The following is a 132,063-nucleotide window of genomic DNA, read 5'->3' on the forward strand; positions in this document are numbered from 1 at the left end:
TCCAACTCCACTGTCTGTCAGACTAGTGAGGACTGATGAACTGATGAAGCCCCTGAGATAAGAGGCCAAACATCTTCTTAGACAAACCTAAGTGCAGTTGCTTTCAATTCGACACGCAAATAAATAAATAAAATTAACTACAGACTGAAATCTGCATATTAACACACAAAGAGTCATTAATATATAATGTTACCCTAAAAATATGTTTTCCAAAGTTACTTTCAAACCATTTAACAGTTTAAATGTTAAAACCTGAAGAGGATTTTCCCTCATAAATATAAACCTGTCTGCAGGTCAGAGTCACCACAACTGTAACATCATATTAATCTGAGAGCAGAAATAAAACATGAGTCTGACCTCAGAGTCTCCAGTCTACAGTGAGGACTCTTCAGAAAACCACACAGATCCTTCAGGTCTGAATCCTCCAGGTCGTTGTGACTCAGGTCCAGTTCTCTGAGATGGGAGGGGTTGGACTTCAGAGCTGAGACCAGAGAAGAACAGCTGATCTCTGACAAACTGCAGTTCTTCAACCTGAGTAAAGAATAAAAGATGTGACTTTAGGAGACAAAGTTCCTGCTTGAAAGGGTTCAATGTTTCATCATCTGTTCAGAGCTGAAAGTTTAAAGTAGAAGTTTAGAAAATGAAAGTCCAACAGCTGAAACACATAGAACTGAGCTCCGGCAGGTAAGTCCACTCTAAAACCAGTCGAAACAGTCTGCAAACAAGCTGCAAAAGTTCTACACAGAAAACCAAACTTATCATGAATTATATATTTGAAGAAACATGAACAGTTAAATGTGGAAATCATACTTAACCCTCCTATTATCCTTCAGGTCAATTTGACCACATTCAATTTTTTTCATTCAAAAAATATTAGTTAACTGGTTTTTTTTTTTGCTTCATATTTCATGACTTTTCCAAATTTGATGGTAAAAATTGATTAAGCATAAAATTATCATGAAGACATTTTTCAATGTGCTGAACACATATTGCACACATTGGTATTCCTCTGGGGTCAATTTGGCCCCAAGCTGTTTCAGCTGTGTAAAACTGGTCTGCCTGTGTGTGACCCATGTGTGACCTAACATTCCCACACCTATAGGTGCAGAATTGATACTTTTAAGTTGATACAGGACATGGGGGGTATGAATGTGTCTGTGTGTAGAACGTGCTGTGGAGGGCAGGGTTTTCCCCGTCAAGGACATTGGTAGTTCATTCAAGATAAGGGAGGAGCAAACATATAAAAGCTTGCTGTCTATCCAAATCATTGCTCATTGTGCTGTGTATACTGCATTTTCTCTCTCTCTCTCTCTCTCTCTCTCTCTCTGCAGAAAATTCAGCCCCGGGACAAACACACCAAAACCATAACTGAGAATGAGAGGCCTACATTGCTGGTACCTGTAACATATAGATGGGGGGGGGGGGGGTTTGTTGGACTCATTTGCATCAAAATACAAGTTCCCCATGAAATCCCACCACTGGCACATTTACATGGTCTGGCACAGCATCATCCTGCTGGATCTGACAATCTGTTTGATATTCAAACTAAATTGGTATTATGGCTGAAATTTCCCAAACTGAACCAATAGAGCCATGTTACATGTGGATGATGTCATTCTGTTGGCTAAGAAAGAAAAAATATTCACGTTATGCTGAACATTGTTCCAAAACGGTGCTGGAAGTGGAGACTAATGGAGAACCAAGACAAAACACAAGTGGAGCATTTTAGGCCAAGTTGAATGTTGTTAATCTTGGGACAGTACTGCTGTCCTACACTGATCAGTATAATTGTCTTGGCCTGACGTTGGACCAACACATGACATTTAACCCAGCTGTCAGTGTTTTAGCTCAGTCTGCAGGTAGAGCCCTGAACAAGTCTGAACACTGTGCTCATCTGGGAGTTCATACTTTCACTCTGTTCTGTAATGTGTGTGTGTGTGTGTGTGTGTGTGTGTGTGTGTGTGTGTGTGTGTGTGTGTCAGACGATGCTTCTGCTGTCTGGGGATTCTGTGAATATTCTCTTTGTAATACTCAGCATCATAGAGCTATTGGTTATCTTACAGCAGTACACAAATGGACCTCAGTGTTGGCTCTTCATGGTGATTTGGGTTGGGAGCCCTCGAGTATCAGACATAAGAGACAAATGCTCCAGCTGTGGAACAGATCTGTGAAGCTGCCTGATCATAGAATTACTAAAAAGATATTTCATTCTTACACGTTGCATCACCATCCCTGGGCCAGTGAGCTGAAATTAATATTCTATATGAGTGATTTATGAAATCTTTCTTCATTTGTGCTGCTCGTGTGATGATTGACTTTTTCTTTGCAAAGAAAATAAAAACTTGTCGGCCAGAAAAGTCTCTATTTCATTCTTCACCAGCAGCAGAGAATTTCCACAACAGAAATTACACACAAATGTGTCTACAGTGGTGGACTAACAATGATCAGTGGAACTCCTCTAATGGGCTGTTGTCACAAGGAGCTTTGTGAACACTCCTACAGAGGTTAAATACCTGGGTCCAACTCCACTGTCTGTCAGACTAGTGAGGACTGATGAACTGATGAAGCCCCTGAGATAAGAGGCCAAACATCTTCTTAGACAAACCTAAGTGCAGTTGCTTTCAATTCGACACGCAAATAAATAAATAAAATTAACTACAGACTAAAATCTGCATATTAACACACAAAGAGTCATTAATATATAATGTTACCCTAAAAATATGTTTTCCAAAGTTACTTTCAAACCATTTAACAGTTTAAATGTTAAAACCTGAAGAGGATTTTCCCTCATAAATATAAACCTGTCTGCAGGTCAGAGTCACCACAACTGTAACATCATATTAATCTGAGAGCAGAAATAAAACATGAGTCTGACCTCAGAGTCTCCAGTCTACAGTGAGGACTCTTCAGAAAACCACACAGATCCTTCAGGTCTGAATCCTCCAGGTCGTTGTGACTCAGGTCCAGTTCTCTGAGATGGGAGGGGTTGGACTTCAGAGCTGAGACCAGAGAAGAACAGCTGATCTCTGACAAACTGCAGCTCTTCAACCTGAGTAAAGAATAAAAGATGTGACTTTAGGAGACAAAGTTCCTGCTTGAAAGGGTTCAATGTTTCATCATCTGTTCAGAGCTGAAGGTTGAAAGTAGAAGTTTAGAAAATGAAAGTCCAACAGCTGAAACACATAGAACTGAGCTCCGGCAGGTAAGTCCACTCTAAAACCAGTCGAAACAGTCCGCAAACAAGCTGCAAAAGTTCTACACAGAAAACCAAACTTATCATGAATTATATATTTGAAGAAACATGAACAGTTAAATGTGGAAATCATACTTAACCCTCCTATTATCCTTCAGGTCAATTTGACCACATTCAATTTTTTTCATTCAAAAAATATTAGTTAACTGGTTTTTTTTTTTGCTTCATATTTCATGACTTTTCCAAATTTGATGGTTACAATTGATTAAGCATAAAAGTATCATGAAGACATTTTTCAATGTGCTGAACACATATTGCACACATTGGTATTCCTCTGGGGTCAATTTGGCCCCAAGCTGTTTCAGCTGTGTAAAACTGGTCTGCCTGTGTGTGACCCATGTGTGACCTAACATTCCCACACCTATAGGTGCAGAATTGATACTTTTAAGTTGATACAGGACATGGGGGGTATGAATGTGTGTGTAGAACGTGCTGTGGAGGGCAGGGTTTTCCCCGTCAAGGACATTGGTAGTTCATTCAAAATAAGGGAGGAGCAAACATATAAAAGCTTGCTGTCTATCGAAATCATTGCTCATTGTGCTGTGTATACTGCATTCTCTCTCTCTCTCTCTCTCTCTCTCTCTCTCTCTCTCTCTCTCTCTCTCTCTCTCTCTCTCTCTCTCTCTCTCTCTCTCTCTCTCTCTCTCTCTCTCTCTCTCTCTCTCTCTCTCTCTCTCTCTCTCTCTCTCTCTCTCTCTCTCTCTCTCTCTCTCTCTCTCTCTCTCTCTCTCTCTTCTCTCTCTCTCTCTCTCTCTCTCTCTCTCTCTCTCTCTCTCTCTCTCTCTCTCTCTCTCTCTCTCTCGAAGATTCAGCCCGGGACAAACACACCAAAACCATAACTGAAGCTGAGAGGCCTTACATTGCTGGTACCTGTAACATATAGATGGGGGGGATTTGTTGGACTCATTTGCATCAAAATAAAAGTTCCCCATGACATCCCACCACTGGCACATTTACATGGTCTGGCACAGCATCACCCTGCTGGATCTGACAATCTGTTTGATATTCAAACTAAATTGGTATTATGGCTGAAATTTCCCAAACTGAACCAATAGAGCCATGTTACATGTGGATGATGTCATTCTGTTGGCTAAGAAAGAAAAAATATTCACGTTATGCTGAACATTGTTCCAAAACGGTGCTGGAAGTGGAGACTAATGGAGAACCAAGACAAAACACAAGTGGAGCATTTTAGGCCAAGTTGAATGTTGTTAATCTTGGGACAGTACTGCTGTCCTACACTGATCAGTATAATTGTCTTGGCCTGACGTTGGACCAACACATGACATTTAACCCAGCTGTCAGTGTTTTAGCTCAGTCTGCAGGTAGAGCCCTGAACAAGTCTGAACACTGTGCTCATCTGGGAGTTCATACTTTCACTCTGTTCTATAGTGTGTGTGTGTGTGTGTGTGTGTGTGTGTGTGTGTGTGTGTGTGTGTGTGTCAGACGATGCTTCTGCTGTCTGGGGATTCTGTGGATATTCTCTTTGTAATACTCAGCATCATAGAGCTATTGGTTATCTTACAGCAGGACACAAATGGACCTCAGTGTTGGCTCTTCATGGTGATGTGGGTTGGGAGCCCTCGAGTATCAGGCATAAGAGACAAATGTTCCAGCTGTGGAACAGATCTGTGAAGCTGCCTGATCATAAAATTACTAAAAAGATATTTCATTCTGACACTTTGCATCACCATCCCTGGGCCAGTGAGCTGAAACAAATGTTCTATATGAGTGATTTATGAAATCATGAAATGAAATCTTTCTTCATTTGTGCTGCTCGTGTGATGATTGACTTTTTCTTTGCAAAGAAAATAAAAACTTGTCGGCCAGAAAAGTCTCTATTTCATTCTTCACCAGCAGCAGAGAATTTCCACAACAGAAATGACACACAAATGTGTCTACAGTAGCGGACTAACAATGATCAGTGGAACTCCTCTAATGGGCTGTTGTCACAAGGAGCTTTGTGAACACTCCTACAGAGGTTAAATACCTGGGTCCAACTCCACTGTCTGTCAGACTAGTGAGGACTAGTCAGACCGATGGGTTGAACTGATGAAGCCCCTGAGATAAGAGGCCAAACATCTTCTTAGACAAACCTAAGTGCAGTTGCTTTCAATTCGACACGCAAATAAATAAATAAAATTAACTACAGACTAAAATCTGCATATTAACAGATGTGACTTTAGGAGACAAAGTTCCTGCTTGAGAGTGTTCATTGTTTCATCTGTTCAAAACTGAAGGTTTAGAAAGTACAAGTTTAAAAATCCAACAGCTGAACCAACAGGAAGCAGCTTCACAACAGTCAAATACAAACAGTGACAAGATTTAATGAGAAAATGAAACAACACTGTAAAGAACCTGAACTGACTCAAACTGTCAACATTGTGATTTGAACACATCAGAAATAACCAAACAGCAGAGTCAGCCAAACTTTATTTCTATCTATGATTCTGCCACATATGAACTCCTGTATAACAATCTGAGCTCTGGCAGGTAAGTCCACTCTAAAACCAGTCAAACAGTCTACAAACAAGCTGCAGAAGTTCTAGATAGAAAATCTAACTCATCATTAATGAGATATTTAAAGAAACATGAACAGTTGAATGTGGAAATCATACTTAAATATGCTAAAAAAAAAAAAGATAAATACAAATAATAATTAAAAATAAATAAATAAATTGATCCTGAAGCATACGGGGAGTGAATGCAGTGATTTTAAATCTGGTTTAATGTTCTCCCACCCCCTGATCCTCATCAGCACGCGTGCAGCTGAACTCTGTAATAACTGAAGATTAGAGATGCTCCTTTTGGGAAGACCAGAGAACAAAAATAGACTAATTATTAAATATGTGGACATGTGATATACATTTGTGGTATTTGAAACTCCATCATCTATAGCAGTGTTTCAAACTCTGTTTTTTAACTCCTAAATGATCCTGGGATATTTTTTTTGAGAAGTGATGAAGCCCCTGTGATAAGAGGCCAAACATCTTTTTAGACAAAACTGAGTTCAGTTGCTTTCGATTCGACACAAATAAATGAATACATAAATAAATGAAATGCACTACAGACTAAAATCTGCATATTAACACACATATTAATATATGATGTCACCCTAAAAAAATGTTTTCCAAAGTTACTTTCAAACCATTGAACAGTTTAAATGTCTAAAACCTGAAGAGGATTTTCCTTCATAAATATAAACCTGTCTGCAGGTCAGAGTCACCACAACTGTAACATCATATTAATCTGAGAGCAGAAATAAAACATGAGTCTGACCTCAGAGTCTCCAGTCTGCAGTGAGGACTCTTCAGAAAACCACACAGATCCTTCAGTCCTGAATCCTCCAGGTCATTCCAACTCAGGTCCAGTTCTCTGAGATGGGAGGGGTTGGACTTCAGAGCTGAGACCAGAGAAGAACAGCTGATCTCTGACAACCTGCAGTTCTCCAACCTGAGTAAAGAATAAAAGATGTGACTTTAGGAGACAAAGTTCCTGCTTGAAAGTGTTCAATGTTTCATCATCTGTTCAGAGCTGAAGGTTTAGAAAGTAGAAGTTGAGAAAATGAAAGTCACACAGTTGAACCAACAGGAAGCAGCTTCACAACAGTCAAATACAAACAGTGACAAGATTTAATGAGAAAATGAAACACTGTAAAGAACCTGAACTGACTCAAACTGTCAACATTGTGATTTGAACACATCAGAAATAACCAAACAGCAGAGTCAGCCCAACTTTATTTCTATCTCTGATTCTGCCACATATGAACTCCTGTATAACAATCTGAGCTCTGGCAGGTAAGTCCACTCTAAAACCAGTCAAACAGTCTACAAACAAGCTGCAGAAGTTATAGACAAAAAATCTAACTCATCATTAATGAGATATTTGAAGAAACATGAACAGTTAAATGTGGAAATCATACTTAAATATGCTTTAAAAAAAAAAAAAAACGATCCTGAAGCATACGGGGAGTGAATGCAGTGATTTTAAATCTGGTGTAATGTTCTCCCACCCCCTGATCCTCATCAGCACGCGTGCAGCTGAACTCTAATAACTGAAGATTACAGATGCTCCTTTTGGGAAGACCAGAGAACAAAAATGGAATAAATGTGAATCCTACATCAGGAGCTCTGCAGGGACACCTGAACTTCCCAGCTCTAATTCCTGGTGTACCATGGAGTAGTTAGGGAAAATATATTTATATACTGTAAAAATCTTCTGTATGTTTTTACTCTCGTTTTTCACCCCCCCTCCCCCTTTTTGTTTTTGAGGGGTTTTTTTCTTTGTTTTTTTTTTTCTTTTATGGGTTTTGTAACTTGCCCTGTACAAATGTCACTTTTAACAATTCTTAAAAAAAAGGTTTGCAAATGTTTTTTTTTTTTTTTTCTTAAGACCACATTTACATTGATAATGAGTCCTACTGTTTGTCGTTGGGATGCTATTGGATAGAAGAAGTGTTTATAGATGTGGTCATCTGGCTGTGAAGTCTCACACATGGCAAAACTCCTGTCGAGTTCATCTCTTCTTATTCTTATTTTATACAACTGGATTTGTCAAGATTGAAGTAAGTAAAATTCCTGTAATATATTTTTGTGTGTTTATTACAGTGTCTAGAACATGTAGATATTTAGTCATTCTAGAAAACATTCATTATATTTTATTCAAAACTTGTTATGTCCATGTTGTAATATTACAACTTTAGGTCAGAGTGCCTGTGCACCTTACACATTACAAAAGACTGCATTTCTCATGGTCACATATTGAAAAAAATGGAATAGAAATTTCAAATCTTTGTTGATTGACTGCGACTAACTTCGAAATCTGTTAAATTTAGTGTAGACTAATTATTAAATATGTGGACATGTGATATACATTTGTGGTATTTGAAACTCCATCATCTATAGCAGTGTTTGAAACTCTGTTTTTTAACTCCGAAATGATCCTGGGATATTTTTTTGAGTACTGATGAAGCCCCTGTGATAAGAGGCCAAACATCTTTTTAGACAAAAGTGAGTTCAGTTGCTTTTTCGATTCGACACAAATAAATGAATAAATAAATAAATGAAATGACCTACAGACTTAAATCAGCATATTTACACACAAATATGAATATATGATGTCACCCTAAAAATATGTTTTCCAAAATTACTTTCAAACCATTTAACAGTTTAAATGTTAAAACCTGAAGAGAATTTTCCCTCATAAATATAAACCTGTCTGCAGGTCAGAGTCACCACAACTGTAACATCATATTAATCTGAGAGCAGAAATAAAACATGAGTCTGACCTCAGAGTCTCCAGTCTGCAGTGAGGACTCTCCAGAAAACCACAAAGATCCTTCAGGTCTGAATCCTGCAGCTTGTTCTTACTCAGGTCTAGTTCTTTGAGATGGGAGGGGTTGGACTTCAGAGCTGAGCTGAGAGAAGAACAGCTGATCTCTGACAACCTGCAGTTCTCCAACCTGAGTAAATAATAAAAGATGTGACTTTAGGAGACAAAGTTCCTGCTTGAAAGTGTTCAATGTTTCATCATCTGTTCAGAGCTGAAGGTTTAGAAAGTATAAGTTGAGAAAATGAAAGTCAAACAGCTGAACTAACAGGAAGCAGCTTCACAACGGTCAAATACAAAGAGTGAAAAGTTTTAATGAGAAAATGAAACAACACTGTAAAGAACCTGAACTGACTCAAACTGTCAACATTGTGATTTTAACACATCAGAAATAACCAAACAGCAGAGTCAGCCAAACTTTATTTCTATCTCTGATTCTGCCACATATGAACTCCTGTATAACAATCTGAGCTCTGGCAGGTAAGTCCACTCTAAAACCAGTCAAACAGTCTACAAACAAGCAGCTGAAGTTCTACACAGAAAATATAACTCATCATTAATGATATATTTGAAGAAATATGAACAGTTGCATGTGGAAATCATACTTAACCCTCCTATTATCCTCGGGGTCAATTTGACCACATTCAATGTTTATCATTCAAATAATATTAGTTGACTTTTTTTTTTTGCTTCGTATTTCATGACTTTTCCAAATTTGATGGGTACAATTGATTAAGCATAAAATTATCATGAAGACATTTTTCAATGTGCTGAACACATATTGCACACATTGGTATTCCTCTGGGGTCACTTTGACCCCAAGCTGTTTCAGCTGTGTAAAACTGGTCTGCCTGTGTGTGACCCATGTGTGACCTAACATTCCCACACCTATAGGTGCAGAATTGATACTTTTAAGTTGATACATGACTTGGGGGGTATGAATGTGTGTGTATCTGACATATTACTAACACCTTCTGAAGTAAAACAGATATTTCCCGTGTTGTGGAGGGCGGGTTTTCCCCGTCAAAGACATTGGTAGTTCATTCAAAGGGAGGATCAAACACATAAAAGCTTGCTGTCTATCCAAATCATTCCTCATTATGCTGTGTATACTGCAGTCTGCACGCTCTCTCTCTCTCTCTCCCTTGAAAATGGGCTCTGGGAAAAGGTTTACTGTCAGTGATGTTGGAACAGCTCTTTGACAGTGAAAGTGACACAGAGGATTGTGTTGAGAAGGACCCTGATTTGGAGGCATTATCATCTGATGGGAATGAGAGTGTTGACCCTCCTGTTGTCACTCAACCACCAGCGACACGATCCCCTCCAAAATGAAAATATGGTCCCTTTTTCCACTTCAACAGCAGGATAGACTTAGTGCTGCTAATATTATCAAAACGGTTCCAGGCCCAACCAGATATGCAGTCAGCCGTGTTGAAGATGGAGACACTTGGGAAAACTTGGATGTAGTTGACTTGGAAGCCTACATTGGCCTGCTCATTTTGGCAGGAGTTTACAAATGAAAAGGTGAAGCAACAGCAAGCCTTTGGAACGCTGAGACTGGAAAGGCAATATTTCCAGCCACCATGTCTCTGAAGACATTCCAAGTTTTGTCCCGTGTCATACGCTTTGATGACAAACAAACAAGGCAGGGCCTTGTTGTGCATTGTATGAATTACATGAATTACATTGTACCAGTACATTGTATGAATGTAGTGGAATGATGATTAGCATTTGCATTAAAAAGACAATACTTTGATATATTTAAATAAATTGCTGGTTAAGCTCCTTGATTCCTGGACTGTGCGAACATCCAGACAGGTACGCCTACCCAACTGCAACCTTGAGGATGAAACGAGCTTGAAGAAAAAGGGGAGAGGAAGCTTTGATATGCGAGTGGAGGGGAACCACAACATCTGTGCTGTCAAATGGTACGACAACAGAGCAGTCACACTTGTTTTCTCCTTTGCTGGACCAGACACTGTGCAGAAGATTCAGCCCCGGGACAAAGACACCAAAACCATAACTGAAGCTGAGAGGCCTTACATTGCTGGTACCTGTAACATATAGATGGGGGGGATTTGTTGGACTCATTTGCATCAAAATACAAGTTCCCCATGAAATCCCACCACTGGCACATTTACATGGTCTGGCACAGCATCATCCTGCTGGATCTGACAATCTGTTTGATATTCAAACTAAATTGGTATTATGGCTGAAATTTCCCAAACTGAACCAACAGAGCCATGTTACATGTGGATGATGTCATTCTGCTGGCTAAGAAAGAAAAAATGTTCATGTTATGCTGAACATTGTTCCAAAACGGTGCTGGAAGTGGAGACTAATGGAGAACCAAGACAAAACACAAGTGGAGCATTTTAGGCCAAGTTGAATGTTGTTAATCTTGGGACAGTACTGCTGTCCTACACTGATCAGTATAAATGTCCTGACGTTGGACCAACACATGACATTTAACCCAGCTGTCAGTGTTTTAGATCAGTCTGCAGGTAGAGCCCTGAACAAGTCTGAACACTGTGCTCATCTGGGTGTTCAGAGCCCTGAACAAGTCTGAACACTGTGCTCATCTGGGTGTTCATATTTTCACTCTGTTCTATAGTGTGTGTGTGTGTGTGTGTGTGTGTGTGTGTGTGTGTCAGTGTGTGTGTGTGTGTGTGTGTGTGTGTCAGACGATGCTTCTGCTGTCTGGAGATTCTGTGAATATTCTCTTTGTAATACTCAGCATCATAGAGCTATTGGTTATCTTACAGCAGTACACAAATGGACCTCAGTGTTGGCTCTTCATGGTGATTTGGGTTGGGAGCCCTCGAGTATCAGACATAAGAGACAAATGCTCCAGCTCTGGAACAGATCTGTGAAGTTGCCTGATCACAGAATTACTAAAAAGATATTTCATTCTGACACTTTGCATCACCATCCCTGGGCCAGTGAGCTGAAATTAATATTCTATACGAGTGATTTATGAATTCTTTCTTCATTTGTCCTGCTCGTGTGATGATTGACTTTTTCTTTGCAAAGAAAATAAAAACTTGTCGGCCGGAAAAAGTCTCTATTTCATTCTTCACCAGCAACAGAGAATTTCCACAACAGAAATGACACACAAATGTATCTACAGTAGTGGACTAACAATAATCAGTGGAACTCCTCTAATGGGCTGTTGTCACAAGGAGCTTTGTGAACACTCCTACAGAGGTTAAATACCTGGGTCCAACTCCACTGTCTGTCAGACTAGTGAGGACTGATGAACTGATGAAGCCCCTGAGATAAGAGGCCAAACATCTTCTTAGACAAACAAAGGGCAGTTGCTTTCAATTTGACAGGCAAATAAATAAATAAATGAAAAAAAAAAAAAAAACACAGACTAAAATCTGCATGTTAACATACAAATATTCATTAATATATGATGCCCCCTTTCAAAAATACAAGATTGATAGATAAACTGCTTGCAATTAAAATGTAATTTTCAAATTAATAGAAATCAGTTTTCCAAGGCTGCTTTCAAACCATTTGACAGTTTACATGTTAAAAACCTGAAGAGGATTTTCCATCATAAATATAAACCTGTCTGCAGGTTAAAGTCACCACAACTGTAACATCATATTAATCTGAGAGCAGAAATAAAACATCAGTCTGACCTCAGAGTCTCCAGTCTGCAGTGAGGACTCTTCAGAAAACCACACAGATCCTTCAGTCCTGAATCCTCCAGGTCGTTCTCACTCAGCTCCAGTTCTCTGAGATGGGAGGGGTTGGACTTCAGAGCTGAGACCAGAGAAGAACAGCTGATCTCTGACAAACTGGAGTTGTCAAATCTGAATAAGGAATGAAAGATGCAGATAAAATCATTGATAATCAGTTAGATATGTCCACGAGACTTTAAAGTAAAGTTCCACCACATTCTGTCTGGATGTTTGAAGTGTTTCTTCAGTGTAATTGTCATTTCAGCCACTGGAGGCTGAAGTTCAGCAGCTCCTCACTCTAAAACAAAGTGATTTCCTCAGCTGACCTGCGGCTGCAGTGGAATACAGGACATACTTGTGTGTAGGAATACAGCAGTTGGCTGCTTCATAAATATGTGGCAGCAAAGGAAAGTTCTGCTTTGATGTGAAGATGAAGCTCTAAAATCTTCTAAATGAAGAACATTTCAACATGTGTGGGACTGTTTGTTTTGTGTGTAGAAGAGCTTTTTGATGTTGACTCCGTCCACAGCAGCTCATCACTCAGCTTCTGTACCGCTGCTCTGAACTCCATCTACTGCAGTAACACACTGACTGAGTATGACCACACCACAAAGAAACACAACTATCACTGTGCTGCACATGAACTGTGCTCAGTGCAGGGAAACCTGTGGTGGAGCTCCAATCCTTTGGAAATAACAGCTTTCAGAGCACAGGGGGGCCACGGCCACGTGTCTGAAAGCCCCATGAGGGCTGGAGTCTCAACATGACAACTGACTCTGGTCCTCAGCTCCACACCCTCCAAGTCTGAAGACATTTATTAGGACATTAGATTCAGCGGTGGATTAAAGATCTACCACAGTGGACTGACCTCAGAGTCTTCAGTCTACAGTCTGGACTCTCCACAAGATCACGCAGCTCCTTCACATCTGGATCCTGCAGGAGGTTTCCTCTCAGGTCCAGTTCTCTGAGATGGGAGGGGTTGGACTTCAGAGCTGAGGCCAAAGAAGAACAGCTGATCTTTGACAACCAACAGCATCTCAACCTGGAAAAGAACAAATCATGGAGATCAGATGACTGATAGTCAGAAATGTCCTGATCCAGAACTCCACCTTCTCAAACTCATCACCCACTTTAACATCTCAAATGTTGCTGGTCCACATCAGACTTTGTTCCAATACAAAGACCAAGAGCAAGATTTGGTCCTGGTTTCTGTCTGGAGATCAAACATGTGAAACCAACTCTTTGGTTCCTGGAAGACTTTTCATGATTAATATATTGAACAGGTAAATTCAAGTTTTGGAAAACACTGACAACATTTATTATTATTAGAACAACTGGAAACATGAAACAGCAATTTTGAATACATTCAAAAGTGAATACATTCAAGTTAAATGTGAATATAAATTCTGGATTAAACAAATCTACAACAGCAAGTAAACAGACCTCAGAATCTGCAGTCTACAATCTGGACTCTTCAGAAAACCACACAGATCCTTCAGTCCTGAATCCTGCAGGTCATTGTTGTGACTCAGGTCCAGTTCTCTGAGATGGGAGGGGTTGGACTTCAGAGCTGAGACCAGAGAAGAACAGCTGATCTCTGACAAACTGCAGTTCTCCAACCTGAGTAAAGAATAAAAGATGTGACTTTAGGAGACAAAGTTCCTGCCTAAAAGCGTTTCATGTTCAATGCGTTCAATGTTTCATCATCTGTTCAGAGCTGAAGGTTTAGGAAGTAGAAGTTTAGAAAATGAAAATGAAAGTTTGGAGGAAGCCAAAATGAAGAATCTACTTCCTTATAAAGAACTGTTATGGCCTTTGCTCATTTGTATATATTGCTGTTTGCCCTCCTTGTTCTCAGGGTGTAGTCCACTCTGTGTGTGTGTCCCATTTCCTGTTCAGGTGTAGAGATGGGATTGGCCGGTTCTCCTCTTTCAAAGGAAAGTTCTCCTGTACTGGGGTGACTCCTCCTCCTGCTCCCAGCTCTGGATCATGCTGGGCTGTGCATGTGTAGTTTTGTTTTACTTGTTTATGTTACAAATAGCAGTCTTAGTAGCTGTCATAGCTTTAGGGGAAGGAATTCGTTTTTGTCAATCTTGTTCTCCTATTTCATCGTCAGTGAGGTAGGGTTGTTTTTTTTTCTTCAGGTTATATTTTTCAAACCTTACTTGACTATGATTACAACTCAGATAAACAACAACAGAACAACAAACATACTCATTAAAGTAAAGACACAGTAACAAACATGCATTGATTCTGTTCTATGTTCAACCAATAGGTTGTGGTAGAAAAAAACTGCAGAACAGCCCTTTACCTCCTGACAGGAAAGGGAGGGGGAAAGAAGTGTGAGTGAAAAAAAAAAAAAAAAAATTGGTGAGTTAAATGAGTGGCAACTGTGAACTGGTGGAAGGAAAAAGCTACTGACACAAACAGCAAGGAGAACCCAACAAATGTTGGGAAAATAAGAAAGCAGTAACACGAGGAAGAGAACCAGCTGGATTCACTGGAGGTTTAGAAACCCATGGCCTGAGGAGTGGTGATGATCCCAGGAGTACCAAGGAGGAAAAAGGTGCCTGTATACTGGGACTCCATACCTGCCTGGGCTGGAGGAGCCCCACAACAGAGCTAAGTACAGTCCATCACTGTCCCCTCAACCATTTAACACACTGAACCACCATACTTCCACTCACACACACTGAACCCTGGAGGAACTGGAACCAGCTGGACTAACACACACATACACCTCAAAAAAAAAAAAAACTTTTACTCATCCTCATACTGTTACACAGGAAGCTTGATCTGGACTAACCCACACATCCCTCCATTCTCCATCCTCCATTGATGATTTAAGTTTTGTGTTGCCATGATTTGTGATAACAGGGTCAACTGTGAACTGTGATATTTTGTTGTTGTCTGCCGATTAACCTTCCGAGCAAATATTGTTTGGATTGATTGTGATTTGTAGTGTGTATATTGGGTTACACATTACAGGTGCTTTTTTTTAAAGGAACCTCAGTTTGATTTATGTATGAAAACCCCCTTTGATTTAGACTTAGCCTTGACATTTTCTCCACATATTATTTTGTAGGTATGAGGTTAGGTAAGGTTGTGTCCACCTCCCTAAAAGTAAATGATCCTCAGTGAACATAGAAGACACCACTACGAACTACAAACCTCTTCAGTTTTCAATTTTTACTCATTTAAATAAAAATGTATCAAAAAACTAAATCCAGTTTTAGTATTCACACAAACATGAACTCTGACCTGAGAGTTTCCAGGTCACAGTGTGGACTCTTCAGTCCAGCAGACAGCAGCTTCACTCCTGAATTCTGCAGGTTGTTGTTACTCAGGTCCAGATCTCTCAGACTAGAGGACTGGGAGCTGAGGACTGAGGACAGAGCTTCTAAGCTTCTCTCTGAGAGGTTACAGCCACTCAGTCTGAAGAGGAATCAGCAAAATAAGATAAAATTATTAAAGAAACATGTTTTTGATTCTCAACTAAAAAAAGATCCAGTTGATCGAGATGGATTTATTTGCACATACAGAACTTTGCTGGAGGCTTTGACCACTGGCAGCAGCCTCAGAAGAGCCTCCTCTGAAGCAGAGTATTTCTTCAGGTCAAACACGTCCAAGTCTTTTTCTGATGACAGTAAGATGAAGACCAGAGCTGACCATTGAGCAGGAGACAGTTTATCTGTGGAGAGACGTCCTGATCTCAGGGACTGTTGGATCTCCTCCACCAGAGAACCATCATTCAGTTCATTCAGACAGTGAAACAGGTTGATACTTTTCTCTGGAGACAGATTCTCACTGATCTTTGTCTTGATGTACTGGACTGTTTTCTGATTGGTCTTTGAGCTACTTCCTGTCCACGTCACCAGGCCTCTTAGGAGAGTTTGGTTGGTCTGCAGTGAAAGACCCAGAAGGAACCGGAGGAACAAGTCCAGGTGTCCATGTGGACTCTGTAAGGCCTTATCCACAGCACTCTGGTAGAGATGTGTTGTTTTAGATCCAGTCCTTATTAGTTTAAACTTTCGAGTTGTTTGTTTTTCTGACATCAGACTGACTCCAGAGTTGATGAAGGTCAGATGGACATGAAGAGCAGCCAGAAACTCCTGAACACTCAGATGGACGAAGCAGAAGACCTTGTCCTGGTACAGCCCTGTCTCCTCTTTGAAGATCTGTGTCAACACTCCTGAGTAAACTGATGCTGCTCTGATATCGATGCCACACTCTGTCAGGTCTGATTCATAGAAGATCAGGTTTCCTCTCTGCAGCTGCTCAAAAGCCACTTTTCCCAGAGACTCAATCATCTTCCTGGTCTCTGGACTCCAGTGTGGATCTGACTCAGCTCCTCCATCGTACTTGACCTTCTTCACTTTGGACTGAACCACCAGGAAGTGGATGTACATCTCAGTCAGGGTCTTGGGCAGCTCTCCTCCCTCTCTGGTCTTCAACACCTCCTCCAGAACTGTAGCAGTGATCCAGCAGAAGACTGGGATGTGGCACATGATGTGGAGGCTTCGTGAGGTCTTGATGTGGGAGATGATCCTGCTGGCCTGCTCCTCATGTCTGAACCTCTTCCTGAAGTACTCCTCCTTCTGGAGGTCATTGAACCCTCTGACCTCTGTCACCATGTCAACACACTGAGGAGGGATCTGATTGGCTGCTGCAGGTCGTGTGGTTATCCAGAGGCGAGCAGAGGGAAGCAGTTTCCCCCTGATGAGGTTTGTCAGCAGCACGTCCACTGAGGTGGACTCTGTAGGATCAGTCAGGACCTCAGTGTTGTGGAAGTCCAGAGGAAGTCGACACTCATCCAGACCGTCAAAGATGAACACAACCTGGAACTGATCAAAGCTGCAGATTCCTGCTTCTTTGGTTTCAGTGAAGAAGAGATGAACAAGTTCCACCAAGCTGAACTTCTTCTCTTTCAGCACATTCAGCTCTCTGAAGGTGAAGGGGAATGTGAACTCTATGTTCTGGTTGGCTTTGTCTTCAGCCCAGTCCAGAGTGAACTTCTGTGTTAAGACGGTTTTCCCAATGCCAGCCACTCCCTTTGTCATCACTGTTCTGATTGGTTGGTCTCTTCCAGGTGGGGGTTTAAAGATGTCTTCTTGTCTGATGCTTGTTTCTGCTTTGTCCTGTTTCCTGGATGCTGTTTCAATCTGTCTGACCTCATGTTCCTCATTGACCTCTCCAGTCCCTCCCTCTGTGATGTAGAGCTCTGTGTAGATCTGATTCAGAAGGGTTGGGTTTCCTGCTTTAGAGATCCCCTCAAACACACACTGGAACTTCTTCTTCAGGACGGATTTGAGTTTATGCTGACACACTCGAGCATGACTTCCTGAATAAACAAAAAATAAATAAATAAAAGATGAAAAAAAATTACGACAAGGTTGATGTTTACTTTTCCTAAAGAATAAGAATATGATCATATTTCTCTCTGTCTCCTGAGACTTTAGTAAATGTCTAATTGATCCATCAAGTTAAATCCTCTTACTGCTCAGACAGTCAGCCAGCTCCTCCTGCTTCATCCTCCTCAGGAAGTTCACTGTGATCTTCAGAAATGCCTCTCTGCTCCTCCTCTGCTCTTCATCCACCTCATCATCCTCATTCTTCATGAATTGTGGGTAATCTGGACTCAGACTCCTTTTGATTTTCTTCAGCTCGTTCTTCACAAAACAGACGATGTTCTCCTCCAGCAGCTGGAACACAATAACATCCTGTGTAAAGTTCACTCTCAGTATAAACTGATGGATCAAAGCATCAGATCATCAGTCAGCAGAGTTCAACTTTAGCTGCTGCTGTATCATCTGCTGCCACGTCTCTTTCCAGAGCTACACAGAAAGATTCAGACCTGCTGACTTCACTAAACTAACTTCACTGGTGTAACTTACTAAGTTTGACTTTAGATTCTGACAACACAGAGATCCTGATCATCACATGAAGACCAAACTGATACAGCCCTTCAACACATCAACTTAGGAAGTGAAAATTCAGGGTCTGTCTCCAACAGACCCTATTCATACAGAAAATATCTGTTGAGGCTGATGGATTATTGCTCTGTGGTGAACTACAACTCCCAGTCCTCTCCCACTCTCGCCCACCCCAAACCTGTTCAATCCCAATCCCAATGGATCAGACCACCTGAACTAGTTCACTGATGAATTATTCCATCTTTAAACCCTGTAAAGACAGAGTCCATGGAGGTCCAGGACTGAATCTGATTAACTTTGGTCTTTGTTATTAAGTCACAGCTGAAATGATCTGGGGGAAGAAAAAAAAAACTAAATAAACTTTACTTTAAGATTCACTGTAGATGAAGAAGAAGGAGCAGAAATGTTTTGTAAGTCTCCAACAGACCATATTCATACAGAACATATCTGTTGAGGCTGATGGATTATTGCTCTGTGGTGAACTACAACTCCCAGTCCTCTCCCACTCTCTCCCACCCCAAACCTGTTCAATCCCAATTCAACTCCTGTCTGTCACAGAGTAAAGCTCTACTGGTCTAAAGAGTGCAGCTTCAAACTCAAGTCTTTGTTGGTGTCTGTTGTAGTCACTGGATGAACATTTACACACCATAAATATGGAGTCCAGGTCTGTGTGATGATGTTTGTCAGACTGAACTCTGAGGAGAAAAGACACAAACACACAGTTTGTTCCAGGAGTTTTCTATGAACACCAGATAAACTGATAGACAAGCTTTGATACCTTTAATGAGTCAAACAACAACAAATGATCAGCTTTTACCTTTTTTCTTTGATAAAATCATCCATAGACTGATCACTCTTCATTGACACACAGCTGGATACAGCAGACTGTTGTCCTCCCTTAAACTCAATGGGTCGTTGCATAGACCGATCACTCTTCATGGACACACAGCTCCGTTCAGTAGAATCTGGTCTTGACTTCTGGTTGCTAGAACTAGAAATAAAGCTGACAGTAAAATAATCAACAAACAAACTGAGAATAAACTTAAGAATGTTTTTTCTTTGTATAGCTAAGAATCACAGAATATTTTATTGTTTAAATTCTTAAATTAAGTTTACTTGTCACTTTGACAGTTTGAATGTTTCTGAAAGTTACAACGCCAATAAAGATGATTATTATTATTATTATTATTATTATTATTATTATTATTATTATTATTATTATTATATTTTCATATTCTGGTTGAGCCCCCTGTGGGAAAAAATAAAAAAACTGAAGCAGTAAAGGTTCAGCAGTAAACAATGTAAGTAACAGTGAGAGTGAATAATGATGGAGCAGTGATCTGAGTGCTGAGCTCTGACAGATGGACAGTTAGAGATCCTCATCTCACCTCTGAGCTTTGGTCTGACTCTCATGTTCCCCACACAGAGTGGTTTTAGAGGGAGGGGCTCCCTCCTCTCTGTCCTCACACTGATTCATAGCTGAGCCTCCACCTTTACACAAACAACAAAAAGCTTCATTACAACAGGATTTACATCACAGGACACATAATCAGCATTACTGTCACTAATACGTCATTAACTTCAGCCTTTAACTCCCAACAACAAACTATTTATTACAGAATCTGACTGAAACCAGAGAGAAATCCAGAAACAGCATTCAAGAGTGTTGACTGTTCATCCCAACATTCAATTGAAATCATTACAAGCCTAATCAAACATCAGTTACATGGAAACCAGAGATCAGGGTAGGTGGTTCTCCCATCTGATGTTTAGGATGCACCTTAAACATTTGTTTCTTTGTTTGACACATTATTTAAATACTGTGCCTCCACAATTAACTAATCAGTCCGATATGTCAATAATCAGGAAGTTTCAGAGAAATTTATTTCAGATCTGATGGTGCTTCTTCTCTCTGTCCACTAGATGGTGGTATCTGACTGTAGGATGTGTTCATGGAGCTGCGATTTAATTCATGTCACATTATTGATCAGAGTATGTGATAACGTGAATATTTCTGTTTTGCTTCAAATAATCCAACAATAAAATCAATGAGTGCTGCTCTAAACCTTCAACGGCTTCACTGTATCTGGAAATACTCAGAGTGGACCATTAACAGTAAGAGTTAAATTCTCTTAGAGAAGTTCATCCAAAGAATTTGACAAGTTCAGACATGTTTGTTCTGTCACACCTCAACAGAAACACAGCAGACCAGTTCAAGGTTAATAAGTTAAGATTCATTTGTTGATCATCTTTCCAAAAATAAAACCGGTTTAAGTCTGGTGATTTAAAATTTAAATTCTTGACGTTACTCTGTGAATCTTACTTTATATTAGAACATTAACAAAATTAATAAACACATAAGGTTGTTATTAATACTCAGGGGCCGCCTTCACTTTACTGTCTGACCCAGAGGACACACAAAAAGGAAATTGTGTTAACTTGTGTTTTAAGTCATCACAATTGCAAAGTCATGAGTGACAGGTCTTAATGTTTCTTTGACAAGTTCCCAAATGTTTGCATTCAAATATTTGTTTTTGACTTAAGCTGTCAATTAAATGTGGTTCAGCAGAAGAGTAAAATATGTGTTCAAAAATACAGTACCAATAAATAGAAATGCTCAAATATCATACAAACACCTTCAACTGTAAGTGCAGTATTTAAACTAAATATATGAATTAATTCCCATCATGGTTCATATAATTACTGAAGCACACACATTTTATTTGGTGTTCGGTTACTCTAACAGTTAAAACTCCTGAATTCTTTAAAGAAAACAAAATACGGGGGGAAAAAAAAAAAAAAAAAAAAAAAAAAACTTGTCTGCACAGAAGACTTTTAAAACAACTTTCTGATACAACATATGATATATCTCTAAATAAATAACCCCCCATTTTCTAATGACTGAGCACCAGGGTTTTATGGGTTATGCTGGTAATTAAATATCAAGCTGACCCTGAACATAAAAGGACCACTATCAGATAGCTAACCTTAGTTAGCTGGAGTGTATTTAGCTTCAGTGTAAATAATCCAGATTAATGTTCTCCATTGTTGACACCTGTCAGAACCATGAAGTCTAGAAGCTACCAGATGGGTAGCTGTTGCCAATTACATGTACTGCTATTTCTCCATAGATTTCAATACAATCAAACTTCTACTGCACTCCAGGCAGCCTGTAACTCGTGTTTTCCCCCAACTAACTCTTGAAAGTGCACTGGAACAGCAGTCGAACTTGTAACTTCCCACCCATGAACTCGTACCTAACCGGTGTACTACGAGTTCTGACTTGTGACGTCAGATCGTTTCTGAAACAATATGGCAGTTCCAGGGATGCAGTGGTACTGTGTGTGACACACAAACTTTAGAACAACGTAAAAGTACTACAATCTCTTCATTAATCTTGTATTGTCAATCAATGTGTTTCAAAATAACATAAATACAAGCTTCTGTTAACTAATGCGCAGTTTCCCCTCCTCCGTGTCACTCAAATGACCAAGTTGCAGACACCTTTGGCATTCGAAGTGATTTCGATATAAATTTTAACAGTGTCCATCATGTTGGCTTGTTTACATTCCAGAATTATTTGCGCTCAAGCAGAAACTGTAACTTGTGTGGAACGCTTTGGAGGTCCAAACTCGGAGATTTCAACTGTGAAATTTCCAAGTTGTCTGGAACGCAGCATTATTTTACAACCAGTGCAGTTACAGTTGGGCATCTGCCTGATGTGATTCTCTCATGTCTCATTAACATGGAAGAACTACCTACCAAAGCAAACCATCTTTATCTGTGACAGCAGCTCTACATTTGGTATCAAAGTATAATCCCAAATGTGTTACATTTATCACAAAAGTTGTATTTGTTTTCAAATCCAGCACAACTGTATTGACAAAAAAAAAAAAAAAAAAAAAAAGGAAGATATTGGTGATATAAAGTGGAAATAGATTAAATACTACATCTGTTTTACAATACTTCGTTTCTGAGAAATCACACTTTCTGGTAAGACAAGTCTGTGCTATTGTTAGTGATAATTATTGATGTTGTTCTTTGAAGGACAAAGACAGCTTCAGTCATATCTGAGCTGTCAGACCAGTTCTGTCATTAAACTGTCAAAAGTTGGCACAACCTGTGGTTGTAAAGTATGAGGAAAAAGGCAGAAAAAAAATAAATCAAAAGTCAACTCACAAGATCAGTGCTCTGTTGATTCATTAATGGGCATAAAATACAACTTATCCTCAAATCATTGTCCTTCAACTCCACGAGAAACTAATATTTTTACAAATCTGAAAGCAGCCAATCAGCATCCAGAAAAGTTCTCCTGTCCAGTCAAACAGTGAAACAACACAATGTGATCACAGTGATCCTGTTCACACATTTACAGATTCTCACCTGCTGAACTCACTTCAGGGAGACTTTCTGACACTTTCCAGCTTCATGTGAAGAGAAGAAGCTGCTTGTTCTCCCTCATCAGTCCTGGTGTCTGTTTGAGCTGAGGAAAAGTCACACCCTCATAACTTCAGAGTCCAAAGTATGAAACATTAAAACCGCTCCAACCTGTTTTTGGTTTGTTGTTGTACTGCTGCTGTTAGTCAGCGAGGTGTTACGGGTCACTAAAATAGGACCCCGATGGAGAAACAGAGCCGGTAAAACCGAGTCCAACAGAAATAGTCCGGTAGGGATACAAAAGTCCAACAAAAAGAGGAAACACAGACTGAGCTGGACTTTCTGAAAAACTAACAAAGTAACAACAGAGAGAGAAAACAAAAGGCGAGACTGAACAAACAGGGAACCAAGAGAGAGGCTGACTGAGAGACACCGGAGAACCTGAACGGAGGCAGAGAAAAGACACGATAATAATAATAAAAAAATAAAGCACGAATAAAAAACGGTGAAGGAGAGCAGCAGGAACGAGAAGAGGCAGGATACTCCGGCACTGAAGAGAAGTCCGAGGAGGGAATCTATGTGGGCTGATTGGCGGGAAATGCAGGACAGGTGTGCCTCATTAGGAGAGAGGACACGCCCACTGGGACAGAACACAGGGGGGAGGGGCCGGGGGGACACGTGACTTTAGCAACAAGGAAGCAGCTGACATACACAACCTTTATCATTCAGCCTGTTTCAGTCCACAGCTGTACTCTGCTGTTTTTGTTGGTTTACCTCTTCCACAAAACTTCAGGCTGCTCCAAAGGGAGACATGAAGACTGTGCAGAGAGACTGCTGTGTCCTTTTAATGGGACTTCAGTAGAGGAAGTTAGATGAGGATCCAGTCAGGTGCTGTTATATCAAACATTAATCACCAAAGTACGAGCTCGCTGTTCATTTGTAAAAAATCTGCCTTTTAAACATTCAGTGCCTCCATTTTAAAGCATTAAACTCAAAGTCAGATCATTCTTGATAAAGAAATGAATAAAGGAATACTTAAAAATACAAACTTTTTTTTTATGTTTTCACATTGTAAAAAAATACATGAAAATGTATAAAACGGTTAAATGAACATATTGAATTTAATTGAACTGAATCAGTCAGACTGTATCATAATGATTCTAAACTTTCCACTTGCTTGTTACGAATAATTATATTGATAATAGTTTTTTATTTTTCCATTATTTGGTAAATTTTTGCAGCACACAGTAAAAACGAATGTTAAACATTAATATATAATATATATATTAATATATAAAATATGGTCTTTCATATTGCAAGGTACTGTGTGAACAGAAGAAAGCAAAGGTGCAGATCATAAACAGTGTTCTTCATTGCTCTGTGTGAGATTTGCATTTGCAGACCTTTTATTTGCATTGCTTAAGTTAGATGAGGATCCAGTCAGGTGCCGATCTATCAAACACAAATCACCCGAGTACAAGCTCGCTGTTCATTTGTAAAAAAAAGGTTTCCTTGTAAACATCCAGTGCCTGCATTTTAAAGCATTAAACTCAAAGTCAGGTCACCCTTCGAGAAAGGAATACTTCAAAATGCAAATGTTTTTGGGGGGTTTATGTTTTCACTTTGTAAAAAAATAGTCAAGCCTCCTTTTTAACAGTGCAGCAAACAGCCAGCAAATCAATAAACAGCTAATACAGTCTGATTGAAACAGTAATTGTAACTGTGCAGAGAGATGTGTCAATGAAGAATGGGGAATCAAAAAGAGAAAAGATTGTTATGTTTAACATGGATCTGTGTTAATCATCATGTGTTGATTCAAACAGCCTCTGAAAAAAGGGAGAGTGGCTAAAATAGGATTTATTCCAGAGCTTTGCACTTCTGTGCTGTGCATCATGTACCGGCCTGCCCGGTGTGTGGCTGGTTCAGCCCGTGTTGTGCGGGGTGCTCCTGACAGGTCTGGGGTCTTTCAGTCAGTCAGGCCTCGTTGAAGCAGTAGGCAGCGCGTCAGTCTCATAATCTGAAGGTCGGGAGTTGGAGCCTCACACGGAGCACAGCTTTAGTTAATAATGAGGAGTTGGTAGAACCTCAGTTCCTTCAACACTCTCTGGTTTACATGACCTCTATGACATAGACAAGTGCGAAGAATCACTTAAGACACAACACCAGCTTCTCTGTCACAGTTGTGAAGTTCTGTCTCCTCAGTATCTACAGATTTGTTCATTTCTCTCCACTTCAGAGGACCGGAAGTCGGCTCGTCCGCAGATCAGCTGTGTGACCGTGAAATTAACAGGAGACATTTTACAACAAGTCAACGTCCTATTTTCTACGTTTGTACTGAGACTTCACAAAACAGAGATTTTTACATAGGAATTGGTTTGCGTAGTGATCCACACAGAGGAAGGCAGAGAGCATCCTAAAATACTCGGACTGTCCACTTCATACCATCCGAGTGGATCAGAGAAACCACAGCGGTGGACTGTTCATCTATTTACCATGTAGGACGGAAAGATCCAGAAAATCATTCATTCCCACTTTACAGCTCCTGAACTGTTAGAAGAGAAGACACCAAACAGCTGTTTGTGATTCTGATCATCTCCGTTAGAGCTTTATTGTGTAATTCAGTGTGTGTGCAGTTTGGGACACATTCAGAAAACAGGGCAGAACCAGCAGATGGAGCTGTTTGGATGTTTCTATCATATGATGATGAAAACTAAAGGCTCTCTGATCATCACATTGAGAAGTTGATCTGGTTTGTGATATTTCTTCATATGACAGTGAGGTAAAATGTGTTCAGTGGGATGTGTGTGTATCCAGCAGGACTGACAGCTTCATGTGGGATTCTCACAGAGATGATTCAAACCTGATCACAGTGATCAGTATGGATATACAGTATGTTTGCTGTCAGTGGAGGAAACTCTCAGACAGGACTAATAGTCATGTTTGGGATGTTCCTGGATTTGAGTTGAATGAGTGTAAATTCTCTCAGATTTTAACACACGTTCACACATCCACCTCTATTCAGACATGGAGTTTACATATTGTTTGGAATTCTAATGTGAATGTCACAGACAGCATTTTTTGTCAACACTTGTTCTTATTATTAATGTTAAAACCCAGAAAGCAGCATGTTTGATTGATTGCTGTACTAACCTGAAGATGATCAGTGTTTATAGCTCATAACCTGATCAAAGATCAATAATCAGCCAGAAGACGCTCTGAAACTTTCTTCTGCAGTCAGAACTCATCCACCTTCAGACTGGACATCTTCTGACTGTAGAACTGGAGCTTTTTATACATCTCACTGCAGCACAATAAAGTCCTCTGTGAGTATTGTGTGTCCCACAGTGTACATGACATCTGAGCAGCAATACTTCCACCTGCTGGAGATTTATTGTTACTACAGCTGTAAAATAAATCTATCAGAACATGAACTCAGTCTGTAGAATCCAGAAGATTAATGACACACTTTGTCCTGCTGTTATGGAATCAAATCCTACTTTAGGTTTTCTATATATTAAACTAATGGGCACTGTTGGGGATCAAACAGAAAAGGACAGAGGTCTGAAAGAAGATTTTTTTTCTTTTAATTAAAAGAAACAATGTCACAACAAATAACAATTTACATCATTAGGAAATATAACTCCAAAAAATTGACAAATATAGGTGCTGTTTAAGAAAGGTCAACTAAGCATAAGGAGACTGAACAGAACATACCTGACTCACAAATGGCACACTGGGGTTTTTAACTTTCCTTTTTAAAAATCCTCCAGATACTGACCTGGAACCCCTCCTCACCACGGCTCTCAAAATAATTTCAATAAGAGTTTGGTCTAGACCTGCTCTATATGTACTTGACATAAGTTCATTATGATGTTTTGACGTGAGTTTAAAAAAAGAGGCCAAAACATTCGGAGTTTGCCTTTAAGTGGACTTCAATGGCTGCTGTTTTTTCATCACATGTACACTTGTGTTCACTTTGGTAATTTTGTAGGATGACTACACAGGATAAATTGCTCCAAGCTGAGAGATCAGGGTGTTGCACAAGATAAGTACTTCCTGTGCTTCATTATCAACGCTGAAGATGGCGGGGATTGAACGCAGGGCCTCATACAGGCAAAGCATGCACTCTATCACTGAGCTACATCCCCTGCATGCTGCACAATGCCAGCTGGAAACTAATCACTAAACTGTTACAAAGAAAATGATCTATCTGCAGTCTTTGCTCTGATCATTGTAACTTTGTGTTATTGTTGTATCTGATAGTTCCACTGGTTGGAAAAAGACTTCAGGCTGCATTGAAGTATATGGAGAGAACAACACCAAGTTCAGAGATGCTGCTTGTGGCCAGTATGGGGATTGAACCCATGACCTTGGCGTTATTAGCACCCTGCTCTAACCAGCTGAGCTAACCGGCCAAAGGAGACCATTTTTTTCATCGGCCTCATCCAGCACAGTAATGAGTCTGCCTACAGACAGCAGGTGGACAGACTGGTCGTCTGGTGTGGTCAGAACCACCTGATGTTATAGATATAACAGACATCAACATGTAGAAATGTTGCTATGCCATCCTTGGAAAATGGAAACAACCTGTATTTGTCCACGCTCCACGTGCGAAGAAATGCAAATTTTGAGCCTATGTGCAATCTAATCAGGCAGCCTTTGTGTATTGTGGACTCACTTTGATGGGCAAATATGTACCGACAAGGATGGGATTCCAACCCACGCGTGCAGAGCACAATGGATTAGCAGTCCATCGCCTTAACCACTCAGCCACCTCCTCCTGTTAATGTTTACCTGAAGATGTGGTCTGAAGACGGTCTGGTCTTTAGCTTTGCTCAAAGCTCTGCTTTGAGTGGCCTTTTGATGAATGTCTACCACTGATCGACATCTTCTTTGGACCTTAACATAACCACAGAGGCTCTGAGCTGCTGCAGCGGGCATCGATCCCACTACCTCTCACATGCTAAGCAAGCGCTCTACCATTTGAGCTAATTCCCCAGCCGTCAGCATAAGTTCTCTAAACGAAGCCAAAGTGGTACCGTGATCCATATACTGATCTTTATTTGCACGTGCACACTTTTATTTTGGCAGGTGACCAATTGTCTGCTAGTTTGTTCTCACGACTTTGGCAGCTGTGAAAGTATCTCCAGGAGTAAAATTATTAAATCAATACCTTGTTTTAATTGACAATTTCTATATTACATCAGAGGCCCTTTGTGGTACATATACTTATCTTTATTTGCATTTGTATCTGTATACACACACACACAAACACATACACCTCCTTTGCCAGCCCTCATGGTTCTTGGGGAATCCATACATGCTGTAACCCTTCTCGGACTGATTGGAGCATCCAAACGCTGCACAGCCAACCATGGTATGATACTGATCTACAAAATGTTAGTTGTAACCAATGTGTAACCATCGTGAATGATTTCTAAATATCTTTGAAACCTGTTGATGGTGAACTCAGAGGGGGCAAAGCTTAGCTTGCATGCTAGCATGGCAGTACAGGGGAATTAGCTCAAATGGTAGAGCACTAGCTTAGCATGTGAGAGGTAGTGGGATCGATGCCCACATTCTCCACAAGACTTTGGCTTACCTGAGCACTGACTTGGCTGTTGAATTCACTAAGTGCTACTTGTTGAGGCAGTGCTGACTGACAAAGGCAACAACAGGTTTGGTGGGAGCCATAACTGCCACCACAAAGTGAAAGTCGCAATTAATTATGCAACCTCAACGTTTACTTGAGTTTTGAATTTAATAGTGTTATTTCTTGGTGTTGTGTTTACTACCAAACACAACAAGTCATGGAATTGATGTCTTCTTAGACGTTAGCTGACTTCAATTACAGAATCTATTGATTCACTCCAATCAGAGACACTGATGAATTCTTTGTCTTTCGTTCTGGTATTTCTATGCATATATTATAAATATCATATATATATATTATAATATAATGTATATTATTATATTATAAATATAATATATATTAAATAATGGCAGAGAGAGAGATGACCTGGCAGTGGTGGGATTTGAACCCATGCCAAGAGACTGGAGCCTGAATACAGCACACCTGTGTCACCTGTGAGAAAGCTCAAAGCTGTGTCCAAAGGTTTGAAGGAGTGAATGGCAAAAAGATGTCTTTGAAGCCATTTGACCACACAAGCAGTCAGCGTGCAGCATTCAACCTCACAATATTTCATGGTGTGGTTGAAAGAGGAGGCAGAATATTGGAAATGTAGGTCAAAACAAGCAGGTCATAAAAAGTCATTTGGCAAGAGTTATGGGGTACTTCGGGTGAGGTCAACTCTGACTGAGAGCGAAGCTCTGCTGGGGTTTGAATGCAGAATGTCCTGTTTACAAGACAGACACTTTAAGCAGCTCAGCATCAGTACTGCCAGTTTGTGTCTGTATCGTAGAGGAAGAAAACACAAAGGTCTGTCACAAAGGTTCTAATGACATCAAAGAGATCAAAGGCTCCTCCCACTTTTTCTCATGACCTCCACAGTAGAGTGCACTCTGTTAATGAAGCTCCAAAGACAATCATGGTCCTGCCAGATACCTTTGAGTTCTGCAGACAGAAGAAAGAACCAAACTGGGCCAGGAGCCAAATGTTTGTTGGATCAGGCATCCTGAAATTTCTCTCTTTTGTGCAGTCAGGATGTCCAAGCAATCTCAGACTGTCCCTGTTTTACCAGCAGCTCCACAAGTGAATTGGTCTTTTTTTGTTATAGATATAACAGACACAGCTTTAGTTAATAATGAGAATTTAGTGGTTTAAAGCTCAAATCCTTGAACACTGTCTGGTTAACATGTTTCTATCCTTCTATGGACCATTTCACTGCACTGGACCATTTTTGCAGAATCAACACCTAATAACTCCACAACGAGACTGTGTGACGTCACTGGAGATCAAAGTCATTTCCTGCCTTTCACTGATGCCCCACGCGACACAGATGGATACGTCACACTCTCACGTTCGCTTCAAATGAATGAGTGCATGCAGTTTCTGTAGTGTAGTGACCATCGTGACCCTTAACAAAGTTTGTCTCCTGTTAAAAAAAGGCAATCACCACATTTCAATCTGCTCAACAGCAGGGTACAACTCAGACAGACTAAAGCCAGCTGAACACCGACGAGGATGGGATTCGAACCCACGCGTGCAGAGCACAATGGATTAGCAGTCCATCGCCTTCACCACTCGGCCACCTCGTCATGTATCCAAAGGTACATGTGATGGCAAAAAAACAGCCATTGGGAAGAAGCTGCAGCACCTGAACAGATATAATCCTCAGATTAAAAGTCTGATACTCTTCAATAAGATCTGACTTCATTTTCCAAGCTGCCCCCTCGTGGTCAATTGATACACTGCAGGTGGAAATCTCAGTACTTTTTAACCACCACAGCCGCTTTGACAGAAAGTGGATATGGTGGTTAAAAATTACACAAAACTCCAGAGGACATTACAACCTGACCCTAGTGAGCAGAGTGGTGCAGCAGAAGTGTGCTGGGCCCATAACCCAGAGGTCGATGGATCGAAACCATCCTCTGCTGTTTATACACACTGGATGTCCCATCATGTAACATGAGTTTTTCAGCAGCACTGATTAACAGGAAAACACAGAGAATGTTGTCTATCATATCTGTAATACTGAGAGTTGAGCAGCAGAGTGCTGCAGTGGCACTTCTGTTGTTGGCTACAAGACATCCTGCAGTGCTTCGCTCTCAGTGGAGTTCCTGCTCATCACTTCCTTTATTACAGCTTTGTTCAGCAGAAGGAAATTTGGTGATTAACTGCTTTTCACGCTCGGAAAACTTTAGTAAGACTATTTGGACTGAACTGGATTTGAAACCTTCACTGGTGGACTTTGGAGAAGTGGGTGGTGAACATCCAGCATGAACTTAGACATCCATCCAGTGGTAGTGTGGCCGAGCGGTCCAAGGCGCTGGATTAAGGCTCCAGTCTCTTTGGAGGCGTGGGTTCGAATCCCACCACTGCCAGTTTGTTTCTTGTAAATGGAAACCAATCCACTAAGTCAGGCACTTTTCATCTCCCTATGAACAAAAGTTACAGTGACAGGTTCAAATCCTGCCAACAACGGTTAGTCGTTTTCATGGACCAAGTTTCACATGTTCCCAAGCAGAATCTCTGTAATCTGCACAGCCTTAAAATATGACACAGCTGAGTGCTGTTGTTAGGACTCTAAAAGGATGAGAGCACTCACTGGTGATCAGTTCCCTTTTCAGGGCAGCCATAGGAGCAGTCCAAGGTGCTGCATTCATTCTGCGGTCTCTTCAAAGGGTCGGTTTGAATCCCATCGCTACTAATTACCTCTATTCCTCTGAATGTAACCTGTTTACAACATCAGTTGAGTGTGATGACTGAGCTCTTAGTGAAACACATCACGGGTTCTAGGTCTTCCATGTGAATGCCTTTTATAGCAGGCATTGCTTCTTAATGCTGAAATGAGAGATAAAAAGCTATGTCGGAAGTTTCAAGGTGCCAACATTTACAAACAGTTTGTACTAACAGTTAATTGAGGAATCAGCAGAATGAGGACAGATGTGACTTAAAGCACAACAAAGATCTTTCCCAGAAGGCCCTCAGACAAAGAAGCTGGGTAACAGCACAGACTGTCAGGTATTTGAACCCTCAATTCCAGAGGAGACTGTCACCTGAACACAGCACCTTCTACAGCTACTATCAAAAGGTTTGTTGGAGAACTCCTTTCACTGTTTCAGTTTTAAAATGTTTTACACCAGAGAGAAACAAATCTGATTGGGGGACCTTTGGAGCTGCAGTCATATGCTCTAACGTTGAGCTGCACCCCCTTCCTCAGTGTGTGTTCCTTGAGGGCTTGTTAGTCTCGGGGTATTATTTAGAATGAACGGCTCAATTAAATTAAAAACTCTCTTTAAAGAGGGTAGTTGGTACTGGGTCTGATAGACAGGTTGACAGGTTGACTGATGCATCTACTGGCACCGGATGTGCAGTCTAAAGTAAAAACTAAAATAACATTCAACCACCACTCAAAAAGGAGGCTCACAAACCAACTGTGAGCAGAGAGGAGGCTTCATCAGACAGTTTCTCTTTTCACCTGCTGCAGTAGCTCAGAGCCTCTGTGGTTAGGTAAAGGTCCAAAGAGATCAGTGGTAGATGTTCATCAAAACAAATGGCGATGGACTGCTAATCCATTGTGCTCTGCACGCGTGGGTTGGAATCCCATCCTCGTCGGTCTGTCAGCAGAATTATCCAAAGTGTCTGACTTGAGGTCCATCATGAATGATCTATAAATGTGTTTGAAAACTGTTCAAGGTTAATTCAAAGGGCACCTGAAAAAACTGCTTCTGCTTTCAAAAACATTTTCAGTTTTTATCCACAAGACTTTAGCTCTTTGAAGATACGGCAACAAGAGAAGGCCAAAATAAGGAGCTTAAAACTCCAATACCAGTTAGTCAGCAAAATATGATGAGCCAAGTCCACTGGCTTAAATAATTACATAGCCTATCGTAGCTCAAAGCTTTTGATCCAGTGAGACATTTATAAGCAGTTAGAGCACATTGAACAGAACCTGTTGAAGTCAGAGAAACCTTCCTGAATTCATGTTGTCTAACTTACTGACACTTGAATAGTGGAACTGCAGACAGTGGACACATCATATGAGGGGCTCCTCTGGGATTTACACACAGAACCTCTTGCACCCAAAGTCAGAATCATACCCCTCGATCAGGGGTCTGCAACCTTTATTTATTTAACCTTTATTGCCATTATTTAGTTTGATATTGATTAAGAAAAACCAATAACATCCAACCACCACCCAAAACAGAGGTTCATGATGACCCTGTAGTTGGCACACACCCTCTGGTCTGGTTCATCATTATTTTGTTTGTGTGTAGCTGTTCTGTTCTTAATGTTGGATCTTTCTTGTCAATAAAGAATGCTTGAATAAAGATCAGAATGAAAAGTAAAATTTTTTCAATAATTTAAAAAGCCTTATCAAGGGCTAGTTGGTCTAGGGGTATGATTCTCGCTTTGGGTCCCGGACCTTCATATGACGTGTCCAATGATCTGCCCCCCCCCTTCTGCTGTGGACATTTTACCTCCTTCACTTTCCAGCAAAACATTTCCAATATTATTTTTTTAAACATTGATTCAATGTGGTCCTTAACCTGCAATACGCCCTTTAAGGTAACATTTGTGACTTTCTAACTACTTTCTAAACCCTCCACCCTCCATATCATTGATAAAACTTGCTGACTTTTATATTGTTCAAAATAAACCGAAATAAAATCAAATGGTGATGTGTGTCCATCTAAAATAATGGGAAATAGTGATGTGAAATGTGATGTGAAGAAATTAAATGGATCATCAGAAAAACACGTCCTGCTGCACCACAGAGTATGTGAGCGTTTACCAAAAGTGCGAACAGATGATCTGACCCTGACGTGAGTTGAACACGCAACCTTCTGATCTGGAAGGCTGGACCACTTGAATAAAGATCAGAATGAAAAGTAAAATTTTTTCAATAATTTAAAAAACCTTATCAATGGCTTGTTGGTCTAGGGGTATGATTCTTGCTTTGGGTGCGAGAGGTCCCGGGTTCAAATCCCCGACGAGCCCTTCATATGACATGTCCAATCAGATGACCTGACCCTGACATGAGTTGAACACGCAACCTTCTGATCTGGAGTCAGACGCGCTACCATTGCACCACAGAGTCTCTCAGAAGCGCACAACTGTAGGAGTTGAAATGCAGCAAAACATATTAAATGACTAAACTAAAGATTTGAAGAAGGAAATACACTAACAGTCTGTGTTTTTTGTCAATTTTTTGGAGGATTTTTTGCAGTTCCTCATCAGAGACTGGCAGCTGGACACACATGTCAGGATGGCTCAGTGGTCTTTTGGAGCCCACTGAGAGACGTGCTGTGTTTAATCCACTTTCTCTTATCCAGCATACATCGACCAACAATGACTGCTAGAGTCAAATATCTTAACATCAGTTTGAACCAACATGAAACTAGCTGAGGTTTAAATAGTGTAACTACAGCTGCTGCTCATTAAGTCTCTGTGGGGCAATGAGCCAGTGTGTTTGGCTGCTAACTGAAAGGATGGTGGACAGGAACCTGCAGAGAGATGCTGAGGTTGTGAGTTCAAGCCTCAGCTGGAGCATCTGGCAGTCTGTGGATTACTCCTGGAATGAACTTAATAAACTTTGCACCAGAGTGTAGCAAAAAAAAAATTCTGTGATGTGTGCACACTGTTAATGAAGCTCCAAAGACAATCATGGTCCTGCCAGATAACTTTGAGTTCTGCTGACAGAAGAAAGAAGCCAAATGTTTGTTGGATCAGGAATCCTGAAATGTCTCTCTTTTGTGCAGTCAGGATGTCCAAGCAATCTCAGACTGTCCCTGTTTTACCAGCATCCCTACAAGTGAATCTGTCTTTTTCTTTTGTCCTCAGTAAAATAAACTGCATTTAAAAGCTTCACAAAGTGAACAAGCTTCCAATGACAACTGTCCCAAGTAAAGTCTCCATATTGTTCAACTTTTGCCCAAATGATTCAGTTGTGGAACTAATTTTCACTCCGATGCCGATGATCCCCTCCAACGAGACAACGACCTTTTGTTACTCAGTGTGATTCAACTTTGTTAAGATTTGGCAATATATAAGAATGAATCTGATTTAATTTGAATCTGTGATTTTTGTTTTGGTGGCCATCAGAATTTATAATGAAACTAGTTGTGCTAACTCATTCGTGGCTGGATTTGTGAAGTAATGTCAAATCTGTAAATATTAGTCAAAGAAGACAAGAAGACAAACGCACTAACGGCTCCCTTCGATAGCTCAGTTGGTAGAGCGGAGGACTGTAGAGGCTTACAGCTGAAATCCTTAGGTCGCTGGTTCAACTCCGGCGAGGTCTTTCCTTTCATCGGCCTCATCCAGCATGGTGATGAGTCTGATTACAGACAGGAGGGGATCACTGTTCATGTAGAGCAGCTGTGTTTTATACTACAAGCAGCACTGAGTTTCTAACATTCAGGAAATCCCAGTCTTCCACAAGACAGGCAGAGATCCTGTCCACAAAGGAGTTTAAACAAAGAACATCCCTGGGTGGGCTTGAACCACCATCCTTTCAGATAACAGCCAAACACATTATACATTGCACCACAGAGACATGTTGAGAAAATAAAAGTGATGAACTGTGGATGGCAGCCTGGCATTGTGCATCAATTTGGAGAGCAGCAGCGGTCAGGTGGACAGGTTTCCTTCAGCAGTTCTGCCCTCTGTGAATACACCTGTTTGGTCACACCCTGTGTTGTTATTGTTTTCACCAGCTTGAGGAATTGGTTGTCATATTGTTGCTGCTAACAACCTTTTCAAAAGAAAAGCTGTCACAAAAAGAACAACAGCATCAAACGCACGAGTGTTGAGCACAGAGACTTTCGATTTGCAAAGTTTAACAGGCTGTTGATGGTTTCCGTTTTAAACAGATGCCCCTTGACAAGCAGAGAGATAAGAACTCATCTTCCTTTCTTTTGGCTGGAACTACAAAGCCTCTTCAGTTTTCAACAGCATTGTCATCCATTGGAGGACTGTTTGGAGCTTCATCAGCCTCCTCACCAGGGTGAGCATTCTGGGAAGTAGTGGAGTCAGGGTCAGGTCCTATGACAGTTGTTGCATCAGCTACATCATCCTTTTAACTTTTTTGTTTTGCTGAACGAATCCTCATGTTTCCCTCAATGAAGGAAAGATTGGTTGGCACGAATGGGTAGGTTTTCATGTTTGAAAAGCCAATTTTTCATGTTTTTTGAACTCTGCTTCAACAGCAGCAGAACTTCCACTGATGCTGGTGCTTCAGAAGAGTCAGAGTCAGTCGCGATGGTACGTAGAAGTTGTTTTGCATGTTCCAAAGATTGTGACTTAAGAAGCTGTGCTATTGACCTCACAAAGAAATCTTTAACACCATGTGTTTTATTTTTCAGGCAGTTTCACTGGCAGATCATCTTGATGCAGTGTGCAACATCTACCCTGACAGAACATGGGGGCAGTTTTGAAGGTTGATTCCCAAGCAAGACGTGAAACCTATTCAGATCAGCCAAATCAGAAAAGCCAATTTAGATTATTTTATTTGTATCTTTAGTTCAGATGTAGCAAAAAGCAACAATGCTGTCAATATGGATCTTTCCCATTTGGGTTATTTGAAGTGATGGTGGCCACTGATGCAACACTCCGTAGCAGCACCACTCTGATGTACAGGGATGTATTTTGGATCTGAAAATACCCCCAATGTACGTGGCTGACCATCATGACTCTTAAAAAAAAAAAAAAAAACGCCACAAATGTTCCATCAGTTCTTTCAAAGGAGATGCTGATTCTGTGATGTCACAAAGGTTCTAATGACATCAAAGGGATGAAAGACTCCTCCCACTTTTTTGTCATGAACTCCACAGTCCACATGGCTCGTTGGTCTAGGGGTCTGATTCTTGCTTAGAGGTCCCGGGTTTAAATCCCCGACGAGCCCATCTGTTGCCTTTCAGTCAATAAGGGTGCTAACTGTTCCACTATGGAGCTGTGTGAGGTTTGCTGTCTGGTTGTGAGTTGCAGTATCTTGGCAACTGAAGCAAGAGCAATGGTAGTTTTGTGGCTCATGCTGTGCTGAGGAGAAGGGATATTGGTGATTGACTGCTTTTCACAGGAGACAAACTTTGGTAGGAGGTATAGATGATGGTCAGCCACTTACTTTGCAATATTTTCAGATCCTCTGTACATCTTGGTACTTCTTTGTACTACTTTTGTGGTGCTGACATAACATGATGTTCTATCTGTCACCATCTTTGCTGGTCCATGATTATGATGCATATAATGATCTTCATTTGCACGTGCACAGCGTGATTATATATATTTTTATCTTGGCAGGTGACCAATTGTTTGCTAGTTCACGATGTCCTTAAAGGCAGATATTTAGGATAATTCTAGCAGGAATAGCAGGCTGCAACAGGAAAAGTTCCAGTCAGACCTCTCACACCCGAAGCGAGAATCATACCCCTAGACCAACGAGCCATTGACTGCAGGACATTTATGGCATTTAAAATGTAGTCAAACGTTTTCTGAGCATTGATCATACACTACAACATTTAGTATCCTTCCTAACCTATTCTCGCTTCTTGGAGATATTAAATATCTGTCCCAGTGGCCTAATGGAACTAACTGCTTATAAATGTCTCACTGGATCAAAATCTTTGAGCTACGATAGGCTATGTAATTATTTAAGACTGAACATCTTACATTACTGACATCTGACATCTGACATTACTGTTTGATAAATTTGGTGACAACTGCACTTTGGGTCCATTCGGAGAACATGGGGGGCTGTGTGACTTCATCACCAGAAATTAAAATGTCTAACATCGATAAAACCGTAGCAGCACAAATAAGAATTTTTACAGCGCAAACAAATGGTACCATTTCGCGTCCATTCGGAGTGGATGCTCACCATTTTGCATGCAATGGTGGTATAGTGGTGAGCATAGCTGCCTTCCAAGCAGTTGACCCGGGTTCGATTCCCGGCCATTGCAGTTTAACTGTGTGTCTACAATTTAACTTGAGATCCTGTAGATCTCATGCCAATGGTGCCAACGATGAACGTGCTGGGCCCATAACTCAGAGGTCGAAGGATCGAAACCATCCTCTGCTATTTATACACACTACATGAGATTTTCAGCAGCACTGATTAACAGGAAAACATAGAGAACTCTGTCTGTCATATCTATAATATTGATCATTGTAACCTACAGCTGATGAAAACCCAGAAGTACTTTTTTTTCTACAACATCTGACTTTAGCAACAAGGAACTGCTGGGAGACATGAAGACTGTGCAGTTAAGTGACTGGTCAGAGAGAGTGCTGTGTCCTTTTAATGAAACTTATATGAATTTAACTCAACAACCTTAAACTTTATCAATGAGACACTGAACCCAGGATCTCCTGTTTACTAGACAGGCTCTTTGACCAACTAAGCCACAGCACCACTCTGATGTACAGGGATGTATTTTGGATCTTTAAATACCCCCAACATACGTGGCTGACCATCATGAGTCTGAACAAGGTTTCTTTAGCATATAATAAACTGTCACATTAATGTCCTGAATGTGCTGTGTGTAAATAATGAGGTTCATCAAAACAAAGTCAGAACCAGAGCTCAGGCTGTTGGTACACAAACAAAGAAAGGCACACTTGTGGGTTCACAAGATTATATCAGGATCTGACCTTTTCCTGTTCCATCAGTAACCATCAAAGGAGATGCTGATTCTGTGATGTCACAAAGGTTCTAATGACATCACAGAGATCAAAGCCTCCTCCCATTTTTTCTCATGACCTCCACAGTAGAGTTCACTCTGTTAATGAAGCTCAAAAGACAATCATGGTCCTGCCAGATACCTTTGAGTTCTGCAGACAGAAGCAACAACAAAACTGGAACTATTTGGACTGAACTGGATTTGAAACCTTCACTGTCACCACCCACCAATGCCAGTTTGTTTCTTGTCAATGAAAACTAATCAGCTAATTCAGGCATTTTTCATCTCCCTGTGAACAAAAGTTATAGAAGCCAGTGAAAGACGATACCAACACCAGGTGGGCTGAAATGAGAAACATCACAGTCAACCAGAGTTCATGCTTGCGTATGAAAATATGCAGGTTTGGCAGGGGGCACCCAAATTTGAACTGGGGACCTCTTGACCTGCAGTCAAATGGCCACACCGTTGATGTGACATTATGTTACGGCTTCAGCTGGCGTCTTCACTGTGGCAAGTGCCTTGTCAAGATCCTTCAAGTAACACAACCAGACAGCAAACTTCACACAGCTCCATGGTGTAATTGTTAGCACTCTAAATCTGTAATTCATATAACAGCGGGCGTTGTGCACCATGCATGCACTCTACCTCAGTGGTAGAGTTGATGTTGATGTTACGGCAGTTGCACTGCCCCTTTCCTCTACTTTGGTTTCACCAGAACCATTAAATATGGTATAACCTGTAATACATAACTTCCAAACCACGAAGGGACTCGAACCCTCAGTCTTCTGATCCGAAGTCAGACTCCTTGTCCATTAGGCCACGTGGTCACTGGGCCATGGTGATGTCCCATTGTCAGAATCAGTCAGTTCTTTCTCTTGGCATGATAACACTGTGAGAGATGTGCATTTGAAGCCTTCACTGTGGGACTTTGGAGAAGTGGATGGTGAACAGAACATCCTGCATTAGTGAGCTCAGCCAGCCGAAATAGCTCAGTTGGGAGAGCGTTAGACTGAAGATCTAAAGGTCCCTGGTTCAATCCCGGGTTTCGGCATCGGAGGTGGTGCCTGAGTGAGGTTCAAACTCAGGTTTCTTTGACCTACATTTCCAATATTCTCCCTCCTCTTTCAACCACACCATGAAATATTGTGAGGTTGGATGCGTCACGCTGACTGGTTGTGTGTCCAAAAGGCTGTCAAACACATATTTCTTCCATTTTCTCCTCCAAACATTTGTACACAGTTTTGAGATTTCCCATAATGTCATATGTGTGTCATTTTTGCAGTGAAGTATTTAATTAAATGTAAAACTGTTATAAACGGAGTGCTGCATCAGTGGCCACCATCACTTCAAGTAACCCAAATGGGAAAGATCCTTATTGACAGCATTGTTGCACTTTGCTACATCTGAACTAAAGATACAAATAAAATAATCTAATAATCTAAAGTACTTTGCAGTTTAAACATAACAGCTGAAAAAGAGGACATTTCACTACTAAATCCCTTCTGATAGCCAGCAGGAGCTTCACTCACACTTCTGGAATTTTCCTGTCCAGGCAGGGAAGGTTTCAGCTGCTGTCTTGTTATTTTTAACAATACTTAACATTAACAATGAGGCACTGCTGGGATTTGAACCCAGGATCTCCGGTTTACAAGACAGGCGCTTTGACCAGCTAAGCCACAGCACCACTCTCTTAGCTGTAGGATGTGATGATGGAATTGTAATGTGCATGCTACAGTTGGGTTGGATGATAAAGGGGTGGAGTTTCTTTTTGTATTGTTTTAAAGTCAGCTCTGCCTGGATACAACAGTGGTCAGGGCTGGATGATGTATGTTTATACTGAAACACTGACAGCTCTCCTCCATCTCCCTCTTTTACTTTCTCTGGGTTCCAGGCCTTGTTGGTGCAGCAGGCAGCACGTCAGTCTCATAATCTGAAGGGTTACCGCCAGTAAAGGGACTAATGTTCATTGTATGCTGAAGATACCTCATCCTAAGTATCCCACAAAGTCACGACTCCTGCCAAATCATGAAATTTTCTTCCTCCGAACACAGTACAAACTATAAAGATTTTGTCACCCCTCTTTCTCTTGTCAGCATGAATTTAGCCATCCACCCAGTGGTAGTGTGGCCGAGCGGTCCAAGGCGCTGGATTAAGGCTCCAGTCTCTTCGGAGGCGCCCCTTAGCAGAGGATGGTTTCCATCATCCACCTCTGGTTCTGACTTGTGTGGTGTTTTGTTTTGATGAACCTCATTATTTACACACAGAACGTTCAGGACATTAATGTGACAGTTTATTTTCCTTTGTTATTTGTCACAGTGGACTTGGCTCATCATATTTTGCTGACTAACTGGTATTGGAGTTGTAAGCTCCTTATTTTGGCCTTCTCTTGTTGCTGTATCTTCAAAGAGTCTTGTGTAGAAAAAACTGAAAGATCTGACAATGTTTTGCTGTACATCCAGATATATCCAGATGCCCCCTGACTGGTCTGCAGCTCAGCTGCCTCATACACAGCTGACTGCAATACGCTGTGTAGCTGACGCTGTCCTATCAAAGCTAACATTAACCACCACTGCCAGTTTGTTTCTTGTCAATGAAAACTAATCAGCTAATTCAGGCATTTTTCATCTCCCTGTGAACAAAAGTTATAGAAGCCAGTGAAAGATGATACCAACACCAGGTGGGCTGAAATGAGAAACATCACAGTCAACCGGAGTTCATGCTTGCGTATAAAAACATGCAGGTTTGGCAGGGGGCACCCAGATTTGAACTTCACACAGCTCCATGGTGTAATTGTTAGCACTCTAAATCTGTCATTCATAACATAACAGCGGGCGTTGACCAAAATACCTTTGTCCCCAAACACACCTTGCTGCGGTAGATGTGAAAGAAAAGCAGTTTCTGTCAGAAGTGGGATTTGAACCCACACCTCCAGGGGAGACTGCAACCTGAACGCCAGCTGCAGAAGGATCGTTTGACCTGCCACAAGAAAATGGCAGAAAGATGTTGTTGACAGCCTTTTCGACACACAACCAGTCAGCGTGACGCATCCACCCTTGTAGGTCAAAAAAACCGGAGCTTGACCCTCAGATGTACCATCTCAGATGCCGAAACCCGGGATTGAACCAGGGACCTTCAGATATTCAGTCTAACGCTCTCCCAACTGAGCTATTTCGGCTGGATGGCTCCAGTCATACTGGATGTTCTGTGACAGGTAAAACACAAAATCTACTAAAACTTACAACTTTTTTCCAAATTCCAACCAGGACAACCAGGGACCTGGTTGGGACCCCAAAGAGAAGCACTTGTGCACAGGAATGCATTTGAGTCATGGCTCCCAACAAACCTGCTGCAGAAAATAGTCATCAATGTCGGTCTTTGATCTTTGATGACCTAAAAGTTCTCCCCTTCAGAAAAAGTGTTTCGTTGGCGCTAATGGCTTGTTGGTCAAGGGGTATGATTCTGATAATTCCAGATACTGCAGCCAGGGCCTCAAACCCTCAGTCTTCTCATCCAAAGGCAGACACCTTGTCCCACCAACTGAGATCAGATCCACCTTCTGTGGAGGAGATCTGAAAAACCTCACCACACAGTTTAGTACATTCACCGACACACAGCTGCCCAACCACGAAGGGACTCGAACCCTCAGTCTTCTGATTCGAAGCCAGACGCCTTGTCCATTAGGCCACGTGGTCACGTAGGACACATTTAGTCCATCAGGAACAGACAACGATCCTCTTAAATTCATGAGGACCGTTAGCATATGGTGAGAGGACTGTTAACTGCAGTGATTAGGGATTAGGGTTGTGTTGTTGTAGCTGATCTGAAGAAATCTATTTAAAATTGCAAATCATCATAATTTTTTACTGAATTTCTGAGCAGGACAACCCCAAAGAAAAGCATTTATGCAGAAAGGAATAACTGTAGCATATCTGAGTTAGAGCTTCAGATATGTCTTGCTGTTGTTTTTGTCAGTCAACAAGTAGCTGAACTGTGTAGTTGTGTTGTGCTACACACCAAACATGTAGCACAACACAACAGCTAACGGGGATCCTAACAAGTGATAAACTATAAACAGACATTTCCAATCATCATCAAAATGTATTCTTTCATCAATGATAATTGAGAGATCAGAGTGTTAGACAAGATAAGTACTTCCTGTGCTTCATTAGCAGTGCTGCAGATTGAACCCAGGACCTCATACATGCAAAACATACACTCTCCCACTGAGCTACATCCCCTGCATGGTCTGGTAGCATTAGCAGCTTTATCAGCTTTAGCTAGGGAGTTTTGTCAATCACCTGTATTTCTCATGAACTAAAGCCATTTTACCCTGACCGAAAATCTAACCCGGGCTGCAGCAGTGAGAGCTGATCCAGCCACATGCAATGGTGGTATAGTGGGAAGCATATTTTCATCAAAATTATGTTTTAACCGTTGTTGGCAGGACTCGAACTGTGTAAAACTGTGTACAAATGTTTGGAGGAGAAAATGGTAGAAAGATGTGTTTGACAGCCTTTTGGGCACACAACCAGTTAGCGTGACGCATCCAACCTCACAATATTTCATGGTGTGGTTGAAAGAGGAGGGAGAATATTGGAAATGTAGGTCAGAAAAACCTGAGCTTGCACCTCACTCAGATACTCACTCAAGAATATGCAGCTGTGCTTAATATTGTTACCCTGTTCAGCGTTATAGGGAAGAGGCACATTCAGCAGACAGACAGCAGCTCTTCAGACTCACACATCCCTTCAAACTACTGATGCACCGATATGAAAATTTTCCCCGATACCATTATCAATATCTGTTAAAGCTTTTTTCCCTGACCGGGAATCGAACCCAGGCTCTGGCAGTGAGAGCAGCGAATCCGAGCCACTAGACCATCAGGGAGTGTGCAGTGAACCCGGGACCTCTTGCACCCGAAGCGAGAATTAGGAAGGTTAGGAAGGATACTAAATGTTGTAGTGTATGATCAATGCTCAGAAAACGTTTGACTACATTTTAAATGCCATAAATATCCTGCTGTCAATGGCTCGTTGGTCTAGGGGTATGATTCTCGCTTCGGGTGCGAGAGGTCCCGGGTTCAAGTCCCGGACGAGCCCGTTGTCATGTTGCATAGCACATTTATCATACAATAATGTTTAAGGTGAAGTCACAGACATATTAGAACATAACAACAGTGCTAGTGACTGGATTAGTCTGGACTTATTCATTTTTAAATTGCAAAACTTGCTTAAGCTTAAGACATATGCATCTGTGTCACGTTGGAGATCAATGAAAGACAGGAAATGCCTTTGATCTCCAGTGACGTCACACAGTCTCGTTGTGGAGTTATGAGTTGTTGATGTTGTTCTTAAAAATCTGCATCAGTGAAACATTCATTCATACGCGAGGACATCACGTATATTGTTGTAATAGAAAATCTTATTTTTTCTGTGTGTGCTCCTGAGAAAGAGGCTCCTACTTCCTGTACTTCCTGTGCTTCATTATCAATGCTGAAGATGGTGGGAATTGAACCTGGGGCCTCGCACAGACTGGTTGTGAGTTAAACTGTTAATCCTCCTGTTTCCTCCACTGACAGCAAACATACTGTATATACTGAGCACTCACTGGTGCTCAGTTATCATTATCAAGGCCGGTGATAGGGACACACCTTTAGTTCCACTTCCAGGTCATGGAAGCAATAATGAGAAGTCATTTCTACTGTGTGCTGTGCTGAAATAGCTCATTTAGGAGAGCGTTAGATTGAAGGTTTAAAGGTCCCTGTTTCAATCCCAAGTTTCAGCAACTGTTGTGGGTCCTTTCAAAGACAATCCCTGAGCTTTGTTTTTTAATTATGGAGTTAAAGTCACTTAGTGTAACACATCACAGATTCTATGTCTCCAACATGAACGCCTTTTATACCAGGCATTGGTTCTTAAGTTAAAGCCGAAATGAGAGATAAAAAGATATTTAGTAAATTTCTAATTGCTTATTCCCTTCACCTGTAATACATCTCTGACCAACCACAAAGTTAGACGACTTGTCCTTTAGGCCACGTGGTCTCTGAGTGTGGCTGATTTTAATGTCCTGTTGTCACTTTATCGTCTGTTCCATCGTCTCTACCAGCACTTGACTGGATCCATCTTGATCACTGAGCTACATCCCCTGCATGGTGTGGCAGCTTTAGCTTCTGAGATCCTGCGACAGGTAAAACTTTTGAGTGCATAAATAACCAAAAAAAGTGTTTTTGTCTTGTATGATTAATGCAATGTGCATTTGTGCTTCTTATTTTTGGAGTTTGCTTCTCACTCTGGGTGCCATGAATTTTTCTCCCCTCATGGATTGTTGGACTTTCTCCGTCATTTCCCACTTTGGACAAGGGTCAGTGTTTAAGTCCCACCTGCCCCAACAAAATGCTGATGAAATACATAATACATAATACATATAAGTCAGGAGCAGAACAGTACACATAACTGGGGAAAGCGAGACATGACATTCTCCATGTTTTCCTGTTAATCAGTGCTGCTGAAAAACTGCTGACATTTTCCAGTTTAAGTTATCACTCCTGGTGGGACAGTAAAGGAATCTTTAGTGTGTATAAATAGCAGAGGATGGTTTCGATTCATCGACCTCTGGGTTATGGGCCCAGCACGCTTCCACTGCGCCACTCTGCTCATAGCTGGCTGCGCTTCAGTCTCTTCTGGATCCGTGGGTTGAAAATCCTCTGTGCTGTGCTGTGACCCAGCTGATGTTGGTTGGTTAGATGTAAAGATGGTAAAGATTTATGTTGCATTGGCCAGGAATTGAACCCAGGGCTCACACCTGGGAGGTGAGCAGTTTACAGATGAACCACCAATGACTGAACACCATCAAAGTGACACACGACTATGAGAGTTTGTGAGGTTGGATGCTGCACGCTGACTGGTTGTGTGTCCAGGATGCTTCAAGGGCATCTTTCTGGTGCTCTCTCCTCCGAACCTTTGGACACAGCTTTGAGGAGACACAAAATGTGAGACATGTGGCATTAGTGCAGTGAAGCTAGCAGCTGTATGTGGTCACTGCTCTCCATGAAAAGCAGCAGTCAGCTCTGCCTGGATACAACAGTGATCAGGGCTGTATGATGTATGTTTATACTGAAACACTGACAGCTCTCCTCCATCTCATTATTTGGCTCCATTTGGTGGAAGCTGTGAATCACAGGATTCAGGGGGAATACATCCATACATACATCTTCACTGAAATAATGACACCTATGAGACAGCTCAAAGCTGTGTCCAAAGGTTTGGAGGAGTGAATGGCAGAAAGATGTCTTTGAAGCCATTTGGACACACAACCAGTCAGTGTGCAGCATTCAACCTCACAATATTTCATGTGGTTGTGGTTGAAAGACGAGGCAGAATATTGGAACTGTAACTTTGGGTCTAAAAAAAAAACTGCATATCGCCCAACGTGGGGCTCGAACCCACGACCCTGAGATTAAGAGTCTCATGCTCTACCGACTGAGCTAGAAATTCAAAACATCCTCCAAAAAAATCGCTAAAAATCATTTCAAAATAAAAGCCGGCTTAGATTATTTTATTTGTATCTTCTATTTCGGTGAGCTATTTCACCACAGCGCACAGTGGAAATGTGAGGAAAGGGTTAAATCTTAATCTTAATCTTAAATCTTAAAGTCATTGCATTGTTGATGGTGAACTCAAAGGTTGTTAGAAGTGCTTTTCCCCAAAGCTTAGCTGCTGAAAAGTGCCTTTTCCCAAAGCTTAGCTGCAATGTTTTGAAACAGGGTGGGGAATAAGCATTGTCCAAAATCTTTTTTTGGACACTGTGCTTTTAGTTTGTTCTGTAATATTGCTGACAATATTTAAACAAAGAGCTGCACACATATTCACAAGCAGCCCAATTCTCATCTCACCTGCCCAATGAAGCCCAATCTGGCAACTCAGTGAACACAGTCCAAACAAAACCGCTGTTGGCTTTTGGGAAGAATGCTGAGAGAAAGTGGATGTGGTGGTTCAAAATTACACAAAACTCCAGAGGACACTGTGACCTCAATGCAGCGAGCAGAGTGGCGCAGCGGAAGTGTGCTGGGCCCATAACCCAGAGGTCGATGGGTTATGGGATCTGCCTTTAAGGCCATCGTGAATGATTTCTAAATATCTTTGAAACCTGTTGATGGTGAACTCAGAGGTTGTTCAAGGAGCCTTTTTAAAGGGGCAAGCTTAGCTTGCATGCCTGTACAGGGGAATTAGCTCAAATGGTAGAGTGCTGGCTTAGCATGTGAGAGTTAGTGGGATCGATGCCCACATTCTCCACAAGACTTTAGCTTACCTGAGCACTGACTTGGCTGTTGAATTCACTAAGTGCTACTTGTTGAGGCAGTGCTGACTGACAAAGGCAACAGAGGGTTTGGTGGGAGCCATAACTGCCACCACAAAGTGAAAGTCGCAATTAATTACGCAACCTCAACGTTTACTTGAGTTTTGAATTTAATAGTGTTATTTCTTGGTGCTGTGTTTCCTACCAAACACAACAAGTCATGGAATTGATGTCTTCTTAGACGTTAGATGACTTCAATTACAGAATCTATTGAGTCACTCCAATCAGAGACACTGATGAATTCTTTGTCTTTCGTTCTGGTATTTCTATACATATATTATAAATATCATATATATATATTATAATATAATGTATATTATTATATTATAAATATAATATATTAAATAATGGCAGAGAGAGAGATGACCTGGCAGTGGTGGGATTTCAACCCACGCCAAGAGACTGGAGCCTGAATACAGCACACCTGTGTCACCTGTGAGAAAGCTCAAAGCTGTGTCCAAACGTTTGGAGGAGTGAATGGCAGAAAGATGTCTTTGAAGCCATTTGGACACACAAGCAGTCAGCGTGCAGCATTCAACCTCACAATATTTCATGGTGTGGTTGAAAGAGGAGGCAGAATATTGGAAATGTAGGTCAAAACAAGCAGGTCATAAAAAGTCATTTGGCAAGAGTTATGGGGTACTTCGGGTGAGGTCAACTCTGACTGAGAGCGAAGCTCTGCTGGGGTTTGAACGCAGAATGTCCTGTTTACAGACAGACACTTTAAGCAGCTCAGCATCAGTACTGCCAGTTTGTGTCTGTATCGTAGAGGAAGAAAACACAAAGGTCTGTCACAAAGGTTCTAATGACATCAAAGAGATCAAAGGCTCCTCCCACTTTTTTCTCATGACCTCCACAGTAGAGTGCACTCTGTTAATGAAGCTCCAAAGACAATCATGGTCCTGCCAGATACCTTTGAGTTCTGCAGACAGAAGAAAGAACCAAACTGGGCCAGGAGCCAAATGTTTGTTGGATCAGGCATCCTGAAATTTCTCTCTTTTGTGCAGTCAGGATGTCCGAGCAATCTCAGACTGTCCCTGTTTTACCAGCAGCCCTACAAGTGAATTGGTCTTTTTCTTTGTCCTCAGTAAAATAAACTGCATTTAAAAGCTTCACAATGTGAACAAGCTTCCAATGACAACCGTCCCAAGTAAAGTCTCCATATTGTTCAACTTTTGCTCCTACATTAAAACAAACCACTTTACCATCAACCTCAGCTGCAGTATACACATTACACTTCCATTACCAGATCCTCTGTATATAGATGTACTTCAGAGTGGTGCTGTGGCTTAGCTGGTCAAAGCGCCTGTCTCGTAAACAGGAGCTCCTGGGTTAAAATCCCAGTAATGCCTTGCGCATAATGTTAAATGTTATAGATATAACAGACACAGCTTTAGTTAATAATGAGAATTTAGTGGTTTAAACCTCAAATCTCAAACACTGTCTGGTTAACATGTTTCGGTGATATTAGACTTCTATGGACCATTTTTGCAGAATCAACACCTAATAACTCCACAACGAGACTGTGTGACGTCACTGGAGATCAAAGGCATTTCCTGCCTTTCATTGATGCCCCACGCGACACAGATGGATACGTCACACTCTCACGTTCGCTTCAAATGAATGAGTGCATGCAGTTTCTGTAGTGTCGTGACCATCATGACTCTTAACAAAGTTCGTCTCCTGTTAAAAAAGTGCAATCACCACATTTCAATCTGCTCAACAGCTGGATACAACTCAGACAGACTAAAGCCAGCTGAACACCGACGAGGATGGGATTCGAACCTACGCGTGCAGAGCACAATGGATTAGCAGTCCATCGCCTTAACCACTCGGCCACCTCGTCATGAACACAAAGGTACATGTGATGACAAAAAAACAGCCATTGGGAAGAAGCTGCAGCACCTGAACAGGGACTTGAACCCTGGATCCTCAGATTAAAAGTCTGATGCTCTTCAGTAAGATCTGACTTCATTTTCCAAGCTGCCCCCTCGTGGTCATTTGATACACTGCAGGTGGAAATCTCAGTACTTTTTAACCACCACAGCCGCTTTGACAGAAAGTGGATGTGGTGGTTAAAAATTACACAAAACTCCAGAGGACACTGCAAACTGAGCGTAACGAGCAGAGTGGCGCAGCGGAAGCGTGCTGGGCCCATAACCCAGAGGTCGATGGATCGAAACCATCCTCTGCTATTTATACACACTACATGAGATTTTCAGCAGCACTGATTAACAGGAAAACATTGAGAACTCTGTCTGTCATATCTATAATGTTGATCATTGTAACCTACAGCTGATGAAAACCCAGAAGTACTTTTTTTCTACAACATCTGACTTTAGCAACAAGGAACTGCTGGGAGACATGAAGACTGTGCAGTTAAGTGACTGGTCAGAGAGAGTGCTGTGTCCTTTTAATGAAACTTATATGAATTTAACTCAACAACCTTAAACTTTATCAATAAGACACTGAACCCTGTATCTCCTGTTTACTAGACAGGCGCTTTGACCAACTAAACCACAGCACCACTCTGATGTACAGGGATGTATTTTGGATCTGAAAATACCCCCAACATACGTGGCTGACCATCATGAGTCTTAACAAGGTTTCTTTAGCATATAATAAACTGTCACATTAATGTCCTGAATGATCTGACCTTTTCCTGTTCCATCAGTAACCATCAAAGGAGATGCTGATTCTGTGATGTCACAAAGGTTCTAATGACATCAAAGAGATCAAAGACTCCTCCCACTTTTTAGTCATGACCTCCACCATAGAGTGCACACTGTTAATGAAGCTCAAAACACAAACGTAGTCATGCCAGATACCTTTGAGTTCTGCCGACAGAAGCAACAACAAAACTGGAACTACTATGCCGATGATCCCCTCCTGTTTGTGCCTAACAGCCGTGACTATAATGTGAACCACTGAAGGGAAGAAAATGCATCGCCTGAACAGGGACTTGAACCCTGGACCCTCAGATTAAAAGTCTGATGCTCTACCGACTGAGCTACTCAGGCTTCTGATGAACGCATAATTCAAATGAAATTCGATTAATCATTCCAACTTGGCTTGTTGGACAATCAGCCATTTCCCAGCCAGGGGCTGATACTGCAGGTCATCAAGATTGTTAAAGGAACTGAGGTTCTAGTCCCAACCACTAACTTGTGATTATTAACAAGTCAGTGCTCAGGTTAAGGCAACCATTGATAAAACTTGCTGATTTGAAATCACCAACACTACCCCAACTAATAGCACTTACTGCTCTCACAGCACAAGTCTGTGCTTCAGTTCGGGAAATGTTGATTCATGAATTTAGCTGATCTCACAAAGAGAGAGAGGCACTTATGCACAAGAATCCATCAGTGTCTCTGATTGGAGTGATCCGGGTTAGATCTGAAGAAAACATGGCTCCAAGAATTAATGTTGTTTTTGTAAATTAACACTGAAGTGGAAAAAGAGAGCAAAGAGAATAGAAGTCACATTCAGCAATTTTTTACCGTACATATGATCTGAGGAAGTGACTTTTCCTCAGATCAAACTGTTGAAGGAGAACGAGCAGCTTCTTCCTCACTGACTCACTCAACTTCTGTCTCCTGGGTTTGGATTTGAGCCTCTTTCTCAGGAGCACACACAGAAAAAATAAGATTTTCTATTCCAACAATATACGTGATGTCCTCGTGTATGAATGAATGTTTCACTGATGCAGATTTTTCAAAACAACATCAACAACTAATAACTCCACAACGAGACTGTGTGACTGGAGATCAAAGGCATTTCCTCTCTTTCATTGATCTCCAACATGACACAGATGCATACGTCACACTCTCTCATGTTCGCTTCAAATGGATGAGCGCATGCGCACAAAGACACACAGAAATGTCCCTGGACTGATCACTGTAACTTTGTGTTATTGTTGTAAATGAAGTCAGAGTGAATTGAAGTCTATGGGGTTTCATATGGCGGTTTCACAAAAGTCACACACCACGTAATGTTCCTCGTTCTTGCTCTTAGTTAGTATAGTGGACAGTATCTCCACTTCTCACGTGGAAGACTGGGGTTCGATTCCCCGACGGGGAGAGCAAGTGCATTTTTAGCTCATTTTAGTTCAATAGCTCATTAACCAGAGTGATAGAAATGAACTCTCTCTGGATCTGACTAATCATATTCGTCGTGCTCGCTGCCAGCAGTTTTGTTTTGAAAACCAACTGGATTCTCTTGCATTTTGAAAGCCCGACTTCCTGCCTGTCTCATCGGCGAGAAAATAAAAGATACAGTCAAATAAAGAAAAAATGAAAAACAAGTCCCTCATTTTTTTGAGGGAGTTCCTGTTTTCTGTTGAAGTGAAGTGAAAGAGCATCCCCGTGACCTTACTGTGACCTGTGGATCTCATTTCTGCCAGCCAGAGTCTGCTACACGTGAAAATAACGTACCTTTATGAATGGTAGAATCTGAAAACTTTCACAGGATACATAGAAAATATTATCAGCAAAAGTCACAAATATTTTTAGAATTTTATTGCAAAGAATATCACAATACATAGAAAATATGTTGTAAGACCGACGGCATAGGTCTCACATTGAGTGATGATTTAGAAAATATTCATTTTACACCAAAATATAAAAAAAGAAAACTTTTTCTGGTATATATGTCACTGACCCAAACACAAATGAGCGAGGACAAAAAAAACCAAAACAAAGCAAAGCAAAAAAAAAAAACAAAGACCAATCAAGTTACAGTTTACGTTTGGTCAACCAGCAAAGATCCTGTCTTTTTCTTGACAGTTGTCACAACCAAACGGTTTCCCTTCTGTATGGACCTCCATGTGTAATTTAAGGCTTTTCTTTCATCATCTTTTCCCAAAAACATCACAGCTGAAGTGTTTCTCTTCTGTATGGACCTTCATATGTGGTTTAATGTGTTTCTTTAGTTTAAATCTTTTCCCACAAACATCACAGCCGAAGGGTTTCTCTTCTGTATGGACCCTCATATGTGGTTTAATGCTTTTCTTTAGTTTAAATGTTTTCCCACAAACATCACAGCTGAAGGGTTTCTCCTCTGTATGGACCTTCATGTGTATTTTAAGTATTCCCTTTTCTTTAAATGTTTTCCCACAAACATCACAGCTGAAGGGTTTCTCTTCTGTATGGACCTTCATGTGTGGTTTAATGTTTTTCTTTAGTTTAAATGTTTTCCCACAAACATCACAGCTGAAGGGTTTCTCTTCTGTATGGACCTTCATGTGTATTGTAAGTATTCCCTTTAGTTTAAAATTTTTCCCACAAACATCACAGCTGAAGGGTCTCTCTTCTGCGTGGACTGCCATGTGTGATTTCAGGTTTCGCCTTAGTTTAAATGTTTTCCCACAAACATCACAGCTGAAGGGTCTCTCTTCTGTGTGGACTACCATGTGTTTTTTAAGGTTTTCCATTAGTTTAAATGTTTTCCCACAAACATCACAGCTGAATGGTCTCTCTTCTGTGTGGACTACCATGTGTTTTTTAAGGTTTCCCACGAAATTAACTGTTTTCCCACAAACATCACAGCTGAAAGATTTCTCCTCTGTATGGACCGTCATGTGTTTTTTAAGGCCTGCCTTTAGTTCAAAAATTTTCCCACAAACATCACAGCTGAATGGTTTCTCTCCTGTATGGACCCTCATGTGCATGTTAAAGATTCCCTTTCGGTTAAATCTTTTCCCACAAACATCACAGCTGAAGGGTTTCTCTCCTGTGTGGACTACCATGTGTGATTTAAGATCATATTTTCGCTTAAATCTTTTGCCACAAAATGAGCAGCCAAACGGTCTCTCTTCTGCGTGAACTTGCATGTGAAAATTAAGATTGCCCTTCCACAAAAAACTTTTCCCGCAAACTTCACAACGGTGATGTTTCTCCCCTGTGTGGGTCTTCATATGAGTCTTAAGAAAAAACGTTTTTTTCCCACGCTCAGGGCAGCTGATGGGTTTCTCATTGTTGTCACGTGTAACATTTACATCATCTTCATCTATTTTCACATCTGACTGGGCCACTCTGGTTGCATTAGAATCATTCTCACTGATTTCAGTATCAGAGGAGTCTGAGACCTCTTCCTCTGGATCTGGATCTGGTTGAAGAGGACTCTGTGGATCACAGCTCCTGGCCGGTTCATTCATCTCTTCATCCTCACTCTTCACCTGAAACGGCCTCACAGGGTTCCTGGTCTCCTCCAGTCCTGGTACCTGGTCCTCCTCCTGTTCCTGTTTAAGGACTGGACTCTCTGAATCCTCCGGATCCGGACTGGAGGTGAACTCAGGAGGAACCTCTTTTTTCACCATCAGCTGCTGAACATCTGGAGGAAACGATTCAATAATGAATCCTCTTTATTAGCTACAATATGAACACAGTTATTCCTCCAGCTGCTTCATTCTACATCTGCCGAATACAGTCCTCAGCCTTTCTCACTCATAAAAACAACCGACCCGGTTTGTGGATCAGGACTCGGGGCTGCAGCAGCTCCAGCTGGCTCCTCTGCCGGTCGATCTCCTGCCTGAAGCCCGAAGCCTCCTCCTCATATCCGGCTACCATTCTGTCCACGGCCGCTAAGATCTCCCGGCAGGCGGCGGCGAGTCTGTTGCTGACAAAACCCCGCAGGACTTCTGCTGTGGACATTTTACCTCCTTCACTTTCCAGCTGAGGGACAAAAGACCGCCAGTCCCGTTTGTGTGGAGCAGCTCCGGCCGTTTCCGGTTCCCCTTTGAAGATCCACGTTAGCTGACTCCGCCCACAGGACCAACCTTCTACGGAAAGCGAAGTGGTCCTAAATGATTGAGGATCTGCGTGAGATTGCAGCGAAAACGACATTTCTCGAATTGTGGTTCATCTTCTGTTGTGGCATTCGGAATTGTTTTTAACGAAAGAGTTAATTGAAAATTCGTCATTCCTTAGCTCCGAGTTCACGCCTGTTGATTCATTTCTAAATTTGAATGAATAAATAAATACGACGCTTTGTTGTTCAATTGTTATTGCGTCTATGCAACAGTTGAACTTGTTGATCTTCACAGTGACAATAATGTCGGCCTACAGCCTATTTTATGGGCATGTGGTGCAACAGATAACAGATAATGAGAAGGCTTTCAGGAAAACATTGCCCAAGTGTTCAGTGAATGGATTATTGATTTCCTTATAAATCATGCACCTACTCGGAATTTAAATATGGCGTAACTTAATTCCCAATACAGTTTCTTAAGGGCACAAAGTTAATAAATTCGGGTGGCCAGGATGTGTGTTTGTCATGTGAATGTATGTTTATGTCGGATAAAACGGACAAACTAACGTTCAATGAGCTCCTGAATTATAAATAAAAAAATGGACGCTATCCGGTGGGTGTTTCTGAGGAGCAGAAATGTGTCATTCCGAAGTGCTCCGTCCGTTTCCAAATGAACAGTAAGCTATAGTAACATTATACGTCAAAAATAATGTCTTCAGTTCGTCAGTCGAGCATGCTAACCAGTTAGCCAGCAGCCCATTTTGAATGGACTAACTAGTGTCAGTGATCCGGCAGTGAGGTTGACTTAACGTGAGCTGCTCTCCCACAGCTAGGCTAGCTGGCATCCATTTACACAAAGATTAACAATGAATGGTCTAACAAATGCGTTCTCCATTTCTTGTTTTAATGTAATAAATAACATATCAGTAACATACACGTTGTATTGTCCCCTTTAGCTTTCCGTGCACTCAGCTGTGTCTCTATTTGCGTTTCTTCCTTCAGTACGTACGGTAACATGGAAACTACGTACGGCTCAGCAGTAAATCAGCGTAAAGGGGAACCAGGCAGTCCCAGGAAGGACACCACCAGCTCATCCCGTTTTGAAACCGTCCATCAGTCTGTTTTTTCCCGGTCAGGTTCGTCATTGTAATTTCATACTTATTTCTTCTTATATATCTGCAGGCAATGAGTCCTCCTCACAGCTCTCTGATGCATTTCATCAGTCCCATCGTCATCATCCGTCTTCTCCGTTCAGCTCGATGTGCAGAGTCAGTTCTTTTTCATAACTAGTTTTCTTGTCCGTTATTTCGGTTTTCTCTCTGCCGGTTTTTCTGTTTTTCAGTCCGTTTTCCATGCTCGTTGTAATCACTCTCTCTGTCCTGTTTCCTCTCTGTGTCTCTCTTTGGCGTCTCACCGGCTCTGTACATGCGCAATGCGCGTTCAGGGTGGTTTGGCTGTAAGAGACAAAACATCTTTTTACATGATGGCACCCATGAGTTTATTTCAACAAGGCTTTCTTTCCATCTGCTTTGGCTCTGTATTACTTTCAAGTGACTTGCTACCTTCTTCAGTATGTTCAGTCACTCATTTGTCTTTCTTTAAACTGTATTTCCTCTTTGTTTTCTCTCACATTGTCAAATTTATACGATAGTAGAAGGCAATTTCAGATTTTGATGTGATCAGTACTGTGTCCAAAAGTCCAAACATGCTCAAAATAAATGATAAAATGCTGTTTTGGTTTGTCACATTAGAGCAGCACTGTCCTCTAAGTGAAAAAGCTTACAGCACCTGGTATTGCCAGGCGGTCTCCCGTACAACTACTAATCAGGCCTGACCCTGCTTAGGATGTAGTGGATTTTAATTAAGGAGTTAATTGAGGAATTGAAAATTTAATCACATCAGTGGAGGTGTAGTGATTTGATCCCAGGATTTCCTTTTTCCAGAAACAGGCCCTGTGAGCAGCTAAGCCACAGAACATCTTCAGTCAGACCAACAGCAGGCTGCCATCCACAGTTCAGCACTTTTATTTTCATACCTTCTTCAAATCTTTATTTTTATCATTAAATATGTTTCGCTGCGTTTCACCTCCTTTACTTTTTTTTCCAGAAAGAACAAGTGCAGCTGCACCATTTCAAGAAGAAAATGCATTTGGATTCTTTTATTTGTATCTTGAACTCAGTCCCCACTTTGGAAACTCAAAGTGATGGTAGCTGCTCGGTTCAAGGTCATACCACACAGCACACAACTTGGCCTACTGGCAGTGGTGGGATTTGAACCCACGCCTCTGAAGAGACTGGAGCCTAAATCCAGCGCCTTGGACCGCTCGGCCACACTACCACTATATGACTGTTTAAATTCATGCTGGATGTTCACCACCCACTTCTCCAAAGTCCAACAGTGAAGGTTTCAAATCCAGTTCAGTCCAAATTGTTCCAGTTTTGTTGTTGCTTCTGTCTGCAGAACTCAAAGGTATCTGGCAGGACCATGATTGTCTTTTGAGCTTCATTAACAGAGTGCGGTCTACTGTGGAGGTCATGAGAAAAAATGGGAGGAGCCTTTGATCTCTGTGATGTCATTAGAACCTTTGTGACATCACAGAATCAGCATCTCCTTTGATGGTTACTGATGGAACAGGAAAAGGTCAGATCCTGATATAATCTTGTGAATCCACAAGTATGCCTTTCTTTGTTTGTGTACCAACAGCCTGAGCTCTGGTTCTGACTTTGTTTTGATGAACCTCATTATTTACACACAGCACATTCAGGACATTAATGTGACAGTTTATTATATGCTAAAGAAACCTTGTTCAGACTCATGATGGTCAGCCACGTATGTTGAGGGTATTTTCAGATCCAAAATACAGGATACAAGGACACAGCACTCTCTCTGACCAGTCACTGAACTGCACAGTCTTCATGTCTCCCTTGTTGCTAAAGTCAGATGTTGTAGAAAAAAAAGATGGGATGGGATGAGGCCATTGATAATGCTGCCTGTCCTCACTAGCTCCTCCTCTGTGGTGACCCCCAAACAGGACACAACCTCAGTATCATGACAAGTCATGCTGCTGAACAATTAATGTTACAAGGATTCATTTCAGCGTCACTTTAACAGATTGGTTTCATACATTTATGTGACACACAGTCAGGTCATGTCCTCTTTCTGTAGATCAAAGCGTTCAGGAGTTCAAACACAGCAAAACATACTGAATGATAAAAATGAAGATTTGAAGAAGGAATTAAAATAGAAGTGATGAACTGTGGATGGAAACCGAACCAATGAGTGCTGTCGTTCTCAGGCTGATGGTGCCGAAAGGAGCACATCATCTGCAAAATCCTCCAGATACTGACCTGGAACCCCTCCTCACCACGGCTTCCCAAAATCCTGTCCATGAACATCACTAACAGAATTGGACAGAAAGCACAGCCCTGCTGGACGCCAACACCCTGCTGCTTAAAATGTCCTGACATCTTCCAGCTAGATGATGAGACATTCAGTGTGTTAGGATAGCAGAGGATGGTTTTGATCCATTGACCTCTGGGTTATGGGCCCAGCACGCTTCCGTGAACTGGATTTATTTCCTTTCCTGGATTTACTTCATCATTTCACTGACTGTGGATTCAGCTGACAAATGCAAAATACAACCAACATTTAAACGATTTAAACATTTAAACTCCTCCCACTTTTTCTCATGACCTCCACCATAGAGTGCTGCCTGCTGCAGTAACGATGATTGGAAACAGTGACGGGACTCCATTGATGATGGCTTTTATAGAGGTTGTGCATGTGCGCAACTCAAGGTGACCATACTCAGAGTTGATTGAACCAACTAAGATCAGCTGTTCTGGAACCAGATACTTAGAGTTTCTCATCTCAGAGTAAGTCAACTCAGAGTTCAGGGATAGACTCAAAGTTCGTTGGAACTCCTCCCTGAAATACCCCCCAGGTGCATGATGACATATTTATGTTCTGGGGTCAATCACCTGTATTTTTCAGTAAAGACATTTTCCCTGACCGCGGCCGCGGCAGTGAGAGCGCCGAATCCTAGCCACTAGACCACCAGGGAGTGTGGGCACCAAATGTTGTAGTGTATGATCAATGCTCTGTGTGAGATTTTTGATGACCGAAAAGTTCTCCCCCTCAGAACATTTTAAATTCCATAAATCTCCTGCTGTACCAGGCTCGTTGGTCTAGGGGTATGATTCTTGCTTCGGGTGCGAGAGGTCCCGGGTTCAAATCCCGGACGAGCCCGTTGTCATGTTGCATAGCACAGTAAGACAGCAAAGTTTAAGGTGGAGTCAGAGACATATTAGAACATAACAGTGCAGAAGAAGGAATGTAGTTGATATATTTAGACCTCTTCATTTTTAAATTGCAAAACTTGCTTAAGCTAAACTCTCCTCCATTTAAACTCAAATCTGTGAAAAACAACAACATGCCCAAACAAATTCCACATGGCCAAATCCACCAGGGCTTGCATTAACCGAGAATTCTCCGTCATTGATGGATTTATTTTTTTTTTTTTTTAAGATTTGACGCACAAAGTAAACAAATCATCATCATCAAGATCACAGGTTGGTAACATCACCTGTAAGGAGAGTGGAGCAGTGGAAGAGTGCTGGGCCCAAAACCCAGAGGTGGATGATGGAAACCATCCTCTGCTCAGGCAGTGATCAAATAATAAACAATGTTCTACGAAAAGGGCAATCAACAAATTTCCATCTGCTAAACACAGCCACAACAACTAGCTCACTTGTTTTTTTATCCTTTCATTTTCCCTCAGCAGGCCTTCTTCTGCTGTGTTGCCGTTATTTTGGCCTCCATGTGCGATCTTCATCCTCTTTGGCATGATGTTTGTGTTTGTCAGTGTGTTTCGCTGTAGTCCTCCTGTGCATGTACTGTGATGTGACTCTGTCTGCCAGCTGGTATTTACATGGAATTATGGGGAGCCAATGACATCACAGTCACTTCAAAGGCAACTGAATCATTTCAAAGGCGATGGAATCTTGTCCCAGTAATGTCTTATAGAGCAGAAGACAGAGTTTTGTTTTTTAATTATGTATTATATTATCTTCTACCCACGTTACCAGGCATTGTTTCTTAAGTTAAAGCCGAAATGAGAGATAAAAAGATATTTAGTAAATTTCAAATTGTTTAATCCTAAACGTCTAATTTACAGGTTCTGTTCAATGTGCTCTAACTGCTTATAAATGTCTCACTGGATCAAAAGCTTTGAGCTACGATAGGCTATGTAATTATTTAAGATTGATTTGTAAAAATAAGCCAAAAATTACAACTCGCTCAGCTGGTTAGAGTGTGGTGTTAATAAGGCCAAGGTCATGGGTTCAATCCCCATACTGGCCACAAGCAGGCTGCAATGCAGTCTGAAGTCTTTTTCCAACCAGTGGAACTGCCCCCTGGTGGTCATTAGAAGTGCAGCTTAACTTAACTCAGATATCAGAGTCTGGGGTTCATAACCCAAAGATAAAGTTAAATTAATCATATCCACAATGAAGAGCTCAATTAAGAATAACATTTCTTTTAAACATCTGACATTACTGTTTGATAAATTTGGTGACAACTGCACTTTGGGTCCATTCGGAGAACATGGGGGGCTGTGTGACTTCATCACCAGAAATTAAAATGTCTAACATCGATAAAACCGTAGCAGCACAAATAAGATTTTTTACAGCGCAAACAAACGGTACCATTTCACGTCCATTCGGAGTGGATGCTCACCAACTCCTCCAACTGGTCTACAGACCAGGAGGAGGATGAAACCGTTCTATCTATTCAGCTACAGTTGGTCTGTTACAGTAGATACACACCCACAACAACACTCACACACATTGTTTAACACATTCTAAGAACAAGTCATGGACAGTGGTTGGCCTGTCCATCACCCTGGTAACTGGCCAGTTATATTCAGTTAACGCCAAGTTGGTGGGTTCAAGCCCCATACTGGCCACATGCAGCCCCTCGAAACTTGATTTCTTCTCTCTCTCCTCTCTGTCTGTATGAAACCCCATAGACTTCAACACACTCTGACTTCATTTTCCAACCAGTGGAGCCGCCCCCTGGTGGTTATTAGATAGACTGCAGGTGGAAGAGAGACAAAGTGGATGTGGTGGTTAGAAATTACACAAAACTCAAGAGGACACTGTGACCTGAATCCAGCGAGCAGAGTGGCGCAGCAGAAGCGTGCTGGGCCCATAACCCAGAGGTCGATGGATCGAAACCATCCTCTGCTATTTATACACACTACATGAGATTTTCAGCAGCACTGATTAACAGGAAAACATTGAGAGCTCCGTCTGTCATATCTATAATATTGATCATTGTAACCTACAGCTGATGAAAACCCAGAAGTACTTTTTTTCTACAACATCTGACTTTAGCAACAAGGAACTGCTGGGAGACATGAAGACAGTGCAGTTAAGTGACTGGTCAGAGAGAGTGCTGTGTCCTTTTAATGAAACTTATATGAATTTAACCCAACAACCTTAAACTTTATCAATGAGACACTGAACCCAGGATCTCCTGTTTACTAGACAGGCGCTTTGACCAACTAAGCCACAGCACCACTCTGATGTACAGGGATGTATTTTGGATCTGAAAATACCCCCAACATATGTGGCTGACCATCATGAGTCTGAACAAGGTTTCTTTGCATATAATGAACTGTCACATTAATGTCCTGAATGTGCTGTGTGTAAATAATGAGGTTCATCAAAACAAAGTCAGAACCAGAGCTCAGGCTGTTGGTAGACAAACAAAGAAAGGCATACTTGTGGATTCACAAGATTATATCAGGATCTGACCTTTTCCTGTTCCATCAGTAACCATCAAAGGAGATGCTGATTCTGTGATGTCACAAAGGTTCTAATGACATCACAGAGATCAAAGGCTCCTCCAATTCACTTTTTGTGCCCCAGTGGCCTAATGGATAAGGCACTGGCCTCCTAAGCCAGGGGTTGTGGGTTCGAGTCCCATCTGGGGTGGTTTACAGCAGAGTGGCGCAGCGGAAGCGTGCTGGGCCCATAACCCAGAGGTCGATGGATCGAAACCATCCTCTGCTAACAGCTTTTTAGCAACAGCTAGCTGTTCACCATCCAATGTTCGTCGTTTCCTGTAAATCAGTGCTGCTTGAAAAACTCCTGACATTTTCCAGCTGAAGTCATGTCTCATAATGTAAAGGAACATTCAGTGTGTGCTCATGTTTATCTTTCTGCGTTCTCCCCCTTGATGCGTGGGTTCAAATCCCACCTTTGATGGAAGCTGCTTTTCCTTTCACCTCTACTGCTGTAAGGTGTATTTTGGGGACAAATGTATTTTATATTTTGTGCTCTCCATGTATGAGTCCTTTCTATCCACAACATCTAACATTAGGAGCAAAGCACTGCTGGGATTTGAACCCAGGATCTCATTATTTACACACAGCACATTCAGGACATTAATGTGACAGTTTATTTTATGGTAAAGAAAATATTTGTCACAGTGGACTTGGCTCATCATTGAGTTGACGTGTACCACTGATCTACATCCTCTTTGGACCTTGACCTAACCACAGAGGCTCTGAGCTGCTGCAGAGAAGCCTTCCTGAATTCATGTTGTCTAACTTACTGACACTTGAATAGTGGAACTGCAGACAGTGGACACATCATATGAGGGGCTCCTGTGGGATTTACACACAGAACCTCTTGCACCCAAAGTCAGAATCATACCCCTCGATCAAGGGTCTGCAACCTTTAGCACTAAAAGAGTTATTTGGGTCCATTTCCACCAAATTAAAACCCACTCAGAGCCACTCACCCACTCACAGAGGAAGTGGAGTCACACACCACGTGATATCTGTCTTTCCTGCTCCTGAGTTAGTATAGTGGACAGTGTCTCTGCCTGTCACGCAGAAGACTGGCGTTTGATTCTCCAACGGGGAGAGCATGTGCATCTTTATAGCTCATTCACACCAGAGTGATAGAAGCTAATTGTCTGGGGGGCCTGAAAGTGTGACTTGGTTCCCATTGTTCATATTAAAGAGCCGTTCAAGAGACTCTCTGTGATCAGGTTAGGGTTAGCTGTCATGTTTCTAAAAGCATGTCTGAGGAAACAAAGTGTAAACAAGTGTTCAAGGCCTTTTATGGTGGTCAGTCATTGGTGGTTCATCAGTGAAATGCTCACCTCCCAGGTGCGAGGCCTGGGTTCAATTCCTGGCCAATGCAACATAAATCTTTACCAGCATCTAACCAACCAACATCAGCTGGGTCACAGCACAGCACGGAGGATTTTCAACCCACGGATCCAGAAGAGACTGAAGCGCAGCCAAGTATAAGCAGAGTGGCGCAGCGGAAGCGTGCTGGGCCCATAACCCAGAGGTCGATGGATCGAAACCCTCCTCTGCTATTTATACACACTAAAGATTCATTTACTGTCCCACCAGGAGTGATAACTTAAACTGGAAAATGTCAGGAGTTTTTCAGCAGCACTGATTAACAGGAAAACATGGAGAATGTCATTTATCGCTTTCCTCAGTAATGTGTACTGTTCTGCTCCTAACTCAGTGATGCTGTTGAATGGTTATATGTATTTCATCAGAATTTTGTTGGGGCAGGTGGGACTTAAACACTGACCCTTGTCCAAAGTGGGAAATGACGGAGAAAGTCCAACGATCTAAGCAGCACAAATGCACATTGCATTTATCATACAAGACAAAAACACTTTTATTGGTTATTTATGCACTCAAAAGTTTTACCTGTCGCATGATATCAGAAGCTAAAGCTGCCACACCATGCAGGGGATGTAGCTCAGTGATCAAGATGGATCCAGTCAAGTGCTGGTAGAGACGATGGAACAGACGATAAACTGACAACAGGACATTAAAATCAGCCACACTCAGAGACCACGTGGCCTAAAGGATGAGTAGTCTGCCTTTGGATCAGAAGGCTGTGGGTTGGAGTCCCTTTGTGGTTGGTCAGAGGTGTATTACAGGTGAAGGGAATAAACAATTTGAAATTTACTAAATATCTTTTTATCTCTCATTTCGGCTTTAACTTAAGAAACAATGCCTGTTAACGTGGGCAGAAGATAATATAATATATAATTAAAAAACAAAACTCTGTCTTCTGCTCTATAAGACATTACTGGGACAAGATTCCATCGCCTTTGAAATGATTCAGTTGCCTTTGAAGTGACTGTGATGTCATTGGCTCCCCATAATTCCATGTAAATACCAGCTGGCAGACAGAGTCACATCACAGTACATGCACAGGAGAATTACAGCGAAGCACACTGACAAACACAAACATCATGCCAAAGAGGATGAAGATCGCACATGGAGGCCAAAATAACGGCAACACAGCAGAAGAAGGCCTGCTGAGGGAAAATGAAAGGATAAAAAAACAAGTGAACTAGTTGTTGTGGCTGTGTTGAGCAGATGGAAATTTGGTGATTGCCCTTTTCGTAGAACATTGTTTATTATTTGATCACTGCCTGAGCAGAGGATGGTTTCCATCATCCACCTCTGGGTTTTGGGCCCAGCACTCTTCCACTGCTCCACTCTCCTTACAGGTGATCTTCAGCGTTGATAATGAAGCATGGGAAGTCTTTATCTTGTGCAACACCCTGATCTCTCAACTATCCACTCAGCTTGGAGCAATTTATCCTGTGTAGACATCCTACCAAATTACCAAAGTGAACACAAGTGTACATGTGATGACAAAACAGCAGCCATTGAAGTCCACTTAAAAGCAAACTCCAAATGTTTTGGCCTCTTTTTTTAAACTCACGTCAAAACATCATAATGAAGTTACGTCAAGTACATATAGAGCAGGTCTAGACCAAACTCTTATTAAAATTATTTTGAGAGTCGTGGTTCCAGGTCAGTATCTGCAGGATTTTGCAGATGATGTGCTCCTTTCGGCACCATCTACATTGATCAACTTGCTGATCACTGCCACGACATGTTGATGTTACGACAGTTGCACTGCCCCTTTCCTCCACTTTGGTTTCACCAGAGCCATTAAATATGGTATAACCTGTAATACATAACTTCCCAACCACGAAGGGACTCGAACCCTCAGTCTTCTGATCCGAAGTCAGACGCCTCGTCCATTAGGCCACGTGGTCACTGGGCTATGGTGATGTCCCGTTGTCAGAATCAGTCAGTTCTTTCTCTTGGCATGATAACACTGTGAGAGATGTGCATTTGAAGCCTTCACAGTGGGACTTTGGATAAGTGGATGGTGAACATGGGAAACTTGCTCCTTGAAAACAACTCAACGTTGTTGACAGGATTTGAACCTGCGCAGGGAAACCCCAATGGATTTCGAGTCCATCGCCTTAACCACTCGGCCACAACAACTACATGAGCCGCACGAAAAGTAGAAATACACGAAATAAAACACAAAAAACTAAAAAAGCTGAGCAGAGTGCTGTGGACTTTTGAAGGTGCTGTGTTCAGGTGACAGTCTCCTCTGGAATTGAGGGTTCAAATACCACTCCTGACAGTCTGTGCTGTTACCCAGCTTCTTTGTCTGAGGGCCCTCTGGGGAAAGATCTTTGTTGTGCTTTAAGTCACATCTGTCCTCATTCAGCTGATTCCTCAATTAACTGTTAGTACAAACTGTGTTTGCACCTTGAAACTTCCGACATAGCTTTTTGTCTCTCATTTCAGCATTAAGAAGCAATGCCTGCTATAAAAGGCATTCACGTGGAAGACCTAGAACCCGTGATGTGTTTCCCTAAGAGCTCAGTCATCACACTCAACTGATGTTGTAAACAGGTTACATTCAGAGGAATAGAGGTAATTAGTAGCGATGGGATTCAAACCCACCCTTTGAAGAGACCGCAGAATGAATGCAGCACCTTGGACTGCTTGGCTTCTGAAATGTTTCATCAATAGATTGAATAGGTGAGGGCTTTGGGACGGGGCTCACGGCAGCACCCGCTGTTGAGAGCTGCAGAGCGATGTGCACTTTCACATCAGTTTACACCACCAAAGTGGTGTGGAGACGCTGACAACTTCCCCGCCCTGCAGGCCACTGATTAACTGATTGGCCTTGTTTATCTTTAGATCAGTACCCAGCACACAGGACTCGGACTCATCCTTTTAGATGAGTCCGAACAACAGCACTCAGCTGTGTCATATTTTAAGGCTGTGGAGATTACAGAGATTCTCAAATATGCTTGGGAACATGCGAACCTTGGTCCATGAAAACAACTAACCGTTGTTGGCAGGATTTGAACCTGCGCGGGGAAACCCTAATGGATTTCTAGTCCATCACCTTAACCACTCGGCCACAACAACCACACACAGCAAAACTCCCAGCACAGCTTCCAACTCTTTTTCTCAGAGTCCATCGAGGGAATTATACTGGAGATGACAAACCGCTTCCCCTCCAAACCTGGAGGGGAAGCGTGTGTTTGGGGACATCTGGAGAGAATTGGACCTGGTAGACCTCCAAACCTACCTGGGTCTGAAAAGGCTAACTATGATGTTTCTCATTTCAGCCCAGCTGGTGTTGGTATCATCTGTCACTGTAACTTTTGTTCACAGGGAGATGAAAAGTGCCTGACTTAGTGGATTGGTTTTCATTGGCAAGAAACAAACTGGCAGTGGTGGGATTCGAACCCACGCCTCCGAAGAGACTGGAGCCTTAATCCAGCGCCTTGGACCGCTCGGCCACACTACCGCTGTATGGCTGTCTAAATTCATGCTGGATGTTCACCACCCACTTCTCCAAAGTCCAACAGTGAAGGTTTCAAATCCAGTTCAGTCCAAATAGTTCCAGTTTTGTTGTTGCCTTGCTCCTAATGTTAGATGTTTCCTAATGTTTGCACATGGAAAATACAAACTACACCTTACAGCAGTAGAGGTGAAAGAAAAGCAGCTTCTGTCAGAAGTGGGATTCAAACCCACGCATCAAGGGGAGAACGCAGAAAGATGAGCACACACACACTGAATGCTCCTTTACATTATGAGACATGACCTTTAGCTGGAAAATGTCTCATGAAAGACACATGTGAAGTCATGCAAACTTTGAGCCTCTGTGCGATCTAATCAGGAAATCTTTGCGTACTCACGTTGATGGGCTAATTTTTCAGCAAATTTTTGAGCTTTTGTGGTTGAGTAATTGTGGTTGCCTGAACACTCTGGCTTCATGTTGCTTCCCTTTGGATGGATGCAGACAAAGTTCCATGACTGCGAATAATGTAGAGAAAAGACTAACCTTCCTCTGGCAAAAGTTAAACTGCAATGGCCGGGAATCGAACCCGGGTCAACTGCTTGGAAGGCGGCTATGCTCACCACTATACCACCATTGCATGTGAAGGTGTCAAATCACAGTCCTTTTTTAATGAAACTGGTTATGGGAACTCACATGGCTGGATTTATGACCGAACATTATCCACACTTTAAATGAATCAAAGTAAACTCATCATCCCTCAACAGAGGCCTCAGATATGTCTTTCCTTCTTTCATCCTCTGGTGGAGGCCACTAGAGGTGAAAAAAATTCCAAATGCCAATTCCAAAAGAGACAATATTTCTTCCTTGCTAAGCGTCACACCATGGAACCACAAGGATGCAGCTGAGGGTCTGCTGATGGTGTCCTGAGGTGACAGCAGTTTGTAGTCTGTCATATAATACAGACTGGAGTATAACAGACTGTCACTTATTTAGTTACCTGTTTTGTCTCAGCAAGAATTTGGTTCAGGTGTCATCAGAGGAAATGACATGATGAACAGCAAACAATGTTTGTTGCAAGGATCATGTAGATCTGCATACTGTAGGGTATCATCAATATCACAGGTTGGTAACATCACGAGTGGGTAGGCCATTGCCTCAGTATGTATTTGTATCAATAAGTGAACGACACAGATGTGTTTTCAGAGACAGACTGCAGAGAAACTGGTCCGTTGGCATGATCACAGTGATCATGGCTGCTGATTGATGTGTCTGCTGGTGGGTGTGTTGATCAGTATGTGGGGAGTGTTCATTAGCCAATCAATGACCAGTGTTGGCTGGAACATGTCACACGCTGTTATGACTCTTACCAAAGTTTGTCTTCTGTGAAAAGCTGTCGGTCACCAAATTTCCTTCCATTCCATTCCATTCATCAAGAAATATTCTTTAATTAAATGTTCCTAAACTTCTATTAAAGGCAGCATTATTGCAGCAGGCAGCACTCTATGGTGGAGGTCATGAGAAAAAAGTGGGAGGAGTCTTTGATCTCTCTGATGTCATTAGAACCTTTGTGACATCACAGAATCTGTGTCTGAGCTGTGTCTCTTTTGTACTTTATTATAGATGACAGAAAAAAACTCCAGATAAGAAGCAGCTGTACATGCAGTGACTAGTTCTCCTGCTCAGGTATCGTCTCTCAGGGCATCATGTGTTGTCTTTGTGTGTCTTTGTGTCCGATGCTTCACAGCTCACAGGCCAAAGTACGTGCTGGCTTTCATGGCTCACATGTACAGATGAGTTACCTCAATGTAAGTATCATAGGTACAGCACAGCTAAAGCTGTACAGTACAGCTAAAGCTGCTAAAACTGCTAAAGCTACCACACCAGCTCAGTGGTAGAGCGCATGCTTTGCATGTATGAGGCCCCGGGTTCAATCCCCGGCATCTCCATTGTTGATAATGAAGCACATTGTCAGGAGAGACATGTCACAGGCTCCAGTGGAGTGGTAATTGAGGGGTCAGAGTGTTGGAGAGCAGAGCTCTTTCCTGTGCTTCAGATATACTGTTTGTTTCTGAGCTGATCATTAATAATCAATGAATGATCAATAATCTTCACAGCTGCTCTGAATGGTGACAGTGAGGCAGCCTTTGTGTTTACATCTGAATCACATGTGATTTTGGAAATTCTTCAAAGCAGCTTCAAAGGAAGAGTTTCATTCTGGCAGTATTGTGACATCATCAGGTGACATCATCAGGTGATGTATCAAAGGCAGCAGCTCTTCAGACTCACATCACAATAAGTTTTGTGTCTTATTTGGCTCCATTTGGTGGAAGCTGTGAATCGCAGGATTCAGGGGGAATACATCCATACATACATCTTCACTGAAATAATGACACCTGTGAGAAAGCTCAAAGCTGTGTCCAAAGGTTTGGAGGAGAAAATTTCATGATTTGGCAGGAGTCATGACTTTGTGGGATACTTAGGATGAGGTATCTTCAGCATACAATGAACATTAGTCCCTTTACTGGCGGTAACCCTAACCCTTCAGATTATGAGACTGACGTGCTGCCTGCTGCACCAACGAGGGCTGGAACCCAGAGTAAGTAAAAGAGTGAGATGGAGGAGAGCTGTCAGTGTTTCAGTATAAACATACATCATACAGCCCTGACCACTGTTGTATCCAGGCAGAGCTGACTATAAAACAATACAAAAAGAAACTCCACCCCTTTATCATCCAACCCAACTGTAGCATGCACATTACAATTCCATCATCGCATCCTACAGCTAAGAGAGTGGTGCTGTGGCTTAGCTGGTCAAAGCGCCTGTCTCGTAAACAGGAGATCCTGGGTTCAAATCCCAGCAGTACGTCATTGTTAATGTTAAGTATTGTTAAAAAAGAAGTGTGAGCAAAGTCCAAGTGAAGCTCCTGCTGGCTATCAGAAGGGGTTTAGAAGTGAAATGTCCTCTTTTTCAGCTGTTATGTTTAAACTGCGAAGTACTTTATGAACCAACATCAAAATGCTGGAAACACCGAGCTGCCGGGTGGCGCCGGTGTGTGTGTGTGTGTTTGTGTGTATGTGAATTCATGCACATGAGTGGCATTTGACACTCAGGTCAGAGTGGGCCTTACAAACATAGGCATCACATTTGCAGCATCTCAGGCTTGTTTTGTTGTCTCTTTTCAGACCCAGGTAGGTTTGGAGGTCTACCAGGTCCAACTCTCCAGATGAAACTGCAGAGAAACTGGCAGTACTGATGCTGAGCTGCTTAAAGTGTCTGTCTTATAAACAGGACATGTTGCATCCAAACCCGAGCAGTGCTTCACTCTCGGTGGAGTTCCTGCTCATCACTTCCTGTATTACAGCTTTTACTTGCAGTTTCTGGACAAAACAAAGTGGTTGTTGCTGTGTTGCACAGATGGAAATTTGGTGATTGACCATTTTTCATAGGAGACAAACTTTGGGAAGAGTCATGAAGGTCAGGAACTGATAATGGCGACATAATACCAAGGGCTCATTTGGGAGTTGAACCCAGGCCCTCTCACACCCGAAGCGAGAATCAGGGGTGTACCCCGCCCCTCGCCCAATGTGAGCTGTGATTGATTTTTGAGGTTATCATGGTTCCATGGTGTAATGGTTAGCACTCTGGACTTTGAATCCAAAGATCCGAGTTCAAATCGCGGTGGAGCCTCGGTGAAGCACTGCTGGGGTTTGAATGCAGAATGTCCTGTTTACAAGACAGATGCTTTAAGCAGCAAAGGATCAGTACTGCCAGTTTGTGTCTGTATCATAGAGGAAGAAGTCACAAAGGTTCTAATGACATCAAAGACTCCTCCCACTTTTTGTCATGACCTCCACAGTAGAGTGCACTCTGTTAATGAAGCTCCAAAGACAATCATGGTCCTGCCAGATACCTTTGAGTTCTGCTGACAGAAGAAAGAACCAAACTGGGCCAGGAGCCAAATGTTTGTTGGATCAGGCATCCTGAAATGTCTCAGCTGCAGTATACACATTACACTTGTGTTCACTTTGGTAATTTGGTAGGATGACTACACAGGATAAATTGCTCCAAGCTGAGTGGATAGTTGAGAGATCAGGGTGTTGCACAAGATAAGTACTTCCTGTGCTTCATAATCAACGCTGAAGATTCACGCGAACGTGAGATAGTATGACGTATGCATCTGTGTCATGTTGGAGATTAATGAAAGACAGGAAATGTCTTTGATCTTCAGTGACGTCACACAGTCTCGTTGTGGAGTTATTAGTTGTTGATGTTGTTCTGTAAAAATCTGCATCAGTGAAACATTCATTCATACACGAGGACATCACGTATATTGTTGGAATAGAAAATCTTATTTTTTCTGTGTGTGCTCCTCAGAAAGAGGCTCATGTGCTGGTTGAAGTGAATCAGAGCAGCTTCTGTCAGGAACATCTGTTTGTTGCTGACAACATCTGGATTACAGATGACACATCAGACTGATATTATCTGTGTCATGGTGTTCAGAGATTTCAGCAGCTCACATCCAACACAGAGACTCTGAGCAGGCCCACCTGGTCTTAGACCCAGACCCAGACCCAGACCTAAATCCAAACCCAGGAGACAGAGGTTGAGTGAGTCAGTGAGGAAGAAGCTGCTCGTTCTCCTTCAACAGTTTGATCTGAGGAAAAGTCACTTCCTCTTTTCAGGAATCAACTTCTACCATCTGTCCACTAGATGGAGATAACTGAGCATCAACTTAAAAACCCTCAGTTCTTCCATGTGTGAACTATAATACCAGTGAATTAAACAAAGATCGTCCCTGGGTGGGCTCGAACCACCATCCTTTCAGAAAACAGCCGAACACGCTGACCGATTGCAACCCCTAGCTGGGACAGGGCTGTTTGGGCAAGTCAAGCTGAAATAATTAACTTAATTTCATCTGAATTATGCACCCATCAGAAGCCTGAGTAGCTCAGTCGGTAGAGCAGCAGACTTTTAATCTGAGGGTCCCCTCTGTTCAAGTCCCCGTTCAGGCGATGCAGCTTCTTCCCTTTAGTGGTTCACATTATAGACTCCACAGCAGTGATAGGTGACACTGATCTATGAAATAATGAAACCATGAGTCTTTCATGTCCATTTCAAGGCCCATTTGTGCAGGAAATATCTTGAGTCTGTTACCTCAGACCACTGAGCCATCCTGACACGTGTGTCCAGCTGCTAGTCTCTGGTGAGGAAACAGAAAAGTTAATGATAGCTTTAATAGGACAGTGTCAGCTCTCTCTCTCCCTTTCTCAACCCAACCGGTCGAGGCAGATGGCTGCCCCCCCTGGTTTTGCCTCTTAAAGGAAGTTTTTCCTTGCCACTGGCACCAAGTGCTTGCTCATCGGGGGATCTGTTGAGTGTCTAAATAATTTTTGAGTTTTGTCTCGACCTGCTCTTTATGTAAAGATGATTGATGTAACGTTGTTGTGATTTGGTGCTATACAAATAAATCTGATTTGATTGGTGGAGCATTGTTACGGTTGTAATGACACAATTTTCAAATATAACCAACCATAGATCGCGAACAGCTAGCTTAGCAGAGGATTGGTTTTGTTCATCAACCTCTAGGTTATGGGCCCATAACCACGCAACACCACTCTGCTGCAAACCACCTGTCAGGTTTAAACCACCTAGAACATTATTAAACACACAGGGAAGAAAGACAAAGGACAACAGCGGTCATTCTACTTGCAAGGAGAACAGACAGAGATGTGCTCAGTGACACTCTCTACCCGCTCTGGAGTATCTCTTCTGTTCTCCCCCTTTTTATTTCCTTAGGGTGGTCCCTAGTTACAAAATCTTGCAGCTCTAAAGGTGAGAATACACAGCTGCAAGTAGTGAATGATTTATATTCAAGTTATAAGTCACAAGAAACTCAAACACATTGAGGGTTAGTTTATGAACGAAGTAATCTCGCTTCGACATCCTCCCTTTCTTCATAAATCTTCTTCGAAGGTCGTTGCTTCTTCGGAGGTATGACCTCTGCTCCTGCTAGTAAAAACACAAGTTTCTGCGTTCTTGCAGGGTCAGTAAAAGTTGAGCAGTACTGTGATAATCACTTTATGTACATTTATTCTAACACCACCCCAGATGGGACTTGAACCTAATACTGACTTGTGGGTTCAAGTCCCATCTGGGGTGGTTGCACGCTGCAACAACATGTCTCTTTGGGTTAATCGGTCAGCGTGTTCACTAAAGCAGCTGTTCACTGAAAGGATGGTGGTTCCCACCCAGGGAAGTGCTTTGTCTTATTCACTGGAACTTTAGCCGACACATGGAAGATTTGATTTGGAGAAGGTGTGTGTCCGGGTTCCCAGGGATGTTCTGTGGGAATATAGAACCATCCCATCACTATACACCAAGATACAAAGAAGCTGGACTTGAGAGTTTGAGAGGTTGGATGCTGCACGCTGATTGTTTGCGTGTCCAGGACGTTTCAAGGACATCTTTCTGCCATACTCATGTGGTAGTGTGGCCGAGCGGTCCAAGGCGCTGGATTTAGGCTCCAGTCTCTTCAGAGGCGTGGGTTCGAATCCCACCACTGCCAAGCTTTGCACTCTGCAGTATAATCTTGAAGTGTTTAAATCTAAAGCTCTTATGAATATAGTGTTCCACCAGTGGCTACCATCACTTTGAGTTACTGAAATGGGGACCGACATACAAATAAAATAATCTAAATCTGGTTTTATTAGCGGTGCGACTGCTCTTGTTCTTGTTCTTGTTCTGTAGCTAAAAGTTGAAACCCAGCAAAACATATCAAATGATAAAAATAAAGATTTGAAGAAGGAATGAAAATCAAAGTGATGAACTGTGGATGGCAGCCTGCTGTTGGTCTGACTGAACAACGATGCAGAAACAACAGACAAAGTCAAATGAATCAGAATTAAGGGTTCAATTCAGTATAAATAACTTTTTAATCATCTGACATCACAGACCTTCTGACATCACAGACCTTCTGACATCATAGATCATCTGACATCACAGATCGTCTGCCATGGCAAAAGCAGTGCAAAAGTTCACTGCAAATGCACTGCAATTGCAGTGAAAAAAAAATATCACTGCAAATGCACTGCAAACTCCACTGAGAGCGAAGCACTGCTGGGTTTGAATGCAGGATGTCCTGTTTATAAGACAGACACTTTAAGCAGTGAAGCATCAGTGCTGCCAGTTTCTCTGCAGTTTTTTTTCTAAAACCACGTCTGTGTCAGTCAACGCTTGTGCTCCTCACAATTGTGTGTCACTTCCACAAAGGTTGAAAGCTGTGCTTCCTCACAACAAGAAGGTGCCCTGTCCTTTGAGTAGAAAACTATCCAGGCTGGAAAATGTTGAGTCACAGGAGCGTTGCTGTGCATGGTTGTTGTGGCCGAGTGGTTAAGGCGATGGACTAGAAATCCTTTGGGGTTTCCCCGCGCAGATTCGAATCAGATGGTTTCTCTTTTCACCTGCTGCAGCAGCTCAGAGCCTCTGTGGTTCGGTAAAGGTCAAAAGAAGATGTAGATCAGTGGTAGACAGTCATCAAAAAAAAAGGCCACTCAAAGCAGAAACACTGCTCAGGCTAAAGACCAGACCGTCTTCAGACCACATGTTCAGGTAAACATTAACAGGACGAGGTGGCCGAGTGATTAAGGCGATGGACTGCTAATCCATTGTGCTCTGCACGCGTGAGTTGGAATCCCATCCTCGTCGGTACATATTTGCCCATCAAAGTGAGTCCACAATACACAAAGACTGCCTGATTAGATGGCACAGAGGCTCAGAATTTGCATTTCTTCACACGTGTAGCGTGGACAAATGCAGGATGTTTCCATTTTCCAAGGATGGCAGAGCAACATTTCTACATGTTGATGTCTGTTATATCTATAACATCTAACATTAGGCGCAAGGCACTGCTGGGATTTGAACCCAGGATCTCCTGTTTACAAGACAGGTGCTTTGACCAGCTAAGCCACAGCACCACTCGGAAGTACATGTATATGCAGAGTTATGATTCTTAACAATTTTTGTTACCTGTGAAAAGTGGTCACCAAATTTCCTTCTGCTAAACACAAAATTAAAATGTTCTGAGGGGGAGAACTTCTCAGTCATCAAAAATCTCACACACTACAACATTTAGTGTCCGCACACTCCCTGATGGTCTAGTGGCTAGGATTCGGCGCTCTCACCGTCGCGGCCCGGGTTCGATTCCCGGTCAGGGAAAATATTTTTAACAGATATTGATAACGGTATCGGGGAAAATTTTCATATCGGTGCATCAGTAGTTTGAAGGTTTGAAGTCTTCTGTGTGACAGGCAGAGATACTGTCCACTATATTAACGAGGAGCAGGAAAGAGAAACATCATGTGGTGTGTGACTTCACTTCCTCTGTGGAAAAACAAACTGTGAATGAAGTTCTCTAATGTCTTGTGAATGATAGTCCAATAGTCCTCCTGGAATTCTAAAATTGTCTGTGATGTGAAGAAATGAAATGGATCATCAGAAAAACACTTCCTGCTGCACCACAGAGTATGTGAGGGTTTACCAAAAGGTGCAAACAGATGATCTGACCCTGACGTGAGTTGAACACGCAACCTTCTGATCTGGAGTCAGACGCGCTACCATTGCGCCACAGAGTCGCACAGACTTGCAAAACTGTGACAACCTTTTTTTCATCACATTTTTCATCCACTTTGGAAGAGTTTGGATCACAAATTTTGCAAAATGCTTTCTTTGTCAGGAGTGGGATTCGAACCCACGTCTCCATTCAGAGACCAGAATGCCCTTCAGTGAAGGAAGGAGTTTACCTTGAGTCTGGTGCCTTAGACCACTCGGCCATCCTGACAGACAGATGGTCGTTTGAATTTGAATTACTTCCATGTGACAAGTGTGACTCTGCATTGCCATCATATTGGAGGTGGGTTTGGCTGTGCGGTCAGCATTGGTGGTTCAGTGGTAGAATTCTCGCCAGCAGTCAGCACTGCCTGGATGCAACAGTGGTCAGGGCTGTATGTTTATACTGAAACACTGACAGCTCTCCTCCATCTCACTCTTTTACTTACTCTGGGTTCCAGGCCTTGTTGGTGCAGTAGGCAGTGTGTCAGTCTCATGAAGTTCCACTTCCAGGCCATGGAAGCAACAATGAGAAGTCATTTTCACTGTGTGATGTACAAGACGGAGAAAAAAGTTAAAGGTTTCTGCATCGCTGTTCAGTCAGATCAACAGCAGGCTGCCTTCCAAAGTACATCATTTTTATTTTCATTCTTTCTTCAAATCTTTATTTTTATCATTTAATATGTTTTGCTGTGTTTGAACTCCTTAACGCTTTGAGCTACAGAAAGAACAGGAGCTGTCGCAACACACAAGCATTTCAAAATTGTGTCTCCTCAAAGCTGCGTCCAAACGTTAGGAGGAGAGAGTACCAGAAAGATGTCCTTGAAGCATCCTGGACACACAACCAGTCAGCGTGCAGCATCCAACCTCACAAACTCTCAAACAATATTTCATGGTTCTGGTGAAACCAAAGTCGAGGAAAAGGACAGCACAACTGTGTGAACATCAGCATGTCGTGTTTATGGAACAGACCCTGGCTTCAGGTTTGTAGACAGATTAAATCTGTTCTCCAAAGAACGGAAAAATGATGAGACAGGCAACAGGCAATGTGTTGCACTGATGGTGAGAGTTGAATAGCAGCCTCGTCAAACCGACTGACTACAGAGGTGATGCCCCCTTGTTGCGAAAATCAGGGATTGACTCCAAATATCCAAAATTAACTGAAAAACGGCTCTGCTGTCACAATAAACACATCAAAACTGAAACAATTAAACTGTATAGTGTGAGCACATATTCATGGGTGTCACAATATACTTGATGTCCTCACGTATGAATGAATGTTTCACTGATGCAGATTTTTTTTTTGTTTGACATTCCTTTGGTTCCTGTTTTCTGCTCAAGTGATATTTTTATGAGCTCTCTTCGGTACCAAAGCATCCCTGTGACCTTACTGTGACCTGTGGATCTCATTTCTGCCAGCCAGAGTCTGTTATGAAAGATAAAATCTGAAAACATTCATGGAATAAATAGAAAACAGCATCACAGAGTGACAAATATTGTTAGAACTTTATAGCAAAGTATGTCACAATAAGTAGAAAATATGTTGATAGACCGACAGCACAGGTCTCACTTTGAGCGATGATTTAGAAAATAATGCTCAATGCTCATTTTCACAAAACTACAATGGATCACAGTTTAGTTCTGATAAAGTGAGTAACTTACAGGTTTAATCCATTTTCAGTTTCATCACAGCATATTTTAGGCATAATACAACAAATTGTCACATAATTTCTGATGGCAAATAAAAAAAACAAAAAACAAAAGCACATGTTTCTATAAAGATGAATTAGCAGAACAAAAGTCACAATTTTTTATGCGTTTTATTGAAATTCTTTGACAAAACCTTTTTTTCTGGTATATATGTCACTGACTCAAACACAAATGAGTGAGGACAAAAAACAACAAAGCAAAAGTAAAAACAAATTACCAAACATGTTACAGTTTACTTTTGGTCAACCAGCAAAGATCCTGCAGTCACCTGCTTTGGTCTTTCTCTTCTTAACATTTGTCACAACCAAACGGTTTCCCCTCTGTATGGACCTCCATGTGAAATTTCAGGTTTCGCCTTCGTTTAAATTTTTTGCCACAAATATCACAGCTGAAGGGTTTCTCTTCTGTGTGGACTACCATGTGTGCTTTAAGGATTTTCTGTCGTTTAAACCTTTTCCCACAAACATCACAGCTGAAGGGTTTCTCTTCTGTGTGGACTACCATGTGTGATTTAAGGGTGTTCTGTAGTTTAAACCTTTTCCCACAAACATCACAGCTGAAGGGTCTCTCTCCTGTGTGGACTACCATGTGTTCTTTAAGGATTTTCTGTCGTTTAAACCTTTTCCCACAAACATCACAGCTGAAGGGTTTCTCTTCTGTGTGGACTACCATGTGTTCTTTAAGGGCGTTCTGTCGTTTAAACCTTTTCCCACAAACATCACAGCTGAAGGGTTTCTCTTCTGTGTGGATTACCATGTGTGATTTAAGGGCGTTCTGTAGTTTAAACCTTTTCCCACAAACATCACAGCTGAAGGGTCTGTCTCCTGTGTGGACTACCATGTGTTCTTTAAGGATTTTCTGTCGTTTAAACCTTTTCCCACAAACATCACAGCTGAAGGGTCTCTCTCCTGTGTGGACTACCTTGTGACTCTTCAGATCCCACTTTTTTTTAAACGTTTTCCCACACTCATGGCAGCTGAATGGTTTTTCACTGCTGTCACATCTTCTAACATTTGCATCACCTTCATGTATTTTCACATCTGACTGGGCCACTCTGGTTTCATGATAATCTTCACTGATTTCAGTATCAGAGGAGTCTGAGACCTCTTCCTCTGGATCTGGATCTGGTTGAAGAGGACTCTGTGGATCACAGCTCCTGGCCGGTTCATTCATCTCTTCATCCTCACTCTTCACCTGAAACGGCCTCACAGGGTTCCTGGTCTCCTCCAGTCCTGGTACCTGGTCCTCTTCCTGTTCCTGTTTAAGGACTGGACTCTCTGAATCCTCCGGATCCGGACTGGAGGTGAACTCAGCAGGAACCTCTTTTTTCACCATCAGCTGCTGAACATCTGGAGGAAACGATTCAATAATGAATCCTCTTTATTAGCTACAATATGAACACAGTTATTCCTCCAGCTGCTTCATTCTACATCTGCCAAATACAGTCCTCAGCCTTTCTCACTCATAAAAACAACCGACCCGTTTTGTGGATCAGGACTCGGGGCTGCAGCAGCTCCAGCTGGCTCCTCTGCCGGTCGATCTCCTGCCTGAAGCCCGAAGCCTCCTCCTCATATCCGGCTACCATTCTGTCCACGGCCGCTAAGATCTCCCGGGAGGCGGCGGCGAGTCTGTCGGTGACAAAACCCCACAGGACTTCTGCTGTGGACATTTTAGCTCCTTCACTTTCCAGCTGAGGGACAAAGACTGCCAGTCCTGTTTGTGTGGAGCGAATATACGGATATTACCAGTATGAGACACTTTATCAAAACATTTCCTATATTATTTTTTTAAACATTGATTCAATGTGGTCATTAACCTGTAATTTGCCCTTTAAGGTAACATTTGTGACTTTCTAACTACTTTCTTAACCCTCCACCCTCCATATCATTGATAAAACTTGCTGACTTGTGATTGACTTCTGAAATCACCAACATCACCCCAACAAATAGCACTTACTGCTCTCAGAACAGAAGTCTGTGCTTCATTTAGGGAAACGTTGGTGACAAATGCACTAATTCAGCTGATCTGACGAAATGTATTAATTTTTGTTCAAATTCCATCCAGGACAACCCCAAAGAGAAGCACATGTACAAAAGGAAATCTTCCATCTTTTTATTTGAAATGATCATTGTTGCATTCTAAGAAGATGTTGTTGTCTTTGTCAGTCAGCGCTGCTCCAACAAGTAGCACTTACTGAATTCAACAGTCAAGTCAGTGCTCAAGTTAAGGTAACATTTGTGACTTTCAGACTACTTTCTTTGCCCCCAATTGATTAATTGATAAAACTTGTTGTCCTGGTGATTGAAGAAAAGAAGGAATTGCATTCCTCATCTTTTTTGTCCAATTTCCATCCAGCAGAACCCCAAAGAGAGGCACTTATGCACAAAGACATGAGACACAAAGACAATGAGTGTCTCTGATTGGAGTGATCCGAGTTAGATCTGAAGAAAACATGGCTCCAAGACTTACTGTTGTTTTTGTCAATTCACACTGAAAGTGGAAAAAGAGAGCAATTGAATTGACTAAGTCACATTAAGCTTTAATTTTTACCTCACTTAGGATCTTCTCCTCAAGAGTCTATGCAGCAACTTTCCAGATGTGTCATCGTTCCAATGGACTCCCTTTCAGGCTTTTACCTGAATTTATCTTATACCTGAATGAAACCACTCCCACAGCTGCCTGCCTACTTTGTTCGGGCGGTTTCAATGGTCTTGGTAATGGTTTGTAATGAAGAACACATTTAGTCCATCAGGAACAGACAACGATCCTCTTAAATTCATGAGGACCGTTAGGATATGGTGAGAGGACTGTTAACTGCAGTGATTAGGGATTAGGGTTGTGTTGTTGTAGCTGATCTGAAGAAATCTATTTAAAATTGCAAATCATCATAATTTTTACTGAATTTCTGAGCAGGACAACCCCAAAGAGAAGGATTTATGTAGAAAGGAATAATTGTAGCTGTCTGAGTTAGAGCTTGCTGTTGTGTTTGTCAGTCAACAAATAGCTGAGCTGTGTAGTTGTGTTGTGCTACACACCAAACATGTCCAGAAAAGACAGACTGTTCTGTGTATTTCCCTGAAGAGTTGCCAGACTGTGTTCACACCATGATTCCTGCCATCACAGTTCACCTTTTATGTCTTACTTTTGTTATCCTTCCCAAAATTTTATTTGATGGCACAGAGGGACCCGAGGCACTAATAAAAAAAGGAGGGGGGCCTGAAAGTGTGACTTGGTTCCCATTGTTCATATTAAAGAGCCGTTCAAGAGACTCTCTGTGATCAGGTTAGGGTTAGCTGTCATGTTTCTAAAAGCATGTCTGAGGAAACAGTGCGTCAACAAGTGTTCAAGGCAGTGAGTTGGCGCCTCTCACCACTTCCAGTTCAACTTCCAGGCCATGGAAGCAACAATGAGAAGTCATTTCCACTGTGTGCTGTGCAGAAACAGCTCAGTTGGTAGAGTCCCTGGTTCAATCCTGGATTTTAGTACCTGTGGTGTGTCCTTTAGAAGACTGTCTTTTTTAATTAATGAGAGATAAAAAGCTATTTAGGAAATGTCAAGGTGCCAAACAAACCAACAGTTTCTACCAACAGTTAATTGAGGAATCAGTAGAATGAGGACAGATGTGATTTAAAGCAAAACAAATTCATCAGTAAGGATCTTTTCTAAGAGGGCCCTCAGACAAAGAAGCTGGGTCACAGCACAGCACAGAGGATTTGAACCCACAGATCCAGAAGAGACTGCAGCACAGCCTGCTATGAGCAGAGTGGAGCGGTGGAAGTGTTTTGGGCCTGTAATACAGAAGTTGATGGATCAAAACCCTCCTCTGCTATTCTAACACACTGGCTGAATGTCATTTATCTCTTCCTCCAGTAATGTGTACAGTTGTCACTGTGCTCAGTGACTCAGTGATGCTGTTGGATGCTTATAGGGCCGCCGTTCTTAAAGTGTGGGCTCCACCCCACTGGTGGGGAATAGAGACATGACAGGTGGGGCTTTGTTAATGCCTTTCTTTATGGACAACAAAGATCATAAATTCAAAACAAAACACCCCCACACACACAAAAAGTCATCATTAACACTTAACACAGAACAGGTCCTTTTCTTTCAGCTCACTTTTAAATTTTATTTTATTTTACATTTTCTTGCAAAAGAAAAAAAAAAACACAGAAGCACACATTCACCATATAAGAAGTGGAGACGGTTTGGCTCCATCAATGACATCCCTCGACACGGGAACCTTGAGCCAGCGCCTTTGTTAAAGATGAACTAACAGTCCTGTGGTTCCATGGTGTAATGGTTAGCACTCTGGACTTTGAATCCAGTGATCCGAGTTCAAATCTCAGTGGAACCTCTGTCTTCTGATTTAGTGGGATAGTGACTACATTTAACAGTAACTCCACTCCACCCAAGACAGTGATCCACCCCTGAGCAGAGAGGAGGCTTCATGAAACAGTTTCTCTTTTCACCTGCTGCAGCAGCTCAGAGCCTCTGTGGTTCAGTAAAGGTCCAAAGAGGATGTAGCTCAGTGGTAGAGGACATGTCATATTGTGAATGAAGTTCACAGGACAGTCATGGTCAAATACTCTTCTCTCCTCCAAACCTTTGAGGTTTCTCATAATGTCACATGGGTGTCATTCCTTCTGTGAAGGTGGTAGAGTGGCCGAGCAGTCCAACCTGCTGGATTAAGGCTCAGGTCTCTTCGGAGGCAAACTGTTTCAACTGCCAGCTTGTTATATCTGTAGTATCTAACATTATGAACAAGGCACTGCTGTGATTCAAACCCAGGATCTCCTGTTTACGAGACAGACACTTTGACCAGCTAAGCCACAGCACCACTCTGAAGTACATGTATATACAGAGGATCTGGTGATGGAAGTGTAATGTGTATACTGCAGCTGAGGTTGATGGTAAAGTGGTTTGTTTTAATGTAGGACTCTGCATCTACCTGAACCTGTTTGACTGCAGATGTCTATTTTCATTTGGACCCCAGGAAGAGTAGCTGCTGCCTCAGTGACAGCTAACAGGGATCCTAACAAGTGATAAACTATAAACAGACATTTCCAAATGTATTCTTTCATCAAATGTTCCTAAAGTTCTATTAAAGGCAGCATTATTGCAGCAGTCAGCACAAAAATACAGGTTCTGAGGTTATTCTGAGATGGAGAAATAACATAGTTTGTTCGCAGTTCGCATGACACAACTGAACATCTTCTTTTCTCACCTATTTTGCTTAATCTGCTTTTTAGTGTCCAGGACACAGAGGAAGAGGACGTCTCCACATGCACACTTGTTCTTGATGTTTTCACTTACTGTTAAATTAAAAAAAATAAAATTTTAATTCATCCAAGTGTAATTAGTTGTTATGTAATATATATTATATATATATACATATATACATAAAACAACTTTGTCCCCAAACACACCTTACAGCAGTTGAGGTGAAAGAAAAGCAGTTTCTGTCAGAAGTGGGATTTGAATCCAGACATCAAGGGGAGGTTTTTCACTCAGACAGCTGTTTGCCACTGTTGGTCGAGGGTGTTCCTCCTTCCTGTTTCTCCAGCATTCTGGGGTTGAGGGGCTCACAGTGGATGGAGTGGATGGAGCTGCATCCATCAGAGAATGTCTCTCCTGGCTTGCCAACCCGGGTTCAACTCCCAGTATGGGAATTCTCTTGGATTACATGACACAAACCTGTGGAGGTGAAAAGGCTCCAGTGACGTAGAGCTCCTGGCACATCAGTAGACCTCCTTTTTGTTGATTGAAACCAGGTTGTTTCAATTTTCCAAGGATGGCGTGGCAATATTTCAACACTTCAAAGGAATTTTGGTCTTTTAAAAGTTTGGGCGGTCAAAAGTCGACCAAAACAACTTTGTCCACAAACACACCTTGCTGCAGTAGAGGTGAAAGAAAAGCAGTTTCTGTCAGAAGTGGGATTTGAACCCACGCCTCCAGGGGAGACTGCGACCTGAACGCAGCGCCTTAGACCGCTCGGCCATTCTGACAACGAAAGCCAGGACATGAAAGATTTGTTGAAAAATTAGCCCATCAAGCGACAGAGACATGCAGAACTTGTCCTGTTGCAGCCTGCTATTCCAGCTAGAATTAATAAATATCTGCCTTTAAAGCAATCAAACATGACGAGGTGGCCGAGTGGTTAAGGCGGTGGACTGCTAATCCATTGTGCTCTGCACGCGTGGGTTTGAATCCCATCCTCGTCGGTGGTTGCTTTAGTCTGTCTAAGTTGCAGCCTGCTATTCCACTTAAAATTATCTATCCAGTCAGAATTATCCTCAACGTCAGCTGGTTAGAGCGTGGTAAATGACATTTATACTGTGATAAGTGACATTCTCCAGGTTTTCCCTAACCCTACCTAACCCTACCCTACCTAACTCAACACAGCCACAACAACTAGCTCACTTGTTTTTTTATCATTTCATTTTCCCTCAGCAGGCCTTCTTCTGCTGTGTTGCCGTTATTTTGGCCTCCATGTGGGATCTTCATCCTCTTTGGCATGATGTCTGTGTTTGTCAGTGTGCTTCGCTGTAGTTCTGCTGTGCATGTACTGTGATGTGACTCTGTCTGCCAGCTGGTATTTACATGGAATTATGGGGAGCCAATGACATCACAGTCACTTCAAAGGCAACTGAATCATTTCAAAGGCGATGGAATCTTGTCCCAGTAATGTCTTATAGAGCAGAAGACAGAGTTTTGTTTTTTAATTATATATTATATTATCTTCTACCCACGTTACCAGGCATTGTTTCTTAAGTTAAAGCCGAAATGAGAGATAAAAAGATATTTAGTAAATTTCAAATTGTTTATTCCCTTCACCTGTAATACACCTCTGACCAACCACAAAGGGACTCCAACCCACAGCCTTCTGATCCAAAGGCAGACTACTCATCCTTTAGGCCACGTGGTCTCTGAGTGTGGCTGATTTTAATGTCCTGTTGTCAGTTTATCGTCTGTTCCATCGTCTCTACCAGCACTTGACTGGATCCATCTTGATCACTGAGCTACATCCCCTGCATGGTGTGGCAGCTTTAGCTTCTGATATCATGCGACAGGTAAAACTTTTGAGTGCATAAATAACCAATAAAAGTGTTTTTGTCTTGTATGATAAATGCAATGTGCATTTGTGCTCCTTAGTTTTGGGGTTTGCTTCTCACTCTGGGTGCCATGAATTTTTCTCCCCTCATGAATTGTTGGACTGCCAATACACGTTGATGTTACGGCAGTTGCACTGCCCCTTTCCTCCACTTTGGTTTCACCAGAGCCATTAAATATGGTATAACCTGTAATACATAACTTCCCAACCACGAAGGGACTCGAACCCTCAGTCTTCTGATCCGAAGTCAGACACCATTAGGCCACGTGGTCACTGGGCCACAGTCTCATTGTCAGAATCAGTCAGTTCTTTCTCTTGGCATGATAACACTGCGAGAGATGTGCATTTGAAGCCTTCACTGTGGGACTTTGGAGAAGTTGATGGTGAACAGAACATCCTGCATTAGTGGGCTCAGCCAGCCGAAATAGCTCAGTTGGGAGCGCGTTAGACTGAAAATCTAAAGGTCCCTGGTTCAATCCCGGGTTTTGCCATCAGAGGTGGTACCTCAGTGAGGTTCAAGCTCAGGTTTCTTTGACCTACATTTCCAATATTCTCACTCCTCTTTCAACCACACCATGAAATATTGTGAGGTTGGATGCGTCACACTGACTGGTTGTGTGTCCAAAAGGCTCTCAAACACATCTTTCTTCCATTTTCTCCTCCAAACATTTGTACACAGTTTTGAGATTTCCCATAATGTCATATGTGTGTCATTTTTGCAGTGAAGTATTTCATTAAATGTAAAACTGTTATAAACGGAGTGTTGCATTAGTGGCCAACATCACTTCAAGTAACCCAAATGGGAAAGATCCTTATCGACAGCATTGTTGCGCTTTGCTACATCTGAGTTAAAGATACAAATAAAATAATCTAAACTGGCTTTTATTTTGAAATGATTTTTGGCGATTTTTTTAGAGGATGTTTTGTGTTTCGAGCAGCCCGGCTAGCTCAGTCGGTAGAGCATGAGACTCTTAATCTCAGGGTCGTGGGTTCGAGCCCCACGTTGGGCGATAAGCAGTTTTTTTTTTTTTTTTAGGCCCAAAGTTACATTTCCAATATTCTGCCTCGTCTTTCAACCACAACCACATGAAATATTGTGAGGTTGAATGCTGCACACTGACTGGTTGTGTGTCCAAATGGCTTCAAAGACATCTTTCTGCCATTCACTCCTCCAAACCTTTGGACACAGCTTTGAGCTTTCTCACAGGTGTCATTATTTCAGTGAAGATGTATGTATGGATGTATTCCCCCTGAATCCTGCGATTCACAGCTTCCACCAAATGGAGCCAAATAAGACACAAAACTTATTGTGTGAGTCTGAAGAGCTGCTGCCTTTGATTAATCACTTGATGATGTCACCTGATGATGTCACAGTACTCACAGAATGAAAGCCTTTCCTTTGAAGCTGCTACAAAGAATTTCCAAAATCACATGTGATTCAGATGTAAACACAAAGGCTGCCTCACTGTCACCATTCAGAACAGCTGTGAAGATTATTGATCATTCATTGATCATTAACAATCAGCTCAGAAACAAACAGTGTATCTGAAGCACAGGAAAGAGTTCTGCTCTCCAACACTTTGATCCCTCAATTACCGCTCCACTGGAGCCTGTGACATGTCCCTCCTGACAACGTGCTTCAATATCAATGCTGCAGATGACGGGGATTGAACCCGGGGCCTCATACCTGCAAAGCATGCACTTTAGCACTGAGCTACATCCCCTGCGTGGTGTGTTAGCTTTAGCAGTTTTAGCAGCATTAGCTAACCAGACAGCTTCTGAGCTCCTGCGACAGCTAAAACACCAATTTCCCTTCTCCGCAGCACAGCATGAGCCACAAAGTTACTGTTGCTTCACTTTACAAGATACTACAAATAACACAACCAGCCAACCTTTCACAGCTCCATATCATAAAGGTTAGCTCTCCTGACAACTGCAAGGCAGTCCGAATGCTATGATGAGATCCGAACAACAGCACTCAGCTGTGTCATATTTTAAGGCGGTGCAGATTACAGAGATTCTCAAATATGCTTAGGAACATGTAAAACTTGGTCCATGAAAACAACTAAACGTTGTTGGCAGGATTTGAAACTGCGCGGGTAAACCCCAATGGATTTTGAGTCCATCACCTTAACCACTCGGCCACAACAACCACCCACAGCAAAGCTCCCAGCACAGCTTCCAACTCTTTTTCCCAGAGTCCATCGAGGGAATTATACTGGAGATGACAAACCTGGAGGGGAAGCGTGTGTTTGGGGACATCTGGAGAGAATTGGACCTGGTAGACCTCCAAACCTACCTGGGTCTGAAAAGGCTGACTGTGATGTTTCTCATTTCAGCCCAGCTGGTGTTGGTATCGTCTGTCACTGTAACTTTTGTTCACAGGGAGATGAAAAGTGCCTGACTTAGTGGATTGGTTTTCATTGACAAGAAACAAAGTGGCAGTGGTGGGATTCGAACCCACGCCTCCGAAGAGACTGGAGCCTTAATTCAGCGCCTTGGACCGCTCGGCCACACTACCACTGTATGAGTGTCTAAATTCATGCTGGATGTTCACCACCCACTTCTCCAAAGTCCAACAGTGAAGGTTTCAAATCCAGTTCAGTCCAAATAGTTCCAGTTTTGTTGTTGCCTTGCTCCTGATGTTAGATGTTTCCTAATGTTTGCACATGGAAAATACAAACTACACCTTACAGCAGTAGAGGTGAAAGAAAAGCAGCTTCTGTCAGAAGTGGGATTCAAACCCACGCATCAAGGGGAGAACGCAGAAAGATGAGCACACACACACTGAATGTTCCTTTACATTATGAGACATGACCTTTAGCTGGAAAATGTCTCATGAAAGACACATGTGAAGTCATGTATATTTTGAGCCTCTGTGCGATCTAATCAGGAAATCTTTGCGTACTCACGTTGATGGGCTAATTTTTCAGCAAATTTTTTGGAAAACTTTTGAGCTTTTGTGGTTGAGTAATTGTGGTTGCCTGAACACTCTGGCTTCATGTTGCTTCCCTTTGGATGGATGCAGACAAAGTTCCATGACTGTGAATAATGTAGAGAAAAGACTAACCTTCCTCTGGCAAAAGGTAAACTGCAATGGCCGGGAATCGAACCCGGGTCAACTGCTTGGAAGGCAGCTATGCTCACCACTATACCACCATTGCATGTGAAGGTACAAGATCACAGTCTTTTTTTAATGAAACTGGTTATGGGAACTCACATGGCTGGATTTATGACCGAACATTATCCACACTTTAAATGAATCAAAGTAAACTCATCATCCCTCAACAGAGGCCTCAGATATGTCTTTCCTTCTTTCATCCTCTGGTGGAGGCCACTAGAGGTGAAAAAATTCCAAATGCCAATTCCAAAAGAGACAATATTTCTTCCTTGCTAAGCGTCACAGCTGTACATGCAGTGATTAGTTCTCCTGCTCAGGTATCGTCTCTCAGGGCATCGTGTGTTGTCTTTGTGTGTTTTTGTGTCCGATGCTTCACAGCTCACAGGCCAAAGTACGTGCTGGCCTTCATGGCTCACATGTACAGATGAGTTACCTCAATGTAAGTATCATAGGTACAGCACAGCTAAAGCTGTACAGTACAGCTGAAGCTGCAAAAACTGCTAAAGCTAGCACACCACACAGGGGATGTAGCTCAGTGGTAGAGCGCATGCTTTGCATGTATGAGGCCCCGGGTTCAATCCCCGGCATCTCCATTGTTGATAATGAAGCACATTGTCAGGAGAGACATGTCACAGGCTGCTGTGGAGTGGTAATTGAGGGATCAGAGTGTTGGAGAGCAGAACTCTTTCCTGTGCTTCAGATACACTGTTTGGTTCTGAGCTGATCATTAATAGTCAATGAATGATCAATAAGCTTCTCAGCTGTTCTGAATGGTGACAGTGAGGCAGCCTTTGTGTTTACACCTGAATCACATGTGATTTTGGAAATTCTTCAAAGCAGCTTCAAAGGAAGAGTTTCATTCTGGCAGTATTGTGACATCATCAGGTGACATCATCAGGTGATGTATCAAAGACAGCAGCTCTTCAGACTCACATCACAATTAGTTTTGTGTCTTATTTGGCTCCATTTGGTGGAAGCTGTGAATGCTAGTACACATTTTAATTTCTGGTGATGACGTCACCCAGCCCCCCCATGTTCTCCAAACGGACCTAAAGTGGTACCATTCATTTGTTCTTGCAAAGCTTTAAGTCCATGACTGTGATACATATACTGATCTTTACTTGCACGTTCACAGCGTGATTATATATATTTTGATCTTGGCAGGTGACCGATTGTCTGTAAGTTTTAAAATCTGTTGTTAGTTTCATTAACTTTTGGAAATGAATCACTTTATGCGTATTGTTTCTGGAGAGCTCACAGGGGTGCAGTATCTGCTCCAGCAGACCGGTCAGGTGCTGCAGGATGTGCACCCTGATTCACCTCCTCATTGAGGAGCATGATGTGGAGGATGACATGGAGGAAGATGATCCCACAGTGCTGGAGGTCCTTCATGCCCCCAGCACATCCACACTGGCGTCCAGCCCTCTGCCTTCTACTTCCTCTTCTGTAGCTGCAGTTGATACTCAGGCTGAAGATGAAGATGAAGCCACAGGGAGCACACATGCTTTAGTGTTTTAAGTCCTAACTCCTTTATTATGAAACAGTCAAAGTTTCAGAGACCAGAATGCCCTTTAGTGCAGGAAGGAGTTTACCTTGAGTCTGGCGCCTTAGACCACTCGGCCATCCTGACAGACAGATGGATACTTCAATTTGAATTACTTGGTCTTCCATATGACAAGTGGAGATTTGCTACGCTCTACTCTGCATTGCCATCATATTGGAGGTGAGTTTAGCTGTGCAGTCAGCGTTGGTGGTTCAGTGGTAGAATTCTCGCCTCCCATGCGAGAGGCCCGGGTTCAATTCCCAGCCAATGCAATGGTCACCGCTCTCCATGAAAAGCAGCAGTCAGCACTGCCTGGATACAACAGTGGTCAGGGCTGTATGATGTATGTTTATACTGAAACACTGACAGCTCTCCTCCTTCTCACTCTTTTACTTACTCTGGGTTCCAGGCCTCGTTGGTGCAGTAGGCAGTGTGTCAGTTCCTGATCCAACAAACATTTGGCTCCTGGCCCAGTTTGGTTCTTTCTTCTATCAGCAGAACTCAAAGTTATCTGGCATGGCCATGATTGTCTTTGGAGCTTCATTAACAGTGTGCACACATCACAGATTTTTTATTTTTTTTTTGCTACACTCTGGTGCAAAGTTTATTAAGTTCATTCCAGGAGTAATCCACAGACGGCCAGATGCTCCAGCTGAGGCTTGAACTCACAATCTCAGCATCTCTCTGCAGGTTCCTGTCCACCATCCTTTCAGTTAGCAGCCAAACACACTGGCTCATTGCCCCACAGAGACTTAATGACCAGCAGCTGTAGTTACACTATTTAAACCTCAGTTGGTTCAAACTGATGTTAAGATATTTGACTCTAGCAGTCATTGTTGGTCGATGTATGCTGGATAAGAGAAAGTAGATGAAACACAGCACGTCTCTCAGTGGGCTCCAAAAGACCACTGAGCCATCCTGACATGTGTGTCCAGCTGCCAGTCTCTGATGAGGAACTGCAAAAAATCATCCAAAAAATTTACAAAAAACACAGACTGTTATGTGTATTTCCTTCTTCAAATCTTTATTTTGGTCATTTAATATGTTTTGCTGCGTTTCAACTCCTACAGTTGTGCGCTTCAGAGAGACTCTGTGGTGCAATGGTAGCGCGTCTGACTCCAGATCAGAAGGTTGCGTGTTCAACTCACGTAAGGGTCAGATCATCTGTTTGCACTTTTGGTAAACGCTCACATACTCTGTGGTGCAACACGACGTGTTTTTCTGATGAGCCATTTAATTTCTTCACATCACATTTCACATCACTATTTCCCATTATTTTAGATGGACACACATCACCATTTGATTTTATTTCAGTTTATTTTGAACAATATAAAAAAAAAAAACAAACCCAAAAGTCAGCAAGTTTTATCAATGATATGGAGGGTGGAGGGTTTAGAAAGTAGTTAGAAAGTCACAAATGTTACCTTAAAGGGCGTATTGCAGGTTAAGGACCACATTGAATCAATGTTTAAAAAAATAATATTGGAAATGTTTTGCTGGAAAGTGAAGGAGGTAAAATGTCCACAGCAGAAGGGGGGGGGGGGGGGGGGGCAGCAGCAGATCATTGGACACGTCAGATGAAGGGCTCGTCGGGGAATTGAACCCGGGACCTCTCGCACCCAAAGCGAGAATCATACCCCTAGACCAACGAGCCCTTGATCAGGTCTTTTAAATTATTGAAAAAAAATTTCCTTTTCATTCTGATCTGAGCACAATGGATTAGCAGTCCATCACCTTAACCACTCGGCCACCTCTTCATGTTTGTTGGCACCTGAAGATGTGGTCTGAACACGGTCTGGTCTTTAGCCTGAGCAGGAGTTGTGCCTTCATTGGCCATTTGTTTTAATGAACATCTACCACTGATCTACATCCTCTTTGGACCTTTACCTAACCACAGAGGCTCTGAGCTGCTGCAACAGGTGAAAAGAGAAACTGTCTGATGAAGCCTCCTCTCTGCTCACAGTTGGTTTGTGAGCCTCCTTTTTGAGTGGTGGTTGAATGTTATTTTGGTTTTTACTTTAGACTGCACATCCGGTGCCAGTAGATGCATCGGTCAACCTGTCAACCTGTCTATCAGACCCAGTACCAACTAGCCTCTTTAAAGAGAGTTTTTTATTTAATAGAGCCGTTCATTCTAAATAATACCCCGAGACCAACAAGCCCTCATGGGCCCAGCACGCTTCCGCTGCGCCACTCTGTCCCAAAGAGAAGCATTTATGTAGAAAGGAATAACTGTAGCTGTCTGAGTTAGAGCCTCAGATATGGCTATGATGGCCTGACCATCATGACTCTTACTCTAAACTACTGTTTCTCTAGTCCAGAGACTGCAAGGAAAAGCTGTAATACAGGAAGTTCCAGAGCTCTGACTGTTGCCAAAAGTGCAGGTGACCTGTGGCTTAGCTGGTCAAAGCACCTGTCTTGTAAGAGTCATGATGGTCAGCTACTTATGCTGGAATATTTTAAGATCCTCTGTACATTTCTGTGCATCAGAGTGGTGCTGTGGCTTAGCTGGTCAAAGCACCTGTCTTGTAAGAGTCATGATGGTCAGCTACTTATGTTGGAATATTTTAAGATCCTCTGTACATTTCTGTGCATCAGAGTGGTGCTGTGGCTTAGTTGGTCAAAGCGCCTGTCTAGTAAACAGGAAATCCTGGGTTCAAATCCCAGCAGTGCCTATTTTAAGGTTGTTGAGATAAACTCATGTAACTTCTTCTGCAGGAGTTCCATTAAAACTCTCTGACCAATCAGGTAACTGCAGAGTCTTCATGTCTCCCTTTTGTGGAAGAGCTGAATGTGGAAGGCCGGTTAGTTCAGCTGTTTAGAGCGTGGTGCTAATAACGCCAAGGTCATGGGTTCAATCCCCATACTGGCCACAAGCAGCATCTCAGAACTTGGTGTTGTTCTCTCCATATACTTCAATGCAGCCTGAAGTCTTTTTCCAACCAGTGGAACTGCCCCCTGGTGGTCATTAGAAGTACAGCTTAACTTATCAGATACAACAATAACACAAAGTTACAATGATCAGAGCAAAGACTGCAGGTGACACTGATTTATGAAATAACCAGTACCAATACCAGTCTCTGGTGAGGAAACAGAAAAGTTAATGATAGCTTTGATAGGACAGTGTCAGCTCTCTCTCTCCCTCTCTCATGAAATATTTAATGTACAATATTTTAATGTAGGTTAATGGGAAAATGGGAAAGACCCTTATTGACACCATTGTTTCCCTTTGCTACATCTGAGCTAAAAATACAAATAAAATAATCTAAATTGACTTTTATTTTGAAATTCTTGTGTGGTGACTGTTCTTGTTCTTTCTGCAGCTCAGACGGAAAGCTGTGTCCAAATGTTTGGAGCGGAGAATTGCAAAAAGATGTCCTTGAAGCATCCTGGACACACAACCAGTCAGCGTGCAGCATCCAACCTCACAAACTCTCAAACAATATTTCATGGTTCTGGTGAAACCAAAGTCGAGGAAAGGGGCAGTGCAACTGCTGTAACATCAACATGTAGTGGCAGTAAAGGCAGTAAACTCTGATCAGTGTAGTTTGTTATTTGCATCACTGCCTTAGCAGAGGATGGTTTCCATCATCCACCTCTGGGTTTTGGGCCCAGCACTCTTCCACTGCTCCACTGCTGCTTCACACTCTGCTGTGAACCGAACCAATGAGTGCTGTCGTTCTCAGGCTGATGGGGCTGAAAGGAGCACATCATCTGCAAAATCCTCCAGATACTGACCTGGAACCCCTCCTCACCACGGCTTCCCAAAATCCTGTCCATGAGCATCACTAACAGAATTGGACAGAAAGCACAGCCCTGCTGGACGCCAACACCCAGAGCTTACTGTCAGATCGACAAAGCCCCTCAGGGAATCGAAATCCCAGTCTTCCACCACAAGGGGTGAAGACAAAGACCGTCCCTGGGTGGGCTCGAACCACCAACCTTTCGGTTAACAGCCGAACGCGCTGACCGGTTGCGCCACAGAGACATGACAACCAGTTCCTGTTACACATTACTGGAGAAAGTGATAAATTACATTCTCCATGTTTTCCTGTTAATCAGTGCTGCTTAAAATCTCCTGACATCTTTCAGCTAGATGATGAGACATCCAGTGTGTTAGGATAGCAGAGGATGGTTTTGATCCATTGACCTCTGGGTTATTGCCCAGCACGCTTCAGTGAACTGGATTTATTTCCTTTCCTGGATTTACTTCATCATTTCAGTGACTCTGTGGATTCAGCTGACAAATGCAAAATACAACCAACATTTAAACAATGACGTGTTGAAACAAAACTTGATGATTGATTGATTCCACTTTGCAGAAAGAAGAACACAGTGAGGCACTGACTGAACAGGACTTTACCTTTTCCAGATCCCTTCCTACATCCTGATGAATGTTGAAGCAAAGAGATATTTAGGACTCATGTTCATGTTCCTGTCGCCCCATCTGATTGATCTGTTTTTCTCCTGAAAGAACAAAGTCAGAGAGCCAAAGCCAGAACAAAGTCAAAGGGCACTTCCCAAGCTGGATTTTCCAGATCTGCAGATCTCCTCCACAGAAGGTGGATGTGATCTCAGGTCATGGCCAACACTGACCTCTGGTGCTCGATGCTGCCTTCATCCTGATGAATGTTGAAGCCATGAAATATTACAAGATCAGATGATAAACTAACAACAGCACATTAAGATGGGCCACGTGCTGAGATCACGTGGCCTAAAGGACAAGGCCTCTGTCTTCGGATCAGAAGACTGAGGGTTCCAGTTCCTTCTTGGTTGGTCAGTGGTGTATTACAGGTGAAGGGATTTAACAACTTGAAATTTCCTGCATATTTTTTTCACTCTCATTTCGACTTCAAGCAGCAATACCTGGTATAAAAGGCATTCATGTGGGAGACCTAGAATCCATGATGTGTTACACCAATAGACTGTAACTGCACACTAGTGGTCAATCAGAATAATGAACGTGGGTAGAAGATAATATAATACATAATTAAAAAAACAAAACTCTGTCTTCTGCTCTATAAGACATTACTGGGACAAGATTCCATCGCCTTTGAAATGATTCAGTTGCCTTTGAAGTGACTGTGATGTCATTGGCTCCCCATAATTCCATGTAAATACCAGCTGGCAGACAGAGTCACATCACAGTACATGCACAGGAGGACTACAGCGAAACACACTGACAAACACAAACATCATGCCAAAGAGGATGAAGATCGCACATGGAGGCCAAAATAACGGCAACACAGCAGAAGAAGGCCTGCTGATTGAAAATGAAATGATAAAAAAACAAGTGAACTAGTTGTTGTGGCTGTGTTGAGCAGATGGAAATTTGGTGATTGCCCTTTTCGTAGAACATTGTTTATTATTTGATCACTGCCTGAGCAGAGGATGGTTTCCATCATCCACCTCTGGGTTTTGGGCCCAGCACTCTTCCACTGCTCCAATGACGGAGAATTCTCGGTTAATGCAAGCCCTGGTGGATTTGGCCATGCGGAATTTGTTTGGGCATGTTGTTGTTTTTCACAGATTTGAGTTTAAATGGAGAGTTTAGCTTAAGCAAGTTTTGCAATTTAAAAATGAAGAAGTCTAAATATATCAACTCCCTTCCTTCTTCTGCACTGTTATGTTCTAATATGTCTCTGACTCCACCTTAAACTTTGCTGTCTTACTGTGCTATGCAACATGACAACGGGCTCGTCTGGGATTTGAACCCGGGACCTCTCGCACCCGAAGCAAGAATCATACCCCTAGACCAACGAGCCTGGTACAGCAGGAGATTTATGGAATTTAAAATGTTCTGAGGGGGAGAACTTTTCAGTCATCAAAAATCTCACACAGAGCATTGATCATACACTACAACATTCTGTGCCACACACTCCCTGGTGGTCTAGTGGCTAGGATTCGGCGCTCTCACTGCCGCGGCCGCGGTCAGGGAAAATGTCTTTACTGAAAAATACAGGTGATTGACCCCAGAACATAAATACGTCATCATGCACCTGGGGGGTATTTCAGGTAGGAGTTTCAACGAACTTTGAGTCTATCCCTGAACTCTGAGTTGACTTACTCTGAGATGAGAAACTCTAAGTATCTGGTTCCAGAACAGCTGATCTTAGTTGGTTCAATCAATTCTGAGTATGTTCACCTTGAGTTGCGCACATGCACAACCTCTATAAAAGCCATCATCAATGGAGTCCCGTCACTGTTTCCAATCATCATTACTGCAGCAGGCAGCACTCTATGGTGGAGGTCATGAGAAAAAGTGGGAGGAGTTAAAATCGTTTAAATGTTGGTTGTATTTTGCATTTGTCAGCTGAATCCACAGTCAGTGAAATGATGAAGTAAATCCAGGACAGGAAATAAATCCAGTTCACGGAAGCGTGCTGGGCCCATAACCCAGAGGTCAATGGATCAAAACCATCCTCTGCTATCCTAAAACACTAGATGTCTCATCATCTAGCTGATTTTAAGCAGCACTGATTAACAGGAAAACAGGTCAGTATCTGGAGGATTTTGCAGATGATGTGCTCCTTTCGGCACCATCAGCCTGAGAACGACAGCACTCATTGGTTCGGTTGCCATCCACAGTTCATCACTTCTATTTTAATTCCTTCTTCAAATCTTCATTTTTATCATTCAGTATGTTTTGCTGTGTTTGAACTCCTTAACGCTTTGATCTCCAGAAAGAGGACATGACCTGACTGTGTGTCACATAAATGTATGAAACCAATCTGTTAAAGTGACGCTGAAATGAATCCTTGTAGCATTAATTGTTCAGCAGCATGACTTGTCATGATACAGAGGTTGTGTCCTGTTTGGGGTTCACCACAGAGGAGGAGCTAGTGAGGACAGGCAGCATTATCAATGTCCTCATCTCATCCAGAAGGTTTCATCAGACAGATAAGCGATTTAGCTGTCACAGGAGCTCAGAAGCTGTCTGGTTAGCTAAAGCTGCTAAAGCTACCACACCATGCAGGGGATGTAGCTCAGTGGGCGAGCGTACTGCATAGAAAGGCAACGAATGGGCTCGTCCGGGATTTGAACCCGGGACCTCTCGCACCCAAAGCGAGAATCATACCCCTAGACCAACGAGCCACGTGGACTGCAGAGTTCATGACAAAAAAGTGGGAGGAGTCTTTGATCCCTTTGATGTCAGTAGAACCTTTGTGACATCACAGAATCAGCATCTCCTTTGATGGTTACTGATGGAACATTTGTGGGGCTTTTTTTTTTTTTTCATTATTTACACACAGCACATTCATGTGACAGTTAATGTGACAGTTTGTTATATGCTAAAGAAACTTTGGTAAGACTCGTGATGGTCAGCCACGTACGTTGGGGGTATTTTCAGATCCAAAATACATCCCTGTACATCAGATTGGTGCTGCTACGGAGTGTTGCATCAGTGGCCACCATCACTTCAAGTAACCCAAATGGGAAAGATCCTTATTGACAGCATTGTTGCGCTTTGCTACATCTGAACTAAAGATACAAATAAAATAATCTAAATTGGCTTTTATTTTGAAATGCTAGTATGGTGCGACTGCTCTTGTTTTTTCTGCAGCTCAAAGCGTCAAGGAGTTGAAACGCAGCATAATGATAAAAATAAACAACCCACCATCGATATCTTGTGATGGTGTGAAGAACATGTGAGCAGGAGAGCAGCTGCTTAAGTTTATGATTTGTTCAGGAAACAGTCAAAGCTCCATACACAACAACAGTCCTGCTTCTGTTGACCAAAAGGCTCCAAAGCCCACCCAGGGACCTGCTGTGTTTAGTTCACTTGTTGCTGTATCTCCAACAAAGAGCTAAAGTCTTGTGGATGCATATACTGATCTTTATTTTCACAGTGTGATCATATATAGTGAAAGTATCTCCAGGAGTAAAATGATTCAATCACTACCTCAATCTCAGTTGACAATCTCTGTATTATATCAGAGGCCCTTCGCCGTACATATACTTATCTTTATTAGCATTAGTATCTGTATACACACGCACACAATCACACACAACACGTTTTCCAGGGGAGGGGGATTTGGCCATGCTGAATTTTTTTGGGCAGGTCACAAGTTTTTCACAGATTTGAGTTTAAATGGAGTAGAGTTCAGCTTAAGCAAGTTTTGCAATTTAAAAATGAAACTTATTAACTCCTTCCCTTCTCCTGCACTGTTGTTAAGTTCTAATATGTCTGTGATTCCACCTTAAACATTACTGTGTAACAAATGTGCTATGCAACATGACAATGGGCTCGTCCGGGATTTGAACCCCGGACCTCTCACACCCGAAGCGAGAATCATATCCCTAGACCAACGAGCCATTGACAGCAGGACATTTATGGCATTTAAAATGTAGTCAAATGTTTTCTGAGCATTGATCATACACTACAACATTTAGTATCCTTCCTAACCTTCCTAACTTTCGCTTCGGGTGCGAGAGGTCCCGGGTTCCCCACACACTCCCTGATGGTCTAGTCGCTAGGATTCGCCGCTCTTACTGCCAGAGCCTGGGTTCGATTCCCGGTCAGGGAAAGTTGTTTTAACAGATATTGATAACGGTATCGGGGGAAAACTTCATATCGTTGTTGGCAGGACTCGAACTTTGTAAAACTGTGTACAAATGTTTGCAGGAGAAAATGGAAGAAAGATGTGTTTGACAGCCTTTTGGACACACAACCAGTCAGCGTAACCTCACAATATTTCATGGTGTGGTTTTTATTTGTATCTTGAGCTCAGATGTAGCAAAGCGCAACAATGCTGTCGATAAGGATCTTTCAACAGGTTTCAATGATCATTCAATATGGACCTAAAGTCAGAAGTTCACGAATTGAACCCGGGCCTCTGGCATGGGAGGCGAGAATTCTACCACTGAACCACCAATGCTGACTGCATAGACAAACCCACCTCCAATACAGTATGATGGCAATGCAGAGTAGAGCGTAGTCAATTCAGACGTCCTCGTCAACAGCGTTTGCAAATTTATTCCATTAAGTCAAGTCAAAATTGAATTAAATCATAACACAAATGCTCTTAATGCTAGGTTCGTTCGTTCATGTGTTGTGTAATCAAAGAGCATTCCCATACCGGGAGTCGAACCCGGGCCACCTGGGTGAAAACCAGGAATCCTGACCGCTAGACCATATGGGACATGTATTCTTGTCCTTATCAGAATTGGAGATGCAGACTCCGCCCACTGTGAGCCCCCCAGCCCCAGAATGCTGGAGAAACAGGACACAGTAGAAAGGAGAAACGCCCTCTACCAACAGTGGCAAACAGCTGTCTGAGTGAAAAACCTCCCCTTGATGTGTGGGTTTGTTGGTTTGTTTGGCACCTTGACATTTCCTAAATAGCTTTTTATCTCTCATTAAGTAAAAAAGACAGTCTTCTGAAGGACGCAGCAGTCCCAGTCGTTCCTAATAACCACCAGGGGGCGGCTCCACTGGTTGTCCAGCGCCTGAACCACTCGGCCAACTCGTCATGTTTGATGATTCTCCGAAACATGATAAGAATGATAAGAATGATGAAGAATTTGTGACGTACTGTTGTCCACACTGTATATATTGATTGATTCTCTCAAATAAGAATATGTTTAAAACAAACAAACCAAATCAATTAAACGGTTTTGCTTTGTCCTGACATCCAAACATTTGGACACAACTTTCTGATGGGCTGTCATTAATCTTACTAAAGTTTTCCGAGCGTGAAAAGCAGTTAATCAACAAATTTCCTTCTGCTGAACAAAGGAAGTGATGAGCAGGAACTCCACTGAGAGCGAAGCACTGCAGGATGTCTTGTAGCCAACAACAGAAATGCCACTGCACCACTCTGCTGCTCAACTCTCAGTATTATAGATATGATAGACAACATTCTCCGTGTTTTCCTGTTAATCAGTGCTGCTGATAAACTCATGTCTCATAATGGGACATCATGATGGGACATCATGAGACATGATGCACCACCACATGATGCACCACTCTGCTCACTATGTTCAATTTGCAATGTCCTCTGGAGTTTTGTGTAATTTTTAACCACCACATCCACTCTGTCAAAGCGGCTGTGGTGTTTAAAAAGTACTGAGATTTCCACCTGCAGTGTATCAAATGACCACGAGGGGGCAGCTTGGAAAATGAAGTCAGATCTTATTGAAGAGCATCTGACTTTTAATCTGAGGATCCAGGGTTCAAGTCCCTGTTCAGGTGCTGCAGCTTCTTCCCAATGGCTGTTTTTTTGTCATCACATGTACCTTTGGGTTCATGACGAGGTGGCCGAGTGGTGAAGGCGATGGACTGCTAATCCATTGTGCTCTGCACGCGTGGGTTAGAATCCCATCCTCGTCGGTGTTCAGCTGGCTTTAGTCTGTCTGAGTTGTACCCTGCTTTTGAGCCGATTAAAATGTGGTGATTGCACTTTTTTTAATAGAAGACAAACTTTGTTAAGAGCCATGATGGTCACTACACTACAGAAACTGCATGCACTCATTCATTTGAAGCGAACGTTAGAGTGACGTATCCATCTGTGTCGCGTGGGGCATCAATGAAAGGCAGGAAATGACTTTGATCTCCAGTGACGTCACACAGTCTCATTGTGGAGTTATTAGTTGTTGATTCTGCAAAAATGTGGTGCGGTGAAATGGTCCATAGACGTCTAATATCACCGAAACATGTTAACCAGACAGTGTTCAAGGATTTGAGGTTTAAACCACTAAATTCTCATTATTAACTAAAGCTGTGTCTGTTATATCTATAACATTTAACATTATGCGCAAGGCAATGCTGGGATTTGAATACAGGATCTCCTGTTTACAAGACAGGCGCTTTGACCAGCTAAGCCACAGCACCGTTCTGAAGTACATCTATATACAGAGGATCTGGTGATGGAAGTGTAATGTGTATACTGCAGCTGAGGTTGATGGTAAAGTGGTTTGTTTTAATGTAGGAGTGCAGCGTTTGGATGCTCCAATCAGTCCGAGAAGGGTTTCCACATGTATGGATTCCCCAAGAACCATGAGGGCTGGAAAACGTGGTGTGTGTGATTGTGTGCGTGTGTGTACAGATACAAATGCTAATAAAGATAAGTATATGTACCGCAAAGGGCCTCTGATATAATACAGAGATTGTCAATTGAGATTGAGGTAGTGATTTAATCATTTTACTCCTGGAGATACTTTCACTATATATGATCACACTGTGCAAATAAAGATCAGTATATGCATCACGGTACCACTTTGGGTTCGTTTAGAGAACATGTGCTGACAGCTGGGGAATTAGCTCAAATGGTACCCATGACCTTGGCGTTATCAGCGCCACACTCAAACCATTACCGTTGGCTGTGTATGAGGCAGCGGTCCAAGGCGCTGGATTAAGGCTCCAGTCTCTTCGGAGGCGTGGGTTCGAATCCCACCACTGCCAGTTTGTTTCTTTTCAATGAAAACTAATCAGCTAATTCGGGCATTTTTTGTCTCCCTGTGAACAAAAGTTATAGAAGCCAGTGAAAGATGATACCAACACCAGGTGGGCTGAAATGAGAAACATCACAGTCACATTGGTTTTTTTGACCTACCTTTCCAATATTCTCCCTCCTCTTTCAACCACACCATGAAATATTGTGAGGTTGGATGCGTCACGCTGACTGGTTGTGTCTCCAAAAGGCTGTCAAACACATCTTTCTTCCATTTTCTCCTCCAAACATTTGTACACAGTTTTGAGATTTCCCATAATGTCATATGTGTGTCATTTTTGCAGTGAAGTATTTAATTAAATGTAAAACTGTTATAAACTGAGTGTTGCCAAGATGCTGCAAAGACATCTTTCTGCCATTCACTCCTCCAAACCTTTGGACACAGCTTTGAGCTTTCTCACAGGTGTCTCACGCTTTGGTAGAGCGAATTGAGGGTTTAAATACCACTCCTGACAGTCTGTGCTGTTACCCAGCTTCTTTGTCTGAGGACCTTCTGGGAAAGATCTTTGTTGTGCTTTAAGTCACATCTGTCCTCATTCTGCTGATTCCTCAACTAACTGTTAGTAGAAACTGTTTGTAAATGTTTGCACCTTGAAACTTCCGACATAGCTTTTTATCTCTCATTTCAGCATTAAGAAGCAATGCCTGCTATAAAAGGCATTCACGTGGAAGACCTAGAACCCGTGATGTGTTTCACTAAGAGCTCAGTCATCACACTCAACTGATGTTGTAAACAGGTTACATTCAGAGGAATAGAGGTAATTAGTAGCGCTGGGATTCAAACCGACCCTTTGAAGAGACCGCAGAATGAATGCAGCACCTTGGACTGCTTGGCTTCTGAAATGTTTCATAAATAGACTGAACAGGTGAGGGCTTTGGGACGGGGCTCACGGCAGCACCTGCTGTTGAGAGCTGCAGAGCGATGTGCGCTTTCACATCAGTTTACACCACCAAAGTGGTGTGGAGACGCTGACAACTTCCCCGCCCTGCAGGCTACTGATTAACTGATTAGCCTTGTTTATCTTTAGATCAGCACACAGGACTCGGACTCATCCTCTTTGATGAGTCCGAACAACAGCACTCAGCTGTGTCATATTTTAAGGCTGTGCAGATTACAGAGATTCTCCATCATGCTTGGGAACATGTGAAACTTGGTCCATGAAAACAACTAACCGTTGTTGGCAGGATTTGAACCTGCGTGGGGAAACCCCAATGGATTTCTAGTCCATCGCCTTAACCACTCGGCCACAACAACCATGCACAGCAAAGCTCCCAGCACAGCTTCCAACTCTTTTTCCCAGAGTTCATTGAGGGAATTACACTGGAGATGACAAACCTGGAAGGGAAGTGTGTGTTTGGGGACATCTGGAGAGAATTGGACCTGGTAGACCTCCAAACCTACCTGGGTCTGTAGACCAGTTCTATAAATGTTATCTTATTCTGGACCTTCAAGGACACACACTGTGTAACAGGAGCTCAGTGGACAGGTGAAAAACAGAAACTTAGGTTCAGTGGAAAAGTACAGAGTAAGGATACATGCTGTCTTTAAACAAAGCCAACTATAACACTGTCAGATTTTAATGTTGTGCAGATTACAGAGACTCTCCAACATCCTCTGTAGCTCCCCGACCGGGAAACTTGGTTTCATGTTATTTTTCATTTGATGTCTAAAATATTTCCTTCAGTTCTTAGTTCCTGGCAGAAAGCTAAATATGCAGAGGAAAGCCCAGAAGAAGTGGAGCAGAGCATTGGTGGAGGAAGAGCAGGGAGCAGGTTTTCAGCTTCTGTTTAGTTTGATTGATAGTTTTTTTCACTGACTTATGTCGAGTTAAATGAAACACTTATGTCCCATGAGTTTAAAGAAGTATTAATCCGTTGGTTAAAAACCCCAGTGTGCCATTTATGAGTCAGGTATGTTCTGTTCATTTATGTTTAAGCTTCAGTCTCCTTATGCTTAGTTGACCTTTCTTAAATAGGGCCTATATTTGTACATTTTTTAGAGTTATATTTCCTAATGATGTAAATTGTTATTTGTTGTGACATTGTTTCTTTTAATTAAAAGAAAAAAAAATCTTCTTTCATACCTTTGACTTTTTCTGTTTGATCCCCAACAGTGCTCGTTAGTTTAAAATATAAAAAACCTAAAGTAGGATTTGATTCCATAACAGCAGGACGAAGTGTGTCATTAATCTTCTGGATTCTACAGACTGAGTTCATGTTCTGATAGATTTATTTTACAGCTGTAGTAACAATAAATCTCCAGCAGGTGGAAGTATTGCTGCTCAGATGTCATGTACACTGTGGGACACACAATACTCACAGAGGACTTTATTGTGCTGCAGTGAGATGTATAAAAAGCTCCAGTTCTACAGTCAGAAGATGTCCAGTCTGAAGGTGGATGAGTTCTGACTGCAGAAGAAAGTTTCAGAGTGTCTTCCAATGGCTGATTATTGATCTGTGATCAGGTTATGAGCTATAAACACTGATCATCTTCAGGTTGGTACAACAATCAATCAAATATGCTGCTTTCTGGGTCTTAACATTAATAATAAAAAAAATGCTGCTTGTGACATTCACATTAGAATTCCAAACAATATGTAAACTCCATGTCTGAATAGAGGTGGATGTGTGAACGTGTGTTAAAATCTGAGAGAATTTACACTCATTCAACTCAAATCCAGGAACATCCCAAACATGACTATTAGTCCTGTCTGAGAGTTTCCTCCACTGACAGCAAACATACTGTATATCCATACTGATCACTGTGATCAGGTTTGAATCATCTCTGTGAGAATCCCACATGAAGCTGTCAGTCCTGCTGGATACACACACATCCCACTGAACACATTTTACCTCACTATCATATGAAGAAATATCACAAACCAGATGAACTTCTCAATGTGATGATCAGAGAGCCTTTAGATTTCATCATCATATGATAGAAACATGTTGGGTTTTTTATGAATATATTTTAATTAGTAAATGGCAGAGAGGCCTTCAGGAAACAGAGAGAGAGAGAGATGACCTGCAGGATCAACCCCTGGCTGGGACAGGGCTGTTTGTTCAAGTCAAGCTGAAATAATTAATTTAATTTCTGGCACCTCAGGCCACTGAGCCATCCTGACATGTGTGTCCAGCTGCCAGTCTCTGGTGAGGAAACAGAAATCTCTTTTACTGGTAACACATAAGGAGGACATTAAATCATACAGCTGCACATGAATTCCACAGAATGACCCTCTGATGTTTACTGAACATCCATCCATCTCAGGTTCTAGACCCAACCACTAAATTCTCATTATTAACTACAGACTACATAGTCTAGATTGGATTCAAAGTCCAGAGTGCTAACCATTACCTGATGGAACAACAGGTCCATGATTTGATGTGGGTCAAAGGTGCTGGCTTGAGTCTCCAGTGTCATGGGAGACGTCTGTAGACCATAAGCCATTTAAAAAAAAGAATAATGAATAAACAATTATCAAGTAATATGAACTGAATTCTATTGACTTTTAGGACAGCCAATAGCGACTTTCCTTACTGAGGAGTGACATCAGAGCTCCGTCTCACTCAGCAGAAGAACAAAGGAGGAGCTTGTGTTTGAACCTGTGTGGGAAACACGGTGTCACAACAAAGCAAAGCCGTTTAATTGATTTGGTTTGTTTGTTTGTTTTAAACATATTTTTATTTGAAAGAATCAGCACTCATCACAGTAATTTACAGTAATAAGTGTCCCTCTGTCTTTTCTTTTCCCCGTAATTTCTAACCCCCACTGCCACCCTGCTGCTACAGACCAACACAAGTAAACATATGCAACATAAAATACAATAAAATATACAAAAACAAAAATAATAAAGACATTTGATTTGGGTTGTTGTTGGTTCTTGTGAACGTTGTGATAATCCCTGCAGGTTAGATTTATGAAAGTTGTCACGTTTTTGATTTTGATGATGTTCCTTTTGGCAACGGTCTGTTCCCCTGAGGTTAGTCTGTGCTGTGCTGGGTGCCCCCGACGTGCCCGGGGTCCTTTGGGTGCTCTGCTTGTTCCAGGCCTCGTTGGCGCAGTAGGCAGCGCGTCAGTCTCATAATCTGAAGGTCGTGAGTTCGAGCCTCACACGGGGCACTTCTTTAGTTAATAATGAGGAGTTAGTGGTTTAAACCTCAAATGCGGAAACAAGTGAAGAGAAGAAATTTGATCTGAGGAAAAGTCACTCGCTCTTTTCAGGAATCAACTTCTACCATCTGTCCACTAGATGGAGATAACTGAGCATCAACTGAGAACTGAGTTCTTCATCATCTGGAAACAGACAGCATTGTTTTCTTCAGCTGGAGCTCTTTGTTCAAATCTACATTGAGATTCAGAGCCAAATGGTTTTCCTTTCCTGGATTTACTTCATCATTTCAGTGACTCTGTGGATTCAGCTGACAAATGCAAAATACAACCAACATTTAAATGATGACGTGTTGAAAGAAAACTTTATTGATTCAGTCTGGTCAGCAGAATATAACCTGATGAAATCAGCAACATTAAACTGATGTTTCTACATGAATGCATCACTGATTCTAAAACCATAAACTGAACATGAACACTCTGTACACTCAGCGTTACACACATGAAGACAACATCATGTGTTTAAGGTGATGTTGAGCTGAACAGGACTTGTATTGAACACACAGAGGGAGTGCACCGTTCCTGGAGATACTGCAATACCAGGTCGATGCGTGGAGTGGACGGAGCAAGCCCCTATTCCATCTCCCTGTTCCAAAAGTCTATTTAATATATGGTCCCCGGGTAGGGGACGTATCAGATATTAAACTGATAAGAACAGATACTACACTTGATCTTAGCCAAAAGGCCGAGAAGCGATACCGCTCAGCTGTCGGAGGTAACGGAGTGTTTCTCCGCACCGACCCGCTCAGTGAGGGGTCAGAGTCGGCTTCAGTAACAACATCACTCCGAGAGAGAGACACAAACAGAAGACATGAAGAAACGAAGGAGGGATCAGAGAACAACCACAGACATGTTATTTTCACAAAGTTACGTTGTAGAGCAAAGAAAACGTCTCTTCTTGGTCACCTGTAAAACTTCATATCTATGTCAGTTTACCAGCTGAATATTATTGTGAAAACATCAGTTTGTCCTCTCATGTGATTGGCCTCATGGTGTGTCCATCAAAATAAGCCCCCTGTCTGCACGGATTCTCTGAAGATTCGGCTCTCCTCGACTGGACTCGGCTTTTTTCGACCGAAGAGAGAATAATAAAATGATACTTTGTCATCCACAGAATAAAACCACAACTGAACACCCACATATTTAAAACAGCATTCAAAGTCATTTTAACCAGCATTACTGCCATCATTTTATCTTAACATAAAGTCCGCTATGCCCGTTTAATGCTAACATACAACGGAAAACGCCATAGACCGGCTAACGGGATTAGCATCAGTACCGCGATCATTTTAAAGCGTCAGTGAATTTATTCCAACTCAAACATGGCAGCAATACATACAAACACAGTTGGCAGAATTCAGACCTGCGAAGGGAAACCACACTGGATCATTAGTGTCAAGGTTGGTATTTTTCAGTAATGGGTGCATCACTGCTGATCTAAAGACAGAAGGAACAACCCCGGAAGATTTATTAACGTCTTATCAATGACTGGAAAAATATCTGAAGATTGAAAAGATTTTAAAAGTATTGTGGGTATATCATCTAAAGGAGAAGAGGAAGATTTCATGCTATTAATAGTCTTCATTAGCTCTGAATGAGACACTGGATGAAATATAGAAAAGGTCTGTAGAGGAAACAGAGATTGCACAATCTGAGCTCTGGTGTTTGAACCTCTTTCAGCAGGAAGGATCGATATGATTCACATCTTGGAATACAAAAGAATATAATAGAATAAGAGAAAATGATACCTTTGTCCTTTTCTGTTTGATTCCCAACAGTGCCCATTAGTTTAATATATAGAAAACCTAAAGTTGGATTTGATGCCACAACAGCAGGACAAAGTGTGTCATTAATCTTCTGGATTCTACAGACTGAGGAGTTCATGTTCTGATAGATTTATTTTACAGCTGTAGTAACAATAAATCTCCAGCAGGTGGAAGTATTGCTGCTCAGATGTCATGTACACTGTTGGACACACAATACTCACAGAGGACTTTATTGTGCTGCAGTGAGATGTATATGTGTGTATCTGCTGGTTCTGCCCTGTTTTATGAAAGTGTCCCAAACTGCACATACACTGAATTACACAATGATGCTCTAACGGAGATGATCAGAATCAGAAAGACGTTATTAAAAATTCTGCTTTTTGGTATCTTCTCTTCTAAAAGTTCAGGAACTGGACGGATCTGTGGAACATCACTGCTCTCCGACAGAGAAGCTGGATGCTGCTGTTGTGCCCTTAAACAGGAAAATATTGAGTTGACAGGGACGAAGAAACACACACAGCTCTCACCTTCACTCGTCTGCACAATCGATGCACAATCAACCTAGACATAAACACAAATGACCAATTCGTATTATTTACTCTGGCTGCATATTCTTCACAGTTTTAACATCAGCCTTCGCAACATAGAAATAACAACATAAGAAATAAAAATGGATGAAATCATGGATTCTGAAAAATTGTATTGTTTTGAAATTATAATTCTTATCTACCATATGTTTTATTTATATTATATTATTTCTCCTTTTCCTTTCTTAATGCTCATGCTATTGCATGACATGTTTAACAAACCCTTTTTACTTAGAATGTAAATATAAATTGTGAAAACGTCAGTTATTTACAACCATTGATGTTAAATTTCAGACAATGTCTCAGGCGGTCTTTGAACATCGCTCTACAAATATTTACAAACCAATCAGATTTCAAAATGAGGTGCTGCACAAATTATTATTTTTATCTAAAAACTCACTGTCGATATCTCTGTCCTTCGTTTTACTGCTGTCACTCCAACATCTTTCTCCTCTGCTTTAGCAACCAACTGTTGCGTCCTGCCTAATAATTTTTTGATTGGCTGACGTGGTGCATTTTTCCACCAATAGGAAAGGGGGCGCCATGTTTCTTTCTGCTTGTGAGCGCTTCCCTTTTTTGACTGAACGGGACAGGAAAGAGCATAAAGAGTGACGCAGATTGTTTATTACTCGGCCTATCAGTCAGGTTTAAAAACAGTATATAGTTTGAAGACCTCACTTTGGACACAAGCTGAAATGGAGACTCAGTGAAGAAGGGAAATATGAGGCACAGTAACACCCATATCAGAGGAAACACAAACACACGCATTCCCATGCAGGGTTGTGTGACTTCCAGTAAACCGCAGCAGCTAAAAGGAGAAGTGTTCAGAGTTCAGCCTCCATTTTGAAGCTGTCGGAGCAGAAGCAGGGAAACTGAAGGCTGAGGCCGGTGAGTGTTAACATTATTATTATTTCACTGTCAGTTTGTCCCTGTGGACTGTGGAGGGACGAAGACTCACAGTGGACATCCCACTGAGACACTGAGACATGAACAAACTTTCTAAAGCAAGAAAAGCTGATGAAGAAAGCATAAGCCAGTCACTGAGATAGTTTCAGCTTACTTTACATGTATAGTTTGAAAGTGCTTTGCTTGATGGAAAATGGTCCTGTTGTTTCTTTATATTTTGTCTGATGAGCCCATAAAGTCAGCATAAAATATGTGACAGTAATAGAGTCACACTAAATTGTTAGAAAGGCTCCTCATGGCACGTAATATTTATTTTGTGGCCACAAATGAGTATTTCATGGGTACATGTGCATGCTATATCTTTTCTTTTCCCCATGTCATGTCTGGGGCTCCATAGGTAGGGAAGAAAATCCTGCAATGAAAACTGCATAGGGCTGTTGGGAATATTTAGGTTTCAGGTGAAGATTTGGATGGCGCATTAATAAAAATGCTAATTCATATCATCCGGACTCTTATGGTTCACACGGCTCACTCCAGTGAGTAGTACTCCCCGATGCCTTTGTCCCAAGGTCAAAGTGGGCAAAAGTATCCTAGAAATGAAGAGAGAGCGGAGAATGGATGAAGCTGGACTGAACACAAGTGTTTACCTGAGGTGTAATTATTTTAACTACCTCAGCATATTTTCAGATGGTTATAAGATTACAGGGTGTGTAGGAGCCGTTTTTTTGTGTTGTGCAGGTATTTGTTTTTCCACTAGGGTGCAGTATATTTCAGTTATTTTCTTTTACCTCAAGCCGTGCCCCAGCTGCTGTTGATCAGAAGTGTTGATTAGTTTGAGTTGAGGGGTGGTGGGACACACACAGTTTTTACACGGCAGCCAGAGAAACAGTAGAATCCCTTTTTGTTCTGTTAATTTACTTTATCCTTTTTTGGTTCAAATAAATGGGATTTTTTTTTTTTTTTTTTTTTTTTTTTTTTGGGAGTCGAGTCAAGAACAACCATCCCAAACCACCACAGGTGACAAGTTTTGTTTTTTGAATAGTCACCACAGGGTGTGTTTTGGAAATTGTGTTTACGTACCAGAATTAGAAATTCATATTTCCAAAAGGCTCTCTGATTAGCTGTCAGTAAACAGCAGAAATGATGGCAGTCATTATTACCCTTCAGTGAGGGGAGGAGGTCAGACCAGATAGGGTGGTGGTGTGCACAGGCTCAATAGCTGTCTTGGAAAGCCAGTCATTAACACCAACGGAGAGGATTTATCAATGTCACTGGCTATTCATCACAGTTTTTTTCAGACTTCACGGGGGGGGGGGTTAATGTATGGTTTTGTTGGGTCCTAACCAGAGATGGGAGTAAGTCACTCATGTGCAAGTCACAAGCAAGTCCCAAGTCATTGTTGTGAGAATCAAGCAAGTCAAGTCACAAGTCAAGTCATTCAAAAATCTGATGATCTACCCCAGTTTTCACATTTAAAATCAGTAAAGATAGTGGTACATAAGTTGAGTTTTATTTCGACATTAGCAATAACTCAAACTGTTGCAGCCTGCTTACAATTATCTAACTTATTTAACTGCTTACTTCCCCCTTCAGGAGGGTCGCACCATTTCTCCATGGCCCGTCAATGCATCTGTCTAAGGTGTTTCTCATTAGCATTTCTGTCCACAAGAAAGTATTGCATCATCAACTGAATAGTATATAAAACTAGAAAATTGGGGACAGAAACTGGTGTTGCTGTCGATCTGGGCCCCACCATTTAAATTTGGTAAGGAGCTCACCTCTCAAAATCACATTTTATGAATCCCAACACCTACATCTACATTTTGCCAAGAAATTATTTGTCTCCTTTGTAGGGTTTGGCCGTGAGCTCCAGTTTAAAATGAAAATGATGGTTATTTTTTTCATGCCTCTCTCACTCAAGTTAACACACAGCTCCACTCTACTTTTGACGAAAAAGTGATTTGGACTGCTCCTTTGAACGCTCGTCATTTGAAAAGTTTACTTTTCATGTGAACATGGTTTGGTGTTTTGGGAAAAGCACAAGTTTTCCTCAGTTTTAAAGTTTGAATGACATTTATACGTGCAGGTATGAGAGAGCTAGGTGACTGAGAAAAAAGGTGATTTTTTTTTATTTTTTTTTTTAGTTCCAATTCATTTCCTATGGAAAATTTTGGCTGGTTTTTAGGGAATAACTTAAAATCTGAATCTCTTAACTCAAAAAAGATAGCACACTATTCCCGATCGATCCGTACATTTCGATGTATACATTGTTGGGCTTTTCTCAACGCTGCAGGCCACATTAATTGCCGATTAAATGACAGAATAACAAGCATGGAGAAGATTAAGTAGTGCCTCTGTGCTGAAGCCTGTGGCACTAAATAAGTATATAAAAATAGATAAAAACAGTTGACATGATGGTACACACTGGCGGCGTTAATGCACTTAACAGATGTTTCCAATAAATGCGGAAGAAGAAGAAAACCCATTTTGGATACCAGTATGAAAGACAGCAGTTATTCAGGTACCTTGAAGCTGAGGCTATGCCCTGAAGGCTCAGTGAGTGAAATATTAAAAAAGCAATCCAGAGCAAGAGCCCAGTTCTCAGAACATATTTCTAACTGTAAACTTGGAGAATAACAGAGTGGTTCCTAACTTTAGAGGTGGAAAACTGACCAACTAACTGAGTTTGTTGTACTTTGTGTGTATCTCTGTTGGGTTACAGCTTTAAGTCTCACTTGTTCAGAAGATGGGCGATTTGGAGGACTACAGAACAATAACTAGCCGTCCACCCAGAGACATCAGTGATGAACCTGGACCTTCAGATAATAAGTAAGATCCCACCTGTGTCTCTATGAAGGGTGACCAGTCTGGGTAAGATATTGTTTCCACTGTAATCTGACTTGAAGATGATTCACTATTTAAGTTTATTTCAACATAAGTAGACACATGAGTTCCCAACTGAAGATTAGTGGCCCTTTTTTTTTCTAAAATCAAAGTGACTGTGGGTATTAATTTGGTTCCCAATGGTAACACTGAAGGAAAACAGCTCTGACTCAACTGTCTTTAAATGATCACAAAACACAATGTGCTTTACTCTTAAAGAAAAAAAAATATATATATATATATTTAGAGAATAGAACTGCACTCTCTTTTTGAGCCATGTGTTGGTCACCATGAAAAAAATGTCTTCACAGAGAAACAAAGGAAAGTTAACCTGTGTGTGTTTTCAGAGATCAGAAGCTCAGACAGAGACCAGATTCTCCAGGACCAACATGTCCTTCTCTGAAGTCTAATTGGTCCAAAAGTAATCCTCCAGACTTCAGTAATGGACCTGGACCCTCAAAGACAAAGTAAGTAAATAAAAGTACATAAAAATCTGTTCACAGATTAATATCAATGATCCAGAATCATTCATGCGGATTGAGGAAGACACTGAGATGGATCTTCTGGGTTTTATCACCAGAAACTACCTATGTTTTTTTTCTGGCCAAACATTTTATGACATCAGTCAGATCACATCAGTTGTTGAAAACAGAAATGTTTTCACAGAGACAGGAAGAGGAAAAGACATGTCTCTGAAGAGGAGCAGCCGTCCCACTGTGCTCAGTGTCAGGACGTCCTGAAGGATCCAGTCTCTACCAGCTGTGGACACTGGGTCTGCAGACAGTGCTGCACCTCACACTGGGACCAGTCTGCTTCTTCAGGAGACTCCTCCTGTCCCCAGTGTGGACAAAGATCCAGAACCAGACCAGGTCTACAGACCAGCCCTGAGCAGAGTGAGACTGAACTTCTGACTGACGTCTTTAGTTTTCCATCAGATCCTCAGACTCTCTGTCTTCAGTCTGACGTTGTCTCTTCTTTGTCAGCAGATCGTGTTCTACAGGAGGTTTTAGATCAACATAAGATCAGTCTGAGGACCAGATGTCAACATGTGACTGAAGGAACAGGAACAGGAAGTGGAACCCTCCTCAACAGGATCTACACTGAGCTCTACATCACAGAGGGACAGAGTGAAGAGGTGAATACCCAACATGAGGTGAGGCAGCTGGAGACAACTTCTAAGAAGAAGAGCCTCCATGATGCTCCAATCAAATGTCACCACATCTTTAAAGTCTCACCTGATCAGCAGAGTCCCATCAGACTGGTTCTGACCAACGGCGTCGCTGGAGTTGGAAAAACTTTCTCTGTGCAGAAGTTCAGTCTGGACTGGGCAGAGGGCTTGGAGAACCAGGATGTCAGTCTGCTGGTTCTGCTTTCATTCAGGGAGCTGAACCTGATCAGAGATCAGCAGTACAGTCTTCTCAGGCTGCTTCATGTTTTCCATCCAACATTACAGAAGGTCACAGCAGAGCAGCTGGCTGCCTGTAAAGTTCTGTTCATCCTGGACGGCCTGGATGAAAGCAGACTTTCACTGGACTTCACCAACAGGGAGGTCGTGTCTGACGTCACACAGGAGTCATCGGTCCACCTGCTGCTGACAAACCTCATCCAGGGGAATCTGCTTCCCTCGGCTCTGGTCTGGATCACTTCCAGACCTGCAGCAGCCAGTCAGATCCCTCCTTCATGTGTTGACAGGCTAACAGAAGTCCGAGGCTTCACTGACGCCCAGCAGGAGGAGTACTTCAGGAGGAGGTCCAGGGATGAAGAGCTGTCCAACAGAATCATCTCACACATCAAGAAGTCCAAGAGCCTTCACATCATGTGTCAAGTCCCAGTTTTCTGCTGGATCATCGCTACAGTTCTGGAGCACATGTTGACTACAGACCAACAAGGAGAGCTGCCCCAGACCATGACTGACCTGTACTCACACTTCCTGCTGGTCCAGACCAGGAGGAAGAGGATCAAGTACCATGAGGGACATGAGACAAGTCCACAGGAGCTGATGGAGGCTGACAGGGACGTTCTTCTGAAGCTGGGGAGGCTGGCGTTTGAACATCTGGAGAAAGGGAACATCATGTTCTACCAAGAAGACCTGGAGCAGTGTGGTCTTGATGTCACAGAGGCCTCGGTGTACTCAGGACTCTGTACTGAGATCTTCAAAACAGAGAGTGTGATCTTCCAGAAAACAGTCTACTGCTTTGTTCATCTGAGTGTTCAGGAGTTTCTGGCTGCAGTCTACATGTTCCACTGTTACACCAACAGGAACAAGGAGGTCCTGAAGAACTTTCTGGGAAGAAAACACCAAGATTCAGCCCTGGAGGACTTTCTGATGGCAGTCCTGGAGAAATCCCTCAGAAATAAAAATGGTCACATGGACCTGTTTGTCCGCTTCCTTCATGGTCTCTCTCTGCAGTCCAACCAGAGACTCTTAGGACGTCTGCTGGGTCAGACAGAAACCAAACCAGAGACCATCCAGAGAGCCATCAATAACCTGAAGAAGATGAGGAAGATGAAAATCTCCCCTGACAGAAACATCAACATCTTCCACTGTTTGATGGAGCTGAATGATCACTCAGTTCATCAGGAGATCCAGGAGTTCCTGAAGTCAAACACCAGATCAAAGAAGAAACTCTCCCTGATCCAATGCTCAGGTCTGGCCTACATGCTACAGATGTCAGAGGAAGTTCTGGATGAGTTAGACCTGAAGAAGTACAACACATCAGAGGAGGGACGACGGAGACTGATCCCAGCTGTGAGGAACTGCAGGAAGGCTCGGTGAGTCCACTCTCATTCTCATCAATCCTTCTGATGTGTTAAAATCCAATCTGATTCAGATGGTGTTTCACTGTCAGCTGTTTGTTTTCAGATGATTCACATGCTGCCAGAGATAAATATTCACTTAGTTGTGTTTCTAGTGGAAATCCTAAAGACTGATGACATCAGCAGGTATCAGTGACTGATCATCTTCACCAGCTTCACTGTTCACTGATCTCAAGTCAGTGAAAATTAAATCAGTAGACAGTCAAATGTTTTCAGGTCCACATGACCTCATGGTCCCTCAGAGGAGACAGACCTGGCTCAGGTCCCTGACAGACTGAGGACCTGATGGAAGACCGACTGACCACATTTTGTCTCTTTGCCTGAAAAAGGATTGAAATTCTGACAGTGTGAGACAGAGATGGAAGTCTTGGCGTCTTTAGTCCTCAAACCCTCCAGATGAATATGTAGTGTCCTGTGTCAGTGACATATTGTGTAATATGTGTCATCACAGACTTGTTGGTTGTGGACTCTCAGAGACTGAGTGTGACATTGTGGCCTCAGCTCTAAAGTCCAACCCCTCCCATCTGAGAGACCTGGACCTGAGTCAGAACCACATAGAGAATTCAGGACTGAACCTGGTGTTTGCTGGACTGGAGAGTCCAAACTGTGGACTGAGACAGACTGAGCTAAAACACTGACAGCTGGGTTAAATGTCATGTGTTGGTCCAACGTCAGGCCAAGACGTCATCTTCAAATATATCATTCATGATAAGTTTGGTTTTCTGTGTAGAACTTTTGAAGCTTGTTTGCAGACTGTTTGACTGGTTTTAGAGTGGACTTACCTGCCGGAGCTCAGTTCTATGTGTTTCAGCTGTTGGACTTTCATTTTCTAAACTTCTACTTTCTAAACCTTCCGCTCTGAACAGATGATGAAACATTGAACACTTTCAAGCAGGAACTTTGTCTCCTAAAGTCACATCTTTGATTCTTTACTCAGGTTGGATCGCTGCAGGTTGTCAGAGATCAGCTGTTCTTCTCTGGGCTCAGCTCTGAAGTCCAACCCCTCCCATCTCAGAGAACTGGACCTGAGTTGGAACAACCTGAAGGATTCAGGACTGAAGGATCTGTGGGGTTTTCTGAAGAGTCCTCACTGCAGACTGGAGACTCTGAGGTCAGACTCGTGTTTTATTTCTGCTCTCAGATTAATATGATGTTACAGTTGTGGTGACTGACCTGCAGACAGCTTTATATTTATTGATCGGTGCAGTATCAATTCTGCACCTATATCTTTGTGGGAATGTTAGGTCACACATTTTTACACAGATAAAACAGCTTGGGGTCAAATTGACCCCAGAGGAATACCAATGTGTGCAAAATGTGTTCAGCACATTGAAAAATGTCTTCATAATAATTTTATGCTTAATCAATTTTAACCATCAAATTTGGAAAAGTCATGAAATATGAAGCAAAAAAAAAAAAAGTCATCTAATATTTTTTGAATGATAAACATTGAATGTGGTCAAATTGACCCCGACGATAATAGGAGGGTTAAGTATGATTTCCACATTCAACTGTTCATGTTTCTTCAAATATATCATTAATGATGACAGAATCAGAGATAGAAATAAAGTTTTGCTGACTCTGCTGTTTGGTTATTTCTGATGTGTTCAAATCACAATGTTGACAGTTTGAGTCAGTTCAGGTTCTTTACAGTGTTGTTTCATTTTCTCATTAAATCTTGTCACTGTTTGTATTTGACTGTTGTGAAGCTGCTTCCTGTTGGTTCAGCTGTTTGACTTTCATTTTCTAAACTTCTACTTTCTAAACCTTCAGCTCTGAACAGATGATGAAACATTGAACACTTTCAAGCAGGAACTTTGTCTCCTAAAGTCACATCTTTTATTCTTTACTCAGGTTGGAGGACTGCAGTTTGTCAGAGATCAGCTGTTCTTCTCTGGTCTCAGCTCTGAAGTCCAACCCCTCCCATCTCAGAGAACTGGACCTGAATCACAACGACCTGCAGGATTCAGGACTGAAGGATCTGTGTGGTTTTCTGAAGAGTCCTCACTGTAGACTGGAGACTCTGAGGTCAGACTCATGTTTTATTTCTGCTCTCAGATTAATATGATGTTACAGTTGTGGTGACTCTGACCTGCAGACAGGTTTATATTTATGAGGGAAAATCCTCTTCAGGTTTTAAACATTTATACTGTTAAATATTTCAAAATTACTTTTGAAAACACTTTTTATTTAGAATTTGGAAATTACATTTGCATTTGCATTCATTTATTAATCAATCTTGCATTTTGAAAGGGGGCATAATATATTCATGAATATTTGTATGTTAATGTTCAGATTTTGGTTTGTGGTTCATTTCATTTATTTATTTATTTTAATGTAATTTCATAAAAATGTCTAACCCACATGGTTTTATGAGCAACATAACCTCTTATATCTGCATATAAACATACACAGATACAAGATCATCCTTTTCTCAAGTAACAATGTTACATAATATTTTAAAAACTACAAATAAGCAATCAAAAGATTTAGCTGTGTTTCTGAAGCCTTGGAAATAAATTCAGCTACTACATGTGTCCCTTTGCTGAAAAGGAACTCATGTTTGTCAGAATCCTCCAAATCAAAGAAATTGATATAAATATAAACCATTTAGGCAAGGCAAGTTTATTTATAGAGCACAATTCGTACCCCTGGTAATTCAAAGTGCTTTATAGATACAGATAAACAGGAACAAGACGGCGGATAGAATTATTACATATGTCATTAAAAAAGCATTAATTTAATGAATTAAAAGCTAAAAAAAAAAACACAGATAAAATACTTTCTGTTGCCATATGGACACCTAAATAGAACTGTTTTCAGTCTGGATTTAAAGGTTGTCAGAGTTGAGGGCAGTCTCACATCTTCTTAGAGACTTTTCCAGACTTTAGCAGCATAAAAGTGGAATGCAGCCTCACCACGTTTATTCCTGACTCTGGGCACCACCAGGAGACCACTCCCCGAAGTTCTCAGAGCCCGAGAGGGTTCATATGGCTCCAACATGTCAGAGATTTACTTTGGTGCTAGACCATGAAGAGACTTGTTCATAAGCAGAGCTGAGCTGATGTGTTAAAATCACAATGTTGACAGTTTGAGTCAGTTCAGGTTTTTTACAGTGTTGTTTCATTTTCTCATTAAATCTTATCACTGTTTGTATTTGACTGTTGTGAAGCTGCTTCCTGTTGGTTCAGCTGTTTGACTTTCATTTTCTAAACTTCTACTTTCTAAACCTTCAGCTCTGAACAGATGATGAAACATTGAACGCTTTCAAGCAGGAATTTTGTCTCCTAAAGTCACATCTTTTATTCTTTACTCAGGTTGGAGAACTGCAGTTTGTCAGAGATCAGCTGTTCTTCTCTGGTCTCAGCTCTGAAGTCCAACCCCTCCCATCTCAGAGAACTGGACCTGAGTCACAACAATGACCTGAAGGATTCAGGACTGAAGGATCTGTTTGGTTTTCTGAAGAGTCCTCACTGTAGACTGGAGACTCTGAGGTCAGACTGATGTTTTATTTCTGCTCTCAGATTAATATGATGTTACAGTTGTGGTGACTCTGACCTGCAGACAGGTTTATATTTATGAGGGAAAATCCTCTTTAGGTTTTTAAAATTTAAACTGTTAAATGGTTTGAAAGTAACTTTGGAAAACAGATTTCTATTAATTTGAAAATTAATATTTTAATTGCAGGCAGTTTATCAATCTTGTATTTTTGAAAGGGGACATCATATATTAATGAATATTTGTATGTTAATATGCAGATTGTAGTTTGTGATTTTTTTTTTTTTTTTTTTTTTTTTTTTGCTTCATCCAGTTTGCATAGTGAACAAATCCAGTCTTCCTCAGGTGTGGCATTAAAGCTCCCTGTTTCTGGGACTAATGGAAGTGTTCCTGAACACAACTGTCCATAATGATCTTTGTCTTTTAGTTCACTTATTCTTAATGTAAGGTTCCACACTGTAAGTGTTCTTATTAAGACAGTAGGTTCTTCATTTTGGCTTCCTCCAAACATCCAGAGACCGTTTATCTCTCTGCTTTAGGAACAGTTTGTTTATAATATCTGTAATATCAAAACATCATTTATGAGTGGAAATATCAGAGAAATCACAAATATAGAATATTAATTTCATCCACATGTAACCTGGCTCTATTGGTTGAGTTTGGGATATTTCTGTCATAATGCCTATTTAGTTTGAATATCAAACAGATTGTCAGAACTAATGCTTTCATTTTCCAAGGAACCTTCCCAGCTGGTCCATTATTAGAATAATAATGTTTACATGAACCACTGACCCCAAAGCAGTTACATGAATGTACATGACCAACACACTGCAGCAGTGGAAATAAGGTGGCTCCAAACATACCTAATGTAAACATCACCACCTCAGGAAAACATCCATTTTGCTGTGATTGTGTAGCAAAGCTTTAGTCCAATCAGCTGCAGTGGTTTGGTTCCACACTAAGATAAGGATTGGCTCTAAGGGCTGGTCTGCTGGGGGAGCAGTTGCCCCGTTGCCCTCCTCTCTCTGCTGCAGGAAACATGTTTGCTCCGTCTGCCTCGCTGATCTCCCAGCTATGTTAAATATAATTCTCAGGATTCTATGGACTGATATCAGATCATTCAAATGAAGATCAGTCAGAATCAGGAAAATCAACAATTTATTTATATACTTAATTTTGAACCCATCCTTATGGTTTTAGAGTGGACTTACCTGCCTGAGCTATCAGATGGGGGCTCCAGTCAAATTTAAGTCGCACACTTCAGCGTCCAACAGATGTCACCATTGGCTGGTAAAGCTGTCAATCAAATGTATGTTTTTGATTGACAGATTCATCAGCCATTCATGTGGCCCCTTACATTTCTCCACACTTAAACCGTTGGTGACCGTCATCACTATGGCAACAATAAACAACACCTTTCACAAAGGCGGCATGTAACATACGGTCACATAGTTTATGTTCATTCAAACATTTAACTTTGCTCAGCAGGATGCTTCCACTCATTCAGTGACATTGCATGATTTACAACAAGGGGATAGTCAGATAAATGTGACTGACAGGTTGAGGTTGAGTCTCTCCATGTGATTGATTGACAGCTTTATCAGCCAATGGTGATGTTGGTTGAACTGCAACGTCAGATCAGTCTCAAAATTCAACACACAGATTTCATAACTGCACATTCAGCAATTTGTATGCTCCGTAAATTTATCTTACAAGTGTGCCTCAAAATCACATTTGCGAAGTCCGAAATACGAGTACAAAACTGTGAAATACGACTACGAAACTGCAATGAGTATGAAAGCCCCACGAGAGTTCATTCATTATGAGATTGTTCTGACTCCAGACAAAGAAGTGCAAGGGAAATGCCTCCACCCAAAATTCCATCCCTGACCAGAAGACCATCTCTGTGTTATACAAGAGATCATACGTGGCAGAATCAGAGATAGAAATAAAGTTTGGCTGACTCTGCTGTTTGGTTATTTCTGATGTGTTACAATCACAATGTTAACAGTTTGAGTCAGTTCAAGTTCTTTCAGGTGTTGTTTCATTTTCTCATTAAATCTTGTCACTGTTTGTATTTGTCTGTTGTGAAGCTGCTTCCTGTTGGTTCAGCTGTTTGACTTTCATTTTCTTAACTTCTACTTTCTAAACCTTCAGCTCTGAACAGATGATGAAACATTGAACACTTTCAAGCAGGAACTTTGTCTCCTAAAGTCACATCTTTTATTCTTTACTCAGGTTGAAGGGCTGCAGTTTGTCAAAGATCAGCTGTTCTTCTCTGGTCTCAGCTCTGAAGTCCAACCCCTCCCATCTCAGAGAACTGGACCTGAGTCAGAACTGGTACCTGCAGGATTCAGGACTGAAGGATCTGTGTGGTTTTATGAAGAGTCCTCACTGCAGACTGGAGACTCTGAGGTCAGACTGATGTTTTATTTCTGCTCTCAGATTAATATGATGTTACAGTTGTGGTGACTCTGACCTGCAGACAGGTTTATATTTATGAGGGAAAATCCTCTTCAGGTTTTAGACATTTAAGCTGTTAAATGGTTGAAAATAACTTTTGAAAACTGAATTTCACTCATTTGAACATGACATTTAAATTTCACACAGTTCATATTCACAATGTTGACAGTTTGAGTCAGTTCAGGTTTTTTACAGTGTTGTTTCTTTTTCTCATTAAATCTTGTCACTGTTTGTATTTGACTGTTGTGAAGCTGCTTCCTGTTGGTTCAGCTGTTTGACTTTCATTTTCTAAACTTCTACTTTCTAAACCTTCAGCTCTGAACAGATGATGAAACATTGAACGCTTTCAAGCAGGAATTTTGTCTCCTAAAGTCACATCTTTTATTCTTTACTCAGGTTGGAGAACTGCAGTTTGTCAGAGATCAGCTGTTCTTCTCTGGTCTCAGCTCTGAAGTCCAACCCCTCCCATCTCAGAGAACTGGACCTTTGTCACAACAATGACCTGCAGGATTCAGGACTGAAGGATCTGTGTGGTTTTCTGAAGAGTCCTCACTGCAGACTGGAGACTCTGAGGTCAGACTGATGTTTTATTTCTGCTCTCAGATTAATATGATGTTACAGTTGTAGTGAATCTGACCTGCAGACATCAGGCTGATATTATTGTTGCAACTGTTGTTTAATACAATATCACATATTGCAAAAGTATATAGCAAAAATAAAAGTGTCTCTTAAAAAAAAAAAAACCAAACAAAAAGAGCAGTTAAACATGCTGCCTTTTAAATTTTAAGGAAAGTGCCTTTTCAAATGTGTGTGGACCAAAACTGCTACTCTGAGCAGCAAGCTATAAAATAAGTCATGTCAAGCTCAGTAAAAACCAAAATGAGTCAGAATCTTTGCCTGCAACGAGGACGGGGCCTGTTGAATCTCTCTTTCCTCCATTATTGTAGTTTCCTCCTTGTTTTGGTGCATGTGTATGTTCCAGAACCAGCTCTGTGGTGACGTCAGACAGCGTCTTTGTCAGCATTTTTTTATTTTTTAAATCGATTTTGGGACATTTTGAATCGATTCTGAATCATAGTAAATGAAAATTGTGGTTCTTATATCAATGGGTTTTTTTTGTTTGTTTGTTTTTTTTTTCTCCTTTGGGTACAGCACTAATATTCAGTGTTTTTGTGTTCCAACACGACTATAAAGTCATGTGACTCAAGCAGACTGAAAGATTCAGACCAAACTCAGCATGTTAAACGTGGTCACCGCTGAATTAAGTGAAAATGTTCCAGATGTTGTGAATCATGTTGGCTTGATGAAACATTGAACGCTTTCAAGCAGGAACTTTGTCTCCTAAAGTCACATCTTTTATTCTTTACTCAGTTTGGAGAACTGCAGTTTGCTGTTTTAACTTTGGAAAACAGATTTTATTAAATTGAAAAAGACGTTTTAATTGCATGCAGTTTATCAATCAATCTTGTATTTTTGAAAGGGGACATCATATATTCATATATATTTGTATGTTAGTATGCAGATTTTAGTCTGTGGTTCATTTCATTTATTAATTTATTTGCATGTCAGTCATAAAAATGTCCAACCCACATGGGTTTATAAGACATATTTAATCATCCAGTGGCTGTTGTAACAACCTGAACTCTCATATATCTGCATATAAACATACACAGATACATTATTTTCCTTTTCTCAAGTCATAATGGTACATTTTAAACAAAACAAACAACCAAAAAAAATATTTTGTGTTATTTCCCAAACCACAGAAATAAAATCAGCTACCACAAGTCCCTTCACTAAAACATAATTCACTCTGAACAGATGACAAAACACTTTCAAGCAGGAACTTTGTCTCCTAAAGTCACATCTTTTATTCTTTACTCAGGTTGAAGAGCTGCAGTTTGTCAAAGATCAGCTGTTCTTCTCTGGTCTCAGCTCTGAAGTCCAACCCCTCCCATCTCAGAGAACTGGACCTGAGTAAGAACGACCTGAAGCATTCAGACCTGAAGGATCTGTGTGGTTTTGTGCAGAGTCCAGACTTCAGACTGGAGACTCTGAGGTCAGACTCATGTTTTATTTCCGCTACAGTTGGACTCAGTTCATGTTCCTTTGAGTAACATTGTTTAAATCCAGTATCAGAGCAAAACTCCTGTGAACCTTCAAACTCCTCAGTGAAGCTGTGAGAGGAGAACAGAAACAGATTTCACAATTAGACAGAAAGACAGAGAGAAAACAGTCAACCAATCAGATCAGTCAGAGGACTGATGTGATCATGTGACCATCAAATGAAGCAGATTCCAGCTGAAGAACTCAGAGATGTTCAGATTCTGGTCCTCGTCCATCAAACTGTCAGATCTGAGCTGAGACTGTTTGTTCTCTGATCAGGTTCATCTGTCACAGCTCTGAGATCAAGTCTGACTGAAAGCTGCACATCACTGTTCTTCTTTCATCACACTGTCAGCATGTGGTCTTTCTGCAGACCAGAATCCTGTCTGTCTGTCTGTCTGTCTGTCTGCCTGTCTGTCTGTCTGTCTGTCTGTCTGTCTGAGTCTCTCAGTTTAAATGGACCTTCAGTAAATCATCAGTAAAGTGATGAACCTTCATGACTCAGCTCTTTATCTCCACTGTGGACTCAGAGAAATGTGCTGAGTCAGCAGACTTGAGGTCTGTGAGTTTCCAGCTCAGTGTGTTCACTCCAACACGTTAACATGAGCTGAGAGGAAGCAGCTGCTGCACATCTGGACTGAACAGGACTGAAGTCCCTGCAGGTCTTTATGCTGGATCTGCATCACTGACTGACAGCTGATGGACAGAGTCAGGAAACACTGATGGATCTGCTCTCTTCTTCTCTCCACAGGTGGCTGTGAAGAGGAAGGTGTGTGTTGATGGAGGATCAGCTGCTTCCTGATGATCCAGATGTTGCAGCAGCAGCTTGTCCAGACTCTGGACCATGTTCCTGGGAGGTGGAGAGGAGAGCTTCATCCAGCAGAGACTGACAGAGGAATCAGAACTGGTCTGAGAACAGAGTCCAGTCCACCATGATCCCAGAGACTCCTCAAGTCCTCCTCTCCTCTCAGCCAGCTCCTCCAAACTCCACCTGGGGTTTAGGTTCAGCTTCTTCTGGACCCTTTGGGCTGCTTTGAGAACATTACTGGGAACAAGCATTACTCAATGAAAGATGTCATTTTGTTGTGAAACATGTCACTGTCAGTCGGCACTTTTTAAATCTGCGTTTTCTTCCATTCATCAAAATGAAGCATATATATTTTTTAACGTCTCTTCTTTTCTACGATATTTCTTTTTTTTCCACATGTGGCAAAAAAATTTTGTCAGTAAATAAAAGTATGCTGAAAGGGCAGAACTCAAGGGAGGACACTGCAGTTAGCGTAGTTCATCTTTGGAAAGGACAATTTTTAATCAGTGTACTAAATTATTTTTAGGAGACAAACATAACGTCCTGTTTTAATCTGTGTGTGTGTGTATGCATTTATGTGTGTGTGGATGATGATGTGGCCTGTTTGGGGGTCTCATCCTCATTATTTTTTAATGTGTAAAGCACTTTGTGGAATGTTTTTTTTTTTTTTAAAGAGGCTGTATAAATAAACTAAAGTTTAAAGTAGGATTGATATGTTGGTTGGTTAATTGACTGATATAGTGATATAATACAGTCCAATAATGTTCTAGCGGAGTCGTGCAGCAGACTCTCAGCTCAGTGTGTGAATGTGCTGCTGCTGAACTGGGACTCATGAGTTCCACTCTGAACCAATGAGTCATGAATCATGAGTCTGACTGTGAACCAGTCTACAGTATGTGCTGTGGGTGAGTGACAGCTCATAGCGGGGAGGGAAAGGGAGTGAAACAGCAAACCAGAGCTGCTGCTTTTCCTCCTTCTTTCTATATGAACATGAGCACCATGATGCACACTGCTGTGTTCTCATATCAAGCTCATGTTCACCTTCTTTCTTTCACAGGGAGAACATGAAAGAAGCTGAAGCTGAACTCAGCCTTCCAACTTTAGTGCTCCGTGTCACAGACTGATCCATTTTCTGACGTTATAGTCCACACCAGGCTGCAGCCTCTCTGTGTGACACTTTGTTCATCATTATTTTCACACTTTAGTTCCTGCTTCTTTTCATTTAGGCTCCATGTAGGCTGTTCATGATGACTTTGTTTGTGTGTGGCTGTTTTCTTCTGAATGTGGGATCTCTGTCTGAATGAAAGTTTCACAATCACTGCCTCAGACTGCATTCAGAAGGAATTGTTGAAGTCATAGAAGCTGAAGAGTTGATGATCAGAGGCTGACAGCTAAAGGAAGCTAGAATGCACACTGCTCTCTGACAGAGTCGGCCTCCCTCCACATTTAGGAGGCTTTTTCACTTCTTACAACAGCTGACAAAGGGCTCATCTGGGATTTGAACCCCGGACCTGTCACACCCTGAGCCAGAATCATCCTGATTGTTCCTGGAATGGTTTGGTTAGTCAGAGTGTGTCTGTGTGTGTTCTTGTCTCTCTGAGTGGTTGGAAATGAAAATGGAGATCGGTAGAAGCAGATGACTCTGAGGATGAATGAATGTTTCACTGACACCAACAACTGTTTACTCACCTCTATGAGGCTGTGTGACGTCACTGGAGATCAAAGGCATTTCCTGTCCTTCATCGCTCTCCCACGCGACACCAACTCAAACGTCACATTCGCATTCGATTCAGCCGGAACGGCGCATGCGCATAAAGAAGCTCACGCTTGTCTCGCGAAAGAATGAAGTGAAACACAAATCAGCTGTTATTAGACAAATAAGTGGCGTTAAATTGAACTAAAACCAAATCTGTTGGTTTGTTCCTCCTTCTACTTATTAAAATGCGTCTTTTCCTGCTTTCGCTCATTTTTGCAATCACAGACGGCGAAGCTGCGCACCTCGTCCACTGTGTGTGTGTGTGTGTGTGTGTGCTCTCTCTCTCTGCTGGTCTGAGCTCTCAGTTCATTTAAATACTTTGTTGGATCTGTCTGTCTGTATCATGTCAGAAACTCTAAAACACTCTGAACTTCTTTAAAACACGGTGGATTTACTGATATGAAAGTGTCCAGCAGTCCATGATGGATCATTATAGAAAGATATCAGCTTTAATGTAAATACATTGTTGGATATAAACACAGAAATTACAATAATCATCTGTAAAACTTGTAAAAAAATGTTGCCGTCTCACTCAGCGGAGGAACAAAGGAGGAGCTTGTGTTTGAACCTGTGTGAGAAAAACAGAAAAAGGAAGACTCTCCCTGATCGGGTTAGTTGCTACGTTATAAAATGCAGGAAGTTCTTCTGAACATGCAGGAAGTGTTGAAGGCTGCTGATGACTGGAGATTCATGACGTCATGATGAACCTCAATAAATAAGCATTGGTGGTTCAGTGGTAGAATTCTCGCCTGCCACGCGGGAGGCTTGGGTTCGATTCCCGGCCAATGCTCTTGGCATTGGTAACTCTTTACCAACATCCAGATGTTAGAAACATCTGCTTGGAAAATACCCTGATAGACTCCAACACACTGTGACTTTGTGAAACAACCAGTGGAGCCCCCTGGTGGTCAGTAGAAGTGCAGCCCCTCTGAGCTGGTGGCAGACCAAGGCTTCAGTCTGCACACATCTTCCACATGTGATGGCACACACACTGTGTATTGTGGCAACATCCGTCCCCTCAGAGAGAATCTGCTCTTTAACCCTCCTGTCGTTTTCACCCCCCGCCCCTTACTTTAGTGTTCCTGCTCTGTTTGATACGGTGGCCGGTAAGTGCAAAACTAAATTACAAAGCGTCAAACAAATTTACATGTTGGGAAACATTTTTACATTTTATTAAAAAAATTACATAAGAAAACACTTTTCCCACGGACCAAACAAATTTACATTTGAGAAAACAAATTAACAAGTTGCGAAACAAATTTCCAAACGACACAATCTTCCGGAAGGGGAATGTACCAAATGCCGGAAGTGATCCAGAAGAAGATTGACTGTGAGCTCAAAAAGTTTGTATCGGTTTGTGTGCCGGGAAAACTTTGCAGAGTGAAAGTTTATGGCAGCATGGAGTAAATGATGTTTTGGCCGTTTTGTGGAAACAACTTGAGCCAATTTACGCGGTTGTGTTTTCCGTGCGGACGATCTGTAGAATGTTTAACGTTGATGAACGGACCAGACGGAAGGAGCACGCGCTCAGGAGACATCTAATAAACAGCCGGAAAATGCTAAACAAGCTAAGTGTAGCATCGCGCTAACTAGCTGAAGCCGCTGTCAGACATGCAATGAATTAAAGTGCACCGTTTCATGGAGGACAGAAAGTCAAAAGAACTGTGGGCCGAAAGGAAACAGGTTCAGGTACGTGTGTGGATATATCTGTAAAATATGGAAGTCAATATGTGTGTGTGTGAAATGAATGATATCTTTTTGTTATTTTAGCAGATAAACATGGATTGATGGCGCCACATGGAGCTGATTTAAAAGCTCAGAGAGGGAAAACACTCCCATTATATACAGATCCGGAGGTAGCAGCACCTGATCTACTGAAGCAAGCTGTCCAAGAAATGAGAACATTTAACAAGAAGATGGATGAAGGAGCAGACCTTCTTTTGTATCCAGACTGTTCAGAGGTGCTCCATGTGCCTGGGTCAGAAAGCCCATTCAAACTGGCAGAATATAAAAAGGAAATAGGAAAGGCACTTTTTTCATTTGCCTAGAAACACACTTTAGAGGAGGTTTGTGGATCTCTTCATTCAATATTTTTACAGATTTATTTACTCTGATGCAGCATAATTAATGTGTTGTTTGTTTTTACTACAGAGGTTGATACATCAGACTCTGATTCTGAAATTGTCATCACATCGAGGAGCACAGCTGAATTCAATGCAGCTGAAACTGTGGTACGTTCATTTTTACATTTTGTACTTTCAGTTTTTTTTATTTATTTATTGATAGGATATGCATTTGGTTTCAAGTCTTGATTATTTGGCATTTACTATTCCAATCAGACACCCTGATAACCTTTCACCATTGATATATACTGTATGTGGTGAGGGAACAATAATGGAAGCTGTTTAAAGTTGCTGACAATTGTGTGCTTTTCTTCTCAGGTTTTTGAACCAAAAAAAACACAGTTCTCCCAAACGCAAACCTGAAGATAAAGGGTAGGTATTAGTTTTTACAAAAGAATTAATTTGTCTTTAAGTTGTTGATGTGATTGTGATGAACATGTGGTAGAAAATATCATACGTGTGATATAATTTATAAGAAAATAATCTCTTATTTATAAATCTTATGGTTCCTCTCTACCTCTAAATGTTACTCAAAGCTCTGTTATACTCTGTATCATAAAGTTCATCAGTTTATCAATTTTATCATGTTTCAGAGATTCATCCACAGCTCAGCCTGGACAGGTATTAAGGCAGATTATGGCAGCCTGATGTTCTTTGCTTTCAGTGTGTTGTTTCAGACATTTTCATTTGTTTTTCAGACAGTAATATCTGACACTGAGGATCTGGATCCACCTGAAACAAATCCAGTCAGGAGTACTTGCTATGGGTAAGTAAAAAAAACGACAGTGATTCACTTAATTTTAATATTAATTTATTGATAACATGGGAAAGATATTTGCATTTGTAAGATGTCAACATATTCTGAAACCTGTGACATGCTGGTAAAATTCACAGATGATGCTGTTTTGGAAGAAGGAATTGACACAGGTGGGCCGAGACGAGAGTCTTTAACTCTACTGATGAAACATCTGAAAGACCGGCTCATTTCTGATGGACCAGAAGGACATCAGTTCTTGGTGTACAATGCAAATGGTATGAACAGGGTTAGATGTAAACAACACTAATGGTTAATGATCATTAACTTTATATATCACATGACATACGCTTTGTTGCTTGAACTGTTTTCCAAAAACGTGTTGTTTCATCTCAGATTGAGAATGTTTCTTCAGTGGATGCTCTGAGAGAATGCATCATGAGACGCAGCACAATGTTACAGACAGCAGGCTGTCTGAGACGTGTTGCTACTGTTGAAGAAAAGAAAGAAATCGTGTCAGACTCCCCCTGATGGTACATTATTGACCGCATCCCATCTGTAATTGACAGGTAAGATCATATTTGTAATGAAGATGTGATTTTTATTTTTTTGTATTTAATTTTTTTTAGTTTGAAATGCCTCATCATCCCCCTCTGTGGTTTATTAAGAATGTATATTCTTTAGCTCTGAGTCAGTGTGTCAGAATGTGTGCCTTAGTTTAGTATAATTGCTGTGTGATGTCTGTCTCCCCTTCCTCTGTCTTATGCCAATCAAAAGGTGCTCATGTCATTCCAGTCTTGTGTTTGTGTGTGTAATTCTTGCAGTCTGTAGAGTAACAATTACCCTGCCAAGTGCAAAGCAAGACACAGAGTTCTTCTTTAAATCAGTAATGTTCAACACACAACCATTTTTACTCATTTCTATATGTTTGGGTGGATAGTCATTTTAGAAAACATTGAAGTTTCTTTAGGTCATTTAAATGTGAAACAATGTTTGTGGTGACTTTTTAGATTCAAAGATGGTCTTTCAGCTCTTCAGTTTCTGACTGCACTGCAGCAACAGCCTACTTTGCTGGCCTCTGTCCTGTGCCACTCTGAAAAGCCACTCACTGGTCTGGAACTTGACTCTTCAAACCTGACCTCAGTCCATCAGGAAGTAACAGGAGACTTAAAGAAAGTCAAACTTTGGGCTACTGGGCTGACTGTGTCTTTTATTGTGAAGGTTTGTAAATCACAATGTTTCATGATTGGTTGAGAAAATACATTGCCAAGATGTAACTGAAGGCTTTTCTTTGCAGAAGGTCAGGCTGCTGTGTCTCTGGAGGATGTTTTGATGTTTGCAGCTGGGCTGACTTCACCTCCCCCGTCCGGATTGGAACCATCGCCAAGAATAGAGTTCCTGGATGACTCTCCATTCCCAGTTCCCAATACATGTTCAAACACATTGAAATTAGCACTCCCAGATTCACACACTGTGTTTAAGTCACACATGGACTTGTAACTGTAACTTGTAATTGGTAACTGGATCACCCCTCGAGACCAGACTCCGAAAAGGTGGTTTTTTGTTTTTTTTCTCTCCACACAGTTAACATTTTCACTGTTAAGTTTTAGACAAAACAAATTTCAAGAAGTTTTGTATTCCGTACTTACAAAAATATAGGACTCATTACTTTGCGATAATTTTTATCAATTGATTTCAAACTCAGCAAAAATGCAGCTGTGACACTTGGTGTTCAGACAGACTGCAGTGTTCCACCACTCCAAATCAGATTTCATAGTTGATGATTCTGGTACCTGTTCATCTGAAGAAATGAAACAATGGGAATGCAAATGTTATGTTTACAAACAATAAAAAAAATTGCTAATATTTCCTTCTGATTGCATCTGTGATAGATTGGTTATGAGTTTTTCAGTCATGGCAATATTTGATTCAATTCAGTGCTACTTGTCTAATACCAAATCACAGCACAGTCATCTCATGGCTCTTGACATGTATATTAAAAAAAATTAATTAAAAAAATAAATATATAAATAAAATAGAAATAGGACAGAAACCCCAATGAGAAGCACTTGATAATGCAGGAAGGGAAAATTCCCTTTCTCACTGACTCACAGCTGAGCAGTTTCTTTCAGCTTCATGTACAGTTCTGTTGCAGACTCCCAGTTCTCTGGCTTCTGTAGTTGTTTGTGCTCCATAACAAAGTCAAAGTCCTCCTGCATGTTTGAGTCCCCACATGGAGCTATTGACAGGCTCGCCTCTGGAACAGCATCCAAATCAGCTGGTTCAATCTCAAATCCAGTCTGTGGAGCCAAATCTGTGTTAGATACAATAAATAGCATTTATATTATTTCTTTACATTTAAGCAATAAATAAATAAAACAAACATGGAATATCCATCCATCACCAATATTACCTGTGTGGTCAGCAGTACAGTTCATTGGACATGACGCTGTTCTGGAAGTGTGAATCCTGTGACTGTTCCACAGTCTCACACACTCATCCAACATCACCATAGCAACATCTCAGAAGGCACTGATGCTCATGGCTCCCGTTGAAGTATCCAGCAAACAACTCCATCCAGAACTGAGACCTGTAGAAATGGATAGAATCCGAAGTAAATATATATTAGTAGTAGAAGTGGGACTCCATTAAAAAAATCTAATTCATTAAAGGCTTTGTAATGAATGAATTGAAATGAACGCGTTAAAGTCCCAGCCTCAATTATTATATATGTTTAGAGGAGTTCATCTGAGATAGAACATAAAGATAAAAATCAAATGAAAGGTCAGTCATAATAAAATGACTTCATGAAGGCCACTTACCTTCCCCTTCTAAATATGGCCCACCAGGATTCAACACGCTGCTTATTCGTGGATGAGCCATACATGTGGCTGGACGGCCCAGAGCAGCAGTCATCATGATGGAGGCGTAGGGGAGACTGAATGGCAGCCATAATGCCATTCTCCGTGCCACAATCAGTCCTCAGTCTCATGAGAGGAGATTCTCAGCGATCACTGTTGGCTTCTTGTTATTTGTCGGTCCACATTGGAGCCACAGCACTTTAGGTGAAAAAATCCATCCATGCGTCCTGAGAGAGCCAGTTTATCAGAACCATCTGCATGCCACATACAGTTCGCTCCCATTGAGGAGCAGCTTCTTCTTAGAAACCTTCTGCGTGCTCTCTCATTCATCACATCATCTCTCTTCACTCGAAGATTGGACTTTTGTCTGAGTACCTGCCACATCGTCCGATAGCCAAACAGTTGTCCAGGTCCACGAAGTTCCAACCTGATGGCGTTTGGAGAGGAATCATCCTTTTAAGAGTCCGCAGGCTGATGTTTGCACCGTGTAAACTTCACATCTTGCTTCAGTAGATCAGGTGCTGCTACCTCCGGATCTGTATATAATGGGAGTGTTTTCCCTCTCTGAGCTTTTAAATCAGCTCCATGTGGCGCCATCAATCCATGTTTATCTGCTAAAATAACAAAAAGATATCATTCATTTCACACACACACATATTGACTTCCATATTTTACAGATATATCCACACACGTACCTGGACCTGTTTCCTTTCGGCCCACAGTTCTTTTGACTTTGACTTTCTGTCCTCCATGAAACGGTGCACTTTAATTCACTGTATGTCTGACAGCGGCTTCAGCTAGTTAGCACGATGCTACACTTAGCTTGTTTAGCATTTTCCGGCTGTTTATTAGATGTCTCCTGTGCGCGTGCTCCTTCCGTCTGGTCCGTTCATCAACGTTAAACATTCTACAGATCGTCCGCACGGAAAACACAACCGCGTAAATTAGCTCAAGTTGTTTCCACAAAACGGCCAAAACATCATTTAATCTATGCCTGCAAAGTTTTCCCGGCACACAAACCGATACAAACTTTTTGAGCTCACAGTCAATCTTCTTCTGGATCACTTCCGGCATTTGGTACATTCCCCTTCCGGAGGATTCTGTCGTTTGGAAATTTGTTTCGCAACATGTGAATTTGTTTTGTCCGAGGTAAAAGTGTTTTTATTATGTAATTTTGTTGAATAAAATGTAAAAATATTTCCCAACATGTAAATTAGTTTCACGCTTTGTAAAAGTGTTTGGCACTTTGTAATTTAGTTTTGCACTTACCGGCCACCGTATCAAACAGAGCAGGAACACTAAAGTAAGGGGCGGGGGGTGAAAACGACAGGAGGGTTAAAGAGCAGATTCTCTCTGAGGGGACGGATGTTGCCACAATACACAGTGTGTGTGCCATCACATGTGGAAGATGTGTGCAGACTGAAGCCTTGGTCTGCCACCAGCTCAGAGGGGCTGCACTTCTACTGACCACCAGGGGGCTCCACTGGTTGTTTCACAAAGTCACAGTGTGTTGGAGTCTATCAGGGTATTTTCCAAGCAGCACTGTGTTTCTAACATCTGGATGTTGGTAAAGAGTTGGCCGGGAATCGAACCCGGGCCTCCCGCGTGGCAGGCGAGAATTCTACCACTGAACCACCAATGCTTATTTATTGATTTTCCCCATTACGTCACGATTCTCCAGGCATCAGCAGCCTTCAACACTTTCTGAAGAACTATATACGTTATACTTTTATAACGTGGCAACTAACCCGATCAGGGAGAGTCTTATTTTTTCTGTTTTTCTCACACAGGTTCAAAAACAAGCTCCTCCGCTGAGTGAGACGGCAACATTTTTTTTTCCAGATGATTATTGTAATTTCTGTGTTTATGTCCAACAATGTATTTACATTAAAGCTGATATCTTTCTATAATAATCCATCATGGACTGCTGGACACTTTCATATCAGTAAATCCACCGTGTTTTAAAGAAGTTCAGAGTGTTTCAGAGTTTCTGACATGATACAGACAGACAGATCCAACAAAGTATTTAAATTAACTGAGAGCTCAGACCAGCAGAGAGAGAGAGCACACACACACAGACACACAGTGGACGAGGTGCGCGATTCCAAAAATGAGCGAAAGCTGGAAAAGAAGCATTTTAATAAGAAGGGAAAACAGACATCTGAGTATGTGGGAGGAACAAACCAACCGATTTGATTTTAGTTCAATTTAACGCCACTTATTTGTCTCACAGCTGATTTGTGTTTCACTTCATTCGTTCGCGAGACAAGCGTGAGCATCTTTGTGCGCATGCGCCGTTCCGTCTGGCTCTTTGACGCTTCCGTCTTTGATCTCCAGTGACGTCACACAGCCTCATAGAGGTGAGTAAACAGTTGTTGATGTTGTCAGTGAAACATTCATTCATCCTCAGAGTCATCTGCTTCTACCGATCTCCATTTTCATTTCCAACCACTCAGAGAGACAAGAACACACACAGACACACTCTGACTAACCAAACCATTCCAGGAACAATCAGGATGATTCTGGCTCAGGGTGTGACAGGTCCGGGGTTCAAATCCCAGATGAGCCCTTTGTCAGCTGTTGTAAGAAGTGAAAAAGCCTCCTAAATGTGGAGGGAGGCCGACTCTGTCAGAGAGCAGTGTGCATTCTAGCTTCCTTTAGCTGTCAGCCTCTGATCATCAACTCTTCAGCTTCTATGACTTCAACAATTCCTTCTGAATGCAGTCTGAGGCAGTGATTGTGAAACTTTCATTCAGACAGAGATCCCACATTCAGAAGAAAACAGCCACACACAAACAAAGTCATCATGAACAGCCTACATGGAGCCTAAATGAAAAGAAGCAGGAACTAAAGTGTGAAAATAATGATGAACAAAGTGTCACACAGAGAGGCTGCAGCCTGGTGTGGACTATAACGTCAGAAAATGGATCAGTCTGTGACACGGAGCACTAAAGTTGGAAGGCTGAGTTCAGCTTCAGCTTCTTTCATGTTCTCCCTGTGAAAGAAAGAAGGTGAACATGAGCTTGATATGAGAACTATATCAATCATTTGAATTTTATTTATACAAAACTTTTCAAACTAATAGCAATGTTGCACAAAGTGTTTTAAACATTAAAATACAAAAATAAACATCTCCCACCCATCATCATCATCATCATTAAAAAAAAAACATTTACGTTTTATGAAGTGAAGAAAGGGCCAATTTAAAAGTTTAATCAGTGCCGACTGACAGTAACATGTTTCACAAGGAAATGTTTTATATCAACAAAAAATGCTTGTAGAAATGTCCCCAAAGCAGCCCAAAGGGTCCAGAAGAAGCTGAACATAAACCCCAGGTGGAGTTTGGAGGAGCTGGCTGAGAGGAGAGGAGGACTTGAGGAGTCTCTGGGATCATGGTGGACTGGACTCTGTTCTCAGACCAGTTCTGATTCCTCTGTCAGTCTCTGCTGGATGAAGCTCTCCTCTCCACCTCCCAGGAACATGGTCCAGAGTCTGGACAAGCTGCTGCTGCAACATCTGGATCATCAGGAAGCAGCTGATCCTCCGTCAACACACAACTTTGTCTTCACAGCTGCCACTTCCGGCACCTGTGTAGAGAAGAAGAGAGCAGATCCATCAGTGTTTCCTGACTCTGTCCATCAGCTGTCAGTCAGTGATGCAGGTCCAGCATAAAGACCTGCAGGGACTTCAGTCCTGTTCAGTCCAGATGTGCAGCAGCTGCTTCCTCTCAGCTCATGTTAACGTGTTGGAGTGAAAACACTGAGCTGGAAACTCACAGACCTCAAGTCTGCTGACTCAGCACATTTCTCTGAGTCCACAGTGGAGATAAAGAGCTGAGTCATGAAGGTTCATCACTTTACTGTTGATTTACTGAAGGTCCATTTAAACTGAGAGACTCAGACAGACAGACAGACAGATTCTGGTCTGCAGAAAGACCAGTGATGATCAGTGATGTGCAGCTTTCAGTCAGACTGATCTCAGAGCTGTGACAGATGAACCTGATCAGAGAACAAACAGTCTCAGCTCAGATCTGACAGTTTGATGGACGAGGACCAGAATCTGAACATCTCTGAGTTCTTCAGCTGGAATCTGCTTCATTTGATGGTCACATGAGCACAACAGTCCTCTGACTGATCTGATTGGCTGACTGTTTTCTCTATGTCTTTCTGTCTAATTCTGAAATCTGTTTCTTATCTCCTCTCACAGCTTCACTGAGGGTTAGAGTTAAACAATATTACTGAAAGGAACATGAACTGAGTCCAACTGTAGCAGAAATAAAACATGAGTCTGACCTCAGAGTCTCCAGTCTGCAGTGAGGACTCTCCAGAAAACCACACAGATCCTTCAGTCCTGAATCCTTCA

At 41.8% G+C, this 132,063-nt stretch overlaps 2 long non-coding RNA genes and 56 other non-coding genes across 58 annotated transcripts; 26 read left to right on the plus strand and 32 right to left on the minus strand.

Annotated features, from left to right (window-relative positions):
- Positions 1-6,645: 6,645 nt before the first annotated feature.
- Positions 6,646-12,284, minus strand: LOC115056124 (uncharacterized). Its single transcript, XR_003841767.1, has 3 exons — positions 12,232-12,284; positions 8,541-8,714; positions 6,646-6,706 (listed from the first exon to the last, which is right to left on the minus strand). It is a non-coding gene; the product is annotated as an uncharacterized LOC115056124 (long non-coding RNA).
- Positions 12,285-26,924: 14,640 nt separating this feature from the next.
- Positions 26,925-26,998, minus strand: trnai-aau (transfer RNA isoleucine (anticodon AAU)). Its single transcript has one exon. It is a non-coding gene; the product is annotated as a tRNA-Ile (tRNA).
- Positions 26,999-29,719: 2,721 nt separating this feature from the next.
- On the minus strand, positions 29,720-29,801 carry trnas-gcu (transfer RNA serine (anticodon GCU)). The gene has a single exon. It is a non-coding gene; the product is annotated as a tRNA-Ser (tRNA).
- A 704-nt stretch (positions 29,802-30,505) lies between these two features.
- Positions 30,506-30,587, plus strand: trnal-aag (transfer RNA leucine (anticodon AAG)). Its single transcript has one exon. It is a non-coding gene; the product is annotated as a tRNA-Leu (tRNA).
- Positions 30,588-33,135: 2,548 nt separating this feature from the next.
- trnap-ugg (transfer RNA proline (anticodon UGG)) lies at positions 33,136-33,207 on the plus strand. Its single transcript has one exon. It is a non-coding gene; the product is annotated as a tRNA-Pro (tRNA).
- A 28-nt stretch (positions 33,208-33,235) lies between these two features.
- trnaw-cca (transfer RNA tryptophan (anticodon CCA)) lies at positions 33,236-33,307 on the minus strand. Its single transcript has one exon. It is a non-coding gene; the product is annotated as a tRNA-Trp (tRNA).
- A 3,787-nt stretch (positions 33,308-37,094) lies between these two features.
- On the plus strand, positions 37,095-37,166 carry trnag-ucc (transfer RNA glycine (anticodon UCC)). Its single transcript has one exon. It is a non-coding gene; the product is annotated as a tRNA-Gly (tRNA).
- A 1,698-nt stretch (positions 37,167-38,864) lies between these two features.
- On the plus strand, positions 38,865-38,937 carry trnaf-gaa (transfer RNA phenylalanine (anticodon GAA)). The gene has a single exon. It is a non-coding gene; the product is annotated as a tRNA-Phe (tRNA).
- A 559-nt stretch (positions 38,938-39,496) lies between these two features.
- On the minus strand, positions 39,497-39,570 carry trnat-ugu (transfer RNA threonine (anticodon UGU)). The gene has a single exon. It is a non-coding gene; the product is annotated as a tRNA-Thr (tRNA).
- Positions 39,571-40,988: 1,418 nt separating this feature from the next.
- On the minus strand, positions 40,989-41,061 carry trnaf-gaa (transfer RNA phenylalanine (anticodon GAA)). The gene has a single exon. It is a non-coding gene; the product is annotated as a tRNA-Phe (tRNA).
- Positions 41,062-41,505: 444 nt separating this feature from the next.
- On the minus strand, positions 41,506-41,578 carry trnar-ucg (transfer RNA arginine (anticodon UCG)). Its single transcript has one exon. It is a non-coding gene; the product is annotated as a tRNA-Arg (tRNA).
- A 1,335-nt stretch (positions 41,579-42,913) lies between these two features.
- On the plus strand, positions 42,914-42,985 carry trnap-cgg (transfer RNA proline (anticodon CGG)). Its single transcript has one exon. It is a non-coding gene; the product is annotated as a tRNA-Pro (tRNA).
- Positions 42,986-45,306: 2,321 nt separating this feature from the next.
- On the minus strand, positions 45,307-45,379 carry trnak-cuu (transfer RNA lysine (anticodon CUU)). The gene has a single exon. It is a non-coding gene; the product is annotated as a tRNA-Lys (tRNA).
- A 2,626-nt stretch (positions 45,380-48,005) lies between these two features.
- Positions 48,006-48,087, minus strand: trnas-gcu (transfer RNA serine (anticodon GCU)). Its single transcript has one exon. It is a non-coding gene; the product is annotated as a tRNA-Ser (tRNA).
- A 277-nt stretch (positions 48,088-48,364) lies between these two features.
- trnam-cau (transfer RNA methionine (anticodon CAU)) lies at positions 48,365-48,436 on the plus strand. Its single transcript has one exon. It is a non-coding gene; the product is annotated as a tRNA-Met (tRNA).
- Positions 48,437-49,188: 752 nt separating this feature from the next.
- trnak-uuu (transfer RNA lysine (anticodon UUU)) lies at positions 49,189-49,261 on the minus strand. Its single transcript has one exon. It is a non-coding gene; the product is annotated as a tRNA-Lys (tRNA).
- A 5,982-nt stretch (positions 49,262-55,243) lies between these two features.
- On the minus strand, positions 55,244-55,325 carry trnal-uag (transfer RNA leucine (anticodon UAG)). Its single transcript has one exon. It is a non-coding gene; the product is annotated as a tRNA-Leu (tRNA).
- Positions 55,326-57,164: 1,839 nt separating this feature from the next.
- trnap-cgg (transfer RNA proline (anticodon CGG)) lies at positions 57,165-57,236 on the plus strand. The gene has a single exon. It is a non-coding gene; the product is annotated as a tRNA-Pro (tRNA).
- A 2,677-nt stretch (positions 57,237-59,913) lies between these two features.
- Positions 59,914-59,986, plus strand: trnar-ccu (transfer RNA arginine (anticodon CCU)). The gene has a single exon. It is a non-coding gene; the product is annotated as a tRNA-Arg (tRNA).
- A 6-nt stretch (positions 59,987-59,992) lies between these two features.
- Positions 59,993-60,064, plus strand: trnam-cau (transfer RNA methionine (anticodon CAU)). The gene has a single exon. It is a non-coding gene; the product is annotated as a tRNA-Met (tRNA).
- Positions 60,065-63,260: 3,196 nt separating this feature from the next.
- trnas-cga (transfer RNA serine (anticodon CGA)) lies at positions 63,261-63,342 on the minus strand. Its single transcript has one exon. It is a non-coding gene; the product is annotated as a tRNA-Ser (tRNA).
- Positions 63,343-64,205: 863 nt separating this feature from the next.
- Positions 64,206-64,287, minus strand: trnas-aga (transfer RNA serine (anticodon AGA)). Its single transcript has one exon. It is a non-coding gene; the product is annotated as a tRNA-Ser (tRNA).
- Positions 64,288-64,590: 303 nt separating this feature from the next.
- On the minus strand, positions 64,591-64,672 carry trnal-aag (transfer RNA leucine (anticodon AAG)). The gene has a single exon. It is a non-coding gene; the product is annotated as a tRNA-Leu (tRNA).
- A 559-nt stretch (positions 64,673-65,231) lies between these two features.
- Positions 65,232-65,303, minus strand: trnag-ucc (transfer RNA glycine (anticodon UCC)). The gene has a single exon. It is a non-coding gene; the product is annotated as a tRNA-Gly (tRNA).
- Positions 65,304-67,457: 2,154 nt separating this feature from the next.
- Positions 67,458-67,531, plus strand: trnat-cgu (transfer RNA threonine (anticodon CGU)). The gene has a single exon. It is a non-coding gene; the product is annotated as a tRNA-Thr (tRNA).
- A 750-nt stretch (positions 67,532-68,281) lies between these two features.
- trnaq-uug (transfer RNA glutamine (anticodon UUG)) lies at positions 68,282-68,353 on the plus strand. The gene has a single exon. It is a non-coding gene; the product is annotated as a tRNA-Gln (tRNA).
- Positions 68,354-71,149: 2,796 nt separating this feature from the next.
- On the plus strand, positions 71,150-71,231 carry trnal-uag (transfer RNA leucine (anticodon UAG)). Its single transcript has one exon. It is a non-coding gene; the product is annotated as a tRNA-Leu (tRNA).
- Positions 71,232-72,565: 1,334 nt separating this feature from the next.
- Positions 72,566-72,639, minus strand: trnat-ugu (transfer RNA threonine (anticodon UGU)). Its single transcript has one exon. It is a non-coding gene; the product is annotated as a tRNA-Thr (tRNA).
- A 169-nt stretch (positions 72,640-72,808) lies between these two features.
- Positions 72,809-72,880, plus strand: trnae-cuc (transfer RNA glutamic acid (anticodon CUC)). The gene has a single exon. It is a non-coding gene; the product is annotated as a tRNA-Glu (tRNA).
- A 344-nt stretch (positions 72,881-73,224) lies between these two features.
- trnaw-cca (transfer RNA tryptophan (anticodon CCA)) lies at positions 73,225-73,296 on the minus strand. Its single transcript has one exon. It is a non-coding gene; the product is annotated as a tRNA-Trp (tRNA).
- Positions 73,297-73,391: 95 nt separating this feature from the next.
- On the minus strand, positions 73,392-73,502 carry trnal-caa (transfer RNA leucine (anticodon CAA)). The gene is made up of 2 exons: positions 73,465-73,502; positions 73,392-73,437 (listed from the first exon to the last, which is right to left on the minus strand). It is a non-coding gene; the product is annotated as a tRNA-Leu (tRNA).
- A 5,757-nt stretch (positions 73,503-79,259) lies between these two features.
- On the plus strand, positions 79,260-79,331 carry trnaq-uug (transfer RNA glutamine (anticodon UUG)). The gene has a single exon. It is a non-coding gene; the product is annotated as a tRNA-Gln (tRNA).
- A 409-nt stretch (positions 79,332-79,740) lies between these two features.
- trnat-cgu (transfer RNA threonine (anticodon CGU)) lies at positions 79,741-79,814 on the minus strand. Its single transcript has one exon. It is a non-coding gene; the product is annotated as a tRNA-Thr (tRNA).
- A 1,085-nt stretch (positions 79,815-80,899) lies between these two features.
- Positions 80,900-80,982, minus strand: trnal-cag (transfer RNA leucine (anticodon CAG)). The gene has a single exon. It is a non-coding gene; the product is annotated as a tRNA-Leu (tRNA).
- A 134-nt stretch (positions 80,983-81,116) lies between these two features.
- trnas-gcu (transfer RNA serine (anticodon GCU)) lies at positions 81,117-81,198 on the plus strand. Its single transcript has one exon. It is a non-coding gene; the product is annotated as a tRNA-Ser (tRNA).
- A 1,308-nt stretch (positions 81,199-82,506) lies between these two features.
- Positions 82,507-82,579, plus strand: trnaf-gaa (transfer RNA phenylalanine (anticodon GAA)). Its single transcript has one exon. It is a non-coding gene; the product is annotated as a tRNA-Phe (tRNA).
- A 446-nt stretch (positions 82,580-83,025) lies between these two features.
- Positions 83,026-83,098, plus strand: trnak-cuu (transfer RNA lysine (anticodon CUU)). The gene has a single exon. It is a non-coding gene; the product is annotated as a tRNA-Lys (tRNA).
- Positions 83,099-84,158: 1,060 nt separating this feature from the next.
- On the minus strand, positions 84,159-84,240 carry trnal-caa (transfer RNA leucine (anticodon CAA)). Its single transcript has one exon. It is a non-coding gene; the product is annotated as a tRNA-Leu (tRNA).
- Positions 84,241-84,527: 287 nt separating this feature from the next.
- Positions 84,528-84,609, minus strand: trnal-aag (transfer RNA leucine (anticodon AAG)). The gene has a single exon. It is a non-coding gene; the product is annotated as a tRNA-Leu (tRNA).
- Positions 84,610-85,180: 571 nt separating this feature from the next.
- trnag-ucc (transfer RNA glycine (anticodon UCC)) lies at positions 85,181-85,252 on the minus strand. Its single transcript has one exon. It is a non-coding gene; the product is annotated as a tRNA-Gly (tRNA).
- Positions 85,253-85,730: 478 nt separating this feature from the next.
- Positions 85,731-85,802, plus strand: trnaa-ugc (transfer RNA alanine (anticodon UGC)). The gene has a single exon. It is a non-coding gene; the product is annotated as a tRNA-Ala (tRNA).
- Positions 85,803-86,953: 1,151 nt separating this feature from the next.
- On the plus strand, positions 86,954-87,024 carry trnag-ccc (transfer RNA glycine (anticodon CCC)). The gene has a single exon. It is a non-coding gene; the product is annotated as a tRNA-Gly (tRNA).
- Positions 87,025-87,838: 814 nt separating this feature from the next.
- trnaw-cca (transfer RNA tryptophan (anticodon CCA)) lies at positions 87,839-87,910 on the plus strand. The gene has a single exon. It is a non-coding gene; the product is annotated as a tRNA-Trp (tRNA).
- A 424-nt stretch (positions 87,911-88,334) lies between these two features.
- On the minus strand, positions 88,335-88,406 carry trnap-ugg (transfer RNA proline (anticodon UGG)). The gene has a single exon. It is a non-coding gene; the product is annotated as a tRNA-Pro (tRNA).
- A 947-nt stretch (positions 88,407-89,353) lies between these two features.
- Positions 89,354-89,427, plus strand: trnat-agu (transfer RNA threonine (anticodon AGU)). Its single transcript has one exon. It is a non-coding gene; the product is annotated as a tRNA-Thr (tRNA).
- Positions 89,428-89,551: 124 nt separating this feature from the next.
- On the plus strand, positions 89,552-89,625 carry trnai-aau (transfer RNA isoleucine (anticodon AAU)). The gene has a single exon. It is a non-coding gene; the product is annotated as a tRNA-Ile (tRNA).
- A 1,041-nt stretch (positions 89,626-90,666) lies between these two features.
- On the minus strand, positions 90,667-90,740 carry trnan-guu (transfer RNA asparagine (anticodon GUU)). The gene has a single exon. It is a non-coding gene; the product is annotated as a tRNA-Asn (tRNA).
- A 1,705-nt stretch (positions 90,741-92,445) lies between these two features.
- On the minus strand, positions 92,446-92,517 carry trnap-cgg (transfer RNA proline (anticodon CGG)). Its single transcript has one exon. It is a non-coding gene; the product is annotated as a tRNA-Pro (tRNA).
- A 1,258-nt stretch (positions 92,518-93,775) lies between these two features.
- Positions 93,776-93,847, minus strand: trnap-ugg (transfer RNA proline (anticodon UGG)). The gene has a single exon. It is a non-coding gene; the product is annotated as a tRNA-Pro (tRNA).
- Positions 93,848-94,996: 1,149 nt separating this feature from the next.
- Positions 94,997-95,068, minus strand: trnap-cgg (transfer RNA proline (anticodon CGG)). The gene has a single exon. It is a non-coding gene; the product is annotated as a tRNA-Pro (tRNA).
- A 755-nt stretch (positions 95,069-95,823) lies between these two features.
- trnae-uuc (transfer RNA glutamic acid (anticodon UUC)) lies at positions 95,824-95,895 on the minus strand. The gene has a single exon. It is a non-coding gene; the product is annotated as a tRNA-Glu (tRNA).
- A 1,108-nt stretch (positions 95,896-97,003) lies between these two features.
- On the plus strand, positions 97,004-97,085 carry trnas-gcu (transfer RNA serine (anticodon GCU)). Its single transcript has one exon. It is a non-coding gene; the product is annotated as a tRNA-Ser (tRNA).
- A 2,293-nt stretch (positions 97,086-99,378) lies between these two features.
- trnas-aga (transfer RNA serine (anticodon AGA)) lies at positions 99,379-99,460 on the minus strand. Its single transcript has one exon. It is a non-coding gene; the product is annotated as a tRNA-Ser (tRNA).
- A 2,792-nt stretch (positions 99,461-102,252) lies between these two features.
- trnam-cau (transfer RNA methionine (anticodon CAU)) lies at positions 102,253-102,325 on the plus strand. The gene has a single exon. It is a non-coding gene; the product is annotated as a tRNA-Met (tRNA).
- Positions 102,326-102,879: 554 nt separating this feature from the next.
- LOC115057869 (U2 spliceosomal RNA) lies at positions 102,880-103,070 on the minus strand. Its single transcript, XR_003841972.1, has one exon. It is a non-coding gene; the product is annotated as a U2 spliceosomal RNA (small nuclear RNA).
- A 2,256-nt stretch (positions 103,071-105,326) lies between these two features.
- Positions 105,327-109,241, plus strand: LOC115056069 (uncharacterized). Its single transcript, XR_003841763.1, has 4 exons — positions 105,327-105,614; positions 108,355-108,461; positions 108,863-108,982; positions 109,182-109,241. It is a non-coding gene; the product is annotated as an uncharacterized LOC115056069 (long non-coding RNA).
- A 13,441-nt stretch (positions 109,242-122,682) lies between these two features.
- On the plus strand, positions 122,683-122,753 carry trnag-gcc (transfer RNA glycine (anticodon GCC)). The gene has a single exon. It is a non-coding gene; the product is annotated as a tRNA-Gly (tRNA).
- Positions 122,754-129,272: 6,519 nt separating this feature from the next.
- trnag-gcc (transfer RNA glycine (anticodon GCC)) lies at positions 129,273-129,343 on the minus strand. The gene has a single exon. It is a non-coding gene; the product is annotated as a tRNA-Gly (tRNA).
- Positions 129,344-132,063: the final 2,720 nt, after the last annotated feature.

This window comes from Echeneis naucrates, chromosome 2 (genome assembly GCF_900963305.1).
Source record: "Echeneis naucrates chromosome 2, fEcheNa1.1, whole genome shotgun sequence".
Lineage (NCBI taxonomy): Eukaryota > Metazoa > Chordata > Actinopteri > Carangiformes > Echeneidae > Echeneis > Echeneis naucrates.